The sequence below is a fragment of the Moschus berezovskii genome, chromosome 1, assembly GCF_049115385.1.
Source record: "Moschus berezovskii isolate FMDL1 chromosome 1, NW_MosBer_1.0, whole genome shotgun sequence".
NCBI classification, from domain to species: domain Eukaryota; kingdom Metazoa; phylum Chordata; class Mammalia; order Artiodactyla; family Moschidae; genus Moschus; species Moschus berezovskii.
In genome coordinates this window covers 111,329,111-111,473,289 of record NC_142460.1, presented here as the reverse complement: position 1 = coordinate 111,473,289, position 144,179 = coordinate 111,329,111, and the positions used below count along the sequence as shown (strand labels likewise).

Sequence of the window (144,179 nt, the reverse complement as noted above, 5' to 3'; positions counted from 1 at the left end):
ATGCTCAAAATTCTCCAAGCCAGGATTTAACAGTACGTGAACCATGAACTTCTAGATGTTCAAGCTGGATTTAGAAAAGGCAGAGGAACCAGAGATCAAATTGTGAACATCTGCTGCTGCTGCTGCTAAGTCACTTCAGTCGTGTCCGACTCTGTGTGACCCCATAGACGGAAGCCAAACAGGCTCCCCCATCCCTGGGATTCTCCAGGCAAGAACACTGGAGTGGGTTGCCATTTCCTTCTCCAATGTGTGAAAGTGAAAATTGAAAGTGAAGTCACTCAGTCGTGTCCAACCCATAGCGACCCAACGGACTGCAGCCTACCAGGCTCCTCCATCCATGGGATTTTCTAGGCAAGAGTACTGGAGTGGCTTGCCATTGCCTTCTCCAGAACATCTGCTGGATCATCAAAAAAGCAAGACAGTTCCAGAAAAATGTATCAGTTCAGTTCAGTCGCTCAGTTGTGTCCGACTCTCGGCGACCCCATGAATCACAGCACACCAGGCCTCCCTGTCCATCACCAACTCCCAGAGTTCACTCAAACTCATGTCCACAGAGTCGGTGATGCCATCCAGCCATCTCATTCTCGGTCGTCCCCTTCTCCTCCCACCCCCAACCTTTCCCAGCATCACAGTCTTTTCCAGTGAGTCAACTCGTCGCATGAGGTGGCCAAAGTATTGCAGTTTCAGCTTCAGCATCAGTACTTCCAATGAACACCCAGGATTGATCTCCTTTAGAATGGACTGGGTGGATCTCCTTGCAGTCCAAGGGACTCTCAAGAGTCTTCTCCAGCACCACAGTTCAAAAGCATCAATTCTTTGGCGATCAGCTTTCTTCACAGTCCAACTCTCACATCCATACATGACCACGGGAAAAACCATAGCCTTGACTAGACGGACCTTTGTTGGCAAAGTAATGTCTCTGCTTTTTAATATACTGTCAAGGTTGGTCATAACTTTCCTTCCAAGGAGTAAGCGTCTTTTAATTTCATGGCTTCAATCAGCATCTGCAGTAATTTTGGAGCCCCCAAACATAAAGTCTGACACTGTTTCCACTGTTTTTCCATCTATCTTTCATGAAGTGATGGGACCAGATGCCATGATCTTTGTTTTCTGAATATTGAGCTTCAAGCCACTTCTGCTTTATTGACTACGCCAAAGCTTTTGTGTGGATCACAACAAACTGTGGAAAATTCTGAAAGAGATGGGAATACCAGATCACCTGACCTGCCTCTTGAAAATCTGTATTCAGGTCAAGAAACAACAGTTAGAACTGGACATGGAACAACAGCAGACTGGTTCCAAATCGGGAAAGGAGTACATCAAGGCTGTATATTGTCACCCTGCTTATTTAACTTATATGCAGAGTACTTCATGGGAAATGCCAGGCTGGATGAAGCACAAGCTGGAATCAAGATTGCTGGGAGAAATATCAATAACCTCAGATATGCAGATGACACCACCCTTATGGCAGAAAATGAAGAAGAACTAAAGAGCCTCTTGATGAAAGTGAAAGAGGAGAGTGAAAAAGTTGCCTTGAAACTCAACAGTAAGAAAACTAAGATCAAGGCATCCGGTCCCACACTTCATGGCAAATAGATGGGGAATAATGGAAACAGTGACAGACTTTATATTTTTGGGCTCCAAAATCACTGCAGATGGTGACTAAAGCCATGAAATTAAAAGATGCTTGCTCCTCGGAAGAAAACCTATGACCAACCTAGACATATTAAAAAACAGAGACATTACTTTATCAACAAAGTTCTGTCTAGTCAAAGCTATGGTTTTTCTAGTAGTCATGTATGGATGTGAGAGTTGGACTATAATTAGAAAGCTGAGTACTGAAGAATTGATGCTTTTGAACTGTGATGTTGGAGAAGACTCTTGAGAGTCCCTTGGACTGCAAGGAGATCCAACCAGTCAATCCTAAAGGAAATCAGTCCTGAATATCCATTGAAAGGACTGATGCTGAAGCTGAAACTCTAATACTTTGGCCACCTGATGTGAAGAACCGACTGATTGGAAAAGACCCTGATGATGGGTAAGATTGAAGGCGGAAGGAGAAGGGGATGGCTGAGGATGAGATGGTTGATGGCATCACTGACTTGATGGACATGAGTTTGAGTAAGCTCCGGGAGTTGGTGATGGACAGGGAAGTCTGGTGTTTTGCAGTCCATGGGGTCGTGAAGAGTCAGATACGAATGAGTGACTGAACTGACTGATGTCAGTGAATGTTTTGCCTATGTTCTCTTCTAGGGGTTTTATCCTGTCTTGTCTTATATTTAAGTCTTTAAGCTATTTTGAGTTTATTTTTCTGTATCATGTGAAGAAGTGTACTAATTTCATTGATTTACATGTGATTTACACAACAGAGCAACTGACACACTTATGGTTCCATATAAATTTTAGGATTATTTGTTCAAATTCTGTGAAAACTGTCATGGGTAATTTGATTAGAGACCACACTAAATCTATAGATTGCTTTGGGTACTATGACCATTTTAACAATATTAATTCTTCCTATCCAAGAGCATGGAATATCTTTTCATTTCTTTAAATCATCTTCAATTTCCTTTATCAGTGTTTTATAGTTCTCAGCATAGAAAATGTTCACCACCTTGGTCATTTTTTTTATGTGGCTTTAAATGGGCTTTTTTTTTCCTTTCCCTTTCTGACATTTAATTGTTAGTGTAAAGTAATGAGCAGATTTCTGTATGGTAATCTTATATCCTGCTGCCTTACTGAATTCATTTATCAGTTCTAGCAGTTTTTGTGTGGAGTCTTTACGGCTTTCAAACTATGGTATCATGTCATCTGTAAAATGATGATTTTGCCTCTTCCCTTTTAATTTGGGTACCTTTGATTTCATTTTTTTGTTCTTTTTCTTGTCTGATTGCTGTGGCTAGGACTGCCAATACTATCTTGAATGCAGAAGTGGTGAGAGTAGGCATCCTTGTTCTCTTCCAGGTTTTAGTGGGAAGGCTTTCAGCTTTTCACCATTGATTATTATATTGTCTGTGGTTATGTTATAAATAGCTTTTATTATGTTTAGATATGTTCCCTCTATAGGCTTCCCCTGTGACTCAGATGGGAAAGAATCTACCTGCAAAGAAGGAGACCTTGGTTCAATCCCTAGGTTGGGAAGTTCTCCTGGAGAAGGGAATGCCTACCCCGTCCAGTATTCTTCCCTGGAGAATTCCATAGACAGAGGACCCTGGCAGGTTCATGGATATGCAAAGTCAGACATAACTGAGTGACTAACACTTTCACTTTTACATGTTCCCTCTATTCCCAGTTTGGTAAGAATTTTTATAATGAATGGATATTCAATTTGATCAAATGCTTTTTCTGCACCTATTTAGATAATTATGTGGTTTTTCTCTTTTCTTTTTTTAATGTGGTGTATCACATTGATCAATATGCAATGTTGAACCACATTTGTTACCCTCGGATTAATTCATTTCAATAATGGTATATGATCATTTTTGGTGTCGTTGGGTTCAGTTTCCTAATATTTTGTTAAGAAATTTTACATCTATAGTCATCAAAGATATTAGCTGTTACTTTCTTTTCTAATAGTGGTTTTGTCTGGTTTGGTATCCAGGTGATGGTGGCTTCATAGAATGACTTGAGAGTGTTCCCTCCTTTTTAGGCTTTTGGAGGAGTTTGAGAAGGACTGATACAATTTCTTTTTTGTATATTTGGTAGAGTAACCTTGTGAAGCTGTCTGGTCCTAGACTTTTGTTTTCAGGTAGTTTTTATTATTGTTACAAATTCTATTTTCAATAAGTGCATTTTAAAATAAAAGGGCAGTAAGAGTTTCACAGATTCCATAATGTATAAATCCTGAAATTCCATACACCTCTCTGTAGCTTTTATTTCTGGTGATTTTCCATTGTCATTATCATTCTGAATTTTGGGTGAAAGTGTAGTACAGCACAATATTTGTACATTTCCCTTTTAGCCAACATTCATAAGATATAGCATCTGAATTTGGCAGGTGGTACATTGTGCATGTAAAAGTTTTGGTTATAAGATATTCTAATACCGTAATCAAAATTATATTTTATATTGCATACTGGAAAAAATAAATGGTGTTAGTAACTGTCCCCATCCTGAAACATTAGAAAATGCAACTCATTCTATGAATGGCAATTAATTTTTATCATTATTATTATAATTATTTATTATCCCCATTAAAAGCAATTAATATGATATATTACTACTAATAATTTAAATGGCTATAATAATCATAATACCATCTGGAATTTTCAAGGCACTTTTCTTTAAAGGGCCCAAATAGGATGAAAAATAATGAATTAGGTTCTGAAAAACATTCCCTACATGTTCTTCCAGTTGTTATTTATAGAAACATATGTTTATCTACATGCTACCTATGTGGTAAAGAAATTGTTCTCTCAAAGCTGAATAAAATTTAAAAAGTTAAGATAAAGGTTTTATTTTAAATCAGATAAAATAGTTGTAAAATACCTTCACAGGTAGAACTAAGAACAAATAAAATTATGTTATTGTAGAATAATTAGATCTAGCTTCAGCAATTCCCACTTACACTGATATTAAAGTTATATAGCAAAGCTAAAATTTCTGCAAAATATCCTCTGCACCAGAGCTGACATGAGTTAGAACTGGTAAATCACAATGGTCATTCAACTTAGACACAGATTATAAGTGATTTATTTAGAGGTCTTAAATCTGGGAAGAAGTTTTAATCCTTGACTATATTTAAAGGATGTTTCTGATTTTATGACTGCTAATTACAGAAAATTATAATATAACTCATCTGCATTGTCACTGAACTACCTAGAGACACTCTCACAAGTTTTCTCACCTGAGTAAATATGCTAGGATAGCATACGACAATGCCAAGAGTGAATAAGGCTAACTTTTTCAAATAATGGCATTGTTAAATTATAAAGAGATGATGAGATTCTTTGAAATCTATTTGATGAATATAATAAAAATAATATTTTAAATATGCTGCAAGTAAGTATATTTGTGGCTGAATTGCATTCTATTTATAAACATAACAGTATTATATAGATATATGGAACTATATGTGGTTATAATAGTTATTTGAGGATATAATTGCAGATATGCATATTATTTTTGTGAGTAGAAATGGTTCTCCAGTAGAATTGGGAAAATAACATCTAATTTTTGTAATCCTTTATATGCACCATTTTTCTATCCTTGAGAGATTTTTTTTAATACCTAGAATTTTTTACAATAGGATTTTCTTTAACCACAATGGTCAGAGATTTCCACTTGCAGTTACCATATTACTTATGAGTATGTATATTATGATATTAAATAATTTAATTAAAGAGGGCAGGTCAGAAAGGTAGAGTTCCATAAAACCAGATGTGTGTTTTAAGGCCAGTGGGTACACTATGCAAATACATCAAGGCTGAAAGAACATGACCATTGTCCCTGCAATGTCCAACTAGCCATCCCTGCTGATGGGACTGGTGGGAACCTCTCCATTTCGTTAGCTATTCATTCCTCAATTACTGTTGACAGCACCATGTACAAAGTGCTGGATACAAGGGTTAGAAAAAACAAACAAGGACTTTTCTTTAAAGGAGCACATAGGCTAGAGGGAGAGACATACATAGCAGTAACTTTGGTGCCAGGCAGAATGTGTAATAGATGCAGCATCATTATTGAGCGCAGCCTTCAGAGCCAGACTGGCTGTGTTTCAAATCTCACTCTGTCATTAGTTAACTGTGTGACTTTAGAGGAAAGACACTTAATCTCTTTCTGCAGTTTCATCATCTGTAAAATGGTGATACAACTGAAGCAACTTAGCATATCCTGATAGTTTACAGTGAAAATTAAATGAATTAATATATGGGACATATGTTAATATGGTTGGACCTTATTAATTTTGGTGAGCCATACAAAACTGGTGTTTTTGTTAAAAACTGTTGAGTAAGCAATACACCAAAAGCACTGACCGTGAAACATTCATAAATTGAACTTCATCAAATGTCAATACTCTGTGCTGTGCTGTGCTTTGATCAGTCATATCTGACTCTTTGCCACCCCGTGGACTGTAGCCTACCAGACTCCTCTGTCCATAGAATTTTCCAGGCAAGAATGCTGGAGTGAGTTGCCATTTCCTTCTGCAGGGGATCTTCCCCACCCATGGATTGTATCCACAGCTCTTGCATCTCCTGCATTGGCAAGTGGATTCTTTACCACTGCATCACTTGGGAAGCAATCTACTCATCAAAAAAAAATGCAATTATGAGTGTGAAACAGATGGATAAAAAGTATTAAAAGTAGTGAAACACCACGATAACCTTGAAAGAGAGTCATGTGGTCAGCATCCCAGGGGCAAGCAAGGCAATATCCCATGTCATGTGGGTTTCCTCATCACAGGGCAAACAGATCAATTTTGAAATGTGTCCAAAGTCAAGCAAAGATTGGCAGCTTCTCTACCAGAAACAGAGAGTCCTTTAGTTTGTGTTCAGTCTATGGTGATAGATGTCTTTCCAGGTCCAGTCTGATGATGGTCAGGTTGTAGCATTTGGGGTGGGACTGTCAATCAGTCTCATCAGAGAGCACGTGTTTACTATGAGCGTCTACCCGAGTGACCCACACACTTGATCAGCAGCTGTAATTTGTTTTCACAGTGCCTGGTCACAAAGAGGAGTCTTTTTACCCTGCCAGTCTTAGTTTTCCCAGCGGCAGATGAAATATTAGGTTACTGGTAACAAAACAGGAGTTAGTAAAAATACAACAAGTTTCCTCCAGGAGATGATTGTCTAGAGTTCTGAGAAGGACCTGGAGTTCCATAGCTGGTACTAAGGTGGAATTGGCAGAGTAGACCAGTGGGTACCATCATGTTTGATCTTAGCTGAACTACTAGTGAAGTAGGCCCATTTTTTTAAGAAAAAAAATTTCCCTCAAAGAGAGAGCTGCCACTTTTTCATATAAAGGTAAGATATCACTGGTACCATTTCCATTTGGCCAGGATGCTTGTTGGACCCTGTGCAACTTGTTTGCTATGGAGTCCGAGTTCAACCATCCCAAAATGAGAGTATCAGGCTGGACGCGTGTGATTTCCGTTCATCAGATATTCAAATGTCAGTGCTCCAGGAAAGCCCAGACAGAAACTAATAATTAGCTTCTAAAGCAGTATATGTGGCTCGCTTATGGAGGTGGCCCCCAGGGGATCATCCACATGGAGACTGCCTCCCTTTGTCTGTGACTTCTGTTGGTGAAATCATCAGTCACAGATTATTTTCTTTCCAAGAGGTCACAAGACTATGGGGCTTCAAAGGTGGACAGTGTACTACAGCTTGATGGACAGCTTCCCACACAGCGTCTTGCCTGGGGCCCCTTTCAAAAAATGTCAGTTGCAGGTTGGATGACATAAAAGACCCAGTCGAATGCCCGGATGAGGCATGTGCTGTCTCAGTAGCAAAGAGTACAGCAAGGTGCTAAACTTCTCTTTGGCAGGTGACAGTTTGAAGACAACTTCTCCTTGACCCCCAGAGGGATTTGAACATTGTAAATATGCTCACTTAATCTCAAGGAAAGGTTGGGGGCGGGAGGAGAAGGGGACGACAGAGAATGAGATGGCTGGATGGCATCACCGACTCTGTGGACATGAGTTTGGGTGAACTCCGGGAGTTGGTGATGGACAGGGAGGCCTGGCGTGCTGTGATTCATGGGGTCGCAGAGAGTCGGACACGACTGAGTGACTGAACTGAATCTCAAGAAACTTTCCTTGGTAAGTATGCTCCTGAGTATTGTTTTGTTAATAATATCTCTCTCCCCCACCTGCCAGGGGGAGTCAGAGCTGTTATGACTGATGCTTTTGATTCTCTAGAGCCAGTGGGGCATTATCTGAATGAAACCTTTGGGAAGGGTCACTTGTACTAAATGCCAGTCCACCTACTGGTGGCAAAAATCGGGAGAGTTTGGGTATCACTGGAGGAGTACCTTGTCACTAAAGGTGGGTTAGGATGCAACGTATCTGTCATGCACCTATTGCTCTACCAGCCACTCTTCCTGAAATGGAAGATTCCACCTGGCACTTATAGGATAGGAAAGGATCTAAGATATTGTTTTTCTACATTCATACGTAGAAGTAAAAACATCTATGTATTAAAATATTTAAATGGCCCCACTCACAAGACTAGTTTATCTTCCCTTTCCCACTCCAAACCCTGCCTAATTTGGGTGTCTTTAGCTTTGAAGGGTCTCTGATAGGACAGTAACTTGGTTGCCTATCTCCAATAGAATTAAAATAGTTTAAATCTCTTCTGTCTCCAGTCTTTGTGTCATTTTTTTATTATCAAGTAGGTTATCTTTGGGCCTCCCTGGTGACTCAGCGGTAAAGAATCTGCCTGCCAATGCAGGAGACTCAGGTTTGATCCCTGGGTCAGGAAGATCCCCTGGAGAAGGAAATATCAACCACTCCAGTATTCTTGCCTGGGAAATCCAATGGACAGAGGAGCCTGATGGGCTATAGTCCATGGGGTCACAAAGAGTCAGACACTAAACAACAAGGTCATCTTCTTTTTCAACATTGTAAACCATCTAGGATATAAAGTGCCTAAATAATTGTCAATACCTTGTCCATGGTTTCACATGTTTTATGCCCATCAAATTCCTATGTTGAAGTCCTAACCCTTAAGACCTCAGAATGTGACCTTATTTGTTGGTAGGGCCTTTACAAGTACATTCAAAGTTAAAGTGAAGTTATTTAGATAGAGTTTAATCTAATATGACTGATGCCCTTAAAAAGGGGTGGGGGGGGAGTTTAGACACAGAGGCATACATAGAGGGAAGATGATATGAAGAGACACAAGGAGGAGACAGACATCTACAAACCAATGAGTGACAGCAAACAGATCCTTGCCTCATAGACCTCAGAATGAGCAGGCTCGTCAGTACCCTTATTTTGGGCTTCTTTGGCCTCCACTACCATGAAACTCCAATACTTTGGCCACCTGATGAGACGAGTTGACTCACTGGAAAAGAGTCTGATGCTGTGAGGGATTGGGGATGGGAGGAGACAGGGACGACAGAGAATGAGATGGCTGGATGGCATCACCGACTCGATGGACATGAATTTGAGTGAACTCCGGGAGTTGGTGATGGACAGGGAGGCCTGGCGTGCTGTGATTAATGGGGTCACAAAGAGTCGGACACGACTGAGCGACTGAACTGAACTGAACTGAACTGAACCATGGGACAATGAATTTCTTTTGTTTAAGCCACATAATTTGTGGTACTTTTTTGTAACAGCCCTCACTGACTAATACACCATGGGGACCTGACTTTATCCAGAAAATCTCCCAAGAGAGCCAAACATCCTTGTATTAATAGTAGCCAAAACCCTCTGTAAAATAGCTCTTAAAAATATTTACTTTTCTCTCTGAATTGATATTGCTTTGGCATAACAGACTGTAGGAGGGAATTGAAACCCAAGAGAGATTATTTCTTAATCAGCATTGCCACCGCCACGCTCACATCACCCACTTGAACCAGCAGAATTTCCAAGTCACCTAATTTCTGCCCCGAATGGTCATAGACTTCCCTCCTTTCATACTCAGTGTAGGTGTTTGTCTCTGTAGTTGTTATCTGAAAGAGGTGGAAACTTCTTACAATGTTGTATGTCAGAGTTAACAGAGAAATCCCCTCCTAGAAGAAGGGGAACAAGTGAACTTAGTTTCCATTACTCTTCCTGTACCCACTTCCCCATTTCTGTCTCATTAACAGTGAATAAAGTGGGGGGCATTTATTGTCCACCTGTCCATACATTTTGCTCAGTGTTCTGCTGATTGCCATGAACTTCCCTCATCTTCCAGTAACTGACCTGCAAGGTCTTCATCCTTCCTATTTCAGAAAACAAATATTGTCAGCAGCAACCCCATCCTGGTGCCCTCCACACACTTCAGGCTCCCGTTTTATAGGATTGTCTAGTGACCTTAGCTCCGCTTCCTGCAGCTAGCTTCTATTATTTTTTCATATTTTAATCATCTAGTGTTCATTTGGATGTGTTTTGATTGATACCTACAATCACGCATTTCGCCTTGAACATGACTTTGATGGAGTGTTGGATGTGTAAGCATAGTCTCCTTGTACGTAATTTTGCCCTTGATTATTGTCTGTAACTCCCTATGCATCATGGCCTTACTTGGTTTCTTGATTTACAGTTACGGTGATTACTTCCCTTGGTAATTAAAGTCTTTGGCTGGATATATTAATCTCATCACCAGTGATTCCTTCTAAAGTAAATGTATAATAAATAATCACTTTGATACTGTTAGTCACATCTGTGTTTTATTGTGCTTCTTAAGTTTTCCTCAACGTCAGATGATCTGTGTATAATTTTCATCATATTTCTTCTTCCTGCCCTATGAAGACCTGTGACAGGAAATATTTTATAATGTGCTTGTGGTGTTTTAACTGCATAGCTAGCATTTGGTCTAGAAATGTTATAGCAGGGAGCAGAATTTAGCAGGCAAGTGGGTGACTTTGGATAGGTAATCTTATTTACTAAAATATACTAATACTTCCTGCCCTATCTTCCATGCTTGACCTTGACAACCACCAATATGTTCTTTTTATAATTTTGTCATATCAAAATTCTATTAAAAATAGAATCTTGAAGTAACCTTTCAGATTGACTTTTTTGTTCACCAACACAATTCTCTGAAAATTCAGTCAAATTGTTGCATGTATCAATAGTTTGTCCTTTTTATTGCTGAGTAATTTTCTATAGTCTGGATATAGTACAGACTATTTAACCATCTACTTTTTGAAGGATATCTAAGTTATTTGCAATTTTGAGTTATTACAAATAAAACTGCTATGAACTGTTATGTACAGATTTGCATTATAACATAACTGAGTTTCATTTTATTAATGTGTGATGAAGCCAACAGATCAGACGACATTGTCATTGAAAAGATAGTTTATTACTCACAGTTCCAAGAGGAAGAGAGGATCGCATGCCATGCAGGGTCATACAAGATAATAGTAAGCTCAGTGGAAGGCAGAAAGAGAGTGCACAGAAGCTGCAGGAAGACCTTTGTGATAGTTTTCAAGAGAAAGAGTGGGAAAAGTAAGCTTAAGCAAGCACACCCAGTTAGGGTTAGCTAATTTAAATTATTTCAGTAAGTTCTAGGGTACAAAGGCTGCCTGATGCCTGACTTTGGGGTGATTAGGGCAGGAGAAGAGTGTCTAAGAATTGTGAAAGCTGCCACGAATCAGACCACCACACTAGGGGTTTGGCTTTTGGATTAATTCCTTTGCATATGAAAGCGAGGCTCCAGGGAGAGTGTTTTGGTCTCAGGAGGAATCTATAAACCATTAACTAACCACCAGAGAGGCAGTCAACTGCTAGTCAGCAAGGCCCCAGATGTCAAAACATCAGAAGCAGAAAGTAGAAAACAGGGTTAATAGAAGGTTTTTGTGTGAACTTAAGTTTTCATTTCTCTGCATTGAACGCCCAGGACTGCAATTGCTAGATCACATAGTACTTGCATTTTAGGTTTGTGAGAACTGCCAAACTACTTCCAGAGAGGCTGAGCAATTTTACATTACCACCAGCTATGTTGGGGTGATTAAATTTCTCCAAATTTAAAGATTTCAAGAAGTGTATTGTTAAATGGATTATTAACATTTCAGGCTTTTTTGTAAGTCATTTCAGTGTGTTTTTTTATTGGTGAGTGCAATGCACAGTACACTGAGCTGGGACCTATGAAAGATCCCAAGGTGAAACAGGAATATGACTTTGCTCCAGGAGCCTTCATTTCCCAGTGGAAGCAAACCTATAAGTGATAAACAAGAAAGAATAAAAATAGGCGATACATGGAGGTTCAGCCAATGTGGAGTGTAGGTGTAGTGGAAGGGCCATTAATTCTGGGGGTGTCAATGGGAGGCCTGATGGAGGTAGTAATTTCTCAGCTGTCATTGAAAAGTGAGTATGATTGAAAAGTTGAGAAAAAAAGGTAGAAAAGGCATCCAGCATTAAAAATACTTTGTGTGCTGGGCTTCTCAGATGGTTCAGTGGTAAAGAATCCACCTGCCAATGCAGGAGATTCAGGTTCAATCCCTGGGTCATGAAGATCCCCTGGAAAAGGAAATGACCACCCACTCCAGCATTCCTGCCTAGAGAATCCCATAGACAGAGGAGCCTGCAGGGCTACAGTCCAAGGGGTTGCAAAAGAATCAAACAGGACTTAGTGACTGAGCACAAACGTAGCCCTGACTTGCTCTCATGGGATTAGAACACTAAGATGATGGAGGGATGGACTGAGCATCAGTGAGAAACAGACCTGGAGAAAGTCCATGAGGAAACACAAATGACTTAAGTAAGAACAGGACATTTTTTGGTAGCTAATGAGAAGTCACTGAAGTTGCAAAGGATGGAAACAATTTGATCTGCGTTTGAGATATCATCAAAGTTATATTGAAAAGTTGAAAGATCAAAAGTGGAGAGTTTTGAGCAGAAGTTATTGTGATAGCTGGGAAAGACGCAGAGAACTTTGTGGTACTTTCTTTTGTGTTTTTAAAGTTTAACAAATAATGCATGTTCCTTGCAAGTTAGAAAATAATGGAAAGCAAGCAACACTAATTACTCATAATCTCCTTACTGAGAAATAGCCATAATGAACATTTTGTAGTATGTTTTAAAGATCTGTTCATAATATCTATCTGTATGCATGTTTATATGTGCAGTTTTGAGCAGATATTAGTCATGTTATATATAATGTTTATTTTTCAATTTATAATATAGTATGTCATCTTTTAGGGTTATAAATGTTCTTATTTAAGAAAGTTATGACCAGCATAGATAGCATATTAAAAAGCAGAGACATTACTTTGCCAACAAAGGTCCGTCTAGTCAAGGCTATGGTTTTTCCCATGGTCATGTATGGATGTGAGAGTTGGACTGTGAAGAAAGCTGAGAGCCGAAGAATTGATGCTTTTGAACTGTGGTGCTGGAGAAGACTCTTGAGAGTCCCTTGGACTGCAAGGAAATCCAACCAGTCCATTCTAAAAGGATCAATCCTGGGTGTTCATTGGAAGGACTTATGCTGAAGCTGAAACTCCAATACTTTGGCCACCTCATGCGACGAGTTGACTCACTGGAAAAGAGTCTGATGATAGGAGGGATTGCGGGTGGGAGGAAACGGGGATGACAGAGAATGAGATGGCTGGATGGCATCACCAACTCGATGGACATGAGTTTGAGTGAACTCTGGGAGTTGGTGATGGACAGGGAGGCCTGGCGTGCTGTGGTTCATGGGGTCGCAAAGAGTTGGATACGACTAAGCAACTGAACTGAACTGAAGATTACATGAAATTATTTCCATTGAGTGGAAATACCACAAAGTCAACTCCTCCTACCTGAAGAATATTGAGATAGTTTTGTTTTGCTTGATTTCGCTTGATTTTTTGCCTTTTCTAATAGTGTTCTTTTTATTTAAGCACCTTACAGATTTGAAATCAGTATAAGGTTCAGTGTCTGTGGTTTCTCTCTCTTGCCCATGTCCATGGAAGGAGTAGGACCTCCAGACAAGGTGTCCCGAGATGCCCAACTCTACCTTGTACTGGTATCAAACATCAGGTAGCCTTGCCCCACCTCTTGAATGCTGAAAACTGCAGGACTTGGGTTGAATTATAAAGCAGTAAGCTTGTGGTAGTCTAGCTGCTGCAGGGTTTACTCAGGGTCTTTTACCCCATGTTGATCTCCCCAAAACTGAACTGTGCATTAAATTTTCCAGAGATCTTTTTTTACAAATGAAGATGCTAGAAGCCAACCATAAAAACTGGTGATTCAGTAGGTCTGGAATGGAGTCAGGAAACTATATTATTTTTACCCTTCCCCAGTTAATTTGACCATATGGCCAAGGTGAGATCTGTGGTTCTTTATCTTTCTTTCTATTCTTTTTCTGGCACAACTTCCTCTGCTAGCTACGAGTTTGCTAAAGGAAAGATATATCCTGCTAAGGTGGGGCTGAGTGATGGTGGCTCGATGCGTTCTTTTATGGGACCATCAATGTCTTCAACTGAAAGGGAATCAGACTCCTAATGACTGACAGGTTTGGGGCAGAGATAGTTTTGAAAAAAGGAGTGAATAAGAGACTGGGATATAATGGGTATCCTACCAGGTGTCAATCTTCCATTTTCCAAAATTATTTACTGATCTCTCTAATTGGGTGATGACTTTGACAGCCTTCTTTCCTGAAGGAGGTAAAAATGGACATCTGGGTGCACATGACTGTCTGAGACCATGTTTTATCCAGCTGGGTTGACACTATGGTCCTGAAGGAAGACAAAGCGGAAGCACTTCAAAATGGACAAAAAGGGCACAGTCAGGAAGGCTCTGGTTGCTGAGGGCTGATTTTGCCCTCTAGGTTATTTTCCTTGGGGAAGACTCTCAGATGCTGTACCAAGGGCATTGTTCTGAAGATCATTTGAGGAGGTATGCAGAAGTATGGCAGACTCACACCATCAGCAGAGGCTGTGCCATCACTGTACACTGATTACTGCCATTCCTGATCAAGAGCCAAAGTATGTGCCTTCTCCCCATGCTTGGCCTTTTTGGTCATCCCTGCCAGGTCAGAGTAGAGATGTGTCCTCCTCACTCATGATTCTAGTTCATGGTCCCATCAGGACAAAGACAGTTTGCAGATTTCTCTGTAATCCATTTTGCTGCATCCATTGCAGTTCTGCCTTGCCTTCCTCCTAGGGTCTGTATGCAAATCAGACCTAAGCTCACCCCCTTCCTTAATTCTGCTTCACTTGCCTGAGGAAACATTTCCTTCATGATGTCCCAGAACCAGCTCCAGTCTTTTGCCAGTTCCATTACAGATCTGACATTTTTCTCTGTGTGCAAAAAGGAGAAAAGAACTTGCAGTTCAAGCTACATGCTTGTCCTTTAAACCTTAAGTAAATTCCTTGGCACAGGTTATTTTTCCCAGTCTTCAAACAAAAATGCTAGCATTTTACTAATGCTTACTGGCACATTGAAAGCATCAGATTAAAATAAAATGGTTAGTTACACTTTAGAGAATGGAGCAAGATTTGCAGCATCAATATTCATCTCACAAAATTTGTGTGTCAATAACATGGCATAAAAAAATACGAAGTTATTGCATAAAAAGGATGTTGTTACAAGAGAGAATCGATATGTCCTGTTTGAGAAATCAACACTGTGACTTCATCTCATCATTTATAATGTATTAGCTAAAAGGTCTGAACGGTCTCAATCAGGAGACATGCCTTGAGTTCTCTGCTTGAGGACTTGAAGTGGTGAAAGTTTTTATAGCAGCATTCATTTGTTATCTACTGTTGTGCAGGTATTCTGCCTAAGTCACTCTCATTTAACTCCATAATATCTCTGGAAGGGAAGTTGTCACACCCCCATTTTACAGATGACAAGGTCTCAGGGCTTTCCTGATAGCTCAGTTGGTAAACAATCTGCCTCTAATGCAGGAGACCCTGGTTCGATTCCTGGGTCAGGAAGATCCTCTGGAGAAGGGATAGGCTACCCACTCCAGTATTCTGGCCTGGAGAATTCCGTGAACTGTATAGTCCATGTGGTTGCAAAGAGTCGGATATGACTAGGCCAACTTTCACTTGCAAGAAGAAACAGTGGTCAGAATCTGCATTTGCTTAGTACAGCCCCGGCCATCCCGAGTCCTGGTGGTTGACTCATTTACACCGTCTTCTCAAGTTGTATGTTCAGCGTGCTGCAGCTGGACTACCTTTTTGTTATCCTTCTCGTTCTCTCTCCTTTGTGCAACATCAACTGGCAATGTCAGAAGCATGTCCATCAGCTCTCCTAGACGTGATCATCATGCCTATTGTTGATGGTTGTTAGAAAGTTGGATCAGTTCAGTTCAGTTCAGTTCAGTCGCTCAGTCGTGTCCGACTCTCCGCGACCCCATGAATCACAGCACGCCAGGCCTCCCTGTCCATCACCAACTCCCGGAGTTCACTCAAACTCATGTCCACAGAATCGGTGATGCCATCCAGCCATCTCATTCTCCGTCGTCCCCTTCTCCTCCCGCCCCCAACCTTTCCCAGCATCAGAGTCTTTTCCAGTGAGTCAACTCGTCTCATGAGGTGGCCAAAGTACTGGAGTTTCAGCTTTAGCATCAGTCCCTCCAATGAACATCCAGGATTGATCTCCTTTAGAATGGACTGGTTGGATCTCCTTGCAGTATAAGGGACTCTCAAGAGTCTTCTCCAACACCACAGTTCAAAAGCATCGATTCTTCGGCGATCAGCTTTCTTCACAGTCCAACTCTCACATCCATACATGACCACGGGAAAAACCATTGCCTTGACTAGACGGACCTTGGTCGGCAAAGTAATGTCTCTGCTTTTTAATATACTATCAAGGTTGGTCATAACTTTCCTTCCAAGGAGCAAGCGTCTTTTAATTTCATGGCTGCAATCAGCATCTGCAGTGATTTTGGAGCCCAAAAAAACAAAGTCTGACACTGTTTCCACTGTTTTTCCATCTATTTCCCATGAAGTGATGGGACCAGATGCCATGATCTTTGTTTTCTGAATGTTGAGCTTCAAGCCAACCTTTTCACTCTCCTCTTTCACTTTCATCAAGAGGCTTTTGAGTTCCTCTTCACTTTCTGCCATAAGGGTGGTGTCATCTGCATATCTGAGGTTATTGATATTTCTCCCAGCAATCTTGATTCCAGCTTGTGCTTCTTCCAGCCCAGCGTTCCTCATGATGTACTCTGCATATAAGTTAAATAAGCAAGGTGACAATATACAACCTTGACGTACACCTTTTCCTATTTGGAACCAGTCTGTTGTTCCATGACTGGTTCTAACTGTTGCTTCCTGACCTGCATACAGGTTTCTCAAGAGGCAGGTCAGGTGGTCTGGGATTCCCATCTCTTTCAGAATGTTCCACAGTTTATTGTGATCCACACAGTCAAAGGCTTTGGCATAGTCAATGAAGCAGAAATAGATATTTTTCTGAAACTCTCTTGCTTTCTCCATGATCCAGCGGATGTTGGCAATTTGATCTCTGGTGCCTCTGCCTTTTCTAAAACCTGCTTGAACATCTGGGAGTTCACGGTTTACATACTGCTGAAGCCTGGCTTGGAGAATTTTGAGCATGACTTTACTAGCGTGTGAGATGAGTGCAATTGTGCGGTAGTTTGAGCATTCTTTGGCATTCCCTTTCTTTGGGATTGGAATGAAGACTGACCTCTTCCAGTCCTGTGGCCACTGCTGAGTTTTCCAAATCTGCTGGCATATTGAGTGCAGCACTTTCACAGCATCATCTTTCAAGACTTGAAATAGCTCAACTGGAATTCCATCACCTCCACTAGCTTTGTTCCTAGTGATGCTTTCTAAGGCCCACTTGACTTCACATTCCAAGATGTCTGGCTCTAGGTCAGTGATCACGTTATTGTGACTATCTTGGTCGTGAAGATCTTTTCTGTACAGTTCTTCTGTGTATTCCTGCCACCTCTTCTTAATATCTTCTGCTTCTGTTAGGTCCATACCATTTCTGTCCTTTATCGAGCCCATCTTTGCATGAAAAGTTCCCTTGGAATCTCTAATTTTCTTGAAGAGGTCTCTTGTTTTTCCTATTCTGTTGTTTTCCTCTATTTCTTTGCATTGATCACTGAGGAAGGCTTTCTTATCTCTCCTTGCTATTCTTTGGAACTCTGCATTCAGATGCTTATATCTTTCCTTTTCTCCTTTGCTTTTCGCCTCTCTTCTTTTTACAGCTATTTGTTAGGCCTCCTCAGACAGCCATTTCGCTCTTTTGCATTTTAAAAGACCAAAGCAGACAATAAGGGACAGAGGTTGATTTGCCAGATCTCAGCATTCAGAAAAGGATGTGTGTTTACAGAGTAAAATTGAGCAAATCAAGCCAGGATGACTTTATTCTCAGCATTTAACCTGCTGTGTTTTAGGAGCTCAAATTCTCTTTTCAACTAAATCAAACACAGAGAAGCATCTTAATAGCATTTTAAAGGTATGTAAACACAAACTAGAAAGAAAATAATTCACTTCCTCTCTTTACATCTGGAGAGAACCACTCAATGTTTTGGACAGAGTGGGAAGGATAGGAGGGAGGGAGAGAGAGTGAACAAATTACGTAGCAAGATAGATGGAAATAGAAACATTTCATAAAATAGAGATCACAGGTTATACATGACTACCTTTTATTCTCGGTTTTTAGCATTTTCCCATGTCATCATCCCTTGGAAACATGTTTTCAATAAACTAATACTATTCCATTGTATAAGGAAGCAATTAACTTAATGCTTGCCCTGTTTGGAGGCATTTACAGTTATTTCAAGCCCTTTTCTCCTTTTTCTATTATAAATAACACTTCAATGGACATCCTTAAATAAGTATCTTCATCCACACTTTAAACTATTTCCTTACAATAGATTCTTAGGCATATAATTATGGCTTTTTTTTTCCATTCATGGCTTTTGATATATGCTATCAAATTGTTTTCCAAGAATTGGTACCGATAAACACTACCAGCAGTGTTTAGAAATGACTGACTTAAGATATTATTATTTTAAAATATTGGCAAGTGTGAAAAGTATTATTTTGTAAACATTTTACATTTTGTTTCTTTAATTACTGAGTTTGAACACTGTCCTCATATTTAATTAGCAATTATATCTCTTTTGTGAATTATCTGTTCATGTCTCAAGTCATTTTTATAAGTAGATTTTCCTCTCATTTCTTTGGCTATTAATTTCTTATTGCAATTTATTTTGCCAATTTGTAATCTGTCTTTCAACTTTATTTAATACAAATTTCAGGTATATTAAAAAGCTAAATGTGAAATAAATGGAACCAAGAAAGCTCTAGGTAAATTTTGAACTGCTATTTCGATCTCCCTTAGAATGGACTGGTTGGTTCTCCTTGCGGTACAAGGGACTCTCAAGAGTCTTCTCCAACACCACAGTGCCAAAGCATCAATTCTTCGGCGATCAGCTTTCTTCACAGTCCAACTCTCACATCCATACATGACCATGGGAAAAACCATAGCCTTGACTAGACGGACCTTTGTTGGCAAAGTAATGTCTCTGCTTTTTAATATATTATCAAAGTTGGTCATAACTTTACTTCCAAGGAGTAAGCGTCTTTTAATTTCATGGCTGCAATCAGCATCTGCAGTGATTTTGGAGCCCAAAAAAATAAAGTCTGACACTGTTTCCACTGTTTTTCCCTCTATTTACCATGGAGTGATGGGACCACATGCCATGATCTTTGTGTTCTGAATGTTGAGCTTCAAGCCAAACTTTTCACTCTCTTTCACTTTCATCAAGAGGCTTTTGGGGTGTTCATTGGAAAGACTGATGCTAAAGCTGAAACTGCAATACTTTGACCACCTCATGCGACAAGTTGACTCACTGGAAAACACTCTGATGCTGGGAAAGCTTGAGGGTGGGAGGAGAAGGGGACGACCGAGAATGAGATGGATGGATGGCATCATTGCCTCTGTGGACATGAGTTTGAGTGAACTCCGGGAGTTGGTGATGGACAGGGAGGCCTGGAGTGATGTGATTCATTGGTTCGCAGAGAGTAGGACATGACTGAGCGACTGAACTGAACTGAATTCTTTTAAGTGTAATCATAATAAGAGAAATTATGAAGAGGAAGGTCAAATTGAACTGCAACCAAATGTAAACCATTTGCTTTTCAAAACAATTTCAAATATAGTATGTGATATGCAATTACAGAAGTGAATGTAAAATATAATTACTGTTTTTGAAAAACAAATACATAATGTCAAATTATTTTCCAAGCTAGTTATATCAGTTTATAGTCTCCCTTCCCAGGAAACAATTGTGATAGTGACTCAATTATATATTTAAGAATGCTCAAAGGAATGTGATTTGCAATCATCAGAAACTGAAGAGTGCTTTCCATACCCGTTTAACATGGAAATGGAGAAATTACACGTCTTCATCTGCTGGGACAGTTAGAGTAGTGACAATGAATGAGCTGGAACTGCACACATCATGGATGAATCTCATAAACACAAAGGAAACCAAAAGAAAGCAAGACACACAGAATACAGACAGTAAGATTCTATTTATATAGAGTTCATGTGCGTGCTGTGATTCATGGGGTCGCAAAGAGTCGGACACGACTGAACGACTGAACTGAACATGCACAACTAAACAGTAGACTGCTGGAGACACATATAGATGTCATCCAGCTAGGAAGAAAAGCCCCCCAAATGATAAGCACAAAACACTTCTGTTTAGATTACTGCTTTTCTACCCTGGCTGCACATTAGAAGTAACTGGGGAGCTTTAAAATAATATATTGAGGCCCAGGACCCAGCGCAGAGCAATTAGAATCACTCTATTCAATGGCTTAGCTAAGAGTTACAGTAAACAAACAGTGCATCTCTGAGGAAATTAGGGTCATCCTTTCTCAGTACCTCAAGGTCTTTGCTTCTGCAATTATTCCCTCTCTCTCCTGCAGCGTGAATTTCATCCTCACTACTGGGTTACTCTCTTTGGCATATGCACAAGCCTTAATATTAGCTATTTTAAAAGAAACAATAAAACAATGAAATAAAGAACAGTCCCTTGACATTATGTCTTCCTCCTTCCATCTACTGTTTTTTTTTTCTCTCTCTCTCTACTTTTTTTATAGCCACTGTCCTGGAAACAATTATCTACACCTCCTCTTTCTACTTCTTTATCTCCACATCCTCCCCACCCACTTTACCCAGGCTTGCATCCCCAGAGGTGCCCCCAAACAGCTTTCATTAAGTTCAGCAGCAATAGCTGCCATCCTACCAGACTCTATAGCTGATTCTTTGGCTTCATCATGTTGCACCCTCCTGCCTCACCATCACTGCTCGAGCTGGGCTCCTCTTTCTCCTCCTGACCTTGAAATATTGGCTTACACCCTCGGCTTAATGCTTGGCCCTGTTTAACTGTTCTCTTTCTTCATGTGAGCTCATCCTGTCCCATGGCCTTTCAGTATCTTCTACATCATCTGGCTCTCAATCATTAATCTTCAACTTTGTTGTCTTCTCTAAACTTGGACTAACACATCCGACTGTCTGTTCTACATATTTACTTATACAAATTTCATTTCGTGCCCAAACTAACTTCTACCACGCACCTTGTTGCTTAGAATAAAAAGTAGCAACATTTCATTGATCAACAAATATTCTTTGGTAGGCCTTCAGATTGCTTCCTTGGTGGCTCAGTTAGTAAATTCAGTTCAGTTCAGTTCAGTTCAGTCACTCAGTCATGTCCGACTCTCCGCGACCCCATGAATCACAGCACGCCAGGCCTCCCTGTCCATTATCTGCCTGTAATTCAGGAGACCCAAGTTCGATCCCTGGATTTGGAAGATACTCTGGAGAAGGAAATGGCTACCCACTCCAGTGTTCCTGCCTGGGAAATCTCATGGACAAGAGGAGATTCTGTTCCCTACCTTAATAGAAAACCAGCTCCAAAAAATTAAAAAAAAAAAAAAAATGGGGACTTCATCTCAATCTCTGCTGTATCCATAGTATTTATTCATTTATGGCTATACTGGGTCTTGGTTGCTGTGTGGGGGCTTTCTCTAGTTGTGGAGAGCAGGGGCTTCTTTCTTATTACGGTGCACAGTCTTCTTATTCTGATGGCTTCTCTTATTGCGGAGCCCAGGCTCTAGGCACGCACGTGGGCTCAGTAGTGGTGGTACATGGGTGTAGTTGCTCGTGGCATGTGGATCTTCTTGGCGCAGAGATTGGACCAGTGTCCCTTGCATTGCAGGGCAGATTCATAATCACTGGACCAGCAGAGAAGCCCTATCCTTAATACTTACAGTAGTGCCTGACAATTGGAAGGGTCACAATAAGTATCGGAGAAGGCAATGGCACCCCACTCCAGTACTCTTGCCTGGAAAATCCCATGGATGGAGGAGCCTGGTGGGCTACAGTCCATGGGGTCACTAAGAATCAGACACGACTGAGCTACTTCACTTTCACTTTTCACTTTCATGCATTGGAGAAGGAAATGGCAACCCACTCCAGTGTTCTTGCCTGGAGAATCCCAGGGACAGGAGAGCCTGGTGGCCTGCTGTCTATGGGGTCGCACAGAGTCGGACACGACTGAAGCAACTTAGCAGCAGCAGCAGCAGCGGCAGCAATAAGTATGGGAATGGAGAAACAAATGCAGCAATACATCAAAACAGACTTGTTACTTTTTAATGTTGTATTTGAGTGTCTATGGTTTTACTTAGGCTGGATAAGATTTTTCAATTTTATTTGCAAACTTTAATCACCACCTAATTGAAAGTGTTGCAGTTCAAACCCTGAATATTAAACATTTGATTTGCTCCAATATTATTCCTTCATAGAAAAAAGCATAGCTGAAGAAATGCTTGTAAAACTGTTTCTCCCATCTCTGAGGCTACACCTCCTCACCTGAAGTGTTATTGTTGTTGTCACTAAGGTGTGTCAGATGCTTTGCAACCCCATAGATTGCAACACACCAGGCTTCGCTTGAAGCACGCCTGCCTATACATTTTGCTGCTTCTGGTTTTAACCACAAACCCCTACCTGTGTATTTCCTGCCACAGAGATGTTTGTCATTTACTTGCCACCCTTGCTACACTCACACTTATCTACTTCCCACAAAGGTTCCTCTATTCATCATCCTTCATGGCTCTGTAAAAACATGCATTCTCTTAGCTTCTCTCTAAGATCTGAAAATACAGGCACATTAACAGAAACTTTTTTTTCCTTCTCTCCTATCTGACTTCCCAGGCTCTGCCAATGTGGACCCATCTTTTGAAAGAGAGCTTAAGAGATTAATATTGACAATTTGAACCAGATGGCCTAGAGATACCATGAGATATTCCACTAGCTGTAATTCTGGTCTCAATCAGGGTCTTAATTAACAGCGTTGTTCTTATTTATTATACAATCATCATTATGTGGTGTTGCACTGATTATACATTATACATGTTCTGTTCTTTGGGTGAACAGTTCACTTGAGTATAACGAGGAAAATACAAAATGTTATTTTAAAATATAAATGTACCTAATTTAAATGTTCCTGTAGTGAATTAAATGGCAATTTTGTGCTGTTCTTAAGAGAAAGGATTTACACCTACACTATAAATTATAAAGCAAGCTACAGTGTTCCTAGCACCCACTTCATGCTGTTTCTGTTAAAAATTCCCAGAAGGGCCTCTTAGAATATACCAGCGATTAAGTGAATTACAGTACATTCTGAAGGATTGTATAATACCACAGAGAAATAAAAATAAAGCACAAAACATATATTTAAATTGTAAAAAAAAGTTACTTCAAAAATTGAGATGTGTTTGATGGTTCATTCTTCATATTAATGTAGGATTTCTGCCCCCATTCCCTACTGAGTGCTTCAAAAGGCAACATTTAATGATGCAAACTGTCTTTTCCTGGGTGGCTGACTACAAAATGTCAAAAGAGCAAATGCCACCCTTGGCTCAAGTATTGTGGTATTTGCACACACAAAAAATTAATGACAGTCTAAAATATCATTATATTACCATGAAAATAAAAATATTACTGCAACAAATTCCAAAAAGGGAGAAATACTATCCTTGCTCTTTTGTATTTTAAATAAATAAAGTAGAGAGGAGGTAGAATCATATATTACAGAATCATAGGAAAAGAATTATTCTTCTGAAATTATCCTCATTCACTCTTGGCCTGCCGATCTTTGCCCAAATACTGAAGTCCTGTCCATCTTTCAGGGTTGTGAGCAATGACATCCATTGTCCACTGAATTGATGCCTTCCTGGATTTACCCTTTGGAATCATCTCTCTGTTTTCTCCCTCCATCATCTCCATTTTTGCACAACTTTTTTATCTCCCTATTTTTTGGCATTACCCATAGTATTTCCATGTTTTCTATTATCTGGTGGGATCCTTCAGGGCAGAGACTATAATTATTTATTTTGCTATTAAATTTGCCACCATAGGATTTGTTTGTAGTAGGTGATCCCTGAAAATTTTAATTGAATGATGTTGATTTCATTACCATTCAGTTCAGTCGCTCAGTTGTGTCCGACTCTTTGCAACCCCATGAATCACAGCACACCAGGCCTCCCTGTCCATCACCAACTATCGGAGTTCACTCAAACTCATGCCCATCAAGTCGGTGATGCCATCCAGCCATCTCATTCTCTGTCGTCCCCTTCTCCTCCCGCCCCCAATCCTTCCCAACATCAGTCTTTTCCAGTGAGTCAGCTCTTCGCATGAGGTGGCCAAAGTATTAGAGTTTCAGCTTTAGCATCAGCTATCAATAAAATGCCTCACCAGATTCAAGGAGTTCTATAACTCTTAACTATAGAGTTTTACAACAAATTAAGCAATAATAAAGAAAATCAACCCTGAATAGTCATTGGAAGAACTGGTGCTGAAGCTGAAGCTCCAATGCTTTGGCCACCTGATGTGAAGAGCCGACTCATTGGAAAAGATCCTAATACTGGAAAAGATTAAGGGCAGGAATAGCAGGGGACAACAGAGGACAAAATGGCTGGATGGCATCACTGACTCAGTGGATGTGAGTTTGAGCAAAATCTAGGAGACAGTGAATGACAGGGCAGCCGGGTGTGTTGCAGTTCATGGGGTCACAAAGAGTTGGACACAACTCAGTGACTGAATAGCAACAACAAAATAATAATTACTGAATCCTTTTTATGTCTAACATACTAACGCCTGTGGGAAAAGAAAGACAGCAAATAATTTATGAAGTGTGTAGTCATGATGGGGAAAGTTTGAAGGTGTAGGGGAACAAAATTTGCCACCCCAAAAAGTCTCTTTGGGCTCCAAATTACTTTCAGCTGGACACAAAAGACCTAATAGAAAAGGAGGAAACTTTGATCTTCTCCACAGATGCCTAACAGAGTGTGGATCTCTGTCGTGTTCCAGGATGCAGCTATCATCATTGTTAATTATAGTGTGAACTAGGTGTGGTAGACAAAAAGGAACCTAACAAAATCTGTTAAAATTCCTCTGTGTCCCATTGCCTTCCTTTCCTCCAGACCAGTTCTTGGTATAATGTCTAGAAACCTTCTAAGTTCTTTGGCTTAACCTGACCAGTGCTAGTAAGTTTAAGAAGATCCTACTTTTGTCCCAAGACAGAGTAATTCAAAGTTTGCATCTTCTGAATCCTCCCATTTCCTGATACATCTTTTAATTACATAGGTTCCTCCTACCTCCATGCTGTTTATTTGTTGAATAAACCGGGATGTTTGCCTTATAAAGTTTCCCACAGTCTTGATTTTCTGCCTGTGTCTCTATGGTATTGTTCAATATGTTTATGTTTCCTATATTTTCTGTAAGTTTTGTAGTTAAGTATAGAAACTTTGTTGTTCAGTTTCTCAGTCATGTCATGCAACCTCATGGATTGCAGCACACCAGGCTTCCCTGTCCTTCGCCGTTTCCCAGAGTGTGCTCAAACTTATGTCCATTGAATCAGTAATGCCATCCAACCATCTCATTCTCTGTCATCCCCTTCTCCTCCTACCTTCAATCTTCCCAGCATCAAGATCTTTTCCAATGAGTCAACTCTTTGCATCAGGTGGCCGAATTATTGGAGCTTCAGCTTCAGCATCAGTCCTTCCAATGAATATTCAGAGGTGATTTCCTTTAGGATTGACTGATTAGATCTCTTTGCTGTCCAAAAGATTCTCAATAGTCTTCTCCAGTCCCACAGTTCGAAGGCAGAGTTGTATTTGAGACTTTGGCAAGAATAGTTCTTAGGTAGTATTCCAGCAGGGACCCATAATATATGGTTCTTAGTTTTAGTGGGAGATGTTATGTTAGTAGTCATCGATATTCATCAGCTAGAGTGAATATTTCATTAGGTTTTGCAAAATATTAATATTTTAATTCTATTAGTTGAAATAATCATCTAAGAAAAACCTTCTTATATTTTTACTGTTTCTAGAAAAGGGAGGAAAAATATTTAAGTTTTTCCCCATATTTCCTAGTTATCAAAATAGTGATTTAATTCCATAGCATCTATCAAAGATGGCATTCAAAGATGACTAATTAATTATTTTCTTAATATCATTATAAATGTATAGATTTAATAATATTAGATATGCATTGATACATCACAGTTATTATTCAATTAGTCCTTAAATATCCTTGTTTTGGCAACTGGAAACTTCTTCAGTTGGCTCCTGAAGGTTTTTGACATGATTATAGTATATGTCTTGCTTTCTCTTGTAACACAGGTGTGGTTTTGTGATTTATAATAAGAAACATATATTTGGTTTTCGCCCCATTTCTGGCACAGAGTTCTTAAAACCCTTGATGTTTCCTAACTGATGAAAGCTATAAAAGTGTCTTTTGTTATGTTAATGAAGTTGTTTTTTGAATACTCCTTGGTCACAGGTCACCTAAGGAAAGGGGCTTGTCACCAGAGGAAGCAGCAATATGATTAAAGAGTTGAAACTTTCACCCTCACCTCGGGCCTCCAGAGAGGGGAAAGGGGCTGGAGATAGAGTTCAGTTACCAGTGGTCAGTAGTTTAATAAATCATGCCTGGGTAATGAAACCTCCATAAAAATCCAAAAGGAGAGCATTCAGAGAACTTCTGGGTTTGTGAACATGTGGCGGTGCTGGGGGAGTAGCCCACTTGGAGAGGTCATGGATGCTCTGCATCCTTTCCCTAAACCTTACCTTATGCATCTCTTCCATGTGACTGTTCCTGAGTTATATCCTTTTATAATAAATCAGTAAGCTAGTAAGTAAAATGTTTCTCTGAAACCTATGAGCTACTCTAGCAAATTAACCAGGACACAGTCATCAGAACCTCCCATAGTAGGTTGGTCAGAAGCACAAGTTACAATCTGGACTTATGACTGGTGTCTGAAAGTGGGGAGGGGACAATCTTATAGGAGTGAGGCTTTAATACTTGATAACTGATTCTTTGTTCAGGTATATGGTTTCAGAATTGAGTTGAATTGTAGGATACCCAGCTGATGTGGGAGAATTATATGGTAGTGTGGGGAACTTCCCAACATATATGTTGAAAGGGGGTACAGAATTTTTAACAGTGTTTCAAGAATCAGTCATTTCTTCAAAAGAGGCAGGCATTTCTCCATGAAAAATGGATATTTGGCTATTTTATTCACTGTTGTATTTCTAGTACCTAGTACAGTGTCTGCAAATAATTGGCATCACTAAAATTTCTTGACATATATTTAAAACTTAAAATGATGGTTGAAAAACAAACAAAAAACCAATTCAGATTTCTATTTTCTGCCTACCTGGAATTTTGTGGAGAATATTTACCCTCCTAAAACAGAAGCAAAATTAAAATGGGCAAAATATTATAAAACAATGATTCTCAAAACATTGGACAATAGAAAACAAAGCACACTGATTTCTAAGAGATAGTAATCAAACTAGGTGAGCTCTCTGATTACCTTAGCTTACTTTCTTAAGAAAGTTTCCAGGATGATTCACAGTGTTGGGGGCCCAAGAGGAGCATGACAGACATTGCTGATGAGCCTGAGTTGAAGGTTTGGGGAGATAAAGATGGTTAGAGTCCATAAGGCAGAGTGTCAGAGGAGAGAGAGAGGAGAAGAGAGGAGATATTGACTCTAAATGACATAGATGGCAGAAATAGTAGACAAAGACATTAAAATAATTATGTAATTGAACACTAGACATTCATGAAGCTAGAGAAATGATTGAATAGGCTAAGTGGAAAAAAAATAAAAGTTATAAAAATATATACACATGAAACTTCTGGAGATGCAAATGACAATATTTGAGATGAAAAATAAATACACAGAATGGAATTAGTGGCAGATTATACATTGAAGAAAAAAATATTTAGTGACCATGAATGCATAAGGATGGAAACCATTGAAATGAAACATATAGGGAAAGCAAACATACAAAATGGACAGAGCATCCTACAAATCAGTGAAATGCAGGGAAAATTAAAATAATCTATAGATATAATCTCTGAAAGAGGGTAGTGAAGCAGAAAATATATTTGAAGAAATCATGGCTGAAATATTTAAAAGTTGATAAAATTATAAACTTACAGATTCGAGAAGCCCAACCAAACCCAAGAAGAAGAAACTTGAAGAAAATTTTACCAAAGTCATGTTAATAAAACTGAGTAAAAATAGTGATCAAAAAATGTCACTGTTTCCATTGTTTTCCCATCTATTTGCCAAGAAGTGATGAAGCAAGATGCCATAATCATCATATTTTGAACGTTGAGTTTTAAGCCAGTGTTTTCACTTTCCTCTTTCACCTTCATCAAGAGGCTCTTTAGTTCTTCCCTTTCTTCCATAAAGGTGGTGTCATATGCATATCTGAGGTTATTTATATTTCTCCCTGCAATCTTGATTCCAGCTTGTACTTCATCCAGCCCAGCATTTTGCATAATGTATTCTGCATATAAGTTAAATAAGCAGAGTGACAGTACACAGCCTTGAAGTACTCCTTTCCCAATTTGGAGTCAGCCTTTTGTTCCATGTCTGGTTCTAACTGTTGCTTCTTGACCTGCATACACCTTTCTCAGGAAGCAGGTAAGGTGGTCTCATATTTCCATCTCTTGAAGAATTTTCTACAGTCTGCTGTGATTCACACAGTCAAAGGCTTTAGCATAGTCAATGAAGCAGAAGTAGATGTTTTTCTGGAATTCTTTTGCTTTTTCTATGATCCAACAGATACCTTTTCTAAATCCAGCTTGAACATCTGGAATTTCTTGGTTCATGTACTATTGAAGCCTAACTTGAAGAATTTTGAGCATTACTTTGCTAGTGTGTGAAATGAGGGCAACTGTGTGGTAGTTTGAACATTCTTTGGCATTACCTTTCTTTGGGATTGGAATGAAAACTGACCTTTTCCAGTCCTGTGACCATTGCTGAGTTTTCCAAATTTGCTGGCATATTGAGTGCAGCACTTTAACAATCAGAACACTGAGGAACTCAGGATGTGAAAAACTCAGGATTCTGGCCCAGATAGCAGAGATGCAAATAAAAGGAGTCATTTCAGTTAGCCCAGATGGTAGCATCTTCCCATACATAAAAAAAAATGCTAAATTCCTTATGTGGAACATCTGGTTTCCTTTGGAAGTGAAAAGTGCTAGTGAAAGTCATTCAGTTGTGTCCAGCTCTTTGCGACCCCATGTACTATACAACCCATGGAATTCTCCAGGCCAGAATACTGGAGTGGGTAGCCTTTCCCTTCTCCAGGGGGTCTTCCCAATCCAGGGATCAAACTCAGGTCTCCTGCACTGCAGGCAGATCTTCACCAGCTGAGCCACAATTAACTTTTGATATTCAGGCTGCCTGCCCTTTGCTGTAAGCTTCTATACCTAGTTCCTCTCTTGCCTCCTCAGAGCAGTTCTCTCAGGGTTACCTGAGATGCTGTCTCCCAGGCTTGAAGTCCTAAAAATTCCCACCAATTATGTAATTCTCAACTTTCAGGTTGTGACTGTTTTTTGACATTCTGAAGACAGAAATTTAGCTGCTTGATCCAATAAAATTGGGTTGCTGAAGATCCTCCTCAGTTGATAATCTTATTAATCGATAGGTTAGTTCTAGTTCTGCATTCCAGAATCTTGGACTCAAAGGCTTATTGGATCTCCCTTGTCAAGTTTCAGGATGGTTAACTCAGTTGAAAAAAGTACTGAGCATCCACTGTGTTTGGCACCATGCTTGGCACTGGCTATATCACAGTGAACAAGATAGACCTTCATCAGAAGAACTCATTTTAACTTAAAGTGCACAAAGCAGGAATATATAGCAGAGCAACACTTAGTGATTATTTAAAATGAGGATGGTGAGTATATTTTCTTGCCTAACTAAATTTACAAAATAAGCTAAGAACAATCTAGCTGAGAAGCGATGCCTACATAAACCAAGACCTCCATGTTCTAACTTTTCTTTGCTTCTGTAACTGACAAATTCTCTGTGAGTGAAATATTCTGTCTTTAGCAATGTTCATACAGTTAATCTGGCCTTCCTCATGCCCTGCAGGCTTGTGAGTCACTCTCCCTTTGAAACAATGGTGCATATTTCTGCTCTGCTCTGCTTTGATCTCTCAGTTTTATTCTCAGAGCCAGTCTTATTGTCTCATTTCTAAGTTCTTGGGGGCATCATTTTGTAGATTTCTATATTCACAACCCTCAGATGAAATTTGAGCTCTTTTCTCTTCCTTTCTAAAAGTGGACTTTTGCATTAATCTCTTTAAGTAAATGTATTATAGATTTAACACATTCCTTCTCATATTACTCTGTGTATCCAGCTACATGACAATGGTGGTATTTCAACTCTTAGTCCTGTTAAAAGCTATTAGTGATGATTACTAGAGTAGATATTGCTAATGTAGTAGCTGTTTTGGCCTATAGAAATAAATAGGATTTGGGCAGTAATTTTATGGGTATGAAATGAGATATGAATACTTAAATCTTTTATGATTACCGTTGTAGCTTTATTGAGACTAAGAATTTAAATTTACTTTTAGCAAGAGTCAATTAAGTAGTAGAGAGAAAATGAAATTGTATTTTATTCTGTATAACCGAATAGATGCTTTTTGATTCTGTTTTTAAAGAAATTCCTTTTAAAGCAGACTTTTGGATCTGGGACTCTTGAAGGTGTCACTTGACTTAACATCTTGTCTCTACACATTTCTATGACCAGACAACTATTTAAAAATCTTTATTGGAATATAGTTGCTTTATAATATTGTTAGTTTCTGCTATACAGCAAAGTGAATCAGTTATATATATGCAAATATCCCCTCTTTTTCAGTTTTCCTTTCCATTTAGATCACCACAGAGCACTGAGTAGAGTTCCCTGTGCTATAAAATAGTTACCTATTTTATACATAGTAGTGTATATACTACTAATTCCAATATCCCAATTCATCCCATCCTCTTCCTTCCTTGATATCCATACATTTGTTTTCTACACCTGTTTCTCTATTTCTGCTTTGCAAATAAGTTCATCTGTACCATTTTTCTAGATTCCACATGTAAACAATAATTTTTCCTTTAAAGATTCTAGAGATGGAAGTTCCCATGTCCCTTGTATACTGTTTTCAAGTTCAGTTTCCTATGTAGTGCTTCTGTGTTCAAGAAACTCACAGTCTTATGGAGAAGACAAATATGTCCGTTCACAATTAAATATAGTGATGCATATATTAATACAGGGATGTAGCACATTCTCTGGGAGCACAGGGTCAGACAGCGTTTCACAAAGAAATCTTGGGGAAATGTGGAAAACTTTAGAATTTGCAAGTGCTTCTTGCACTGGACTGTGTAAACCTTCCAATTTTAGTACACATGCTATAACACATGTTCTTTCTATGTTGTTAAACTTAATGCTGAGGTGTGAAGAGACACTAATTTCCTCTCATCAACTTCTCTTACCTGTAGAGATTCACATACATCCATGGATCTCACAAAGAATAATTATAATAAATTTCTAGATCTCTGATGGAGAGGAAAAGAAAGGGACTTATTTTCATCAATAGGCAGTATTCAACATGTCTCAAGTTTGAAGACTCAGTAGATTATCAATGTAACCAGGCCTAACTTAGCGAGAATTGATTAAATGAACTCTGTCATCTGAAAGTTTCTTTTCTTTCTCTTTCATGTTTAGAGGTACAAATGTTTGAATCCCAAAGCACCATGGCAGTGATTTCTCTCTCAAAATGCTTGGGTTCTCCAGCCTTGATTTGTTTATTTATTGAAGATTCAGGTATGGATAGGGCCATACATTCCTTCTGAAATCACCCTAAATGCCAAGAAACCACTTTTCCAACTGAATCTTTATGCTATAATTTGAATGTCCTAGCTAAGTGGACTTTTTCTTGCATTGTAAATGGGATTGCCCAGCTGTCAGAGGATACTGCTTTTTGGTACCCAAATAATTAGACCAAGAGGGAGGTTAACAGAGAACATACTTAAGTGTTTGAGTAAACAACTCCCTTAGGATCCTTTTTATCTTGTTGTCCAATATATTATTTGATGAGAAATAATGAATCATCTCTTTCTGGCTTCATAGATTTCCTTCAGTGTTTTACTGAACTCCAGTTCTCATTTTCCCAGCTATAATTTTGGTACCAGATACTGCTGCCTGGCAGAAATCTATTCTTGGTTTTTCATAGAACCCCACTTTGTTCATGGTGTCAATGTATGCAGCTAAAATACACATCAATTCCCCAACTACCCTTATAATACAGGGTGCTCATACAACCCTATCCTAGTAAGTGAAATTCACAAGGTAACAGGGATTCCCAGATGGCACAGTAGTAAAAATCTGCCTGACAATGCAGGAGCTACAGGAGATGTAGGTTTGATCCCTGGGTCTGGAAGATCCCTTGGAGGAGGAAATGGCAACCCATTCCATTATTCTTGCCTGGGAAATCCCATGGACAGTAGTCTGGAGGGCTACAGTCCATAGGGTCACAAAGAGTTGAACATGACTGAGCACATATGCTCCAGGTGGTACTGCTGCATACCTATTATTTTCTTGATAAAATAGGATCAATTTAGCTCATATGAGCCTTTTGCCCTTCAGTTTGCCACATATTTGGAGTAAAGGATTGATGACCAGTAGGAGGGAGTCACATCTGTAATCAAGGGAATTGAAGCCACAGTCTAAGGAGAGCAGATCAGATGTTATTGGAGGCCCCATTCCGCCATGACATCCTTGAGCAGCCACACCAGTGCTGGATTGTTTCAACCATTTATGTAAATAACAAATCATGATTTGGTTGAGTCATCATGGTTTAATTTATTGTTTCAACCATTTATGCAAACAGCAAATCATGATTTGGTTGAGTCATCATGGTTGAGTTTCTGTTACCTGTAACTGAAGGCACTGCTTTTCTACTGATTGACTACTTTTCCCTTTTCTTTGGATAGGCCATTTAGTATTATAGAAAGAGAACCTTTGATGTTTGATACACCTTGATTCAAATTCCAATTCTGCCTCTTATTAGCCTGATCCTGGACAAGTCATTTTACTGAAGAATTAGTTTTCTTCTAGTTGGTGATGGACAGGGAGGCCTGGCGTGCTGTGATTCATGAGTCGCAAAGAGTCGGACACGACTGAGTGACTGAACTGAACTGATAAAAAACAAATAGTAATAATACCTTGCTCTTAGAATTGTTACAGTACTTAAAAAGGATAGTTATCAAGACATTTAAAAATAATGTATTCAAAAAAGTTCTTTCTGGTGTCATCTCATTAAAACATCATTATTATCATGATCCATAAGTATTTGTTAATTTTGGACTGCAAAAGACTCTGCTTGAAGCCCATTTAGGATAAGTTCCTAGAATTCTACTTTATTGCACAATGAAAAATACAAAACCTAAATTGTGAATAAAAGAGCCATTGCTTTCTCATAAACAAAAGACATAAAAAAGCGAGTTTAGATCTTAAAAAATTCTATTCATTGAAGTAGAACTGGTTGATTTATATTCTACCCTTGATCTCTATTTCCTAGAAATTGATGTCAGGAAAATGTCCATGGGGAAAGAAATGGATATCAGCTACCACAAACCACCAAAAAGTAATCTCTTCAAAGTGAAAATTTTTAAATCCTTTTAGAAAAGAGTAAAATTCCTTTTATCATAGGTGGCAGGAAGCCCAGAAGAGAAGTAGGAAATTTAGATTCTGATGCTGGGAAGGATTGGGGGCAGGAGGAGAAGGGGATGACAGAGAATGAGATGGCTGGATGGCATTACCGACTTGATGGGCATGAGTTTGAGTGAACTCCAGGAGTTGGTGATGGACAGGGAGACCTGGCGTACTGTGATTCATGGGGTCGCAAAGAGTCGGACACGACTGAGCGACTGAACTGAACTGAACCCCTGGGTTCTAAACTCAGTACCATCACTTACTAGGCCTGTGACCTTGGCCAGGTTCTAGGTTAGGGAACTTCAGCTTCTCTTAGTGAACCTGTATTAATTATTTTAAAAGATCATACATATTAGCACAAAACAAATACTTAATTTTCAAACAGAGCTATTATTATTTTAAGTAAATACAGTGGGAAGAATAGATATTTATACCATCATGTGCTGTGGGCCAGTCAAAGCAACTGTTCTGCTGACCATAATACCTCCAATTACAGTAGATTGTAGAACCAGAAGCTTTCAGAGTCACTGTATGGTACTATGTAAATCTAACAGTCTAAAAACTCAAGTCTTTTTTGGAGGCCACATTTAGCTTCTGATCAATTTTCCTAAAACATCTCAAATTGCTTCTACATCCTCGCCCACTAAAAAATTACACTCCATGGAAACCTTTTGAAATATTCTTCCTCTCCCCCAAATTGACAATAAAAGAGAAAACGGCCTTTAGTCATCTTAATAATATTAATTTAAAAATTTCTAGATATTTCTTTTCTGTTAAAAACTGAAAGGGAGGGAGGTAGGAAAGAGGGAAGGAAGGAAGGAGAGTAGAAGTGAAGGGAAGAAGGAAAAGATTTATATTAGCGTGATACTTGAGGGGAAAGGTGTCTGCAGTAGAACTGCTCTAAGATATACTTCTGCTGAGTGACTGAGAAGATCCTATCTGCCATGGGGAATAGTACTAATTGGTGCTGACCACTGCTGGTTTCCTGAAGCCAATCACCACTAGTACAAGCGGAGGGAGAAACAGCACCATACATCTCTGAGATTGTTCCATCCACTGCTACAGATGGCCAACAACTAAGCAAAATGTTTGCTTAAAATTATTGTCAATTACTTGTAAGTAAGGATTTTACAGAATAGCTTACTGAGTTCAAACTGTGTCATTAATGCTAAATTATGATATCATGCCACCAAAATGAAAAATAAAATTAATATATCTGCTGACATATTACCATTATCCGAAATCTGTGTCTATGAAGAATGCTATTGATGGTCCTCATTTCCTACAGGAAAACCATCTGTCAGTGTAATGTGACAGGATGTGGTTTTATTAGGCATAGTGCCGTTAATGCACTGATTAGAACTTGGAAAATTGTCTTGCAGATAATATTTGAAGAGTAACTATTTATTGATGAATCAGGTTCCAAGACATGTTACCAAGCCCAAGCTTGCTCTGGTTGCCACACAACATTCCAGGGAGACGAGTTGTTGGGGCAAGGAAGAACGACTGTAATAAGAAAGCCAGCAGAGAAGATGGCAGACTAGTCTCAAAAAAAACGCATCTTGTTCCAGACTGGATTCAAGATCTTGTTATGGAGAGGAGGGCAAGGGGAAGGAGCTCACTGCCATATGGACCAATAGCTTAGCAGGACCAATAACATCACCCCTTGACAGTTTCTTTCTTTGGGGTGGAGCTTGAGCAGGGACCCACTGCAGCATGCATAAATGGTTGCTATAGGTTGCACCTGCCTCCTCTCCCCCTCTCCCATTTTATTGTTGTTGTTTAGTTGCTAAGTCATGTCTGACTCTCTGTGACCTCACGGACTATAGCCTGCCAGGCTCCTCTGTTCATGGGATTTTCCAGGTAAGAATATGGAAGTGGGTTGCCATTTCCTTCTCCAAGGTATCTTTCCTACCCAAGAATGGGACCTGAGCCTCCTGCATTGGAAGGCTGATTCTTTACCACTGAGCCACCAGAGAAGTCTATACCATTACATACAGACCCCCAAAAGAAACTTCAGTGGGGAGAATTTATTTTGGCGTTTCAGTAAAAATAATGAGAATAATTCATGATTATTCATTATTTTACTTAAGAAGTCTTTACTTTCCTGAATTGCAACAGAAATTCTTGCAGTTCTACTGAGTATTTTATTTTTGAAATGATTACATTTCTTTCCACTTATAGTTTATTTAATCTTTGATTAAATAGAGCATCCCTGGCAGCACTCTACTTTTCTTTTCTTTTTTTTTTTTAGGTATAAGGATGCCTATAATGGAAATGTGAACGGACTGTTGTTATAAAGAAGAAAATCTTTAAAGGACTTCAGAGAAGAGGTGCAGTTTGAATCAAGTCTTTAAGATGAATACTAGATTCTGAAGAGGCAAATACAAGAAATCAGATCATGTACAGAGTCACGTTCAGAGAGTGGTGAGAAGTCCAATGTGATTGTAGTACAGAGGACAGACAAGTGGAGAGACATAGGAAAGTGGAGGAGGGGTGGAAAGATAGGCCTTAAAAGATAAATTGGAGATAGACTATGTTACTGAAACTAACATGGCAATATCATTGGCCAGTACCACCATTTACTTAGCACTTACTCTGCGAGGTGTGATAAACGTTGTATATAATTTAATATTCTTAAGTGCTTCATAAGGACATTATTAACATCTCCATTTGATGAGAGGAGGCTGAACCATAGAAAAATTACTTCTCCAAGATCACACAGCAAGTAAGGGATGAAGTCATAATTCAGCCCAGTTCTGTGGGATTCCAAAGCCCATTTGCTTAACTGTTTAGTATATTGTTTCCCAGTATACTGTGGAGATTCATCTGGTCTATACCAAGATGTATGCACATTATCCTTTAGGCATGAAAAAAATCAGTGGAGGGCTTCAGGCAGGAAAGTGATGTGGTATAGAAGACAGTGTGACAGTCAAAGAGACATGGGACTGTTTCCTGAGCTATCCGTATTGATATGTCTATATTCATAGGTATACATATATATATATATATATATCATATTCATATATATTCAGCTCCAGCTCTGTATCTATATTCATATCTACTGTTTGGCAGTGAAGAATATACAGTAGATTGAAATAAACCCTAAATTTCTATGTTTGGATACTGGTTGAATTATAGGCCATTAAACCAAGAAAATAATGTAAGAAAATCAAGATAAGAGATAATGAAATTCATTTTGTACATGTTGAATTGGAAATACTTATAAAGCACTAAGGACAGTTAGCATTTGGATATCTTTCTTTAAGCTCACTGTCTTTCAGTCTCACACTATCCATAATCGAAAATGTTGTTTTTTCCAGGGTCTAAACTTGGAGTCTGAAGTGAGATGAATGACAATGCCCTTAAACACTATGACTGTCCACCTCTGAAACACATTAAGCACCAGGGTTTATGACTGGTTACACAGGACATGAAAAGGAATATGGCTCCCATCTCCCTCTGGCTCCAGGATAGGTATAAAAGAGAATAGACTTCCCCAGCCATGTCCTTCTCACTCTGTTAGTCAACAGGCTCCTTGGGACATAGAGGGGGCATTTCAAAGACTTGCTTTAGAATCCACAGAGGAGCTTTTAAAACAATGACCCCTTGAACCTGAACTTAATGAGTCCTGTATATCAGAATCAGAAATATAAATTCTTAAAAAGCTCTATAAATAGTACAAAGAGTAATTAGTAGCATTTCTAATAGCAAACATACATTGAGCACTTACCGCTGTCCTTTTCTAAGTGCTATAAATGAATTCACATAATTAATCCTCCCTACAACCCTGGGAGATTTTTCTGAGGATTTAGCCACTCATGAGCTGGTTTGGTCTATCCCACTCATATCCACTTGCTTTTCTGCTATAGTATGCATGTTTAGTCGCTTTAGTCTTATCTGAAATAATGGTAAAACAACCTTCTGAATATTGTTTGCATGTTTTTCTCATATACTTAGATTATGATAACTGCTTAGTCACAATATAATTCTGATGGAAAGCAACCACGTACTGACACTAATCCATTGCAGATTTATGTTAATGCTGCTGCCCTATATGTATCTTCACTAAAACAGTCTACAAGAAACATTTGTTCATGCCTGGTATTAACTGAATAGCGTGCTAAGTGCTCAGGATACATAAGTAATATATGGTCTCCTTGCCCTGGAGGAACTAAACAAACAAACAAACAAACAAATAATCTTCATTTCTCACCAGCTTTTATTCTCTTCCATAATTTTGTATCCCAAAGGGGTCTTTTTTTCCTGTGTCTCCGCTGTTCAGACTTCCCTGGTGGCTCAGCTGATAAAGAATCTGCCTGCAATGTGGGAGAATTGGGTTCGATCCCTGGGTTGGGAAGATTCCCTAGAAAAGGGAATGTCTACGAAGACTTGATGCTTTTGAACTGTGGTGCTGGAGAAGACTCTTGAGAGTCCCTTGTACCGCAAGGAGATCCAACCAGTCCATTCTAAGAGAGATCGATTCTGGGTGTTCATTGGAAGGACTGATGCTGAAGCTGAAACTGCAATATTTTGGCCACCTCATGCAACGAGTTGACTCACTGGAAAAGACTCTGATGCTGGGAAAGGCTGGGGGCAGGAGAAGAAGGGGACGACCGAGAATGAGATGGCTGGATGGCATCACCGAGTCTGTGGACATGAGTTTGAGTGAGCTCCGGGAGTTGGTGATGGACAGGGAGGCCTGGCGTTCTGTGATTCATGGTGTCACGGAGAGTTGGACACGACTGAGAGACTGAACTGAACTGAACTGAACCCTCTCCAGTTTTCTGGCCTGGAGAATTCCATGTACTGTGTAGTCCATGGGGTTGCAAAGAGTTGGACACGACTGAGTGACTTTCACTTCTATGTAACAATCCAATCAGGAAAGGGTTTGAGGTACTTGAACACCTAAATTAATCTTTTAAAATATATATCATCTTCCCACCACTCACATCATTGCAATGATGGTTCCTTCTTGTCTCCTGTCCCCAATCTCAAGCTCCAGGACACCCCAAAGGGAAATTAGAAATTAACAAGGTATAATAAAACCAAATAGGAAAAGCCAGAACAAATAGAGTTCTAAAAGACAAATGCTGGTGTCAATCAAAGCCTTAAGGAGGCCAAATTAGCTAAATCAGTGTGAGCAACCTAAAAGCAGTAGGATTATATAAGGCAAAATCGAGAAAGCGAGACCTAGAGAGGCTCAGACTCGCAGATACAGGACACAGGCAATTGTAATCACCTAATAGAGCCTGAGGATAGGGACTGATGGGCAGGGAAATGACAAGGTCCTGACCCTTTCTCTATTCATGGCTTAATGCAAATATTCAGCTTTGTTCAGATACAGACAATGGTAATAAAAGGCGACAATGCCAAATTATATGAAAAATATTTTGCAAAACTGGACATTCCAAATAAGACTGAGAAATGGCAACAATCCCAAGTTGCCTCTCAATGCAAGGCAATTTTTGGCTTTGTTCCTAGTTAATTCTCTGAAGGATCAAATTGTTTTTAATGTGTCATGGTGGTGGGTAACTAGATTTTTTTTTATTATGTAAATGGGGATAGAATCCATAGAAGGGTGCCTTAGGAAAATAGATTTCATCTCCATATAATGATAATAATAATCCTAATAATATAGTTACATTTATTAATTTAAAATATTTATTAAATACCTATGATAGACCAGGTACTGTTCTAGGTATTAGAGGATACAACCAATTATGACAGACAAAAATATCTTCTCTCATAAAGTTCATATTACATTCTAGTACTGCGAGGCAGACAATAAACATAAGTAAGTCATTTGCAGAATGTCTTGAAGGTTGAATAAGTGAGATGACAATAATAAAGTAAGGAGGATGAGGAATGTTGAGGGCAAGGAATGATTTCAATTAAAATACAATGGTCCCTGGAGAAGGTGAGGAAGCAGCCATTCAGATTCCTAAAAGGAACTTCCAGTGGAAAGAACAGCCAATGCAAACAATTTGAGGCAGAAGGGTGCCTTGTGTGCTCAAAGTGGGGATCAGAGTGACTGGAAGAGAGAGGGAGAGCGTGATGGGGAGGGCATGGGGGAATTGGAAGAGAGGAGAGGGGGCCTTCGTGGGACTGTGTTTCCAAATAATTTGGATGAGATTGAGGAGATACAGGAGTTTGAAGCAGAGCAACACTGTGATCCAACTTCTCTTTTATACACTGACAGTAAAAAATAGTGAGTGGGAGGCAAGAGTGTGTTGGCAGGGAAAGCAAATTAGAGTCCCTGAGTGTTTGCTAAGCCCTGTCCCAATGCTGTGACCTCGGAATAAGATTTTTGTCCTACGACTTTGAGGAATGTGATTCCATTTTACTACTGAGGAATCTGAGACTCAAAGAAGTAAAGCCTCAGGTCCCATAGCTGTTGAGGTCTATAGAACTCTAAACACCATGCATTTAAGTGTTTCCCATGCTATGAATTCATAGAAACATTTATTTAATAAATAGGCACATGAATCCAAGGTGATATAGCAGTAAGCAAGACAGATATGGTCCATGAAGAGCCTACTGCAAAGGGTTGATTTTAGAATTCTTTCAAAACAATAAATATGTAATTTAAAATGATGACTAATGCTTCCAAGGGAAATGCATGATGTTATGAAAATGCATAAAACTTTAGTTTAGGTAGCAAGGTCAGGAAAGGAAAGGCTTTGCAATGAAAGTGACAGTCAAGCTGAAACCTAAAGAAGAAAAAGGAATTATTTGCAGAAAGAAGTGAGGGAAGGTGGTTTCAGGCATAGGGATGGAAGCAGCAAAGAGATTAAACTGTTCAGAAACTGAGGAAGGCTGGTGATGTGCAGAGGAGGGGAGAGTGGTGACAGATGAGGTGGGAACAGTAGGCAGAGGCCAGGTCTTGCTGGGTCTGATTGGCCATAGTGTGGAGTTTGGAATTTCTTTCTTAAATACTTTGAAAAGTTCTGAGTATGTTTTCTACAGGAAGTGGTCCAATTTAATTTGGATTTTACATGATCATTTGTGATTTGTGGAGGGAGAGTTTCTTGCTCTTTAACATCCTCCTTTCCTTAGGACCATTTTTTTGAATCCTGGCTGACCTTGAAGCTACGATAATAAATTCAAGATGAGGAAGAGACAGATAACTTTTAGGAACAGTAAGAGAAAGCCCAGATTGACAATGGAGACAATCTTCTCATTGATCTTCACTTGCCCACTCTACTCCCATCCCCCATGCCTATCTAGGCAGATTGGAACCCAATGGAACCAAGTGAACGTCACTTCATATCAGGAAATGAGGAGAAAAAGAAAGGAGATTGTGAGGTTGGAAGAAAAGAGGTTAAAGAGAAGAGAAGATATCCATAGGAGGTTTATTTTGTAATGAATGGAAGGACATGTCCCACTCTGCCCAGAACAGACATGAAAAATAGAGAACATAAGGACTCTACTTACTGAGGACCCATGGGAGAGGATGACTTGAAAGAGGAGAGGAGCCATTCTGGCCTCTCCACCACTGTAGACCCTGCGTGGATTAGAGATTGTAGAAAACTAAATTGAATTGGAAGCATCTCAAGGAAATGACAACCACTATAAACAAACAAATAGGGCTTCCCAGGTGGTGCTAGTGGTAGAGTCTACTTGCCAGTGCAGGAGATTCAGGAGACACTGGTTCAATCCTTGGGTGAGGAAGATCCCTTGAAGAAAGAAATGGCAACCCATTCCAGTATTCTTGTCTAGAAAATCCCATGGGTACAGGAGCCTGGCAGGCAACAGTCCATAGGGCCGCAAAGAATTGGACATGACTATGTGACTGAGCAAATAATAAAAGTAATACTTACTGATAGTTTCCATGCACCCATAGTAATTTGCAGTGTTAACACATTAGATCCTGCAACCACACTCAGAGGTAGGAACTATTACTATTCCCACTTTACGGAGGAATTAATGGAGGCACGGTGAGATTAGAGAACTTGCCCAAGGTCATTAAATTAGAAAGTTGGATTCATGCAAAAGTCATATTTTCTATTCTCTTTGTACCACATCTAATACTTGAACTATATCAAATCCTAAAAGATGGTACTGTGAAAGTGGTGCACTCATTATGCCAGCAAATTTGGAAAACTCAGCAATGGTCACAGGACTGGAAAAGGTCAGTTTTCATTCTAATCCCAAAGAAAGGCAATGCCAAAGAATGTTCAAAATACTGCACAATTGCACTCATCTCACACTAGCAAAGTAATGCTCAAAATTCTCCAAGACAGGCTTCAACAGTGTGTGAACTGTGAACTTCCAGATATTCAAGTTGCACTTACACAAGGCAGAGGAACCAGAGATCAAATTGCCAAAGATCCATTGATGATCCGTTGGATCATCAAAAAAGCAAGAAATTTCCACAAAAACATCTATTTCTGCTTTACTGACTATGCCAAAATGTTTGACTGTGAGGATCACAAAAAAATGTGGAAAATTCTTAAAGATATGAGAATACCAGCCCACCTGACCTGCCTCCTGAGACATCTGCATGCATGTCACGAAGCAACAGTTAGAAATGGACATGGAACAACAGACTGGTTTCAAATCGGGAAAGGAATACATCAAGGCTGTATATTCTCACCCTGTTTATTTAACTTATATACAGAGTACATCATGAAATGCTGGGCTGGATGAAGCACAAGCTGGAATCAAGATGGCCAGGAAAAAAAATCAATAATCTAAGATATGCAAATAACACCACCCTTATGGCAGAAAGTGAAGAAGACCTCAAAAACCTCTTGATGAAAGTGAAAGAGGAGAGGGAAAAAGTTGGCTCAAAACTCAACATTCAGAAAACTAAGATCATGGCATCTGGTCCCATCTCTTCATGGCAAATAAATGTGGAGACAATGGAAGCAATGAGAGACTTTATTTTCTTTGGCTCCAAAATCACTGCAGATGATAACTGAAGCCATGAAATTAAAAGATGCTTGCTCCTTGAAAGAAAAGCTATGGTCAACCTAGATAGCATATTAAAAAGCAGAGACATTACTTTATCAACAAAGGTCCGTCTAATCAAAGCTATGGTTTTTCCAGTAGACATGTATGGATGTGAGAGTTGGACCGTAGATAAGGCTGAATGCTGAAAAATTGATGCTTTTGAACTGTGGTGTTGGAGAAGACTCTTGAGAGTGCCTTGGATTGCAAGGGGATCAAACCAGTCCTAAAGGAAATCAACCCTGAATATTCATTGGAAGGACTCGTGGTGAAGCTGAAACTCTAATACTTTGGCCACCTGATGTGAAGAACTCACTGATTGGTAAAGAACCTGATGCTGGGAAAGATTGAAGACGGGAGGAGAAGTGGACGACAGAGGATGAAATGGTTGAATGGTATCACCGACTTGATGGACATGAGTTTGAACAATTCCCAGGAGTTGGTGATGGACAGGGAAGCCTGGAGTGCTTCAGTCCATGGGGTCGCCAAGAGTCGGACACGACTGAGTTACTGAATTGAACTGAACCACATCCACTGCATTCCACCCACCGCCCCCCAACCTGACCTCATATTAGTTTCAGGATTCATGTCCATTAGTGGGCTGATTTTTCAAAGTGCCATGGCTTCGTTCACAACAGAATCAGGATATAGTCAAACAATGTAAAATTGCAGAAACTGTCCTTGACAGCCTTTTCTGATTTGCCACTGCTCCACTTCAATCAGTTATGAGAACACTCGGGTAGGATTCCTCTGGGCTAATGATGAATAACTAATGTAACTGATCATTCCTTTCAGAGACCAGTGATAGTTCTAGTGCCAGGCACATGTTACAACTCTTATGGATGATTTAGTTTTGATTAATGTTTCATCATGTTTTCATAGTTTTCAGGAAATATATTTTAGTTCTTAGGTTTCCAAGGAACTGTACGCCTCAAGATGAAATGATGAAACCATAGAAAACAGCTGCCATGAAGACAGTCATTATTGCTACTGGAAAATGTAGGGCATGGATCTGGAATGAAGATTAAGCTCTTTTCTCCCTCATTGAAGTAAGTTTTTCTGCATTAGTTGAATGCCTCCCTGAGTCACTACAAAATATAGCCACTTAACCAGTGTTACGGAAATATTTGGAACATTAAAAAACAAAAGATGTTACAGGAGGCATCAGCACTTAGAAAAAGAGTACATATTTAATTTCTACAATTGTAATTTTTATAAATCTTTGTAATGATTTCTAATATATTTAAATGGATAACCAGCTAAATATTTTTTATTAGGAATCTATATACTTTTGTTATTGTTGTTCAATCACTAAGTCTTGTCCAACTCTTTATGACCCATAAACTGCAGCATGCCAGGCTCCCCTGTCCTTCACTAAGTCCTGAAGTTTGCTCAGATTATGTCTATTAAGTCAGTGATGCTATCTAACCATATGTAACCATCTTTTCCTCTGTCACCCCTTTCTCCTGCCCTCAATCTTTCCCAGCATCAGGGTCTTTTCCAACGAGTCAGTTCTTTGTATCAGGTGGTCAAAGTATTGAAGCTTCAGCTTCAGAAGTCCTTTCAATAAATATTCAGGGTTAATTTCCTTTAGGACTGACTGTTTTTATCTCCTTGTGGTCCAAGCGACTCTCAAGAGTCTTCTCCCACACCACAGTTCAAAAGCATCAATTCTTTGGCATTCAGACTTCTTTATGGTCCAACTTTTATAACCATACATGACTACTGGAGAAACCATAGCTTTAACTGCCTACTTACCCACGCATTGTTTTGCTACTATGAATCTCTAATTGGTATAGTACTACAACCTAATGCAGTCTCTATTATATACAATATAAATTATGCTTGGCATGAGGTAAATAGAGACACAAATACCTCATCTTTCTTTAAACATGGGGTCAGGGAGCAGGTATACCAACAATTCAGTTAGATTTCAAAATAAATGAAGTAATCTTATAAAATAGGTTGAGCGAAAGGTCTGAAGGGCTGCGAAGAAGGCAGAGTTAAGAGTTGAAATTCCTGAAGAGGTGCTATTAAACAGAATCTAGAATAATGGTCTGGATCTCAAGTGTACAATAACTGCAAATATTAAATCTTCAAGAAATATTGGTTGTACGAATGTAATTAAAAATCTAGTGGATGGTACAGTCATTTTGAAAGACAGTTTGACAGTTTCTTATATATATAATACATATATTATATTATTCTTGCCACACAAACCATCAATTGCACTGCTTGGCAATTACCCAAATAGTTGATAATTTATATGGACACAAGAATCTGCACATGAATGTTTACAGCAGATTTATTCAAAATTGCCAAAGTTTGGAATCAACCAAGATGTCTTAAAGTGGGAGGATAGATAAGTGAATGTTCATATATCCAAAAATGCAATCTTATTCAACACTAAAAAGAAGTGAGCTGTCAAGTCACAAAAATACATGGGGGAAACTTAAATGTATGGTACTAAGTGAAAGAAACAAATCTGAAAAGGCTACATACTGTGTGATTCCAATTATATGACAATGGGGAAAAGGTAAACTATGGACACAGGAGAAAGTTCAGTGGTTGCCAAGGGTGAGGGGCGGGATGAATAGGTGTAGCTCAGAGGGTTGTTAAGGCAGTGAAAATACTCTTTATGAGGCTATTATGTTGGATGCATTATACACTTTTCCAAACCCATACACTCTGCAACACCAAGAATAAACCATAATGCACACTACAGACTTTTGGTGATTATGATTTGTCAATGTAATTTTATCAATTGTAACAAATGTATCACTCTGGTAGGAAATACTGATAATGGGGGTAGTTTACATGTGTACCATTGGGGAATATACGGGAAATCTCTGTACCTGTCTCTCAATTTTATTGTGGACCTAAAACTGTTCTAAAAAAAAAAAAAAAAGGTTTTGTTTTGTTTTTTGTAAATAAGAACAATCTAGTGGTAAAGAAAAGAAAGAGGAAGCGTTCAGGAAGGGACAAATGGGAACAGTATTCTAAAAAGAGAGATCATTTCCCTGTATCCTTTTAGTAAGAGTATAAACCTATAGTGAGACTAAAGAAGACTTAACTGAATTACACACTGTGGCTGTCGGAAAGTGGAGAAACAATTGGCTATGGTTTGACACATGTAAGAAGTGTGATATTAGGAAGGATGTGTGAACGTAATTTCTAATATGTGATTATTTTCTATTTTTCTGTGTCTCAGGTGATGGCTGTACCATCAATTCAGCTGAACAAGTCAGATTCCTAGAGATTGTCCTCGACATGCCGTGAGTTCTGTTGACATTATGTTCTGGTGCTGGGAAACAGTCCATTTCTCCATATCCCCACCACCTCTAGTCTTTGTACATTAGATTCTTAAAATTCCTTTCTAAATGGTTGCTCTTCATCCACCCAGACTCTTAATTCTGTTCTCTACTTTGCAACTAAAGTGATCTTTTAAAAAAGCCTATCTTCTTTGGTAAAACTCTTACGGTTTGTCTTTCAGTTCAGTTCAGTCGCTCAGTCATGTCTGACTCTCCGCGACCCCATGAATCACAGCACGGCAGGTCTCCCTGTCCATCACCAACTCCCGAACTTCACTCAAACTCATGTCCACAGAGTCGGTGATGCCATTCAGCCATCTCATTCTCTGTCGTCCCCTTCTCCTCCCGCCCCCAACCTTTCCAAGCATCAGAGTCTTTTCCAGTGAGTCAACTTGTCGCATGAGGTGGCCAAAGTATTGCAGTTTCAGCGCCAGCATCAGTCCTTCCAATGAACACCCAGGATTGATCTCCTTTAGAATGGACTGGGTGGATCTCCTTGCAGTCCAAGGGACTCTCAAGAGTCTTCTCCAACACCACAGTTCAAAAGCATCAATTCTTCGGCGATCAGCTTTCTTCACAGTCCAACTCTCACATTCATACATTACCACGGGAAAAACCATAGCCTTGACTAGATGGACCTTGGTTGGCAAAGTAATGTCTCTGCTTTTTAATATACTATCAAGGTTGGTCATAACTTTCCTTCCAAGGAGTAAGCGTCTTTTAATTTCATGGCTGCAATCAGCATCGGCAGTGATTTTGGAGCCCCAAAAAATAAAGTCTGACACTGTTTCCACTGTTTTTCCATCTATTTCCCATGAAGTGATGGGACAGATGCCATGATCTTAGTTTTCTGAATGTTGAGCTTCAAGCCAACCTTTTCACTCTCCTCTTTCACTTTCATCAAGAGGCTTTTGAGTTCCTCTTCACTTTCTGCCATAAGGGTGGTGTCATCTGCATATCTGAGGTTATTGATATTTCTCCCGGCAATCTTGATTCCAGCTTGTGCTTCTTCCAGCCCATAGAATGCCTGATGAACTCTGGACGGAGGTTCATGACATTGTACAGGAGACAGGGACCAAGACCATCCCCATGGAAAAGAAATGCAAAAAAGCAAAATGGCTGTCTGAAGAGGCCTTACAAATAGCTGTGAAAAGAAGAGAAGTGAAAAGCAAAGGAGAAAAGGAAAGATATAAGCATCTGAATGCAGAGTTCCAAAGAATAGCAAGGAGAGATAAGAAAGCCTTCCTCAGTGATCAATGCAAAGAAATAGAGGAAAATAACAGAATAGGAAAAACAAGAGATCTCTTTAAGAAAATTAGAGATTCCAAGGGAACATTTCATGCAAAGATGGGCTCGATAAAGGACAGAAATGGTATGGACCTAACAGAAGCAGAAGATATTAAGAAGAGGTGGCAAGAATACACAGAAAAACTGTACAAAAGAGATCTTCACGACCAAGATAGTCACGATAATGTGATCACTGACCTAGAGCCAGATGTCTTGGAATGTGAAGTCAAGTGGGCCTTAGAAAGCATCACTACGAACAAAGCTAGTGGAGGTGATGGAATTCCAGTTGAGCTATTTCAAATCTTGAAAGATGATGCTGTGAAAGTGCTGCAGTCAATATGCCAGCAAATTTGGAAAACTCAGCAGTGGCCACAGGACTGGAAAAGGTCAGTCTTCATTCCAATCCCAAAGAAAGGCAATGCCAAAGAATGCTCAAAGTACCGTACAATTGCCCTCATCTCACAGAGAAGGCAATGGCAAGCCACTCCAGTACTCTTGCCTAGAAAATCCCATGGATGGAAGAGCCTGGTAGGCTGCAGTCCATGGGGTCGCTAAGGGTCAGACACGACTGAGCGACTTCACTTTCACTTTTCACTTTCACACATTGGAGAAGGGAATGGCAACCCACTCCGGTGTTCTTGCCTGGAGAATCCCAGGGACGGGGGAGCCTGGTGGGCTTCCGTCTACGGGGTCACACAGAGTCGGACACGACTGAAGTGACTTGGCAGCACGCGCTAGTAAAGTCATGCTCAAAATTCTCCAAGGCAGGCATCAGCAGTATGTGAACCGTGAACTTCCAGATGTTCAAGCAGGTTTTAGAAAAGGCAGAGGCACCAGAGATCAAATTGCCAACATCCGCTGGATCATGGAGAAAGCAAGAGAGTTCCAGAAAAACATCTATTTCTGGTTCATTGACTATTCCAAAGCTTTTGACTGTGTGGATCACAATCAACTGTGGAAAATTCTGAAAGAGATGGGAATACCAGACCACCTGACCTGCCTCTTGAGAAACCTGTATGCAGGTCAGGAAGCAACAGTCAGAACTGTACATGAAACAACAGACTGGTTCCAAATAGGAAATGGAGTACGTCAAGGCTGTATATTGTCACCTTGCTTATTTAACTTGTATGGTTTGTCTTTAACATGGTACAAAATTTCTTTATGATGTGTTCCCTGCCTCCATATCCAGTCTTATTTCACACCATTCTCATATGTCATTATAAATTGTCTTTCAATGGACTAACATATTTAAATATATGTGTGTGTGCTTAGTCACTCAGTCATGTCTGAGTCTTTGCAACTCCACGGTCTGTAGCCCACCACAGTCCTCTGTCTGTAGAAATTTCCAGGCAAGAGAACTGACATATGATGCTATTTCCTCCTCCAGTGGGTCTTCCTGACCCAGGGATCAAACCTGCATCTCCTGTGTCTCCTGCGTTGGCAGGCAGATTCTTTACCACTGAACCACAGGGAAACCCCTACATTTGTATATGTTTGGATAATTAATTTTTCTTACCAGGGGAATCCATAAACTTATATGAACTCTGCCGCTAACTTTGCATCCCAATTGTATGATTCTGAGAAGTTACTTAAACTTTTAAGCTTTATCATTCTTTTTCTTCAGAAAATAGAATGGAAATATCTGTTGAGTGATTTTATAGATTAAATGGAACAATAGTCACAAGAGTTCTGAGAACAATGCCTGACATAGTACATGCTCAATATATCAGACCTGCTAGGCACAGAATGTCAATGCATGTAACAAAATCTGGTTCTGCATTCCGTTGATTTGCATGATGCCTGACTCAGTTGTATAATCCCTCAATGAATATTTTTAAATAAACAAATAATAAATGATGTAAGTTCAAGAGTGTACACTCAGTTACACAATGGAATACTGTTTCATACTTATGGAATTTAAAAGCTAATATGCATATCTATGGGCATCCCTGGTAGCTCAGCTGGTAAAGAATCTGCTTGCAATTCAGGAGACCCCAGTTCAGTTCCTGGGTCAGAAAGTTCTGCTGGAGAAGGAATAGGTTACCCACTCTGGTATTCTTGGGCTTCCCTGGTGGCTCAGCTGGTAAAGAGTCCACCTGCAATTCAGGAGACCTGGATTCGATCCCTGGGTTGAAAAGATCCCCTGGAAGAGAGGACGGTTACCCACTACAGTGTTGGGGCCTGGAGAATTCCATGAACTGTATTTTCATGGGGTCACAAAGAGTCAGATGCAACTGAGTGACTTTCACTTTCATACATGTGTACATATTCACAAGGAGTCCAACTGATTTCTGTATTTGAGTCTTAAAAGATGATAATTTAGGTGTAAATTCTTAGTCCACCTGACAGCGCAGGAGACACAGGAGATGCAGGTTCAATCCCTGGATGGGAAAGATTCCCTGGAAAAGGAAATGGCAACCCACTCCAGCATTCTTGCTTGAAAAATTCCGTGGACAGAAGAGCGTGGTGGGCTACAGTCCATGGAGTCTCAAAGAGTTGGACAGTACTAAGCATGCACGCATATCTTGGCCTTGCAGGTCAAGAAAAACAAATTTTGGTGATATTTAGATTAAGCTTATTTGGGAATATTGGTTTTCCATAACTAGACTCACAGGACATGGCTATAAAAACAAGAGTCCTAATTTATTGGCTTAGAATGAGAGATTTAACTATATAATGTATAAGACAGTTTATATTTTTATTTGCACATCTTCCCTTTCTTAGGATAGTCTATATGAAAAGCAAATATTGTAGAAAATGTATTTGTTAGTCATGAAGTCAGAGCAAAGGGCACAGTTGGATAATGTTTGTAACTTGACAGTAGGCTAGTCATGGATATTATGATCCAGCCTTCTTCACTTTATGAACACAATGACAATAGACACATTACCTCCCCATGAATTGTCCTGACCCAGCCGTGATTTTGGTGATAGTGTACCTTTTGCTAGACAATACACAGGCAACTTGTTTGTGTTTATTGTTTTCTTTTTCAGATTTTTGCTTAGATTGAAATTTCTATGGCTATTAAGTCAGGAGAAAACAACTTGATCTTTGTTTATTAGACTGAGACATTTCCTAAATCTCAGTCATAGTTCTACAGATTATTTGGCCTTTTAACTCAGAGTTAATCAGTTCTTTGTGTTGAGGTTTTACTGTTCACATTCTGGAAAAATTTGCTGATGTCTACAATATGCTGAATACTATCATAATATTAAATAGTTGACTTTTCCAGTATCTTTTCATGTTTGGGCTATTTTTTATATATGGACAATTTCATCGTTATAGTTGTTGTTTTTAATGTTTCCTTGTTATGATAATCAGAAAGGAACCTTCCAAAATTCAACTGAAGGAGATTTGTAGAATAACAGAAAAGAAAGGAATGTGCCGACCTGATGGCAGTATTTTTATTTTTAATTGGAGGATAATAGCTTTACAATATTGTGTTGGTCTCTGTCACACATTAACATGAATCAGCCATAGGTATACATGTGTCCCCTCCCTCTTAAACCTCCTTCCCACCTCCCACCCCATTCCACCTCTCTGGTCATCACAGAGCAGCAGGTTGAGCTCCCCGCATCATATGGCAACTTCCCACTGGTTATCTATTTTACATATGGTACTGTATATGTTTCCATGCTACTCTCGATTCGTGCCATACTCTCCTTACCCCACTGTTTCTACAACTCTGTTGTTTATGTCTGAGTCTCCATTGCTGGGTGGCAGCATTTTAGATGTGCCTGCCCTGGAAATTTACTTGCACAGAAGTTAAGACTCAGGCAAGGATGCTGATTTCTTCAGTTTACAGTTGTCACGGAATTGACTTTTATTTAAAAGGAAATAATTGTTCTCTCTTTATGAATAAATCTTCACGAATTATCTTGAAGCCTTTTAGTTTTCCTTATCGTTGGATTACAGGAAGAAATGTCATTTTATAGTCTTAATGAGTATTTATGTGAAAGATGGCTTTAAAGTTACTAAAGATAGATATAGTAAAATTTCCATATTTTTAGACTAATCATGGAGAAACTAAGCTAGTTTAAATGTAATGAAAGGTCTGAAATTATTTTTACTATTTTCAAGTGTAGCAGTAGCTAAAACAGTCTAACTCCAGGCCTATTAGTGAGACATAGTAGACTGTAGTTAGCATACTGGTTGCTCTAAGATGCAATTAAATATCCAAATAATATTCTAGAAGACACTTGAAAGAACAAACGGGATTTTTACTATTGATTTTTCAAACCTGTTTTCCAAAATTGTACAAAATTGTATTTTGTCTAAAAATCAAAATCATATGTTACATAATTATATAAAACTACATCTTGTTTTAAAATTGTCACAAGCTTCAAATTTGTAAGGTTTACCTAGGACTTAAACTGTATTAAAACTTTGAGGGTGGAAAGTTGAAACAGTTATTTGTTTGAAATAGCAGCTTCATGTGTTTTATGGTCTTCTGAGTTTTTAACGTCTGCACACTTCTAATTATGATTACAATTACTGGCTCAGTTAAAGTTGAATGCATGATTATGTGGGAGGATTTTAGGTAATAAGTTAGAAATTTTAACTCAGTAATTGCCAGTGATTAATTCTAGTTTTTCAGACTGTTTTCTGTTTGAATTTGAAAAGTTGGTTTATTATTTCCTTGAACTGTAATTGCCTCTAAATTATGTACAAGGCTCTAAGTTCTGAGTTAATTATATCCTAGTGAGCTCTTTTAAATCAAACCTAGAAGTTTCAAGGTGTACACATCTTAAGAACCTGTTAAATCCTTTAACATGTGTCTGGGTAAAGAACTGCCATGAATGATTGATGACTGGTTTTTTGAAGCTCTTTCAATTCTATGGTGCCAGTCATTAAAGGCATTGAAGTTCATCTCTATTGAAGAATTTATAGAGGTTCAAAAAATTATAATTATGCTGGTGAATCTCTGGTCAATGCTTTTTATCCCAAGTTCTTTAGAAAACACAAGCTCCTGGTCTGAACTGTGAAAAAAATGTAGGCATAAAAAGTGTCAGGTCGCAATCATTTTATTTAACCTGCACTCATTAAATTTCCAAAAATGGAAAACAAAGTAGCATAATGAAAAGAATGAGAAATCCTGAAGGCTAAAGTTGACATATGTCATGATGATATTACAATTAATTTGTGAAATAAATGAAATGTCCTTCCATTTACCTGCTCATTTATTCATATTAAAAGTGGTATGGAGTTCTAACTCAAGAGAGTACATGTATAATATCCATTCACTTTTCATTCTTCTGGCGATGTATAGAAATAAGAACTTAAAAAATATATATATAAACCTTAAACAATGACATGAATCATGAGACAGGGTTAATTAAGGAGTGGAAAAGGAGAGAGACAAATACATTTCTGGAAGACTAAAGACAGTTGAGGACATGATGACAAGTTGAAAGATAAAACAGAGCCAAAAGAGTCATTTTTCATAATATGCACAGTGAAATTTCAGTGGAGTCAGAAGCCTAGCTTCCTGAGTAAAGACAAGAAAAACTAAAAACTTGAAAACATGGGACAAATTGATGTCTTTTTGAACAGCTGCCCCAGGTGGCCTTCACACACATATCCTTAATTCACCTATAAAAACAAACAAAAATACTTGCTTGTTTTGTACTTTCTATTAGCAATGCTGTATGTTGATAAATAAAGCCATTCATGTGGAAACTTTTTAAACAGAATTTTTGAGACTCAACTGAATTGTTGATATAGGGTGAAAGCAAAAGTGATATTTTTAGACATGTAAGAATCTGTAAATTTTATTTTGTATCCACCTTTTCTGAGGAAATTATTTCAGAATCTATATCAGAAAAATGGAATAAAGCCAAGAAAGAAATACATAAAATAAAGAAACTAGCCTTGGGAGGAAACAATCATGATACTAAAATGAAAGCTTTAAAACAGATCTGGAGAAAAATAATCAGGGATCAAAAAATAAATATGATTAAAATAAATGATGAGGTGGAGAATTTTTGGCAGATATGCAGAAATAAAAAAGAATCAAGTGTAAATTCTGAAATGGAAAACGTGACTGAATTTAATAATTAAATGAATCAGTTTAACACCAGAATAGAAACAGCAAATAGAGAATTAGTGACAGAATTAGTGGTCCTGATATATCAAAAGAAAATATCCAGACTACAGAATAGGAAAATCAAAGGATGGAACATAAGGCACAGCCAATATGATTTTTTATGTCTAACATATGTGTAAATGGAGTCCAAGGAAAAGAGACATAAAGAATGAGGTTAAAAAAAAATGTATTTGAAAAGATAATGGCTGAGAATTTTCCCCAAATTGTTCAAAGACATCAAATCACATATTCAAAAACTTCTGTGACCCTAAACATAGGTAAAAGACTAAACAAAATATTTTAGCTTATAAAAGTATTGTGTTGAAAAACAAATATTAAAAGAACGTTGAATCAGCCAGAAGAAACTGATACATTTAAAGAACAGTAAAAACAGAAAATAACTTTGAACACAAAAGATAGAGTCAAAGTACAATGAAATGATATCTTCAAAGTACTGATGGGATAGAATAAAGCCCTCTGGCCTAGAATTCTGTAATCACTGAAAATATTATTCAAAAATGAGAAAAAGTAAAGATTTAGATAATAGCAAAAGAAATATTGATGTAATTTAGCAGCAGTAGAATTACATTAACGAAAATACTAAAGGGCATTCTTCCTACAGAGAAATCATTGAGATTCTGAAAGAAAACAAGAGCAATAGAAAATATGTGAGTGAATATAAATGTTAATTTTTAAAAACAATAATTTTATGGGGATATATAGTCTATATAATATGGTATATATATAGTATATGTCTTTATATAATGTTGGATATACATATATAATATCCAAGAATAAAACAAAAAAGTTAGAAGAATGTAAAAGCAATTGCCATATTCTAAAGTCTTTGAAAATTAACAATACTTATTTCTATATAGATTTAAATAAGTTAAGAATGTATGTGGGTATTTCCAGGAAAATAGCAGGATACTAAAAACACATAATTAACAAGCTAATATGTGCAGAGATATGAGCAAAAAGTTAGTAGATATATTACAATGTGAGTTTAAAAAATAAACACTATAAAAGTAACAAGAACAGGAAAAAAGAAATGAAAGCAATTACAATCAGAAAATCAGTAACAAAATGGTACATACAATTCCAACGGTTTCAAATATTATGTTACACATTAATTTGATAAGCACTCTAATTAAAAGGCAAAGATTATCAGAGTCAGTAAAATGTATGTGTGTGTCTGTGTGTGTGTGCTCAGTTGTGTCTGACTCTGCCACCCCATGGACTGTAACTTGCCAGGCTTCTCTGTCCATGAAATTTTCTGATCAAGAATATTGAAGTGGGTTGCCATCTACTACTCCAGGAGATCTTCCCGACCCAGGGATCAAACCTGCATCTCTATGTCTACTGCACTGACAAGCAAACCCTTTCTACTGCACCACCTGGGAAGCCCCAAAGATTTAATAGGTGTATTTAAGCTCGTTAATAGGTGTATTCCAACTGTGGTACTGGAGAAGACTCCTGAGAGTCCCTTGGAGAGCAAGGAGATCAAACCAGTCAATCTTAAAGGAAATCAACCCCAAATAATCTTTGGAAAGACTAATGCTGAAGCTGATATTTCAATACTTTGGCCATATAATGGGAAGAGCTGACTCATTGGAAAAAATCCTGATGCTGGGAAAGACTGAAGGCAGAAGGAGAAGAGGGTGACAGAGAATGTGATAGTTGAATGGCATCACTGATTCAGCAGACTTGAACTTGGGCAAACTCCGAGAGACAGTGAGAGACAGGGAAGCCTGGCATGCTACAGTCCATGAGGTTGTGAAGAGTCGGACACAACTTGGCGACTGAACAACAACAAAAAATTCAAATACCAAGTTCATTAAATTGTGTTTAACAGATGCAGGGTTTTTTTATCCTAAATTATTTCCCAATAAAAATGATTTTAAAAGCCCCGCCAAAGTATCTCAGAGAATGAAGAAAGAAGATAAGAACAAATGTCAGAGAAAAAATTAACCAAATAAAAGCCCAGTGTGTGACAGAAAAGCAATAAAGCTATAGATGACCCTTTGTTAAAACAAATACAGTTGATAAACTTCTGGCAATAATGATCAAGGAATGATGGGAAGGTACGAAAAACTAATATCAGGAATGAAAAAAGACATCATTTCATATCATATAAATATTTTAAGTCATTTTAAGAAATAATGGATATATTTGAAATTTTGGATAAAACAGACAATTTTTTTAGAAAAACGCAGCTCATCAAAACTGACAGAATAAGAAACAGAAAATCTGGATCATCTTATATCTACAAAAGAAATGAAATTTGTAATTAAAAATGACCCACAAAGAAAATTCCAGTCACATATGGCTTGACCTGTTATATTTGCCAAACATCACACATTAGGAAAAGAGAAACATTTTCCAATTTCTTTTATGAGGCAAGTACAACCTTGATATTAAACTTGATAAGAACATCCCAATAAATGAAAATAATGAATTAATCTCCAAAGAACAGAAATGTTAAAATCAAATGAAATGTTAGCACATCAAATCCAGAAAAATATAAGAGGATAAGGCATTATGAGCAAGTTGGATTTATCTGACGAATGTAAGTTTGATTTAATATTTGAGATTAACTAACTTAATTTAATACGTTAATAGAATAAAGAAAATACTTTACCTAAACAGACTGAACAAATTTTATAACATTCAATAAATATTTATGATATCAGTTCAGTTCAGTTGCTCAGTTGTGTCCAACTCTTTGCGACCCCATGGATTGCAGCTTGCTAGGCTTCCCTGTCCACCACCAACTCCTGGAACTTCCTCAAACTTATGTCCATCAAGTCGGTGATGCCATTCAATCATCTCATCCTCTGTCACCCCCTTCTCCTGCCTTCAGTCTTTCCCAGCATCTGGGTCTTTTTCAATGAGTCAGTTCTTCACATCAGGTGGCCAAAGTTTTGGAATTTCAGCTTCAACATGAGTCCTTCCAACGAATATTCAGAACTGATTTCCTTTAGGATGGACTGGTTGGATCTCCTTGCAGTCCAAGGAACTCTCAAGAGTCTTCAACACCACAGTTCAAAAACATCAATTTTTTGGCACTCAGCTTTCTTTATAGTCCAACTCTCACATCCATACATGACTACTGGAAAAATCATAGCTTTGACTAGATGAACTTTTGTTGGCAAAGTAATATCTCTGCTTTTTAGTATGCTGTCTAGATTGGTCATAGCTTTTCTTCCAAGGAGCATGCTTCTTTTAATTTCATGGCTTCAGTGATTTTGGAGCCCCCCAAATTAGTCTGCCACTGTTTCCATTGTTTCCGCATCTATTTGCCGTGAAGTGATGGGACTGGATGCTATGATCTTAGTTTTCTGAATGCTGAGTTTTAAGCCAGATTTTTGACTCTCTTCTTTCACTTTCTCAAGAGGCTCTTTAGTTCTTCTTTTGCTTTCTTCCGTAAGGGTGGTGTCATCTGCATATCTGAAGTTATTGATATTTCTCCTGGCCATCTTGATTCCAGCTGTACTTCATCCAGCCCAGCATTTCACATGATGTACTCTGCATATAAGTTAAATAAGCAGAGTGACAATATACAGCCTTGACGTACTCCTTTCCCAGTTTGGAACCAGTCTCTTGGTCCATGTCCAGTTCTAACTGTTGCTTCTTGACCTGCATGCAGATTTCTCAGGAGGCAGATCAGGTGGTCTGGTATTTCCATCTCTAAGAATTTTCCACAGTTTGTTGTGATCCACGCAGTCAAAGGCTTTGGTGTAGTCAATAAAGCAGAAGTCGATGTTTTTCTGGAATTCTCTTGCTTTTTCTATGATCCAACAGATATTTGCAGATATAAACCATGACAAAACTCGAAATAGAAGTTCAGTTCCATAGTATGATACAGAAAATCTACCAAAAACTTCATCCTTAACTGTAGAATATTTAAAGTTTACTTCCAGATGTTGTGGATAAGATAAAAATCCCTGCTATCACTACTTTATGCAACAACACACAGGAAATCCTCAGCAAGACTTAGTGTGGTCAAAAATACTTTCGAAAAATAGAGTAAAAAGTAAAGTTTTGGGCATTCTTTGTCCCATAGAGATGTCAGAAAATAACATAACTATGAAAAATTGTAGGTGTAGAGTGAGGTAAATCATTGTATTTCAAATTAGAGAGTCAATGATAATGTATTTAAGTAAGTAAGACTATTGAGACTAATTGAGACTGCCAGTCTTCCCTAGTAGTTCAGTTGATAAAGAATCTGCCTGCAATGCAGGAGACTGGTTTCGATCTCTGGGTTGGAAAGAACCCCTGGAGAAGGAAATGGCAAACCACTCCAGTATCCTTGTCTGGAAAATCCCTTAGACAGAGGAACCTGGTGAACTACAGTCCATGGGCTCACAAAGAGTCAGGCACAGCTGAGCCACTAACACTTTCACTTTTTCATTGAGACTAAGGGAATTTATATCATTCATTAGTCTTAGAAGTAAAAACGGGAAATTCCCTACTGGTCCAGTAGTTGACTCTGTGCTTTCACTGGATAAGAAAAAAAGTAAAACCAGAAAGAATTAAGAGTTGACTTTAGGGTAGAAGACCAGAGTTGGGGGGAAGGTGGAATGTAATACTGAAGTTTTCCTTATAAGCTTTTTTTACTTTGTTCATTTTATAATATACTGAAGTTTTTATTGAAGTTATTTTAAAATCACATATCATGGTACTGTTTAAAGTGTGCATGCCTTTGAAAGAGTTGGCTTTGGATCCAAATCCTGCTCTACCACTTATTAATTGGTGACATTTATTATGTTACTTAAACTTCTGAGCAGAATGTTGTTTTTATGAACATTATTTGCAATAAATATTCAGAAACTGTACATATACCTCATATATACCTTATATATATTTTATAATTTTTTCACTTAATATTTTGTAAATATTTCTTTGTTAATAAATGCAATTTTACAACATTGTTTTTAAATGTCAAAGGAATAACCCATTATATACAAATTGGAATTTGTTCATTCAACACCTTAAGTTTAGCAACATATTTAGTTTTCATATTTTTTTGCAATGATAAAAAGTGCTGTAATAAACATTCTGAAAAATAATTTTAGCTTACATCTTAAAAATATTGCTTCAGGATAAACGTTAGAAGTGGAAATCCTAGACCATATAATATGTGCATTATTAAGGTGCTTATTTCAAATTGCCCTCAATAAATATTGTAAAAATGCTTCCTTCACTGCTGATGCATAAAATATAAGTACCTGCCTTCCTATTACATTAACACACTATTATATTTTAATATATTTTGCCAATATCATGTGTTTAAAAATTTTTGTCTTTTGAAAATTATAAAGTACTGTAAAGTTTAAAGAATCTTTCATTCAATAAAAAAAGTAAAAATTTAAAAATTGTATAAACAAAATGAATTAAAAACATATTTCCTCCCATATTAATCTGTTTCCATAGTTGTATATATCTGCATGTATACTTTAAAATTTTTATTTTACATTATGTTTTAATATATCGTTCTAGTTTATCAATCTTATTTTTCAGTATATTCTTAGCTGTTCTCAATGACACACACACAAATAGTACTAAATGTGCCAAGATTTCATTAATTGATTCATTTATTCCATCAGCCATGTGCTTTGACAAGATGTAGTGGCGATGTGAATGGTTGTAGAATTTTCCAAAAACAGATTAAATTTCTGTAATTATTGCAAGCATGCTTAGGAAAAGTTGAGCAGTTTAAATGTAGAAATCTAGTACAAAAAACATATTGGGGCATATTTTTCTAGATCTTGTATATTATAAAGTATACTTCTATTACTTTTATACTTGACAAATTTATTGTTTATTATGAAATTTTGAGATTCCAAACATTTTCACCCAAACCTCGGTAGCATTGATCCCTTATCTTCTAGCATTTAGTAAAAGGTTAGTTTATATATTCTGGAAAACAGATGATGAGACAGAGTGAAGGGAGGAAAAGGTTTATTGGTAGGTAAGCCTCTGAAGATAGAGGAAAGGAAGCAGAATTGGGCAGGGAACGCATTCAGATCATGATATGGATCTGAAATTTGTGAAAGGAAAGAAGGAAGGAAACATTATTGAGTAAGGAGAGCCTCAGACTGTGATACATCTGCCAAAGTTTTGGCCAGAGCTGTGCAAAGCCTCAGAGCAAACAAGTTCCACTAAAAAGTCTTAAGTTGGGCAGAAATTCTCCTCATTCTCTTAACAAGGTCTTTTGCAGAAAATAGGTTGATTTTGATAATGTCTCTTCCTTCCTTCCTTCTTTCCTTTCTCTGTTTCTTTTTTCTTTCTATTTTTTATCCTTTAGGCCATGCCTTTTGTGTCATATCTAAGAACTCTTAGCTTAACCCAAAGGCTGCAGATTTTCTACTATGTTTTCTAATAAAAATTTAATTTTTTTCTTTTACATTTAGATCTATGATTCATTTTAACTTAATTTTTATATAAGGTGTGAAATATGGGTCCAGGTTCTTTTCGTTGTTGCTGTTCCTTTTTGGCATATGGATGTTCTATTGTTCCAGAAGTTACCCAACTTTTCTCCAGTAAAATTTTCCTGTTGTATACCAAGTTCCCACATGTGTAGGTCTGTTTCTAGACACTTAATTTCATCATGCCAATAAAAAACTCTTTAAATTATCATAACTTTATAATGTTTTGATATTGTAGGCAAAATCCCTACCTCATATATTTTCCTTCAAAACTTTTTGATTCTTCTAGAGTCTTTATTTTTCTCTTTGAGTTTCAAAACTATTTTGTCACATACCATAAAAATATAGGAATTTTTGTCAATTGACCTAAAGAGGTCACAATTTCTAGATATTTATCATTATATAATGTGTTGGTATTGACTGAAAACTTTTACTGAAATGGGATAGAACTGCATGGTTTTCTGCATGTGAATTAGACACAGTATTATAAATAAATAGTTGGGAAAAAATTAAATTTTAATTCAATTAACAGACTTAACTTAGTAGATAGTGTGTGGGAATTAATATCACTATGATAATATTTTTCCATCCTTGAATTTTATATATTTTCCATTTATTCAGGTCTGTTTTATAACCTTCAAAAGTTTAATAATCTCCCCAAGTGTCTTACACCTTTTGATAGGTTTATTTCTAGATATCTATAGTGTTTTTTTAATGTTAGTCAAATACTTTTTAAGGTTTGATTTTCCAAATGATTATTGCCAGAGTACAAGTCAACTTTTATATTCATCTTGTATTCAACAATACTGGAAAATGTTCTAACTAGCTCGAATAATTCATTCTAGATTCCTATTGACTTTCTAAGTTGATAATCTTGTTTTCATGAATACTCACATTTTCTGTACCTCTCCTATTATATCTTATTTTTTTGTCTTTTTCCTGCTCCTCTCTTTCCTTCTGTCAAATATTCTAGTGAGATGTTGCTTAATACTGACAGTAAGAGTTGCAGTTTGTCCTTGACATTAGTTGGAAAGTTTCTAAAGTTTCAATAAAAGTAAGGCATACTTTACTATATATTTGATTGACACCCTTTAATACATTAGGAAAGTTCTCATCTATTATTTGTTAGGAGTTTGTTGGTTTATGATGAAAAAATATTGCACGTGTGTGCTCAGTCGTTTCCGACTCTTTGCAACCCTGTGGACTGTACCCGCCAGGCTTCTCTGTTCATGGAATTTCCCAGCAAGAATACCGGAATGGGTTGCCATTTCCTCCTCCAGGGGATGTTCCTGACCCAGGGATTGAACCTGCATCTCCTTCATTGGCAGGCAGATTTTTTATCACTGAGCCACCAGGGAAGCTGGAAAAAATATTACATAATATCAAATACTAAATCAACATAGTAAAACAAACAATTATATTTTTCCTGATTACTGATAGACTTATTTCTATACTGTGTTTTTTAAACTTTTCTTTTTACAGGATTTTTTTTTTCCTCTGTAAATGGTATATTCTAGAGCTCATTTTAGACTTACTGAATTGATAGCTGGTTAAAGGATAAGGCATGGAGCAGAAATCTGTGTTAAGAAAGAAAACATTTCCAGGTCAAGTTGATGATAAGAGAGGTTCTAAAACTACATCTGCAGAACAATCTCCTAGCTCCTTGCGCCTTAAAAAGAGAACAATCTTTTGCTTATTTCTCCAAGTCTCATTGCTTGCCCTTCTATCCCATGTTTTGTGTTCATGCTAGGCTCTGACACAATTGAACAACTTTACTTACTTACTTACTTAAGGCTAAATTGCTTTGGCATAAGCAGTACTCTCAGTCTAAATGCTTTTCCTTTATCAGTGCTCCCAGATATGGCTGATATTTACAGATCTTCCTGCACTTATGATAGAATTATGTTCTGAAAAACCCATCATACTATCTTAAGTTGAAAATGCATTTAAAACACCTAACCTATCCACCTCATGCGACGAGTTGACTCACTGGAAAAGACTCTGATGCTGGGAAAGCTTGGGGGCGGGAGGAGAAGGGGACGACGGAGAATGAGATGGCTGGATGGCATCACCGACTCTGTGGACATGAGTTTGAGTGTACTCCGGGAGTTGGTGATGGACAGGGAGGCCTGGCGTGCTGTGATTCATGGGGTCGCGGAGAGTCGGACACGACTGAGCGACTGAACTGAACTGAACTGAACTGAACCTATCCAAAATCATGGCTTAGCCTAGCCTACCTTAAATGCACTCAAAGTATTTAAATTAACTCACCATTGGCTAAAATCATCTAACACAAAACCTGTTTTAAAATAAAGTATTGAATATCTCATTCAATTAATGAAATACTGTACTGAAAGTGAAAAACAGATAGTTGTCTGGGTAGAGAATTGTAAATGTGTCGAATCTTTCCCCTCCTGACTGGAAACTGCCACTCTCTGCCCTGCCCGGCATCACAAGAGAATGTCTACTGCACATTGCTTGCCGAGGAAAAGAACAGAATTCAAAATGGAATTACAGTTTCTACTGAATGTATAGCACTTTCACACCACAGTGAAGTCAGAATATCATTAAGTTGAATCATTGTAAATCAGAGACAGTCTTTACTCTTCATTTAATGGGCAACTTAGTTGAGTCAACTTGGGTTAGGCTGAGGATGAATCTGTAGTCTGTCTCTCCATCACACCACAGGACGTTAGAAATCCCTGCTCAGGGACTCTGTCATTTCTTTGACGGAGGGACTTGTGCCTATTCTCCAGTGAAATACCGGCGCCTAGAGTAGTGTGGACACATGGTCACTGTGCAGTGAAAGCTTCTATAATGGAACCAATTCTTTTAATGCAGAATGCTCAGAATTAAACTCCCTTTTTCAAGGCCCTCATCTGTACTATCTGGGCATGCTCCAAACTCTGACTGTGACATTAGATCTCCATTGCTTTTCAGTAATGCCAAATGCTTATTTGATGTACTAGCACTGTTTTTCCTCAGAGGGAGTTTGAAACATATCTCTGAAGACAGTTAACTGTTTCACTCCAGCAATATTTTTGAGTGGGAACACATTCATAGTCAATGCATAACCTTTCTGTGGAGGGTGTTTGTGGAAGGACATGGGAGAATATATTTCTGTGTTTTTATAGATAGAAGCACTGAAACCCTGTGGATTTTTATTTTTCCCCATTATATCCCATAACATCCATTGACAAGCATTTTGAAAAACAGTCACATATAAAAGAAAAGTGTGGGGGGAAATTTTTAATCTTTTAAAAAATTATCAATATTTGGTTACAGATGCCCAATTTCTTAGGAAACAAAGTACATCTGTGCCCTTGTTATTTCCCAGTTCTCAGTTTGAGTTTGTGAACCTGGCTGGTTCTGCTTCCTGCTCCATTCCCACTAGAGTGTGAGGTTCTGACGAGCAAGACATGCAGTTCTCTTTGTCCTCATGAATAAGCTTTACTTAGTCACCCACAACAGCATAATCAGTCATATTAGTCACTGTGGTTCATTAAGTCCTAGCATGTCATTAAAATAGGAAATCTGCTCTTTAAAAGCATTTATATTATTTTGCTAAGCAATTTTTTAAAAACACAGAACTGAAGCTGTTAAATAACTGTTCCGACTGATGAAAAAATGTTCCAAATCAGGACCAAGAAGGATTTTCAAATACTCACTGTCAGCCCTGCTATCCAGGGCAGCTTTGAGCTTTGCCTGCTCTTACCCAATAATAAACATCCCTTAAAGTATTATAGATCTCTGAAATTTACAGATTTCGCTTATAACATGCATTTTCTTGTGTAATTCACTCAACACACTATTGATGAAGGATGTTTTCATTATTTCCATTTATGCAAATATGTAACTTGGCCAACTCAACTCAAAAGTTTTAATGCTAGGGTACAAACTTGGGCCAGGTGAGCCCTGCACTGGGGTCCATTCATTGCATCACCACCAAACTCAATCAGCTCATGCTGTAGTGGTGATAGTACACTCTAGAGTTTTAATTTTAGACACTATAGTATAATACAGTCTAAACTACTGGTGAGAGGTTGGAAACGTGACTCTCCCAACTTTTTCTTGCCCTGTGATTTATCTTGGAATTTTCACAGATTGTCATTGGTATAACAGTTGAAAACAAACAACAGGTTTCTATCAAACTCTATTCACAGGGAAAATGGTATGATACTTCCCCTAACAGAGACTCGGAGACAGGGATGAGAGTCTTATATGTACTCTGCATCATAACAAGGAAAATAGATTTACTTCAAGTTTCTGACTCACCTTAAAAAATAAATTATATAACATTCTCTCTGTGCACTAGTTCTATCTCACATTTATTTTATTGGCAATGCATGCAACTTCTGATGGGAACATTTGTTTCTGGAATTAGTTTGACCAAATTATAAATGCCTCCAATGGAACAGCTTGTGCTAATAAATAGATTTCCCTCTCACTTCAAAACCTACTGCTACAAGGTTTTTAAAGAGCATTTATCAGAAACCCCTAGACAATCCTCCAACTTCAATTGAACCAATTAATTTTATGCAATGAAAAATCTGAGGGAAGTCTCTTGACTGCCTGTCTGACACTTTATATTCTGTGATATTTTATTTTTAGCAATAAGTGATTGAGAGTAATAGACATGACAGTTTTTTTAAATGGTGTGTGGGACTCCAACCTACATTTTTTTTTTTGTTTATTAAGAGTATTCTTCTGCCTAACACCCACTTGCATTTTGAAGTCCTACCTCATTGTGTCATAACAATGATATGTCATTCTTCATTTTAAAAATCTGAGAAAGAAATCAGGTTATGGAGAAAGATATTAAAAATACCTGTTACATAGTAGAGTTTTGGTATATATTTATTAACACACCTTAGCCACAAGTGTCTTATTCAACTGGGAAGAGAGACTTTAAAACTTAAGATAAAATGTATATATTTTTAACATTATGATGTTCATGCTCAAAGTACATAAGACCTTTTATTTTTCAATATGTTTTAAAATTACAGAAATGCGTTTGTCAGATAAATATTATATGTTTGGTTCTGATGTGTGTCAGATGATATAAAGGGTCTCATCCCCTTAGATCTTTACCTTCTGAGAATAGAATGCCTACCATTATTTTTATTATATTATTATGCAGTTGTTACCCAGCAGCTCCATTTTGTTTTCAGCTTTTCAGGGCTTACTTTATAAAATCTATAGAACATTTAAAATCAAAACTTTAAGGAGGCAGCAGGGTGCTATCTAAATATTCAGCCCTATACAGTACAGAATTACAGTCATCTGTGTGCATATCCACGCTCACTGCCTTTGCTTCGTTTCCACAGAAGAGGTGTCCGTCCATCACTGACTAATTCTTCCACTAAGGGTCTGAATCACATGTCTTCCAACTAAAACTAACCCCAGAACATTTTCTCTCCCATCTTTAATTACCTTTTCAACATATTCAAATTTATCCTTAACTAAGGCCGAAAAAAGACAATTGATTCCTTTCTCATTCTGATCCATCTAACTTTCTTCTTTACTATACAGCCAAGATTCTTGAAAGAGTACATTTTATACTTTCCCTAGTACCTTATATGTCATTTACTGTTTCTTAAAGCATACCACTCTATATGTAATTTTTTCCAGATTTATTAAGATATGATTGACATAAAACACTGTGTAAGTTTAAGGTGTACATTGTGATGACTTGGTATGCTTTTATATTGAGAAATGATTACCAGAGTAGAGTTAATTAACACTTCTATTACCTCACAAAATTACTTTTTTATGGTGAGAACATTTAAGGTCTACTCTTAGCAACTTTCAAGTATATAATAAGATAGTATTAACTGTAATCACTATGCTGTAAAAGATTCCCAGAACTTATTTATGTTAGAACTGGAAGTCTTTACCCTTTAATTGACATCTCCCTATTCCCAAGAGTGACCCCTGACCTCTGGCTACCACCATAATATGTTCCTGGGAGCATATTTTAGATTTTTTTAGATTCCACATATAAGTTATAACATACAGTATTTGTCTTTCTCTGTCTGACTTAATTCCCTTAGCATAATGCCTTCAAGTTCCATCCTAGGATCCATATCACAAATGGCAAGATTTCCTTCTTTTTCATGGCTGAATAATATTCTATTATATATATATAACATCTTCATGATCCATTCATCCATTTATGGACATTCAAGTTGTTTTGGTATCTTGGCTACTGTAAATAATATTTCATTGAACATGGAAGTGCAGAGTTCTTCGAGATCCTGACTTTATTTCCACTGGATATTTACCCAGAAGTGGACTGCTGGATCATATTGATAGTTCTATTTTGAATTTTTTGAAGAACCCTCATACTGTTTTCCATAGTGGCCCTACCAATTTACATTCCCACCAACAATGCACAAGGTTTCCCTTTTCTCTACATCCTCAGCAACACTTATCTCTTTTGCTTCTGATAATTGCTGTTCTAAAAAGTATGAGACAATATCTCATTGTGGTTTTAATTCACATTTCCCTGATAATTAGTGATTTTGACTATCTCTTCACATACTTGTTCATTTGTATATCTTCTTTGGAAAAATGCCTGTTTAGTTCTTCTGCCTGTTTTTTAACTGGATTATTGTTGTTTTGTTTGTTTGTTTACTATTTAGTTGTCTAAGTTTTCTACTTTGGATATTAACCCTTTATCTGATAGATGGTTTGTAGATATTATCTTTCATTTCTTAGTTTGTCTTTTTTTTTAATTTTGTTGATTGTTTCTTTTCTGTGCTTTTAGTTTGATGTAGTCCCACATATTTATTTTTGCTTTTGTGGCTTGTGCTTTTTGTCATATCAAAAAATTTTTGCCAAGATGTGCTTTGAGAAGCATTTTTCCCTGTGTTTCCTTCTGGGAGTTTTAAGATTTCAGGTCTTATGTTTAAGTCTTTAACCTATTTCAAGTTAGTTTTTGTGAATAGCTTATGAAAGGGGTCCAGTATCTGCATATGAATTACAGTAATAAAGTACTGTGCATGTGAATATAGTTTTCTCAACACCATTTATTAAAGATACTATCCTTTTCCCACTGAGTATTCTTGGCTACCTTGTCAGTTATCTTCAACTATCTTCTAAAGTGAGTAAGATAAAAAATGTTTTATATTTATACTCATTTTTACCATTTTTGTATTCCACTTTCTTTGTGGGCTCCCCTTGTGGCTCAGTTGATAAAGAATCTGCCTGCCATGTGGGACACCTGGGTTGGGAAGATCCCCTGGAAAAGGGAATAGCTACCCATTCCAGTATTCTGGACTGGAGAATTCCATGAAATGTATAGTCCATGGGGTCACAAAGAGTCAGACATGACTGAGCAACTTTCACTTTCACTTTATTTTATATAAATCTAGTTTTTTATAGTATTAAACCTTCTGCCTAAAGAACTTCCTTTAATGCTTCTAGCACAGGTCTTCTGGCAAAGAATTCTCTCTGCAGTTGTTGGTATGAAAAGAAAAAAAAAACAACTTGTCTTTACTTCAGAAAGATAACTTTATTTGGTATACAGTTATGGGTTGACAATTTCTATATCTTTAAAGGCTTTTAAGATGCTACTCCATTGCCTTCTTCTTTGCTGTATTCTTATCTTTGTTTCTTTACATGTAATGTTTCTCTTTTCTCTGCCTTCAAGGTATTTTCTTTATGGGGGGAGTTTAAGCAGTTAAACTATAATATATATGTGGGTATATACATATATATATATATATATATATATGTTGCTGCTGCCGATGCTAAGTCACTTCAGTCATGTCCGACTCTGTGCGACCCCATAGATGGCAGTCCACCAGGCTCCACCATACCTGGGATTCTTCAGGCAATAGTATACACACACACACACACACGTGTGTGTGTGTGTGTGTGTGTGTGTGTGTGTGTGTGTGACACTTCTGAATCTTAGATCTATGGTTTCTTTACTTCCCTTAATTTTGAAAATTTCCCAACCATTACCTCTTTAAATATGTCTTCTATCACACTCTCTCTGTCTTCTTTTGGGAGATGATCTGTGATACATGCATATTAGGTCAACTGATATTGTTGATATTGATCATGAGAATTGGTTGCCCTATTCTCTCTCTCGTTTTCTTTTCTTCTTTCCTTCCCTTCCTCTCTCCCCCTTTCCTTTCTTCCTGCACTTTTTTTCTTTCTTCCTTTTCCCTCTCTCTCTTTCATATCTATTTACCTTTCATTCTGGATTTTTTTTAACCCATCTTCTCATTCACTGGCTATTTGTCAGTAGTATCAGGTCTTCTGATAAGTACAGAGAAAGAAATCTTTATGTTTGATTGTTTTTTCTTTTTCACTAGCATGCTCTCAACCTTTTAAACATAATTTCTTTCTCTCCCTAAATTTTATCTGTTCCTATATGTGATTTATTTCTTCTGATAGATACTTTAACATATTAACCATGACTGTTATCCTCCTGATTGTTCAGATATCCAAGTAATTCCTCTGATTTTCTTAATTGCTTTAACTATTGAAAATGGATTTTTTCTTGAATCATTGTGTGTCTTACAGTTTTTGACTAAATGATTCAGTTCAGTTCAGTTCATTTGCTCAGTCATGTCCGATCTTTGCAACCCCATGGACCATAGCATGCCAGGTTTCCCTGTCCATCACCAACTGCTAAAGCTTACCAAACTCATATCCTATGAGTCAGTAATGCCATCCAACCATCTCACCCTCTCTCATCCCCTTCTCCACGTGCCTTCGATCTTTCCCAGCAACAGAGTCTTTTCCAATGAGTCAGTTCTTTGCATCAGGTGGCCAAAGTATCGGAGTTTCAGCTTCACTAACAGTCCTTCCAATGAATATCAGGGTTGATTTCCTTTAGGGTGGACTGGTTGGATCTCTTTCCAGTCCAAGAGACTCTCAACAGTCTTCTCCAACACAACATTTCAAAAGCATCAATTGTTTGGTGCTCAGCTTTCTTTATAGTCCAACTCTCACATGCATACACGACTACTGGAAAAACCACAGCTTTGACTAGACAGACCTTTGTTGGCAAAGTAATGCCTCTGCTTTTTAATATGCTGTCTAGGTTGACCATAAATTTTCTTCCAAGGAGCAAGTGTCTTTTAATTTCAAGGGTGCAGTCACCATCTGCAGTGATTTTATAGCCCCTCATCTTAAAGTCTCTCACTGTTTCCATTGTCTCCCCTTTTATTTGCCATGAACTGATGGGAACGGATGCCATGATCTTAGTTTTCTGAATGTTGAGCTTTAAGCAAACTTTTTCACTCTCACTTTCATCAAGAGGCTCTTTAGCTCTTCTTCACTTTCTGCCATAAGGGTGGTGTCATTTGCATATCTGAGGTTATTGATATTTCACCTGGCAATCTTGATTCCAGCTTGTGCTTCATCCAGCCTGGCATTTCCCATGTTGTACTCTGCATATAAGTTAAATAAACAGGGTGACAATATACAGCCTTGATGTACTCCTTTCCCAATTTGGAACCAGTCTCTTGTTCCATGTCCAGTTCTAACTGTTGCTTCTTGACCTGCATACAGATTTCTCAGGAGGCAGGTCAGGTGGTCTGCTATTCCCATCTCTTTCAGAATTTTCCAGTTTATTGTGAATCACACAGTCAAGGGCTTTGGCATAGTCAATAAAGCAGAAGTAGATGTTTTTCTGGAACTCTCTTGCTTTTTCAATGATCCAACGTATGTTGGCAACTTGATCTCTGGTTCCTCTGCCTTTTCTAAATCCAGCTTGAACAACTGGAAATTCAGGGTTCACGTACTGTTGAAGACTGGCTTAGAAAATTTTGAGTATCACTTTTCTAGCGTGTGAGATGAGTGGAATTGTTCGGTAGCTTGAACATTCTTTGGCATTGCCTTTCTTTGGGATTGCAATGAAAACTGATATTTTCATCTATGTCTTTGCATTGATCACCGAGGAAGCCTTATCTCTCCTTGCTATTCTTTGAAACTCTGTATTCAGATGGGTATATCTTTCCTTTTCTCCTTTATTTTTCATTTCTCTTCCATTCTCAGCTATTTGTAAGGCTTCCTCAGACAACCATTTTGCCTTTTTTGCTTTTCTTTTTCTTGGGGATGGTCTTGATCATTGCCTCTGGTACAATGTCATGAACCTCTGTCCATAGGTCGTCAGGCACTCTATCAGATCTAATCGCTTGAATATATTTGTCACTTCCATGTATAATCATAAGGGATTTGATTTAGGTCATACCTGAGTGGTCCAGTGGTTTTCCCTACTTTCTTCAATTTAAGTCTTCATTTGGCAATAAGGAGTTCATGGTCTGAGCAACAGTCTGCTCCCTGTCTTGTTATGGCTGACTGTATAGAGATTCTCCATTTTTGGCTGCAAAGAATATAATCAGTCTAATCAGTGTTGACCATCTGGTGATGTCCATGTGTAGAGTCTTCTCTTGTATTGTTGGAAGAGGGCGTTTCCTATGAACAGTGTGTTTTCTTGGCAAAACTCTGTTAACCTTGCCCTGCTTCATTTTGTACTCCAAGGTCAAACTTGCCTGTTTCTCCAGGTATCTCTTGACTTCCTACTTTTGCATTCCAGTCCCCTGTAATGAAAAGGACATCTTTTTTTGAGTGCTAATTCTAGAAGGTCTTCATAGAACTGTTCAACGTCAGCTTCTTCAACATTTCTGGTCAGGGCATAGACTTGAATTACTGTGATATTGAATGGTTTGCCTTGGAAATGAACAGAGATTATTCTGTCATTTTTGAGATTGCACCCAATTACTGCATTTTGAACTCTTGTTGAGTATGAGGGCTACTCCATTTCTTCTAAGGGATTCTTACCCACAGTAATAGGTATAATGGTCACCTAAATTAAACTCACCCATTCTAGTTCATTTTAGTTCACTGATTCCTAAAATGTTGATGTTCACTCTTGCCATCTCTTTTTTGACTACTTCCAACTTGATTCATGGACCTAACCTTCTAGGTTTTTATGCAGTATTACTCTTTGCAGCATTGGAATTTACTACCATCACCAGTCACATCTACAACTGGGTGTTGTTTTTGCTTTGGCTCCATCTCTTCATTCTTTCTGGAGGTATTTCTCCACTCTTCTCCTGTAGCATATTGGGCATCTACCGACCTGGGCAGTTCATCTTTCAATGTCCTATCTTTTTGCCTTTTCATGCTGTTCATGGGGTTCTCAAGCAAGAGTAATGAAGTGGTTTGCCATTTCCTTCTCCAGTGGGCCACGTTTGGTCAAAACTCTCCACCATGACCCATCCAGCTTGGGTGGCCCTATACAGCATGGCTCATAGTTTCACTGAGTTAGACAAGTTAGAATGATTAACATTGTAAAAAAGAGCTACAGAATCTGAGATAAATAGCATTTATGAAGTAAATGGTAAAGCGCCCCCTGCCCTCCTTTACTTCTTTCTCCTTCAATAAAGTTCTTGGTGTGGGAAGTGGATTCCATAGCTGAGCTTAGCTTGGTGGAGCTGCTTCTGGTATATCATAGGCTTCTGGTCTTCCAGTGTTTGACTTCCATTAGCTGGTACTTAGCTTGGTGCCTGGGAAGCTGAAAGATCTTTCTCAGAGTTCACATTCTATTCTCAGGTTTTGGTGGTCCCTACAGAGCTGTGCCCCAGAGGGTGTTTTTTCTCCAAGCTCCAGTCCAGTGGTACTTTGTTTGTGCCTATTATTCACAGCTAGATTTCTCATGGAGATGGGGCACTTTTACTTTCCTGGTCAGTTTTAGGCAGGTTTGTGTGCCTGAGCCTCTAAAGTTGGGCTTTTTTTCCATCCCTGCTCCTCTTTTGGGTGTTCTTCAGCAGAGGTGTTTCACCTTTCCTGCAGTAATAGTAGATCTGTTTTTTGAAGAGTGTAGGATGCTAGGTTCAAGGAGGAGGCGACTTGCTTCTACTTCTATCTCAGCATGATGGGTCTCTGGCTGTGTCCTCAGGATAGGCTCTCCTATCCCTTTCCCAGAGGCAGACAGGTTTTACTTCTGCCTCAGAAGCAATGTGGCTTCCCTGGTGGTTCTGAACAGCGGTAAAGAATCCTCCTGCCAATGCAGGAGATACAGGTACAATCCTTGGGTCCAGAATACCCACTGGGGAAGGAAATTGCAACCCACTGCACTATTCTTGCCTGAGAAATCACATGCACAGAGAAGCCTGGCTGGCTACAGTCCATGGGATCGCAAAGAGTCAGACATGACTAAGTGACTGAACGACAACAGAAGCATTGCATCTCTGCTCGTTCCCTAGGAGGAGAAGTTTATATCCCTTCCCTGGCCGATGAAGGCTTGTGTTTTGTAACAAAGAACACTTCAAGGAAGTAGGCATAGCTTTAGCCTGGTCGTTAGCAGCTGTTGTTCACTTCCCTCATACCTGTGCAAGGCTCCACCTCTCTTGCCCTGCCTCCATTTTTTCTGTAAGTATCTGATGGAGGCCTGTGGAAAGGAAAGTGTGAGTGAGTGTAAACTTCCCTTGTGTCTACCAGCAATCGTAACTGAAGCATGGGGTCGCACGTGGGGTGCGAAGCATTTGTTAAACTTCAGCTGATTTCTTTTTATGCACTTGTTTGTTATATGTCCCATACACTTCCTAAGGTAAATAAGTTTGTATGGCCTGGCTCTTTTGGGATGAGGCTTGTCCTTATTTAGAATTCAGTTTACTTGATTGTTTTATGACCTCAGCTCTCTAAGGAGCCCAAGAAAAATAATTATTTTGTTTATTATATGGTTTTTCTCAGGGTTAGAGAAGGAGTGCTGTTCTGCATCTTTCAACATCTTCCAGGAAAAGTAAGCTTTCTGCTAATGCCAGTGCAGTGGGAGGTGCATAACAAAATTTACAAGGATGCTTGCACTATTTCCCTAGCCTATTCCTTGATCTTGTACTTTCCTTTTATTTTACTGTCTTACTAGAGGGAAAGGAAAGGCAAGTGTTAGTCACTCAGTCTTGTCCGACTCTTTGCAACCCCAAGGACTGCAGCCCACCAGGCTCCTCTGTCCATGGGTTTTTCCAGGCAAGAATACTAGAGTGGGTTGCCATTTCCTTCTCCAGGGGCTCTTCCCAGCCCAAGGAATGAACCAGGATCTCCTGCATTGCAGACAGATTCAGATTCTTTACTATCTGAGGCACCTGGGAAATAGGCAGCAACTGGCCAGTGGTAGAGGAAGCCTTTCATAGGCTGTGGGTTAGGAAGGACACTAAGTTTATAATTATTTAAATCTATTTTATTAGAAATTTAAAGATATAATGTTTTCTTTCTCTTTTGAGCAATACAGTAGATAGCCAGGGTATCAATCAAATGATAAACTAGGCAAGTGTGAAAAGAGAACAGATGGAAAAAAGCAGGAAAGATAGATGCTGATTCAGACTAATTTAGATGAGGTAGAATAATTTGGGAAATGAAATTTTATCAGGTTAGACAACTCTCTCTCTCTGTCATCACCTTGGCAAGTATTAGAAAAAGGGGTGGTTTGGTAGAATATGTCTCCAACCACAAAATATAACAGCTTTGAAGATTAAGATATCTGATATCCAGCTCTACAAATGTGGTGATAAATATAAGTGACATTTAGCCCTCTTAATAACATAAATAACTCTCACAAACATGGAGCCAGATTTTCTGCTGAAAAATGTAAGTTTTGGGTTTTACATGGATTTGTTAACTCTTCACAACTAGACGTAGAAGGCAATTGATTTTATAGGCAAAATGTTAGGAATGTGAATCCTGTGTCTTTCAAACCTGTTTGAATTAGGTGCCTGGTTGTAGATCTTTCTGCTAGGTCATTTGACATCTCCCCCACAGTTTTTAAATATCGTAATGAGAGACTCAGGTAAACCTTAAGCTCAACCTGACAGCAGAGATTTTGGATTGCAACAAGAAGGCTGAGAAGACTATGGAGAGGAAAAATCATGGCAATGCTGCTCCTTCTCTAGGAGGATTATTTGCATTAGAAGTTTAGGTTACTTTTCACACTGGCTGAGGCAGCCTTCAACTTCTTTTCTGACAGCCAGACTCTATCACTGCCTCTTTAGTGGACTCCCTGATTACAACAGCTTCCATACAAAATGCTGGGACTAAGTTACTATCACAGTTTCTATATTCACACGTAAGGTCTACTTCTGTTATAGCAAAAACAGCTTCTCTAAAAGAACCATCAACCAAAGAATATAAGTGTGAGCAAACTCTTCTTGGCAAGGTCATTTCTAGTCTTCAAAATGTTCCAGAGAAGTAATTTCTTTTCTAAGAATGTTCTTAATGTAGGCTCATAGGTATCGGGGACCTGCCTCGATATGGCCCAGGGTATCCTTGGGATGAACGGCGTCGCCGTCAGCGAGAGAGAGAGAGAGAGAGAGAGAGAGAGAGAGACAGGGGCTGATGATTCCTTGGTTTATACAGGAAACCAATAAAACCCCAGCACGGGGTTTGCTCTGTTTACGTAGGCTGCAGGCACCCTCTCGAATCACTGGAGGCACCCCACCAGGGCACCCCCTCAAGTGGGTCTTAGAAGCCCAGGCAGATAAGTAAACGCAGAGGGCCCAGCGCTTCAAGGACCTCAACCGGAAAAAGGAGAATAGAAAAAAGGAGAAAAAATGACACGGGGAGACCAAGCTTCAGTGAGCAAGGCCCACAACTTTATTTTCCAGTGCTGCTTTTATACCCTAAGTTGTGCACATAAAAAATAGAGAAAGGGAGGTATAGAGTCACGCCAGAATCACGCGGGGTCAGAAATCTTGACCTTAATCAGGATCAGGGCTTATTTTGGTATGTCTCATGATATACAAAAGTTTTAGGTGGTTTACATCATCTTCTGGCCAGGAGGCCTGCTAACAGTTTATGGCCCTCTCTCCTAACAAAGGTTAGTCAGCTAGAAAAAGGCTTATATTCTTTCAAGGTGATTTTCCTAAAGTCAGGCGCTATACTCCAAAGACACATGACAAGGTTACATTCCTATACGGCAAGGGCGTAGTGAGCTACAAGAAAAGAATTTATTAACTTAAGATCTGATGTGGTTAAATCAAAGGCTACTACTTATTTTCTCTATATGTGATTAATATATTTCCAAGGATACAATAGAAAGAAAATATGGAAACTTTGCAGCAAGCATTGATTCAACAATGAAATATTTTTTAGTACTATTCTAATGATTTTAACTTCTTCAACAGATTCCTATATTTTAGAATATTAGGCTTTCTGTCCTTGCAAGGCTGAGAGGCTGTAAACAGTCACATTCATAGTTGTAAGAGCCCAGACAAACTTGTCAAGCAAGTTAGAAAGCTATCAGAGGGGCTTGGATTGGAACTCCTATTAAGCCGAGGAGAACTTTTTAACTACAGCTCTGAATTAATGTTTTCAGAGAAAGGTGGTTGGGGGGAAGCCCCCGTAAGTATTAGAGGACTTGGTAAGAGGCGTAAGATAGTAAGGCAGTCAGACTCCGGTTTTCTTTGGGGTAGATGCTCGGGTAAGTCCAGGGGGTTCCTTGAGTCCTGATTAGCCTTTGCCCATCAGGCCTCTTCCCCAATTGACCTTTGCTGCAGGTAGGATTTCCCTCGCTGGCTCCCGGCACATGGGAAGAGTTCTGTGTTTTTAGAGTTGAAGGGATATTATTGATTATTTAGTCTATGCAGTGTCTGAATATCCGTAGGAATGCACACTCAAGCTTTATTTAGATGTATCTTGTTTATAACAAATGTATCTTGTTATAAACAATCTGGATATACAATTATTTAGGGTTCTTTGGGTAGAAATCAATCACCAATAGTTTTAAGAAGAAGGTTAGATACTGTTTTTGTGGCATCTTTGTAAGCAAAGAAAGCAAATTTTCTAAATAATTGAAAATAAAATTCTTCTGTAAACATGGTCAATTAGTAGCCAGCATACACAAACCATCCTATAAACTCTACCACATCTTGGCTGTTTGGTTTTTCTTTAGAGTATTAAGACTATGTGTGAGCCTTAGTTGCTCTGTTGTGTCTGACTCTTTGTGACCCCAAGGATCCTCTGCCCTTGGACAGAGGAGCCTAGCCTGTCAGGCTCCTCTGTCCATGGAATTCTCCAGGCAAGAATGCTGGAGTGGGTTGCCATTCCCTTCTCCAGGGGATTTTGTGACTCAGGGATCAAACCCCAAGTCCTGCATTGCAGTCAGATGCTGTACCATGTGAGCCATCAGGGAAGCCTTTTAAGACTATATCTAGAATGAAAGATTCAGTCAAGACAAATACAGTATGAAATCAATATAATTCAGCTGCCTACGTGTGTGCAGGCTAAGTCGCTTCAGTCATGTCCAACTCTTTGTGACCCCATGGACTGTAGCCCACTAGACTCTGTCCATGGGATTCTCCAAGCAAGAATACTGAAGTGGGTTGCCATGCCCTCCTCTAGAGGATCTTCCCCATCAAGGGATCCACCCCCATCTTTGGTATCTCTTGCATTGACAGGAAGGTTCTTTACCACTGGCACCATCTGGCAGGCAAGGAAGGGGAGACTACCTTATCAGAATTGGGTCACAGACTTCCAATCCAGTACTTAGAGTGCTCAATAATAATCCAATGTTGGGGGCATTTCTTAATGGAAAATGTTTGGCTAGACTTTTAAATGATAGTCTTGTGACAGAGCAAATGTTTCTAAAATATTTTAGTATCCATTTGAAAATCACTGAACAATGACATCTATTTCTATACTTGTTTTGTTAATCTATAAGTCTCTGGTATCAAACAGCCAATAAGGACATCAAAAGCAATTGTAGTAGCCATTTCCAGTGTCTATCTCTTTGATTATGTCATCATTTCTTCCCATGTCGTATTATTCATCCCTCTAGTTCATGCATGTTAATGAAAATAGTAAAAACAATGGATGGTGAATAGAAGGAAGGTTGATGGTTGTCAGTCTGGGCAAAGGGAGATTGAGGTCAGCTGTTCAAATTGGGACTTCTCTGGTCTCTGAGAAAACAGCACCTTTCTATTTTTCCTAATAAATGAGGAAGCTTACAGATTTTTATTATCTTGAACAATCAATGCTGCTGCTGCTGCTGCTAAGTCACTTCAGTCAGGTCCGACTCTGTGTGACCCCATAGATGGAAGCCCACCAGGCTCCCCCATCCCTGGGATTCTCCAGGCAAGAACACTGGAGTGGGTTGCCATTTCCTTCTCCAATGTGTGAAAGTGAAAAGTGAAAGTGAAGTCGCTCAGTCGTGTCCAACCCTTAGAGACCCTGCAGACTGCAGCCTACCAGGCTCCTCCGTCCATGGGAGTTTCCAGGCAAGAGTACTGGAGTGGCTTGCCATTGCCTTCTCCGTGAACAATCAATAGATGTTTTAAATACATCTTTTCCTCAATATAAGAGAATATATAAGTAGAAAAAATGGCACTAGTTCTCCAGCCTAAAATTCCATTTAGAGAGGAACTTAAAGTACGATTCAATGTATAATTGCCTTATACAGACTAGCTTCTTTGAATCGATCTCAAAAACAAAATAAAATCACTCTACCCCCACCTCACCTTCCCCTCAAAAAAAAACAAAACGAAACAGTAGATACAAAGAAACATATTAGATCTGGAACTGTTTTGGTGCTTTATTTAAAAAAAAGAGACCATTCGAGGTTGTTTTAAAGACTTGGTCAAAAGAGCCATTTTTCATTTTTTTCTGGCCTCAATAAAAATTCACATCAATATCCTGTATAATCTACATCTACAAGGATATACAGAAGTTTAAAAAAAATTCAAAAAAAGATTTAACTGTGTTCATTACACTAAACATAAACCAGGATTTGGCTCAATCTATTTTGAAAGGATCTTCAACATTAAAGGTTAACAAAAAGAAGTCTCTAGTTAACCTTCAATTAACTATAGCTGCCTGGCACTTTCTTATTAATCAAGATTTTACTCTTGCATTATTTTTATGACATTCAATTTTATTTGGTTTCTTCAATATATTTCTCAGAGGTAAAAGAGCTCTATTTTATGGGTGAAAATCGAATCAAAATGTAGAAGGCTTCCTGTGTGACCTTCATAAAGTCATCTCCCTGAGGTTCTTTTCTTATTTTTAAAATGACAATATTGAGGTCTCGTCCACTGTGCCATGGAAAAATGGAATAAATTTGTGCAGAGAAGGAGGATAGTATTGAAAAGATTAAAGTTTTGGGGGGCCAGAAAGACATAGATTCCACCAAGTATGAGCTTTCTGACATTGGACAAGGTATTAATCTCTTTGAGCCTCTGTTTCCTCATCAATAAAATAAACATATAAATCCTAATTGGAACACTGGCATGTTACATGAACTCATGTATGTACAGAACTGGTATATAAAACACACAAACAAAAAGATAGCTGCTATGTTCTGATTGTGTGTTCCCAAAATTCATATGTCAAATTGTAACGACCAATCCTAGTACTATTTAGAGGTGAGGTCTTTGGAAGGTTATTAAGTCATGAGGGTAAAGCCCTCAAGAATCGGATTAGTACCCTTACTGATGGTAGTGGTTTAGTTGCTAAGTCATATCTGACTCTTGCGATCCCATGGACTGTAGCCTGCCAGGCCTCTCTGTCCATGGCATTCTCTAGGCACAAATACTGGAGTGGGTTTCCATTTCCTTCTCCAGGGTATCTTCCCAACCCAAGGATGGAACTTGGGTCTCCTGCATAGCAGGCAAATTCTTTATCTACTGAGCTATGAGGGAAATCCCATATTAAAACAAAACAAAACCTAGAATGATCCCTCACCCCTGCAGCCATATGAGATTTGCAAAAAAGGTTTAGTTTGGGAAGCAGGCTCTGACCAGACATAAAATCTGCCGGCACCACTATATCAGACTTTGTACCCTTCAGAACTGTGAAAAAATAACTATTGTTTTATAAGGCACCTCATCTCTGGTATTACAGCAATCCACATGGAATAAGGCAGTTGCTGAAGAGGAGACCCTTACTATGTCTGCGTGGAAGAGAGCCAGTACTCAACTTTTGTGTTTTTAGTTAAGTTCAGTCGCTCAGTTGAGTCCAACTCTTTGTGATCCCATGGACTGCAGCACACCAGGCTTCCTCGTATACCACCAAATCCTGGAGCTTGCTCAAACTCATGTCCATCCAGTCAGTGATGGCATCCATCTCATCCTCTGTTGTCCTCTTCTTCTCCTTCCTACGATCTTTTCCAGCATCAGGGTCTTTTCCAATGAGTCAGTTCTTTGCATCAGGTGGCCAAAGTATTGGAGTTTCAGCTTCAATATCAGTCCTTCCAATGATTGATTTCCTTTAGAATTTACTGGTTTGATCTCGTTGCAGTCCAAGCAACTCTCAAGAGTGTTCTCCAACACTACAGTTCAAACACATCAATTGTTTGGCTCTCAGTTTTCTTTATATTCCAACTCTCACATCCATACATGACAACTGGAAAAACCATAGCTTTGACTAGATGGACTTTGTTGGCAAAGTAATGTCTCTGCTTTTTAAAATGCTTTCTGTGTTGGTCATAGCTTTTCTTTCACAGAGCAAGCATCTTTTAATTTCATGGCTGCAGTCAACATCTGCAGTGATTGTGCAGCCTCCCAAAATAAAGTCTGTCATTTTTTTCATTGTTTCCGCATCTATTTGCCATGAAGAGATGGGACCGGATGCCATGATCTTAGTTTTTTAAATGTTGAGTTTTAAGGCAACATTTTCACTCTTCTCTTTCACTTTCATCAAGAGGCTCTTCAGTTCCTCTTTGCTTTCTGGCATAAGGGTGTTATAATCTGCATACCTGAGGTTATTGATATTTTTCTCTGCAAACTTGATTCCAACTTGTGCCTCATTCAGCCAGGCAGTTTGCATGATGTACTCTGCAAATAAGTAAAATAAGCAGGATGACAATATACAACCTTTACATACTCCTTTCCCAATTTGGAACCAGTCCATTGTGTGTTTTAGTTTGATATTAATTTTTATCTCCTCCAGAAAAGGTTCTTTCTCTGTACCCAGTGTCCATATCTGTAATCAGTTCAGTTCAGTCACTCAGTCAGTCTGACTCTCTGCAACCCCATGGACTGCAGCACACCAGGCCTCCCTGTCCATCACCAACTCCTGGAGTTTACTCAAACTCATGTTCATTGAGTCGGTGATGCCATCCAACCATCTCATCCTCTATAATTCACTTCTCCTCCCACCTTCAATCGTTCCCAGCATCAGGGTCTTGTCAAATGAGTCACTTCTTCACATCAGGTGGCCAAAGTATTAGAGTTTCAGCTTCAACATTAGTCCTACCAATGAATAATCAAGGCTGATTTCCTTTAGGATAGACTGGTTGGATCTCCTTGCAGTCCAAGGGACTCTCAAGAGTCTTCTCCAACACTACAGTTCAAAAGCATCAGTTCTTCGACACTCAGCTTTCTTTATAGTGCAACTTTCACATCCATACATGACTACTGGAAAAACCACAGCCTTGACTAGACAGACCTTTGTTGGCAAAGTAATGTCTCTGCTTTTTAATATGCTGTCCAGGTTGGTCGAAACTCTTCTTCCAAGGGGTAAGCGTCTTTTAATTTCATGGCTTCAGTCACCATCTGCAGTGATTTTGCAGCCCCCCCAAATAAATTCTGTCACTGTTTCCACTGTTTCAACATCTATTTGCCGTGAAGTGATGGGACCAGAGGCCATGATCTTTGTCTTCTGAATGTTGAGCTTTAAGCCAATTTTTTCACTTTCCTCTTTCACTTTCATCAAGAGGCTCTTTAGTTCTTCTTTGCTTTCTGCCATAAAGGTGGTGTCATCTGCATATCTGAGGTTATTGATATTTCTCCCGGCAATCTTGATTCCAGCTTATGTTTCACCCAGCCTAGCGTTTCTCCTGATGTACTCTGCATATAAGTTAAATAAGCAGGGTAACAATATACAGCCTTGATGTACTCCTTTTCCTATTTGGAACCAGTCTGTTGTTCCATGTCCAGTTCTAGCTGTTGCTTCCTGACCTGCATACAGATTTCTGAAAAGGCATATCAGGTGATCTGGTATTCCCATCTCTTTAAGAATTTTCCACAGTTGGTTGCGGTCTACCAACTGTGGTCCAAAGTCTTTGGCATAGTCAATAAAGCAGAAGTAGATATTTTCTGGAACTCTCTTGCTTTTTCAATAATCTAACGTATGTTGACAATTTGATCTCTGGTTACTCTGCCTTTTCTAAATCCAGCTTGAACATCTGGAAGTTCGTGTTTCATGTACTGTTGAAGCCTGGCTTGGAGAATTTTGAGCATTACTTTAGTACCATGTGAGATGAGTGTAATTGTGTGGTAGTTAAAGCATTCTTTGGCTTTGCCTTTCTTTGGGATTGGAATGAAAACTGACATTTTCCAGTCCTGGAGCCATGGCTCAGTTTTACAAATTTGCCGGCATATTGAGGGCAACACTTTCACAGCATTATCTTTTAGGATTTGAAATAGCTTAACTGGAGTCCCATCATCTCTATTAGCTCAGTTCCTAGTGATAATTCCTAAGGCCTACTTGACTTCACATTCTAGGGTGTCTGGCTCTACGTGAGTGATCACACAATCGTGATTATCTGGGTCATAAGATCTTTTTTGTATAGTTCTGTGTATTCAAGACACCTCTTCTTAATATCTTCTGCTTCTGTTAGGTTCATACCATTTCTGTCCTTTATTGAGCCCATCTTTGCATGAAATATTCCCTTGGTATCTCTAATTTTCTTGAAGAGATCTCTAGTCATTCCCACTCTATTGTTTTCCTCAGTTTCTTTTTGCTGATCACAGAGGAAGGCTTTCTTATTTCTCCTTGCTATTCTTTGGAAGTCTGCATTCAGATAAGTATATCTTTCCTTTTTTTCTTTGCTTTTCATTTCTTTTCTTTTGTCAGCTCTTTGTAAGGCTCTTCAGACAGCCATTTTGCTTTTTTGCATTTCTTTTATTGGGGATGGTTTGGACCCCTGTCTCCTGTACAATGTCATGAACCTCCATCCATAGTTCATCAGAAACTATGTCTAGCAGTTCTAATCCCTTGAATCTGTTTCTCACTTCCACTATATAAAGGGTTTGATTTAGATCATACCTGAATGGCCTTAGGAAGCATCACTAGGAACAAAGCTAGTGGAGGTGATGGAATTCCAATTGAGCTATTTCAAATCCTACAAGATGATGCTGTGAAAGTGCTGCACTCAGTATACCAACAAATATGGAAAACTCAGCATTGGCCACAGGCCTGGAAAAGGTCAGTTTTCATTCCGATCCCAAAGAAAGGCAATGCCAGAGAATGCTCAGACTACCGCACAGTGCACTCATCTCAGTTTCAGTTTCAGTTCAGTTGCTCAGTCATGTCTGACTCTTTGCGACCCCATGAACCACAGCACGCCAGGCCTCTCTGTCCATCACCAACTCCCAGAGTCCACCCAAACCCTCGTCCATCGAGTTGGTGATGCCATCCAGCCATCTCATTCTCTGTCGTCCCCTTCTCCTCCTGACCCCAATCCTTCCCAGCATCAGAGTCTTTTCCAGTGAGTCAACTCTTACCATGAGGTGGCCAAAGTATTGTAGTTTCAGCTTTAGCATCAGTCCTTCCAATGAACACCCAGGACTCATCTCCTTTAGGATGGACTGGTTGGATCTCTTTGCAGTCCAAGGGATGCTCAAGAGTCTTTTCCAACACCATGGTGCACGAGCATGGCAGCTGCGATGGTGCATGAGTGTGACACTCATCTCACATGCTAGCAGAGTAATGCTCAAAATTCTCCAAACCAGGCTTCAACAATAGGTGAACCCTGAACTTCCAAATGTTCAAGCTGGATTTAGAAAAGGCAGAGGAACCAAAGATCAAATTGCCAACATCTATTGGATAATCGAAAAAGCAAGAGAGTTCTAGAAAAATATCTACTTCTGCTTTATTGACTATGCCAAAGACTTTGGCTGTGTGGACCACAACCAACTGTGGAAAATTCTTAAAGAGATGGGAATACTAGACCACCTGATCTGCTTCTTGAGAAATCTGTATGCAGGTCAGGAAGCAATAGTTAGAACTGGACATGGAACTACAGACTGGTTCCAAATTGGGAAAGGAATACATCAAGCCTGTATATTGTCACCCTGCTTATTAAACTTATATGCAGAGTACATAATGCAAAACGCTGGGATGGATGAAGCACAAGCTGGAATCAAGATTGCCGGGAGAAATATCAATAACTTCAGATATGCAGATGACACCACCCTTATGGCAGAAAGCAAAGGACTGAAGAGCCTCTTGATGAAAGTGAAAGAGGAGAGTGGAAAAGTTGGCTTAAAACTCAACATTCAGAAAACTAAGATCATGGCCTCTGGTCCCATCACTTCATGGCAAATAGATGGGGAAACAGTGTCAGACTTTATTTTGAGGGGCTGCAAAATCACTGCAGATGGTGAGTGAAGCCATGAAATTAAAAGATGCTTATATGTACTCTGCATATAAGTTTAATGTGATGATCCTGGAAAGCATGTTAAAAAGCAGAGACATTACTTTGCCAACAAAGGTCTGTCTAGTCAAGGTTATGGTTTTTCCAGTAGTCATGTATGGATGTGAGATTTGGACTGTAAGGAAAGGTGAGTGTTGAGGAATTGATGCTTTTGAACTGTGGTGTTGGAGAAGATTCTTGAGAGTCCCTTGGACTGCAAGGAGATCCAACCATTCCATCCTAAAGGAAATCAATCCTGAATATTCATTGGAAGGACTGATGCTGAAGCTGAAACTCCAATACTTTGGCCACCTGATGTGAAGAACTGAATCATTAGAAAAGACTCTGATGCTGGAAAGATTGAAGACAGGAGGAGAAGGGGACGACAGAGGATGAGATGGTTGGATGGCATCACTGACTCTATGGACATGAGTTTGAGTAAACTCCAGGAGTTGGTGATGGACAGGGATGCCTGGCATGATGCAGTCCATGGGGTCACAAAGAGTTAGACAGGATTGAGCCACTGAACTGAAATTAACTGATACCTTAATGGTCTAGTGGTTTTTCCTACTTTTTTAATTTAAGTCTGAATTTGGCAATAAGGAGGTGATTATCTGAGCCACCATCAGCCCTGGGTCTTGGTTTTGCTGACTGTATAGAGATTCTCCATCTTTGGCTGCAAAGAATATAATCAATCTGATTTCGGTATTGACCATCTGGTGATGTTCACGTGTAGCGTCTTCTCTTGCGTTTTTGTATAGGGTGTTTGCTATGATCAGTGTGTTCTCTTGGCAAAACTCTATTAGCCTTTGACCTACTTCATTCTGTACTCATGGTCAAATTTGCCTGTTACTCCAGGTGTTTCTTGACTTCCTACTTTTGCATTCCAGTCCCCTATAATGAAAAGGGAACTGTAATCACATTCTCTAAATCGTATCTGTAATCGTGCACTCTAAAACCAGTTTCCCACCTGGAAAGATTTTAATCTTTTTTAAAAGTATACTGATCCAGAGTGAGTTAGGATCTGCAGGACCTCATCACATACTTTTTGTTTCTTTCAGAGAAATGGCAAAAGAGTATAAGTGTTGGGAGGGAAAGTCATAGTTATATCCTAAAGCAGTGATTTCCATCAAATTTACCCAGATAGCTCTTAAAAATTCCCAGATACAGGGAATCAGGGAATCTGAGTCAAAAAATCTGAAGTATATTGACAAACCACTAGCCAGACTTATCAAGAAACAAAGGGAGAAGAACCAAATCAATAAAATTAGAAATGAAAATGGAGAGATCACAACTGACAACACAGAAATACAAAGGATTATTAGAGAATACTATCAGGAATTATATGGCAATAAAATGAATAACCTGGAAGAAATAGACAAATTCCTAGAAAAATACAACTTTTCAAAACTGAACCAGGAAGAAATAGAAAATCTGAACAGACCCATCACAAGCATGGAAATTGAAACTGTAATCAAAAATCTCCCAGCAAACAAAAGCCCAGGTCCAGACGGCTTCACAGCTGAATTCTACCAAAAATTTAGAGAAGAGCCAACACCTATTCTACTCAAACTCTTCCAGAAAATTGCTGAGGAAGGGAAACTTCCAAACTCATTCTATGAGGCCACCATCACCCTAATCCCAAAACCTGGTAAAGACTCCACAAAAAAAGAAAACTACAGGCCAATATCACTGATGAACATAGATGCAAAAATCCTTAACAAAATTCTAGCAATCAGAATCCAACAGCGTATTAAGAAGATCATACATCATGACCAAGTGGGCTTTATCCCAGGAATGCAAGGATTCTTCAATATCCGCAAATCAATCAACGTAATACACCACATTAACAAACTGAAAAATAAAAATCATATGATTATCTCAATAGATGCAGAGAAAGCCTTCGACAAAATTCAACATCCATTTATGATAAAAACCCTCCAGAAAGTGGGAATAGAAGGGACATACCTCAACATAATAAAAGCTATATATGACAAACCCACAGCAAACATTATCCTCAATGGTGAAAAACTGAAAGCATTTCCCCTAAAGTCAGGAACAAGACAAGGGTGCCCACTCTCACCACTACTATTCAACATAGTTCTGGAAGTTTTGGCTACAGCAATCAGAGCAGAAAAAGACATAAAAGGAATCCAAATTGGAAAAGAAGAAGTAAAACTTTCACTGTTCGCTGATGACATGATCCTCTACACAGAAAACCCTAGAGACTCTACCAGAAAACTACTAGAGCTAATCAATGATTATAGTAACATTGCAGGATATAAAATCAACACACAGAAATCCCTTGCATTCCTATACACTAATAATGAGAAAATAGAAAGAGAAATTAAGGAAACTATTCCATTCACTGTTGCAACGAAAAGAATTAAATACTTAGGAATATATCTACCTAAGGAAACAAAAGACTTGTACATAGAAAACTATAAAACACTACTGAAAGCAATCAAAGAGGACACTAATAGATGGAGAAATATACCATGTTCATGGATTGGAAGAATAAATATTGTAAAAATGAGAGTATACTACCCAAAGTAATTTATACATTCAATGCAATCCCTATCAAGCTGCCAACAATATTTTTCACAGAACTAGAACAAATAATCTCACAATTTGTATGGAAATACAAAAAACCTCGAATAGCCAAAGCAATCTTGAGGAAGAAAAATGGAACTGGGGGAATTAACCTGCCGGACTTCAGGCTCTACTACAAAGCCACAGTCATCAAGACAGTATGGTACTGGCATAAAGACAGAAATATAGATCAATGGAACAAAATAGAAAGTCCAGAGATAAATCCACGCATCTATGGACACCTCATCTTTGACAAAGGAGGCAAGAATATAAAATGGAGAAAAGACAGTCTCTTTAACAAGTGGTGCTGGGAAAACTCGTCAGCCACTTGTAAAAGAATGAAACTAGAACACTTCCTAACACCATACACCAAAATAAACTCAAAATGGATTAGAGAGCTAAATGTAAGACCAGAAACTATAAAACTCCTAGAGGAGAACGTAGGCAAAACACTCTCCGACATAAATCACAGCAGGATCTTCCATGACCCACCTCCCAGAATATTGGAAATAAAAGCAAAAATAAACAAATGGGACCTAATTAAAATCAAAAGCTTCTGCACAGCAAAGGAAACTATAAGTAAGGTGAAAAGACAGCCTTCAGAATGGGAGAAAATAATAGCAAATGAAGCAACTGATAAAGGATTAATCTCCAAATTATACAAGCAGCTCCTGCAGCTCAATTCCAGAAAAATAAATGACCCAATCAAAAAATGGGCCAAAGAACTAAACAGACATTTCTCCAAAGAAGACATAAAGATGGTTAACAAACACATGAAAAAATGCTCAACATCCCTCATAATCAGAGAGATGCAAATCAAAACCACAATGAGATACCATTTCACACCAGTCAGAATGGCTGCTATCCAAAAGTCTACATGCAATAAATGCTGGAGAGGATGTGGAGAGAAAGGAACCCTCTTACACTGTTGGTGGGAATGCAAACTAGTACAGCCACTATGGAGAACAGTGTGGACATTCCTCAAAAAATTGGAAATAGAACTGCCATATGATCCAGCAATCGCACTCCTTGGCATACACACCGAGGAAACCAGAATTGAAAGAGACACGTGTACTCCAATGTTCATTGCAGCACTGTTTATAATAGCCAGGACATGGAAGAAACCTAGATGTCCGTCTGCAGACGAATGGATAAGAAAGCTTTGGTACATATACACAATGGAGTATTATTCAGCCATTAAAAAGAATACATTTGAATCAGTTCTAATGAGGTGGATGAAACTGGAGCCTATTATACAGAGTGAAGTAAGCCAGAAAGAAAAACACCAATACAGTATACTAACACATATATATGGAATTTAGAAAGATGCAAATGATAACCCTGTATACAAGACAGCAAAAGAGACACAGATCTATAGAACAGTCTTGGGACTCTATGGGAGAGGGTGAGGGTGGGATGATTTGGGAGAATGGCATTGAAACACGTATGTTGTCATATGTGAAATGAATCACTAGTTCAGGGTCAATGCATGTTATATGATGCTCGGGGCTGGCATGCGGGGATGACCCAGAGGGAGGATAAAGGGAGGAGGGAGGTGGGAGGGGGGTTCAGGAGGCGTAACTTATGTAAACCCGGGGCAAATTCATATCAATGTATGGCAAAACCAACCAAAATAATATTATAAAATAATTTGCCTCCAATAAAAAATAAATTAATTACATAAAAAAAATAAAAAAATAAAAAAATAAATCTGAAGTATATCAGTAAAGTTTGTTTTTTCTAGTGATTTTTTTGTAACTGTGGTAAAATACACATAAAACTTACCATTTTAACTATTTTTAAAGGTAAAATTTAGTGGTCTTAAGCACATTCATATTTTGATGCAACTCTAGAACTCTTCTCATCTTGCAGAACTGAAACTCTATACCTTCATTTGCCCTTCTCCCAACCCCTGGGCAGCCATTATTCTATTTCCAGCCACTATGAATTTGGTTACTCTAGTTATTTTATACAGGTGGAATCATACAGTATTTGTTCTTTTCTGACTGGCTTATTCCATTTAGCATAATGTTTCCCACATTCCTTCACATTGTAGTATGAGCCAGCATTCTCTTCCTGTTAAAGGCTGAATAATATTTAAATTGAAGAAAGTAGGGAAAACCACTAGACCATTCAGATATGACCTAAATCAAATCCCTTATGATTATACAGTGGAAGTGAGGAATAGATTTATGGTACTAGATCTGATAGATAGAGTGCCTGATGAACTCTGGACGGAGGTTCGTGACATTGTACAGGAGAGAGGGACCAAGACCATCCTCATGGAAAAGAAATGCAAAAAAGCAAAATGGCTGTCTGAGGAGGCTTTACAAATAGCTGTGAAAAGAAGAGAAGCGAAAAGCAAAGGAGAAAAGGAAAGATATAAGCTTCTGAATGCAGAGTTCCAAAGAATAGCAAGGAGAGATAAGAAAGCCTTTCTCAGTGATCAATGCAAAGAAATAGAGGGAAACAAGAGAATAGGAAAAACAAGAGATCTCTTTTAGAAAATTAGAGATTCCAAGGGAACATTTCATGCAAAGATGGGCTCGATAAAGGACAGAAATGGTATGGACCTAACAGAAGCAGAAGATATTAAGAAGAGGTGGCAAGAATACACAGAAGAACTGTACAAAAAAGCTCTTCACGAGCAAGATAGTCACGATAACATGATCACTGACCTAGAGCCAGACATCTTGGAATGTGAAGTCAAGTGGGCCTTAGAAAGCATCACTATGAACAAAGCTAGTGGAGGTGATGGAATTCCAGTTGAACTATTTCAAATCTTGAAAGATGATGCTGTGAAAGTGCTGCACTCAATATGCCAGCAAATTTGGAAAACTCAGCAGTGGCCACAGGACTGGAAGAGGTCAGTCTTCATTCCAATCCCAAAGAAAGGCAGTGCCAAAGAATGCTCAAACTACAGCACAATTGCACTCATCTCACATGCTAGTAAAGTCATGCTGAAAATTCTCCAAGCCAGGCTTCAGCAATATGTGAACTGTGAACTCCCAGATGTTCAAGCAGGTTTTAGAAAAGGCAGAGGCACCAGAGATCAAATTGCCAACATCCACTGGATCATGGAGAAAGCAAGAGAGTTCCAGAAAAACATCTATTTCTGCTTCATTGACTATGCCAAAGCCTTTGATTGTGTGGATCACAATAAACTGTGGAACATTCTGAAAGAGATGGGAATCCCAGACCACCTGACCTGCCTCTTGAGAAACCTGTATGCAGGTCAGGAAGCAACAGTTAGAACTGGACATGGAACAACAGACTGGTTCCAAATAGGAAAAGGAGTGCGTCAAGGTTGTATATTGTCACCTTGCTTATTTAACTTATATGCAGAGTACATCATGAAGAACGCTGGGCTGGAAGAAGAACAAGCTGGAATCAAGATTGCTGGGAGAAATATCAATAACCTCAGATATGCAGATGACACTACCCTTATGGCAGAAAGTGAAGAGGAACTCAAAAGCCTCTTGATGAAAGTGAAAGAGGAGAGTGAAAAGGTTGGCTTGAAGCTCAACATTCAGAATACAAAGGTCATGGCATCTGGTCCCATCACTTCATGGGAAATAGATGGAAAAACAGTGAAAACACTGTCAGACTTTATTTTTTTGGCTCCAAAATCACTGCGGATGCTGATTGCAGCCATGAAATTAAAAGACGCTTACTCCTTGGAAGGAAAGTTATGACCAACCTTGTTAATATATTAAAAAGCAGAGACATTACTTTGCCAACAAAGATCCGTCTAGTCAAGGCTACGGTTTTTCCCATGGTCATGTATGGATGTGAGAGTTGGACTGTGAAGAAAGCTGATCGCTGAAGAATTGATGCTTTTGAACTGTGGTGTTGGAGAAGACTCTTGAGAGTCCCTTGGACTGCAAGGAGATCCAACCAGTCCATTCTAAGGGAGATCAATCCTGGGTGTTCATTGGAAGGACTGATGCTAAAGCTGAAACTGCAATACTTTGGCTACCTCATGCGACGAGTTGACTCACTGGAAAAGACTCTGATGCTGGAAAAGGTTGGGGGCGGGAGGAGAAGGGGACGACAGAGAATGAGATGGCTGGATGGCATCACCGACTCTGTGGACATGAGTTTGAGTGAAGTCCGGGAGTTGGTGATGGACAGGGATGCCTGGCGTGCTGTGATTCATGGGGTCGTGGAGAGTCGGACACGACTGAGTGACTGAACTGAACTGAATATTCTATTGTTTGTGTGTGTAGCATTTTGCTTGTCCATCCATCCATGATTGGATACTTCCCGAAATGACTTTTTAAAAAATATGGAATTCTTTACAGATTTGTTTGTCCTCCTTGCCCAGGCACCATGCTAATCTCTGATTGCCGCAGTTTTAGTGTACTGTTGCCAAACTCAGAACTCCGAGGAGTTTTGAGAAGCACCAATGGGGCAGTTTTTTCTAGCTGCAGGTTGGTGGAACATTAAGTCAATTTAGTTGAGTGACCAGTATTTTACAAAGACACAGAATAGGAGAAAATAGAACAAGTAAAATTGTAATAATAAGTCAATGTACTATTTCAAATATTTGTTTCAGTATCTGTACATGTTTGTTGCAAAGGAGGGTGGCATGTGTACTATGTGAGGCCATAAACTAGTTGCTTTTAGTTGCATTTCTTACAGCTGCTCTCAATCAAAATCATGTGAAAGCCACCTGAGGATCAGAGGGCAGAATATGATTATATGAAAAATAAATTAACACCATGTTCTTATCCTGAAACCTGCTATAAAATTACAATAGCCATTATTTTACTTTGAATATATTCAAAATAAGAGAATCTGTAAAGAGAAAAGATTGAGAAATGTCTTCCATGTATTGATTTGGACTCCACAGTTCAGAGAGGTCTGCATGTTGCTTATTAATGAATCATTTTCATAATGAAGTATCAGGAGTTATATATGAATTTGGCATCTCTCTGATACAAGAAGCTTTTATAGACTCCAGAAGTAGGTAAAGAATTGCTAACGGCAGTAATGAAGAAGTGTGAATGCCACCAGCAATTCAGGATTAGGTTCCAGCTCAGGAAACACACCACCAAAATCAAAATTAATTTCCCCTTTGGCATTTTTCTCAACCATATGTGGTTTTTAAATTATTGTGGTGACTTCTCTCACTGTATTGAAAATATACAGGATGTATTTATCTAAGATAAATATGATTTTGCCTGGAATGTTTTCTGAAATAATAGCACACAATATGCATCAGAAAATAAGGCAATTATATACTAATATAACGGTTTGTGAATTGTATTTGGTTCTGCCAGAATTTATGAAAGATATATGTTTAACAGATGTAAATGTTTTTATTAGATCATATGGAACATAATCGTTCATCTGCCTTTTAAAGAAGTGTGGAACTCCTTTTCATCACAAGGAGTGTTATTTCCGTATTGCCTTAGATGTTCAGTATATGACTCTACCCCAAATCCTCTGTGAGTTGCCTGATGCTGACACTGACATTAATAGAGGCAAACATAGTATTCCTAAGTAACCTAACATCATCCTTTGTTTTAATTCCCAAGGAAGATGGTGGGATAGATGAACGAATGGAAAGAGATAGATATATGATAGATAGTATTAATATATAAAAAGGTACAGCTACATATACAATTAAAAATTTTTAAAATATGATAGATACAGACTTTCAATGCATAATGTGGATTATGTTCATAATTGTAATACCTACTTGTGTTTAAGAAAACTTTATATCATGTGTCTTCATTGATCCTCAGTGCTATGTAAAAATGACCTAACTGTACACATTTTAAAAAAGAGAAACAAGATACAGACATTAACAACCTTACCAACGCACAAACCAGGAATATATCAGAAGCAGGAATCAGTTCCTAAGGACTGGCTTTCAGTCCAGGTATTATTTTACTAAACTACTGCATGAAACATCATCATTACTGCTTATTTTGTTCTTGTTATTGTTGTTCAGTCACTCGGTCTGACTCTTTTTGACTTCATGGACTGCAGCAGGCCAGGCTTCCCTGTCCTTCACCATCTTCTGGAGATTGCTTAAAATTTTGCTTAAAACTTTGTTCTTAAAATCTCTCAATTTCAGGATGAGGCACTTTGGCCAATTAGTTAAGCTTTGATTTAAAAATTATTGATAATTATTACAAACTACTAGACAAGAACTACAGAGCAAAAATAATTTTATTCTTTATTTTGCAAACATGTGCTCAGTGGAGCTTCCCAAATCGGAGTGTCTCAGAATCAGCTACAGGGTCCTGAACAGCATACAGACGTGTGTTGCTCAGTAATCTCTCTTCTCCTAAAGGTCTACAGCTGATTGGTTTGCCTAGGTAGGTTTGAGAACTGCTGCTTTAGAAAAATACTTTAGAGTAATTTTGGTGAAATACCTATCAGGAAAATCAAATAAAAGAAAACAACATGTTTTATTTACCTCCCATAGGCCACAAGTCTGAAGAAAATGCTTGTTTTGTATAGCCAAAAGTTTATAGAAATCAGGAGACCTTTTATTTAAGAAAAAGAAAGCATAATTATGAAGACAAAATTAGTTATAAAAAGGAGTATTTACTAACAAATTATAACAAATGCATTTTTTAAAAGCTTTAAGCCACTCTGCCTGACATAGTGCTGTGCTGAATAATATCTTGAAATCACTCTCCATTAGTTCATAAATATCTTCCTCATTCATTTTAAATAAAAGAATGTTCATTGTGTGGATGTGTTATACATAGCTTATTCAGCAACTTATGAGTGGGCATTTAGGATGTTTCCAATATTTTCAATCACAGTTACAACAAGCTTCTGTATTACATATTTTCATATTATTGGAGATGTATCTTCAGGAAAAATTCTTGGAAGTTGGGTCACTGGGTCAAAATGTAAACTCGAATGTAATTACTTTAGATGTTGTAAAATGACATCCCAGAAGAACTGTACCAATTTTCTTTCCATCAGCAATATGTGGAAGTGCCTATGTCCCCACAACCCTGCAAAAGAGGATGCTATTTTTTAAACTTTTTCTTACCAGTGTGACAGGTGAGAGATGGCATCTTAATGTAGTTTTAATTTGAATTTCTCATGAGTGAAGTGAACATTTATTCATATGTTTAACGGTTATTTTTATAAATTTCTTGTGAATAGATAAGACAGTTTTTAAAATAGAGGATTGAAATATTCAGGTTTTTTACCTAGGTGTGATAAATATACAATCAAATTCTATATGCTGATTTTTAACTCCATAGAATACATTTCAAAATTACCATAAATAGTGCAACTATAAGATTAAACTATTGATAATGGCTTGTTATTTTCTTGCTGAATGATAAATCTTAAAGGTGTATATCTTAACTTTATAATTCACAAAGCCAGGGTAAAAAAGAAAAAGAATGAACCAATTCCATCAATATGCAATGATAAAATTAAGACTATTTGCTAAGGAGTCAATCCTGCCCCTTCATGGATCACAGCCTTATTGTGGCAAAGGGGCTTGTGTATCTCAATAAAACTCTGAACCATGCTGTGCAGGGCCACTGAAGACAGACAGGTCATGGTCAAGCGTTCTGACAAAATGTGGTCCATGGCTGGTGGAAATGGCAACCCACTCCAGTATTCTTGGCTGGAAAACCTCATGAACAGTATGAAAAGGCAAAAAGATATGAGGCTGGAAGATGAGCTCCCCAGGTTGGAAGATGTCCAGTATGCTACTGGGGAAAAGCAGAGGGCATTATTAATAGCTCCGGTATGAATGAACTGGCTGGCTAAAGCAGAAACAACCCTCAGTTGTAGATGTGTCTGGTGGTGAAAGTAAAGTTCAATGCTGTAAAGAACAATATTGCATAGGAACTTGGAATGTTAGGTCCATGAAACAAGGTAAACTGGATATGATCAAACAGGAGATAGCAAGATTGAACATCAAAAATCTTAGGAATCAGTGAACTAAAATGGATGGGAATGGGTGATCAGATGACCATTATACCTACTACTGTGACAAGACTCCCTTAGAAGAAGTGGAGTAGCCCTCAGAGTCAACAAAAGAGTCTGAAATGCAGTTCTTGGGTAAAATCTCAAGAGAAAGAGTGATCTCAGTTTGTTTCCAAGGCAAACCATTGAACATCACAGAAATCTAGGTCTATGCTGTATATTGTCACTCTGCTTATTTAACTTCTATGCAGAGTACATCATGCAAGCTGGGTGAAGCTTAAGCTGGAATCAAGATTGCCAGGAGAAATATCAATAACCCCAGATATACAGATGACACTACCCTAATGGCAGAAAGCAAAGAGGGACTAAAGAGCCCCTTGATGAAGGTGAAAGAAGAAAATGAAAAAGCTGGCTTTAACCTCAACAGCATTATAAAAATCTAAGATCATTGCATCTGGTCCCATCACTTCATGCATACTGAAGGAAAAAGTAGAAACAGTGACAGATTTTCTTTTCTTGGGATCTAATATCATTGTGGATGGTGACCAGAACCATGTCATTAAAAACATTTGCTCCTTGGATGAAAAGCTATGACAAACCTAGGCAGCATATTAAAAAGCAGAGACATCACTTTGCTGACAAAGGTCCACATAGACAAAGCTATGGTTCTTCCAGTAGTCATGTATGAATGTGAGAGTTGGACCATAAAGAAGCTTGAGCAGTGAAGAATTGATGTTTTTCGAATTGTGGTACTGGAGAAGACTCTTGAGAGTCACTTGGACTGGGAGGAGATCAAACCAGTCAGTCCTAAAGGAAATCAACCCTGAATATTCATGGGAAGGACTGATGCTGAAGCTGAAACTCCAATATTTTGGCTACCTGATGCGGAGAGCAGACTCATTGGAAAAGACCCTTATGCTGGAAAAGATTGAAAGCAATCGGAGAAGTGGGTGGCAGAGGATGAGATGGTTAGATAGCATCACCAACTCAATGGACATGAATTTGAGCACCTCTGGCAGATAGTGAAGGAGAGACGAGCCTGGAGTGCTGTAGTCCGTGGGGTCACAAAGAGTCACACAACTTATTGACTAAACAACAGCAAAGTCAATCATAGGTAGTGACATTTATTAGAGTATTTTAAAACCTTTTTTTTTTTTTTACATATTTAGCCATTCTAGTATATGACTGTTTGAAATGACTTCTAAAATCTAGAAATGTTTCACTATTTTTTGTAATATTCTGCTAATAAGGCCACAAAATAAATGTTCCACAAAACACCATTCAGAGTTCTGTATTAGCATTTGCTTATTTTTATTTAAAACTATTTACTGTTTGGTATTTATTCAAATAGTTTCCGTTCTAATAACAGCACATTTACTTTTGTGGATGCAAATGATGCTTTGTATTTTGTGTTGTGTGTCTGTGTATTATCAAGAAATTAAATGCTTTCAGTCACATATATTACCTTAGTCAAGCTGGTCTTGGAAGATTGGTTGTGAAACATGTAAGAGTAACAGGAAAATACTTTGTTGTTTGCCCTTAAAATAGAAAGGGTAGATTTTATAATCTCTTTGCACATTTGAAAAAGATTGTGGTATCAAGCAAAGTTTTCGGCTATGCTCATCAAATGAACAGTAACAATGAAAGATTTGAAGCAAATTATGTTTTTCTAGAAAGTATTCCACTGTCAAAAGGACATGATGGTAATTTTCTAGGGTAATTTTCTAATAAATATAGTTAAGTTCCCTATGGACTGTAGCCTGCCAGCCTCCTCTGTCCATGGAATTCTCCAGTCAGGAATACTGGAATGGGTTGCCATTTCCTTCTACAGGGGATCTTGCCCACATGGATCAAACATGCGTCTCCTGCATTGCAGGCAGATTCTTTACCATCTAAGCAACCAGGGAAGCTCAAAGCTCCCCAGTTTCGTATTTTTACCAAATTTTTAAGTTTTATGAATGTAATTTGTTTTATTGGGCAGGCCAGAATTCCATTTGTTGCTTCTGAGTTGGGCATTTGATAGGCGCAATTATTTTTTATTCCCACTATTCTGATCAACAATTGAAATATTTACTTATTGAAGAAATCATTTGATCTATTCACACTCTGTTTTTTATGAGAGTAACTTTTTGTTCATTTTGACATAATTTTTAAGTTAAAATAAAGACCCTGCTCGAAGTGGTTTATTTATAAGAAGTCTGAATTTTCACTGTATCCAGCTTTTCTAAAGTTCAACAAATTATTATTTTGTAGTTTTAAATTTTCCTTTATAATAGTTTTTCTTTTATTAGCCCAGTATATTTTCTATTTCAACTATGATTTGATATATTAGTTTGCATTGATCTGAAAGATTAGAAAATAGCATAGTTTCATTCAAAGTGTATAGAATGTGAATATATTTTCTTTAAAATGTAAATTAAATCAAATGCAAGAAAGTGAAATCTTCAAAGAATTTTTAAACAGTTCTTTACAAAAAATATTTAAAATGTCTAAACTCAAAGTATAAATCATATTTAATATATAATTTTAAGTCAAAACAATTTTAATATTTGAATTTTAGAATTTAATAGCAAAATTTAGGGCTTCCCAATGGCTCAGCTGGTAAAGAATCCACCTGCAATGAGGGAAATCTTGGTTCGATCCCTGAATTGGGAAGATCCCCCAGAGATCTTAATCATAAAGATCTTAACCCTTTACAGGGGTTTAATCTTGTAAAAAAAACTTTTATAAAAATGAAACTACTAGCAATTCTATTTTCCAAGATAAAAAATCAGTATCTCCATATGCATATGCAAAATTAGAACAGCGTGCCTTTTCTAATATTGTAAAATGTTTTCACCCACTATGTGCACCTGTTGCAAATGTCATGGTGACTTGTCAGTAATTTCAGAAACATGATTTGAAGCAATGAGAGAGGCTGGAAAATGGACAGTTGTTACTAGTTGGAAGCTGATTCTTCATTATCTACTGCATTCAAGCTCTCTGAGAGGAAGGACGCATTTATCTTTCCTTTTACCTGAGTGAGCCCACCACTCAGTTCTTCCTGGTACTCCAAAGCAGTGTCTGTTCCCTGTGTCTGCAGCACACAACTCACTCATGGAATTCAGGCTCAAAAGCTTTTTGTTTTGAGGACATGGGGAAGAGACGAAGAGGAGCGCTTCCCTGGGGTCTGGGCAGAGTTGGTCACAAGAGTAGCATTGTATGCTGGTGCATTTCTGTTGCTGTCCATTGCAGTCTTAGGTTTCCCTAAAGTGTGGGGCTCAAAACAGAGCCTGTTGTCTGGATCTCAGTGCAGTGATGGAGAATAAAGGGAAGAGAGTATTCACAGAATTATTTTGACTCCATATGCTTGTCACAGGTAGTGTGGAAGAACTGCTCTGTCCTTTTCAATGGAAACTGCCTTTACTGGAACAGCAGGACTGTTCCCATCTGTCCATCTTCTCTAACTGGATTGTATTTTTGTTTTTTTTTTTGGAAAATACATGTACATTTGCTTTGTATATGTGGGAGGAAGAAATCACATTCAATAATCAGTGTTTGTTTTCTCAGATAATTAACACTGTATTTTGGAAAAAATATTTTATAGTATATTTTATTAGCCCAACAGAACTACTTTCATGTCCGTGATCAAAAATGTTTATTAATAAGGCAATTTGTTTTACTTAGGGTAAAAATAAAGAATTTAATGATGTTTATCTCTTTCAAAAGGTTCACTGGCCTTTAAGTAAAAGTTGAACAACTTTATTATTTTGAAGAACTCTAAAAGGAGAAAGTTTAAAAATGAACTATTTAAGATGTATTCAGATGTCAGCAACCCAAAAAGAAAGATTAAAGACAGTTAATTATTCTCCCAGGTGCTTTACACAGTAAATTTGTTGGTTAGGTTCAAAAACCTGCTGGAGCTCATTTCTTTCAAGTCTTTCTCTCCTTTCTAGAACTTCAGACTCCTAATTAAACAGTTTCTACTTTGGGTAATATTTACAAATGAGTCAGTGCTTAAGAGAATTCACTGATCGTAATTGGGATTCAGATCTCCAAGAGATCTGTCATTTCCACATTCTTAAAAACTGCCGAATCACTGGGGTTCAATCACCAATACATATAATTATTTTAAATTTCTAATAATGTTCCTAATTTGAAAAAATTAAGAATTACTCAGAATCCAAATGTGTTCAGAACATCAGTCTTCACATTACCAGGCTCCTGCTGACACACTGAGGACAGGGAATTGAGCCAGTGATGTGACATGAATTAGTATTTCTGTCTCGCTACTAGACAGAGACCAGGCCGAGTCAGTCCTCCCAGTCAAAGCAGAGTCAGTCCTCCCAGTCAAAGCAGAGTCAGTCCTCCCAGTCAAAGCAGAGGCAGGGTACAACCATTTGTTCTGCTCCTCCAGAGGCTGGCAGACTGATCCTAATCTGGGCCAGATCTTCATGGGATTCCTTGTCATCCCCAACATTCAACACAAGACTCTTTATTAAGAGATTGGAGGAATTATTTCATGGTATTGTGCCCACGATTGACTTGAGCTGTCACAAAACTAAAAGTCTGTGACCTATTACTGCTATAGCAATTGAGTTCAGTTCAGTTCGGTCGCTCAGTCATGTCAGCCTCTTTGCGACCCCATGAATCACGCCAGGCCTCCCTGTCCATCACCAACTCCCGGAGTTCACTCAAACTCATGTCCATCGAGTCGGTGATGCCATCCAGCCATCTCATTCTCTGTCGTCCCCGTCTCCTCCTGCCCCCAATCCCTCCCAGCATCAGACTGTTCTCCAGTGAGTCAACTCGTCACATGAGGTGGACAAAGTATTGGAGTTTCAGCCTCAGCATCAGTCCTTCAATAGTCTGCAATAAACCCACTGGATTTCTTCCAAATGTTGATTTGCAAGCTAAGGAGAAACTAAAGAGGCAACCAGTATACCTGAGGTACATTTTAGAAGTAGTGTGAAAGTGAACGGTAGCAGAATATGTCATCCCAGGACATACTACATTGACATATGTAGTTATACTGAGCTGAAAGTAATTGAGAAGAAGCAGATACAAGAAAAGCTCTCTGACCTCCCTCTATTTGCCTAAAAGCAGTGCATGCATTTGTAAAGGTTTCTTCACTCCTCTCTCTACCAGAAGGGACAAAAGTTAATCACTGAAGATAACCCAGACTCTTAACAGCCCAGAGACAGCACTAGAGTAATCTATCTAACAGGCTTTGCTAAAACTAGTTTTCACCTACCATTGGTTTCCCAGTCTATTTCTTCCTGCAGTTAGCCACCTCAAGATCCTTTGTCTTTTGACTTTTCTTAAAATCTCTTCTTTTGTTAAGGTACTATATAAGCCCAGGCTCTAACAGCCCTTTGAGTCACTCATCACTAAATGCTCCCATGTGTCTGAAGATGCACATGTTAATAAACTGTTTCTCTTATTTATCTGTCTTTTGTCAGTCTAACCTGACATTTACCTGGAGTACCTAAGGTGTTAGAGGAAATTTTTTCCCCTCTTACAAAAAGATCGATAGGGAAGACCTGGTTCAAGTTCTTGACTTAGCCGTCACATCACTATTAGTCACTCAGCCACTATAAGCCTCAGATTCCTCATCTGTAAGATGGGAACAAGAGTTATTGACCCCCCTGGCAGGATTATTGTGAAAGATGAGATCATGCACATAAGAATACTTTATAAACTTTGAGTGATAAGGACACAACATCTAAGTTGTGTCCAAAAAAGGCTAAGCTTTTTTTTTCCTCTCTGCAAGTTCCTTAAAGGTAGGAGTCATGGCTTATTCAATGTAAAGTAGATGTTTTTGTTATAAGTAAATTTATCTTTGGCAATTTTAGTGTTTTGTTGTCAATCATACTCTCTTTCTGGGAATTCTCTAGACTTACCTTTGTGCTGGCTCTTCCCATCTCTCAAAATCTGCCTTGGAGAAATATACAACTGCAACCTCTGGCATCTTTATCATAACACAGGCAGACTCAGACTTGAGCCATACTGGAAGTTCAGTGCACAGGTCACAGGGGAAGAAAGGATGGGCTGAATGAACCTTTTCTCAGCAAAATAACATAGCTATAGATGCTGGACCAGGACTGGAATGAATATCCAGTGATTAAAAAGAGGAGCAAATTAGCGTTCCTTCAAATTAATATGCATTAAAGAAAGACAGGTAATAGAATATCAAAGCCTCGTGTGGCAGTGACAACACCTTCAGATGATCCATCAGCCTGAAGTGGGAGGTTTGCTTTAGGAACCAGGTCATAAGGAATCCTAAATTTTTCATAGACCAGAGTTTAATTTTCAGTGTACAAAGTTAATTGAAACTTATTTTACTTTATTTTTAACTTTACAATTGTTTCTTGTCAACATGTTCTTGAGTTTCTAAATTAAAAAACTTGCTAGTATTTTGCTGGCATTTTATATGTCTTTAAATATTCATGGTTGCCTTGATTAGTATATTTCATAAATTAATATTCCTTCTCCATTTTCTGTTTTATTGAAAAATATCTTATTGTTTCTTCTTTTTTCTCACATTAATTCTTATGCATTGTTTTATAAGAGGCATATGGTTTGATTTTACTTTTACCCACTGTGAAAAATTCTGTCTTTTATGGGGGTGGCTCAGCCTACTCGCAATTATTATTATATCTGATATTTTGGTCTTAATTGTCTCATCTTTTCAAATGCTATATACTTATATCCTTCTTTATTGTTTTCTTTTTTTAAACAGGCTGTGTTTCATTTGTTTTACTTTCCTCTGTAACTTCAACTGAAAGCTCCATTTTATAATTCTGAAAGAAGGAACACCTTTGTGTATTACAAATTTTCATATTTCTATAATAATCAAAGATTAAATGATACATTTAAAGATATTCCACATGAAAATGAGGAATTGATTTCATTTTAGTTCCTTCTTACTATCTCTCATTGCTCTACCATGATTGCCTTGCCTCACTTTTTAGTATATGTTTCTATAAATAGAACTCAGATGATGGGTAGGATGTTATTCTTATATTACCTTTTATTTTAAGAAATCCCTTTATATTTACTTCCATTGTTAGTTGCTAACTTGTATTCAACTCTTTGCAACCCCATGGACTATAGCCCACCATGCTCCTCTGTCCCTGGGATCTCCCAGGCAAGAATACAGGATTGCCATTTCATTCTCCAGGGTATCTTCCCAACCCAGAGATCAAACCTGTGTCTCCTGCCTTGGCAGGAGGATGCTTTACACCTGAGCCCCCAGAGGCTTCCCAATATATTTACTTTATCACCCTGTATTAAACTATAGTTAGTTTTAGCTCTATGTTTGACATGTTTGAGTGCTCATCACTGTCTTTTTTAAACAGACCCATAATCTTGAACTCTTACATTGATCATTTTTCAGTAAGCTGGGATACACTTTCAAGGTTTTCTTTCAAGAAGTGCTGATAAGGGATCTATCTCCTGAGTCTTTCTATAGCTGAAAGTATCTCTATTGTCTTTTGCTATGAAGGGAAACTTAACTCCATATGAAATTCCTTGCCAAAAAGTGTTCTTTTTTTCCTTAAATGTGAGTACATATAATTTTATTTTCTTCTACATTTATTTTACTGAGGAGAAATTTGCAGTTTTCTTTCCTTTTTATGATAAGCAAATTTTTAAGTGTGTTTTTCTTTTTTCTGTTCATTTATTCTACAGATATTTATTGAGCAACTTGTACGTGCCAGGTTTTTTTCTTGTCCCTGGAAACGCTGCAGAATGAAGTCAACATTCCTATTCTTGTGGGACTACACGTTTTTTTCTCTTAAATGCTTGCCTGATTTAAAATTTTAATAATGTATTTAATTGTCACCTTTGAATGTGTTCTGTTTGACCTAACTTTTCAATTATCTTTGGACTAAAGCTAAGGTAGCTTTCTGAAAACAGCAAAAACAAATGTATTTTCAAATTCTGGACTGTTCTTTCTACTTATGCCTCAATTATTCAGATTTCCTCTCTGGGAGAACCTAGGATTTTTGGTTGAATCTTTATTCTCCATTATTAATATCATCTTTCCTCTAAAATATTTTATAAACTCATGTGCTTTTGGTATTCTAAGAATACTACAAATTAACTACTTCACATGACTTATTAGATTTCTGAATGTCAACTTTACCATTCAATGTTTCATTTTCTGGCTTTATTTGTGCTGCCTGTAGGTTTAGTTTTACTGAAATTTTCATATTGAGCCATCTTTTTATCTCTTAGTATTTCCTCTTTTCTTCTACTGATTCATCAGTGATTTTTGTCCTTCTAAGTGTTATTGAACTGAAATATATATACAGAAAAGTACGTGGATCAAAAATACATCCTGGTGAATTTTTACATCCTTATGCACACTGTGAAACCAGTTCTAAGTGCAAGATTCAGAATACCACCAACCTTCAGATCAACATCAATACCCTTCATGCTCTTTTCTAGTCACTATTCCCCTCAAAAGTCACCCTATAACCTTTTAATTTGATATTTTTTTGCTTCCTTATAATTTATTCTTCTTTTTAGTAGATGTTATATTTTCTTATATCACAGGGAGGATGCAAAATATTACTGTAAAATTTTCTCCAATTTGCAATCTTGAAATTAATGTAGACTGATGAGTTTCCTGAAATAATAGTACTCTGGGACCTGAACTTTCACAAAATGACTAGAATTCCCATACATATTAAGGTTTGATTAACAGTGCCCTAGAAAACTTTTGAGAAACATTGGTGCCTGGCCTTATCCTCTTAAGTTTTTTTTAGAGTGAAACCATATATTAGTGTTTTTATTACTACCATAACAAATTACCACACACAGTATGGCTTACAGAAACACGGATTTGTTATTTCATCATTCTGTATGTCAGAAGTTCAATGGGCTCAGCTGGTTCCCCTGCTCCACATCTGCAAGGCCCTGTGAAGCTGTGGGCAGGGCTGCATTCTTTGTGGAGGCCCTGGGGAGATCTCTTCTGGGCTGATTCACGTTGTTGGCAGAACTCATTTCCATGCAGCTGTGGAACTGAGAACCCTGATTCTCTGCTGGCTGTGGCTGGGTATTCTGGTCAATTTCTAGAGGCCTCCTGCATGCCTTTGCTCTTGGCCTCTGTCCTCACAGTCAGCAATGGTGTGTTGAGTCCTTCTGGTGCTTAAGTTCTTTCTGATCTCCATTTCCACCTCATCTGCCCTGGCTTCTCTGCAGTATACCTCTGACTCTTCTGCCTTCCTTACCTGCTTTTCGGAGTCCATGCAATCACATGGGAATACCTGGATTCTCCAGGATCATCTATTTTTGAAATTAGTTGATCAGTAACTAGCCTTAATTTCATCTAAAAAAACAATTGTTTTGCAACCATGCTGATAGTAGTGTTTGATCAGATAACTATGTTATGGGAATGGTGTGTGTGTGCATGTGTATGTACGTGCATGCACATGTGTTTGGGGTGCATCTTTAGAATTCTATCTACCTCAAGCCATCTTCAGGAGCTTCTAATGTGTAAATAGGGTTGAGTATCACTAGTGCAGACCTTGGATTTCTGATCTATGAAGACAGTAGTAGATATTTTCCAGGCTTTTCTTTCAGGAATGTTGGAGTGCTTTGTTTTATAAAGTTAAAAAAGAAAGAATATACACACATACAGACTCACACACACATATATGCACACATTAATCTTTTTTTCAATTGACATTGGTTTTATTTTAAAAGGAATGTCTTCAGGGGTTGTTTGCAGATGTTTGCCCTTGGACATCTTCACAGACTATCTATGTATGGGTGTAAGCCTAGCGGGAAATTGGGAGAGGCAATTATCAGGCTAACGTAATAGCAGATTAAGCCAGAAATCTCCACTCCTTACTGAAGCTGAGATTTTACTACTTTAATTTTGATTTTCCATTTTTCAACCAAGAAAATCAGAGATTAAAGGCTTTTGCAAAGGCACATATAGATCATGAAAGGAGTCATCTGACCTGCTAAAAAAATGAACCTTTAACATTTACCTTCTGGGGAAATGACCTATATTTTGTGCAATCTACTTTTATTTCTTTTGAATCTCTAATACATCATTTTAACTTGAGAGGGGAAAATAAGCAATTCAGTCTAAAATATGCATTTTTGACAGAACTTGTTAAATTTCTGTCTGAACAGAGGTGTTTGAAGGTGGTGAAGCCCTGTGTGCACTTTGCAGAGTAGTTTTTAGCAAAAGAGGAAGAGGTTAGGTTTGAATCCAGCACAAAAGTTCAGGGTATTGAGATGTGAGATTTCATAACCCAGGTTCAGGACTAAGCCATTCTATTAATAACTCTCTGGATCTTAGAGACAATATTTTAAGAAAATTATGAGTATTTTTGCTTTTAAACATCTTTTTAGAAAAATAAAGCTGTTTTTTATGGTCCCCTTCTCCATTGGTAACCTTGTTTAAGTCATTGTTTTCTCTGTTTTTGCTGAACTATGAATTGGCATATTTAAATAGTGCTAATTCTTAATCATCAGTGGTAACAGGGAAAGGGAAAAATTTAGACCTTTCAAATCCCTTGATAATAATTTTAGCTACACACAGAAAAAAAATATACTGTGCTTATCATTCCTGGCTCCTTCAGTTCAGTTCAGTTCAGTCGCTCAGTCGTGACTGAGTTCAGTCGCTCAGTCTGCGACCCCATGAATCACAGCACGCCAGGCCTCCCTGTCCATCACCAACTCCCGGAGTACACTCAAACTCATGTCCACAGAGTCGGTGATGCCATCCAGCCATCTCATTCTCCGTCGTCCCCTTCTCCTCCCGCCCCTAACCTTTCCCATCATCAGAATCTTTTCCAGTGAGTCAACTCGCCGCATGAGGAGGTTAGGGTAGGAGAAAGACGGCAAATGAGAGGTAACCTAGGAAGGATGAGGAACCCTCACCCCATTCCAGTAGGAGCATCTCAGCTACCTCGATTGCACATGTAAATTCCAAGAAAGGTTTTTGTTTGAACAAAGACTATCATTAATTAAAAATATTGACAGCTATGGACCTAGTTCAGTCTATCATTCTCCACTCGAGGAAACAGAGGCCAAAGAAGTGAAGTGGCTAAGATCATGAGAAAGCCAAAGGCTCTCAGCTCTCAACCAGGATTCTTCCCACTGATCCACAAACAATTTTATCAAATGGTTTCCACAAGCAATTAAATGATGGCAGTCAAAAAATCCTCATGCTTCTCTGGGTAAACTGATAAATAATAATATATGGATTTCATGTTTACAAATTGTGGACAAATCTTCTAATTGTATGTTTATATAAGAAGCCCAGAGTATTTTTGTTAATTCTCAGAAATTAATGAATATTTCACTGTTTCTCATTCCATAAAAAATTTAGGCACAAGATGAAGAGAACACGTAGATAAATGAGTTGTGTTTCCAGACTCTAAGAAGTTCTTTGTTTAATGATAGAATCTGTTTTGGGTGAAAAAAAAAATCACAGAACCCAAGAATCATAGACAAGATTGTAGACAGTTTAATATAATTTGTTTGAATACAGTTTAATCAGTTTTATACAATTTGAAGAATAAATATTGTAGCATGAACAAATGAATAATGTTAACATATAATATTTCCACTTAGTTGATGACAGTTTTTGTAATCATCTACAGTAGCTCATGCGACGAGTTGACTCACTGGAAAAGACTCTGATGCTGGGAAAGGTTGGGGGCGGGAGGAGAAGGGGACAACAGAGAATGAGATGGCTGGATGGCATCACTGACTCTGTGGACATGAGTTTGAGTGAACTCCGGGAGTTGGTGATGGACAGGGAGGCCTGGCGTGCTGTGATTCATGGGGTCGCGCAGAGTCGGAAACGACTGAGCGACTGAACTGAACTGAACAATAGCTTAGACATGAAATTATAGAAATGGAATTATAAATATATTAGGTGGTAAATGCCAGGATTATATACATTTGCATTACTAGAAAATATGTCATATTTTCTTTTTTCAACTTTTTCTGAATTTCCTTAAAATATTTGCAAAAATTAGTGTTTGATTGCCACTAAATTGCATCCCATACTTCCTAATATATGAAGCTAAATCTTGAGTCAGTTGCTATCAATTGTTAATTTACATAATTAATTCCTAAGTACAGTGGATTCACTTGTGAAAACCTGCATGTATTCATGTATATTATAAACCTGTATGTATTCATGTATAAGTATTGTATTATACTAATTTGATAAATAATTTACCCAGATTTTTCTGCTTGCTGTGTTAGGAACTAAGTTCTTTCCTCTTGAGGAGCTCACAGCCTGGTTGCAGGTTCTTCTAGCTTACATTTTCTTCTCCAAATGAAAATAATGAATTATGCACTGGAAAAAAGATGATGTCAAGAAATTATAAATATATAAATACATAATGAAAGGAAACGCTCTCATTATAAAGCAAACATCATTCCAGAATAAAATACACCACGGATGTTCTTGAATTAGAAGAGAAAATATGCTCTTTTGCTGTGCAAACAGATGGAGATAAACCCTACAAACTGATATATTTAAAGAGCCATTAAAAAAGTAACTATTATATAAAATGAAATCTTGTGTTGGATAGATTTATCAGCCACCAAGCTAAGGTAGGAGCAACAGAATCTGTAACTCAAAATGAAATCAGCATATTTGCTTCTCAGTGAAGGTGGCAAAGGGAGCCTCACTGACTCATTTGCAAACTTATACATAGTAATGTCTGTTTTCATATTTGCTCTTTCTTACCTCCCTAATGTAGCATCATCTAGATTGCCTCCAGGTAATCATGCACAGGAGACCACTTTGGGGGAAGTTATCAGCCTCCAGTGAAGGGAATCAAACTGATCAAGGGAAAGGAAGTGATGCATTGAATTGTTTCATAATGACATTCATTTCTCAGTGACCTTCCACCATGCAATCTGATTTTTTTTAAAGTCAGCACAGTGTGCAACTCTCTCAGTGAGTGTGGGGAGAAAAAATAAATGAGGTGTTAGCAAGGAAGCTTTCAACATGTCGCCTGGCCAGAGATTTAGGTCATGAGAGTTGAAATAATTTTGAGCCTTGGTGCCCTGCACTGCTATTAAACACCAGTTAGTCTGTAGATGTGTCCTCAGCTGGCAGATGAAAAGGTCTAGAGTTCAGATTGTTTCAAGAAGTCATAATGAAGCCACAAGATACATGTTCTTTATGAGAGAAATGTCAGCTCTGGAAAGTCTCTTAAACTGTAAAGGACACTTCATTACATAGAAGAACTGACTTAATATACTTCGCAAATGACTTCATAACATTCAATTTTGAGAATCATTTCCATTCTTTTATTCACAGTACATAGGGAAATTAGCTGAAATATTTATCTTTGCTTCTCTCTAAGTTTTATAGCACTAGTCAAAAACTAATTAGACTCTGGCAATTAAATCCTGCATGCATGCTTCTCTTTTTTCTCAAGGAATTTTACTTGTTATGCAACTTCCTATATTGCAGAGAGTGGCCTATTTAGCTTGAAGGATTTCAGTTTAGTTGTTCTTTTTTTTTAATGTCTTTTTTTTTTTATGTCAAGCTTATTCACTTTTTTTTTCTTAAGTATCTGACAGGTGCTTAGGAAAAGAGGAAATAGAAGAGGCCAATCATCAAAACAAGTAAGCATCTAATAAAACATGATCCACAGAAATGCAAGGAAGATTTCTAATCATGTCAGGTCACTAAGTTGGTAGGAACTCTCTCCAAAATTAACGACAAAACTTCCTTCTAGCTGACAAGGCAAGAAGTGCTGTAGGGCAAGATCATGTATAATATTAACCTGTAAATTCAGATCAAGTAGGGGTCCCTTCTTACCTGACAAAGAATTTCAAAGTGTGTCTGCATGACTTGCTTCCATTGCATTTCTTTCTTTTGGGATTGCACCATCTGGTTGTTGGTTGTCCTTTTGTGTGGTAGAGGGGTCTTGGGCTATTCCCAAAGGAGGGAACCTTCCTGTATTAGAAAGTCTCAGCAGTGTGTGAGTTAGTTTTACACTGCTCTTGCCTAGGAGAAAAATTCTTCCTTTCCTTTGATGTCTCTTTTTTTTTCCCCCTCTGGGGGTAGAGCAGGAATTCCCTATAGCCATCTGTGTAGCAAGATCATCAGGGTGAAGATTAAGATATGAATAAAATAATCTGTACCATTTTTCTAGAATCAACATTTATGCGTTAATGTATTTTTTTTCTTTCTGACTTACTTCACTCTGTATGACCTTCTCTAGGTCCATCCTAGATGATCCTATTTTCAAAGCAGAAATAGAGACACAGACATACAGAACAAATGTATGGATACCAAGGGGAGAAGATAGGGAGTGGGAGGAATTCAGAGATTGATATTGACACATATACACTATTGTTATTATGTGTAAGATAGAGAATGAATAAGAACACATTGTATAGCACAGGAAACTCTACTTAATGCACTGTGATGACCTGAATGAAAGGAAAATCTAAAAGGGAGGAGATACATGTTTATGTATAGCTGATTAAACTTTCTGTACAGTAGAAAATAAAACATTGTAAAACAACTGTACTCCAATAAAAATTAATTTAAAAATAAATAAAAAGAGACAGGAACCAAAGAGATTAATATGTCATTAAATTTTCCAAAGAGCCTTTTTATTTATTTATTTAGTCTGGGTTTTTGACTAAAGGCCAAATATTTTCCCTATGGCTTTCTTGTGATTTGGTTTACCTCACCAGAGCTGTGGGTTCCACAGGATGGTTTGTGGTGATAGTCACAGGAAGGTATTTTGAAGTAGTGGGTCTTCTGTTCAAATTTCCCTTGGGAATCTGAGAGTAGGAAGATACTTGCTAAATATTGGAGACCCGAAATCCCGAATAGCTCTAACTTCTTCAGAAATTTCAATATTAATTTTCTTAAAAATAGATAGAAACAATGAAAAAAACATTACCATAGCCACACCAGGTACATGCTTGATTACTCTTAGAGTCAGTCTATATCAGTGAGCTAAGACTGTGCATGCATACTCAATCACTTTCGTTATGTCTGACCCTTTGTGCATCTATGGACTGTAGCCTTCAAGGCACCTCTGTCCATGGGATTCTCCAGACAAGAATACTGGAGTGGGTTGCCATACCTTGCTCCAAGGGATCTTCCTGACCCAAGGATCAAATTAGCATCTCCTGCATCTCCTGCCTTGCAGGCAGATTTTTTACCCACTGAGCCACCTGGGAAGTTGGACTACTGGGTTGTAAATACAGAGATATGTAGAAATTACATCTAAGGTTTGTAATGAAATATGTTAAGAAAGACAGACGACATTGGCCCTGTTCTCCTTTTTCTTTTTTTAAAATTTTTATATAATTTAAAGGCTACTTTCCATTTACAATTATTCCAAAATATTGCCTATACTTCACATAGTGTGGTGGCTTCCCAGCTGGTGCTAGTGGTAAAGAACCCACCCAGCAGTGCAGGAGGCATAAGAGACGTGTGTTCAATCCCTAGTTTGGGAAGATACCCTGGAGGAGGACATGGCAACCCACTTAAGTATTCTTGCCTGGAGAACCCCTTGGACAGAGGAGCCTAGTGGGCTATGTCCCATAGAGTCACACAAAGTCAGATGAAACTGAAAAGACATAGCATGCACATACCCCATGTATACAATATTTCCTTGAGTCTATCTTGTGGTCCTGTTTTCTATTCACTTCCATCCTAGTTATAGATATAATTGAATACAAGAAAAGAGCTTCAGAAGTCAGAACTAGAACCATATTCATGTATCAGTTCAGTTCAGTTCATTCGCTCAGTCGTGTCCGACTCTCCACGACCCCATGAATCACAGCACGCCAGGCCTCCCTGTCCATCACCAACTCCCGGAGTTCACTCAAACCCACGTCCACAGAGTCGGTGATGCCATCCAGCCATCTCATTCTCGGTCGTCCCCCTCTCCTCCCGCCCCCAACCTTTCCCAGCATCAGAGTCTTTTCCAGTGAGTCAACTCGTCGCACGAGGTGGCCAAAGTATTGCAGTTTCAGCTTCAGCATCAGTCCCTCCAATGAACATCCAGGATTGATCTCCTTTAGAATGGACTGGTTGGATCTCCTTGCAGTATAAGGGACTCTCAAGAGTCTTCTCCAACACCACAGTTCAAAAGCATCGATTCTTCGGCGATCAACTTTCTTCACAGTCCAACTCTCACATCCATACATGACCATGGGAAAAACCATAGCCTTGACTAGATGGACCTTGGTTGGCAAAGTAATGTCTCTGCTTTTTCATGTATAGACAGCACAAATTTTTAGTTTTTCATTTAATCATTAATCAAAAATGTTGGTGTCCTCTCTTTCAAGTCACTGCTTGATCTTGTGAATAATGTAAAGATAAATCAGATATTGTTCACAGAGTTGCTTGTCTATAAAGAGAATAAAATACTTACCTGAATAATAAGACTACCATAAGGGAAATAGAGATCAAGGACTGTGGAAGGAAGGAATTTGAACTAAGCCTTGAAAGCTAGGTCAAAGAGAAAAGAGGCATTTTGTTAAAGACAATGTGTGTAGAGCCTATTTGTAAATAAGTAGCATTAGAAGATGTCAGCAATTTTTGAAATTCAGGAAGATCTAATTTTTGGTAGGGAGATTCCAAGATGGCCACCAAGATTCCTGCTCCCTTGGTCCATGCTATATATAATCCCCTTTCTAGAATGTGAAAGAAGCCTGCTAATATAGTACTTGTCATTCTGTGATTAGGTTACTAACATGGGAAAAGATGAAGGGATTTTTGTAGATTTAATTAAGGTCCCTAATTACTTTACTTTGAGTTAATGTGCTGATTTTCATTTTTCACTTCCTCTTTCTTCTATTTTGACAAAATTCAATTCTCATTCTCACCCATGCTTAGTCTTACTCTGATAAACTACCCAGAAGTGAAAATACTCTGAGGTACCAAACAAAAAACAAAACAAATGCTTGAAATACTGGGGACTGCCAGTAATTCTGTCATGGTCAGTAGTGGTACGGTTCCCCATCTTTTCCCATCTTATTCATATTTGGGTTAAGGCAAAGGTTGGCATTAGAAACAGGATTTTGACCTGAGTCAAGTTCACAGGATTTCATAAATTGCCTGGTAGAATTAATGATGTTTCATTTTGTTCAGTAAACTAGCTTCTTCTGTCTCCTAAATTTTGTCCAGTACTGTACTCTATGAGAACTGGTCTTAATAGTAAGAAGTACTGAAAGTTGTTGTATCTCTTTTTTATCTAGCCAATAAATTTATGCCAGTGCTCAATATCTTCCTTTACCTTAGAATTAAAGTAATTAAGATTTGTAAAAAGTATGCTGGTAAATACCAGTCTCTCTGGAGTGCCTTATCTGCAGTTTTGCCATTTTCAAACTTGAGAGTTTAGTAAGCATGTTCATGGGTCTGTGTTTCATTTTTGGGGTGCATTCTACATGATTTCAAATAAAAAAGAGAAAACAAAGCTTTACTTCCAACAGATTATTAAATATTTGAGAAAAAGGAACTCCTGTGGGAGGCAAATTGGTATTTTGTACTTCATTGAAAAGTTAAAAAGTTGTTCAGACTCATAGAATAGTATTACCATCTACTTCAGCCAAAATTTTTTGATTATTGAATACTTTAATATTTAATCTTTTGTGGGCACAGGGAAAACTATATATCTAAATAGACAGGTAGTTGTTGCAGCTACATATAATGAGATGATCAATAAAAGACTTTCAAGCATAAAGCTGCTTTAGAATAAAATTGTGAGGGAGAAAAATGGAGATATCAGTTTAAGGGCAAAAGTGAGTGATGTGAAAATTCTGACTGTTAAAGAAGATCATGTTTAAGTGCATTTTAAATGGATTATTATGGTTATCAAATCATTTTTATTTCATTGAATATATATAAAGTAATATAATAATTATATAATAAACATTGTTATGTTTATTAAAGGCATAAATATTTAGAATTACATTGTTATAATAATTTAAACTTGTAATAAAATTTTTTCAAGACCAACTTAGAAATAAATGAGAGGATATGTGGTTTTGTAATACTCTTCTAGAGGATCTGTGGACAGAAAGTTTCAAGTCTTAAGGTGAGAGAGACAGTGCTGGAAAGGTAATTTAGTGCATTTTAGCCTACTGGGGAAAAGCACAGAAATTGTATTTAGTAAGAAAGAGCGAGTAAAAGTTTGAGAAGGGTGACATTTTTTACTGAGGATGCCCTAATCGAGTCCCTCATAGTTGCCATACACTTTGTAAGGCTCTGTGATCCAAACTGTGCTTCAGGAGGATCTAAGTGTTGCACAAATCAAACTTCATGATATAAGCAAATGTTTCACTATTGACTTGACTTGGGATAATCAATTTTAGAATTATTTTCTGTTGACTGTATGTTTGATTACCCTTATGGGTATGGTCCAACCCTTCTGAGCAACACTGAGGGCAATATTAGAGGCTAGAACCATCTCAGACCAACTTACCCAGGGAAACAGTGGAGTTAGGGAGCACCTAATTACCCAAGTCCTGGATTTATGCACCCCCAAGCAGATAAGCATCACTGACTCAATGGACAAGCTCCAGAAGATGGTGAAGGACAGGGAAGCCTGGCATACTGAAGCCCATGGGGTCACAAAGAGTAGGACACAACTGAGTGACTGAACAACAAAGCAGATAAGTAACAGAGGCCAAACATGGGGAGGGAAATGCTATGTATTCCTATGCTGATTTGACCACAACCAGTGGAAAAAGAAGAGATCAGCATTTCCCAGAGCTGAATGCTTATGTTAACCATTTTATATAGATGTCAAATTCTTATTCTTCATTATGTCATTTTTTGTGTGTGGTACAAACCTCTCCTCTACTTTTCCACAAACCTTTTATCAAGGAGTTGATTAGATCAAGTCCCTTATTGCCTCTTATTACTTACTGGGTTCATTTATTTGCTTATTTTCTCATAATATCACAAATATTCTGATATCATAATGGATAAGGATCCCCATTGTCATCTTCAGAGGATAACATGAGCCATTCATCCTCAGCTGGATTTTTGGCTTCGAGAGTTAAAATCTATGGGCTTAACTTGTCCCACTTGTATGATAGCAAACTTTATATGGTATAAACTTCCTTATTCTGACTTGCTCTCCAAAAGGTCTTGCTAACTTAACGTGTAACCTAGAATTCACTCTTTTGTAAATTCTGTATTTGCTAAATGCCTTTCTCCTTTATCTAGTAATGAATTTACCTTTTGATAAATGATGCCCTTATCATTATCCAGTTCATAAATTGAAGACGACTATGGTGGCTCAGTGGTAAAGTATCTACCTGTGAAAGCAAGAGATGTGGGTTTGATCCCTGGGTCAGGAAGATCCCCTGCAGAAGGAAATGGCAACCCACTCCAGTATTCTTGCCTGAGAAATCCCATAGAGAGTGGAGCCTGGTGGGCTATAGTCCATGGAGTCACAAAAGAGTCAGACACAACTTAACAACTAAACAACACCAGCAAAATAGTAGCAGTCAACCAATTTATTAGAATGTGATCTGCACATCCTATTACTTTTTTTTTTAATGAAAGATAAAGATTTACTCTCTTAATAACTTTCAAATATACAACATCATTAACCATAGTTACCATTACATGGTATACATTACATCACCAGGGGTTCTTTATTTTATAACTGGAAATTTGTACCTGTTGACCACCTTCACCCATTTTGCTCTCACTTGAACCCCTTCTGCCTCTGGCAGTCACCAATTTGTTTTCTCTTTATATGAATCTTTTTTTTTTTTGAGATTCCACATATAAGTGAAATCATTCAGTATTTGTCTTTCTCTGTCTGACTTATTTCACTTCGTGTAATGCCCTGAAGTTTCATCCATAGTGTCCCAAATAGCAGGATTTCTTTCTTTTTTATAGATGAAAATATTACATTTTATGTATCATATTTTCTTCATTCATTTATTCATCAATGGACACTTAAGCTGTGTTCATGTCTTGCCTATTGTAAATAATGCTGCAGTGAACTTGGGGGTGCAGCTTATCTCTTCAGTATAGTTATTTCATTACCTTCAGAAATACCTAGAAGTGGGATTGCTGGATCATAATGATAGTTCTAATTTTAATTTTTTGAGGAACCTTCATGCCATTTTCCATAGTGGCTGCACCAATTTCATTCATTCCTACCAACAGTGCACATGGAATCTCCTTTTTCCACATCCAAGTCAATGCTTGTTATTTCTTGTCATTCTGATGATAGTCATTTTAACAGATGTAAGGTAAAATCTCATTTTTTTAATTTATTTTTTTATTGAAGGAAAATTGCTTTACAGAATTTTGTTGTTTTCTGTCAAACCTCAACATGAATCAACCATAGGTATACATATATCCCCTCCCTTTTGAACCCCCTTCCCATTTCCCTCCCCATCCCACCCCCTCTAGGTTGATACAGAGTCCCTGTTTGAAGTTTTCTGAGCCATAGAGCAAATTCCTGCTGGCTCTCTATTTTACATATGGTAATGTAAGTTTCTATTACTCTTTCTATACATCTCACCCTCTCCTTCTCTCTCCCCATGTCCAAAAGTCTATTCTCTATGTCTGTTTCTCCATTGCTGCCCTGTAAATAAATACTTCAGTACCATTTTTCTAGATTCTGTATGTGTGTTAGAATACAATATTTATCTTTCTCTTTCTGACCGACTTCACTCTGTATAATAGGTTCTAGGTTCATCCACCTCATCAGAACTGACTCGAATGCAGTCTTCTTATGGCTGAGTAATATTCCATTGTGTATATGTACCACAACTTCTTTATTCATTCATCTGTCGATGGGCATCTAGGTTGCTTCCATGTTCTAGCTATTGTAAATAGTGCTGCAGTGAACAATGGGATACATGTGTCTTCTTCAATTTTGGTTTCCTCAAGGAATATGCCTAGGAGTGGGGTAGCTGGGTCAGATGGTGGTATTGTTCCTAGCTTTTTAAGGAATCTCCATACCGTCTTTCATAGTGACTGTATCAATTTACATTCCCAGCAACAGTGTAAGAGCATTCCCTTTTCTCCACAATGTCTCCAGCATTTATTGTTTGTAGACTTTTTGTTGATGGCCATTCTGACCAGTGTGAGGTGATATCTCATTGTAGTTTTGATTTGCATTTCTCCAATAATGAGTGATGAGTATCTTTTCATGTGTTTGTTAGCCATCTGTATGTCTTCTTTGGAGAAATGTCTGTTTAGGTCTTTTTCCCACTTTTTGACTGGGTTATTTGTTTTTCTGGCATTGAGTTGTATGAGCTGCTTGTATATTTTGGAAATTAATCCTTTGACAGTTGTTTCATTTGGTATTTTTTCCCATTCTGAGGGTTGTCTTTTCACCTTACTTATAGTTTCCTTTGCTGTGCAAAAGCTTTTAAGTTTAATCTGGTCCCACTTGTTTACTTTTGTTTTTATCTCTAGGAGGTGGGTCATAGAGGATCTTGCTTTGATTTATGTCCTCGAGTGTTCTACATATGTTTTCCTCTAAAAGTTTTATTGGTCTTACATGTAGGTTTTTAATCCATTTTGAGTTTATCTTTGTATATGGTGTTAGGAAGTTTTCTAATTTTGTCGTTTTACATGTAGCTATTCAGTTTTCCCAGCACCATTTATTGAAGAGGCTGTCTTTGCCCCATTGTATGTTCTCGCCTCCTTTGTAAAAATTAAGGTACCCATAGGTGCATTGGTTTATTTCTGGACTTTCTATCTTGTTCCATTGGCCTCTAGTTCTGTTTTTGTGCCAGTAAGATACTGTCTTGATGACTGTAGCTTTATAGTATAATCTGAAGTCAAGAAGATTGATTCCTCCAGCTCCATTCTTCTTTCTCAAGACTGCTTTGGCTATTCGGGGTCTTTTGTGTTTGCATATGACTTGAGAAACTTTTGTTCTAGTTCTGTGAAAAAATGCCATTGGTAATCTGAAAGGGATTGCATTGAATCTGTAGATTGCATTTGGTAGTATAGTCATTTTCACAATATGGATTCTTCCTACCCAGAACATGGAGTATCTCTCCATCTGTTTGTGTTGTGTTTGATTTCTTTCATCCGTGTCTCCTAATTTTCTGTGTACAGTTCTTTTGTCTCCTTAGGTAAGTTTATTCCTAGGTATTTAATTCTTCTTGTTGCAATGGTGAATGGCATTGATTCCTTAATTTCTCTTTCTGATTTTTCATTGTTAGCACATAGAAATGCAAGTGATTTCTGTGCATGGATTTTGAATCCTGCAACTTTGCTAAATTCACTGATTAGCTCTAGTAATTTTCTGATAGTATCTTTAGGGTTTTCTATGTACGGTATCATGTCATCTGCAAACAGTGAGAGCTTTACTTCTTTTCCGATCTGGATTTTTTTACTTCTTTTTCTTCTCTGATTGCTGTAACTAGGAGTTCCAGAACTATTTTGAATAATAGTGGTGAAAGTGGACACCCTTGTCTTGCTCCTGATCTTAGGGGAATGCTTTCAGTTTTTTGAGAATAATGTTTGCTGTAGGCTTATTATATATGGCCGTTACTATGTTGAGGTAGGTTCCTTCTATGCCCATTTTTTAAATAGTTTTAATCACAAATGGGTGCTGAATTTTGTCAAAGGCTTTTTTTCTGCATCTACTGAGATTATCATATGGTTTTTGTGTTTTAATTTTTAATATGGTATATCACATTGATTGATTTGAGTGTATTGAAGAATCCTTGCATTCCTGGAATAAACCAAACTTGATCATGGTGTATGAGCTTTTTGATGTGTTGCTGAATTCTGTTTGCTAAAATTTTGTTGAGGATTTTTGCATCTATGTTCATCAGTGATATTGGCCAGTAGTTTTCTTTCTGTGTGTGTTGTCTGTCTTGTTTTGGTATCAGGGTGACGGTGGCCTTGTAGAATGAGTTTGGAAGTGTTACTTCCTCTGCAATTTTTTGAAAGAGTTTTAGAAGGATAGGCATTAGCTCTTCTCTAAATGTTTGATAGAATTCTCCTGTGCAGCCATCTGGTCCTGGGCTTTCGTTTTTTGGGAGATTTTTGATCACAGCTTCAATTACAGTGCTTGTAATTGAGTTGTTCATCATTTCTATTTCTTCCTGGTTCAGTCTTGGAAGACTGAATTTTTCTAAGAATCTGTCCATTTCTTCCAGGTTATCTATTTTACTGCCATATAGTTGTTCATAATAGTCTTCTCAAAGAACCAGCTTTTAGTTTTTATTAATCTTTACTATTGTTTCTTTCATTTATTTCTGCTTGGATCTGTATGATTTCTTTCTTTCTATGAATTTTGGGTGTTTTTTTGTTGTTGTTGTTGTTGTTATTCTTCTTTTTCCAGTTGCTTTAGGTGTAAAGTTAGGTTATCTATTTGGTGTTTTTCTTGTTTCTTGAGGTCAGATTGTATTGCTGTAAACTTTCCACTTAGGACTGCTTTTGCTGCATCCCATAGGTTTTGAGTTGTATTTTCATTGTCATTTGTTTCTAGAAAATTTTTGATTTCCCTTTTGATTTCTTCAGTACCCTGTTGGTTATTTAGAAATATGTTGTTTAATCTCCATATGTTTGTGTTTCTTACAGTTTTTTTCTTGTCATTGATATCTAGTCTCATAGTGTTGTGGTCAGAGAAGATGCTTAATATTTCAATTTTCTTAAATTTACTAAGGTTTGATTTGTGACCCAAGATGTGGTCCTTCCTGCAGAATGTTCCATGTGCACTTGAGAAGGAGGTGTATTCTTCTGCATTTGGATGGAATGTCCTGAAGATATCAATGAGATGCATCTCATCTAATGTATCATTTAAAACTTGTGTTTCCTCATTAATTTTCTGTTTTGATGATCTGTCCATTGATGTGAGTGGGGTGTTAAAGTCTCTGACTATTATTGTGTTACTGTCAATTTCTCCTTTTATGTCTGATAGTGTTTGTCATATGTATTGAGATGCTCCTATGTCGGATGCATAGATATTTACAATCGTTATGTCTTCCTCTTGGATTGATCCCTTGAACATTATGTAGTATCCTTCCTTATCTCTTGTAATCTTTATTTTAAGGTCTATTTTGTCTTATATGAGGATTGGTACTCCAGCTTTTTTTGCTTCCCATTTGCATGGAATATATTTTTCCATCCTCTTACTTTCAGTCTATATGTGTCTTGAAGTGTGAAGTGGGTTTCCTGTAGACAGCATATATACGGGTCTTGTTTTTGTATCTGGTCCAATCACTTCATGAGAAATAGATGGGGAAACAGTGGAAACAATGTCAGACTTTATTTTTGGGGGCTCCAAAATCACTGCAGATGCTGATTGCAGCCAGGAAATTAAAAGACGCTTACTCCTTGGAAGGAAAGTTATGACCAACCTAGATAGCATATTAAAAAGCAGAGACATTACTTTGCCAACCAAGGTCCATCTAGTCAAGGCTATGGTTTTTCCCGTGGTCATGTATGGATGTGAGAGTTGGACTGTGAAGAAAGCTGAGCGCCGAAGAATTGATGCTTTTGAACTGTGGTGTTGGAGAAGACTCTTGAGAGTCCCTTGTACTGCAAGGAAATTCAACCAGTCCATTCTAAAGATCAATCCTGGGTGTTCATTGGAAGGACTGATGCTAAAGCTGAAGCTGCAATACTTTGGCCACCTCATGCGACGAGTTGACTCACTGGAAAAGAATCTGATGCTAGGATGGATCGGGGGTGGGAGGAGACTGGGACGACAGAGAATGAGATGGCTGGATGGCATCACTGACTCGATGGACATGAGTTTGAGTGAACTCCGGGAGTTGGTGATGGACAGGGAGGCCTGGCATGCTGTGATTCATGGGATCGCAAAGAGTCGGACACAACTGAGCGACTGAACTGAACTGAACTGAATTGTTTGGGTTTGATTTTGTAGATCTTTTTTCTTCTCTTGTGTTTCCTGACTGTATAATTCCATTTAACATTTATTGTAAAGCTGATTTGGTGGTACTGAGTTCTCTTAACTTTTGCTTGTCTGAAAAGCTTTTTATTTCTCCATTAATTTTGAATAAGATCCTTGCTGGGTACAGTAATCTTGGTTATAGATCTTTCCCTTTCAGTACTTTAAGTATATCCCACCATTCTCTTCTGGCCTGCAGAGTTTCTGCTGAAAGATCAGCTGTTAAGCAAGTGTTTTCCCTTGTATGTTACATGTTGCTTCTCCCTTGCTGCTTTTAATATTCTGTCTTTATGTTTAGTCCATGTTAGTTTGATTAGTATGTGTCTTGGCATGTTTCTCCTTGGGTTTATCCTGTATGTGACTCCGTGCCTCTTGGACTTGATTGATTATTTCCTTTTTCATGTTGGGGAAATTTTCACCTATAATCTCTTCAAAAATTTTTTCATACCCTTCTTTTTCTATTCTTCTTCTGGAATTCCTATAATTTGAATTTTGGTGTATTTGATATGGTCCCAGAGTTCTCTGAGACTATCCTCAGTTCTTTTCATTCTTTTTAATTATTTTGCTCTTCAGAAGTTTATTTCCACCATTTTATCTTCCAGCCCACTGATCTGTTCTTCTCCTTCAGATAATCTGCTATTGATTTCTTCTAGAGTATTTTTAATTTCAATAATTGTGTTTTTTGTCTCTGCATGTTTATTCTTTAATTCTTCCAGGTCTTTGTTAATTGATTCTTGCATTTTCTCCATTTTGTTTTCAAGGGTTTTGATCATCTTTACTATCATTATTCTGAATTCTTTTTCAGGTAGTTTGCCTATTTCCTCTTCATTCATTTGGACTTCTGTGTTTCTAGTTTGTTCTGTCATTTGTGTAATATTTCTCTGCCTTTCCGTTTTTTTTTTTTTTTTTTAACTTATTTTGTTTGAGGTCTCCTTTTCCAAAGCTTCAAGGTTAAACTCTTTCTTCTTTTTGGTTTCTGCCCTCCTAAGGTTGGTCCAGTGGTTTGTGTAAGCTTCATAGTGGGTGAGATTTGTACTGAATTTTTATTTGTTTTTCCTCTGATGGGCAAGGCTGAGTGAGGTGGTAATCCTGTCTGCTGATGATTGAATTTGTATTTTTGTTTTGTTTATTGTTTAGATGAGGCAACCTGTACAGGGTGCTACTGATGGCTGGGTGATGCCAGGTCTTATATTCCAGTGGTTTCTTTTGTGTGAGTTCTCACTATTTGATACCCCCATCGGGGGAGGGAGGAGAAGGGGATGACAGAGAATGAGATGGCTGGATGGCATCACCAACTCGATGGACATGAGTTTGAGTGAACTCCGGGAGTTGGTAATGGAGAGGGAGGCCTGGCATGCTGTGATTCATGGGATCGCAAAGAGTCGGACACAACTGAGCGACTGAACTGAACTGAAATGAGGGTTAGTTTTCTCGGAGAAGGCAATGGCACCCCACTCCAGTACTCTTGCCTGGAAAATCCCATGGGCAGAGGAGCCTGGTATGCTGCAGTCCATGGGGTCACTATGAGTCAGACACAACTGAACGACTTCACTTTCACTTTTCATGCATTGGATAAGGAAATGGCAACCCACTCCAGTGTTCTTGCCTGGAGAATCCCAGGGACGGGGGAACCTGGTGGGCTGCTGTCTATGGGGTCGCACAGAGTCGAACACAACTGAAGCAAGATAGCATCAGCATCAGCAGCAGTGTTAGTTTTCTGATAATCTAGGGTCTTGGAATCAGTGCTCCAACTCAAAGGCTCATGACTCAATCTCGCTTCACAAAGGGAGAGAGATGAGGCAGCAGTTATAAAGAAGGTCTAAGGCCACCCCTGGACTTCTCTGGTGGCTCAGATGGTAAAAACTCTGCCTGTCTGAAGCAAGGTCCTGGAGCGACACCCCACTGTGTGCAGCTGATGGCAGTCAGGATATGGTGGCCACATCCTTCCACCTTAAGAAGAGCTATACTTTTCAAGAACAAATGAGGGATTTGGAAAGACCTGTCATTGGAGGCAAGTGGAAGTTGTGTTTTTCCATGAAAAGTGGAATAAATAAGTACACTTCCTTGAATGACTTTAAAAGGTATGTTGCTATTCCTCATAGACCTGGAACAGAAGCATGCATCTAAGAGGTTGAAAAACAGCTGAGATCCTCCAAGGAGGGAAAAAAATGCTATTTTAATATGCAGTAGTATCCTTCTCCTCAGATGCTATTTATACTTTAATACTACAAAATGCTAAAGAATTACTGACTCTTTAAATGTGGGAAAAACATCTACTACTTATATAGATCAGGGCTGTTTTCTCCACTGGATGCTTTATCAGCTGACAGATTGGTTGGTAGCTGGCAAGCCCTCATTTGTCTCTTAATTTAATGTGAGGCTAAATCAAATATTGCTGTTTACCAATAGAAAGACTTCATCAAAGGTCTTAAACTTGGTCACATGCAGCTTAATAAGATGGAATTCTGTTATCATAATTGGTTTGTTTCTTCACAGTTAGATATTCTTCCAGAAATTTTCAGTGTCATTTGTTGCTCATCTTTCTGTTTAAATATATATTGATTGTCTTGTTTGGGGCTGTATGCCTAGATATCCAGAAAGCAAAATAAAAGAATGAGGTTATTACCACAGCTGAATCACCATTCATCACTGCAAGTATCATTTTCTGACACTGAGATCTGAAAAGGATCACCACACAGGATATAACTATACTATATATGTATAGGAACTTTAAAAGAGGTGTGCTTTTCTTCACATAAAGACAGTTTAAAATAACAGTTTATTAAAGGAAAACACAACTTTTGGCAGAGTGTGTTTGATATAGCCCCAGATTTAGATAAACTTTATTTTTCCTTGATGATACTAAGTAATGGATTGTATAGTGTATATTTTGATGACTCTGTTAAGAAGATAGATTTGAATTATTCTCAGTTACTAGTTCCCTAAAGTCTTATAGCATAATCTTCACTAGAAAACTGGAAACTTGAAATGTTGAAACTTGGTAAATTTTTGTCCTATCAAAATCTTGTTTGCTCTCATAAAATAGACTTGTCTTCTTGTTTCATATTTAATTTTGTACATATTGTGGACCAAAGTTCTGCATTTTAATTGCCTAGTTATATTAGTTGATTGACCAAATAAATTCCCTCCCCAAATCCATCCCACTAATTACCTACCTCGCTGTTTGTATAAAAGTGTACACATTCATGTTGCTGTAAGATTTATTCTTTACCCATCTGACATAGATGCATAGCAAATATAGTTGAGTACAGATGACAATAAATGTTTTATTTTCTAAATTCTAAAATTTAATTTGTCATTTGAAGAAGAAACTTTCAAGTGGAAATGCTTGGAATGAGTTTACTTACAGACTTAATTAGGAGAAAAAAGCCTAGGATTTAGAAAGAAATGCTGAATAATAAACCTTAAAAATTGATCAGTAGCAATTTATTATTCATTATTTAAGAAAATTTTTCTTCAAACTATAGAAGTTTTATGACTGGAAAAAATTGTCAAATTCCAACATAATGTGCTATAGACGCTAGAATGAAATTTTTTATTAATGCATGTAATGTTGAAAATTCGTGAGAAATAGATGGGGAAATAGTGGAAACAGTGTCAGACTTTATTTTTTTGGGCTCCAAAATCACTGCAGATGCTGATTGCAGCCATGAAATTAAAAGACGCTTACTCCTTGGAAGGAAAGTTATGACCAACCTTGATAATATATTAAAAAGCAGAGACATTGCTTTGCCAACCAAGGTCCATCTAGTCAAGGCTATGGTTTTTCCAGTGGTCATGTATGGATGTGAGAGTTGGATTGTGAAGAAAGCTGATCGCCCAAGAATTGATGCTTTTGCACTGTGCTGTTGGAGAAGACTCTTGAGACTCCCTTGGACTGCAAGGAGATCCATCCAGTCCATTTTAAAGGAGATCAGGGGGAGGAACAAGATGGCAGAGGAATAGGACGGCGAGACCACTCTCTCCTCCACAAATTCATCAAAAGAACATTTGAACGCTAGTAAAGTCCACAAAACAACTTCTGAATGCTGGCAGAGGACGTCAGGAACCCAGAAAAGCAGCCCATTGTCTTCGAAAGGAGGTAGGAAAAAACATAAAAGATAAAAAGCAAGACAAAAGAAGTAAGGACGGAGCTCCGTCCCGGGAAGGGAGGCTTTAAAAAGAGAGAAGTTTCCAAACACCAGGAAACATTCTCACTGGCGAATCTGTGGCGAGCCTTGGAAGCTCAGAGGGCCACATAACCCTCTTTTTTTTTAAGATTTTTTTAAAACCCACAGATTACCCGCCAAACGGTAACTCCCAGCGGAGAAGCAGCGCAGACGCCTGCATACGCCATTAGCAGCGGGGGCTGGGCAGGGAGGAGCCGGCTGAACTGCTTAGAGAGAGGACTGGGCTTGAATGCCGCGAGAATAATTTGAGAGAACTGGGGAGAGCAAAGCAGACTGTGGGACAGCTTCCCCACGAAAAGGCGGAAAGCTCTAACCTATGACTCGGCCAGCCCCGCTCACGGAATAAAGGACTGAGCAGAGTGAGCCGGCTGCGGTCGGCCCATCCCCCATCCCCCGCCGAGACAGGCAGGGAGCGCAGCCAGAGCCGGAGCGGGCAACCGCGGCCCCAGAAAGGCATCTGATACAATCTGCACACAGGCTTGTTGCTAATTAGGACTTCTTGGGCTCGGGCCAGTCGATATCCCCCTGAGAAGGTACACCAGTTGTACACCCAGAAAACTGAGTGGCAGGGACTGGGGAGGCGATAAGTCTCAGAGACCGCGCTCGCCAAACACCTGGTCCCCTGAGCTGCTCGGACTGGGGAAGGCACAAAACGCAGGCCCAACCAAGTCTGCGCCATTGTGGAGTACCTGAGAACCTGAACTTGAGCCGCTCAGACCTGGGAAGTGCATACAACCCGGTGCCGGCCTCGGACAGTTCCCGGCAGAGCAACCTAGAGCCTGTGCAGTATAGACTGGGACAGCATACGTACTGTGAGCGGGGGCAAACCCAGTGTGGCTGAGACGCTGCGAGCACTCCCCACAGACGCCAGAGATATTCGACTGCAGCGTTCCTCCCTTCCCAGAACAGGACTGAACAACTGAGCCTTAAAAAGTGTCCACCCACCCCCTAGTATCAGGGCGGAAATTAGACACTGAAGAGACCAGCAGACAGAAGCTAAAACAGAGGGAACCACCTTGGAAATGACAGATAGAGACGTCTAGAAACTACTCCAAGAATAAGACCAAAAACCAGAGGCAAGAGGCTTAAGCCCGAATCCTGAGAACACCAGAGAAGTCCTGACTCCAGGGAACATTAATCGATAGGAGCTCATCAAACGTCTCCATACCTACGCTAAACCCAAGTGTCAACAAGTCCAGAGCAAGACATACCACGCAAATTCTCCAGTAACACAGGAAACTAGCCCTGAGCTTCAATATACAGGCTGCCCAAAGTCACTCCAAACCCACTGACATCTCATAACTCATTACTGGACACTTCATTGCACTCCAGAGAGAAGAAATCCAGCTCCACCCACCAGAACACCGACACAGGCTTCCATAACCAGGGAACCTTGACGAGTCACCTGTCCAACCCCACACACAGCAAGGAAACTACATAATAAAGAGAACTCCACAAACGGCCAGAAGAGGGAAAGGCCACCCCAAGCAAAGCAATATAAGCAAGATGAAGAAGCAGAGAAATACCCAGCAAGTAAAGGAACAAGATAAATGCCCACCAACACAAACAAAAGAGGACGATACAGGGAATCTACCTGATAAAGAATTTCGAATTTTGGTGGTGAAAATGATACAAAATCTTGAAAGCAAAATGGAGTTACAGATAAATAACCTGGAGAAAAGGATTGAGAAGATGGAAGAAAGGTTTAATAAGGACTTAGAGGAAATAAAAAAGAGTCAATATACAATGAATAATACAATAGATGAGATCAGAAACACTCTGGAGGGAACAAACAGTAGAATAACAGAGGCAGAAGACAGGATAAGCGAGCTAGAAGATAGAATTGTAGAAATAAATGAAACAGAGAGGAAAAAAGAAAAACAAATTAAAAGAAATGAGAACAATATTAGAGACCTCTGGGACAATGTTAAACGCTCCAACATTCGAATCATAGGAATCCCAGAAGAAGAAGACAAAAAGAAAGACCATGAGAGAATACTTGAGGAGATAATAGTTGAAAACTTCCCTAAAATAGGGAAAGAAATAATCACCCAAGTCCAAGAAACCCAGAGAGTCCCCAACAGGATAAACCCAAGGCGAAATACTTCTAGACACATATTAATCAAATTAACAAAGATCAAACACAAAGAACAAATATTAAAAGCAGCAAGGGAAAAACAGCAAATAACACACAAGGGGATTCCCATAAGGATAACAGCTGATCTTTCAACAGAAACTCTTCAGGCCAGGAGGGAATGGCAAGACATACTTAAAGTGATGAAAGAAAATAACCTACAACCCAGACTACTGTGCCCAGCAAGGATCTCATTCAAATATGAAGGAGAAATCAAAAGCTTTACAGACAAGCAAAAGCTGAGAGAATTCAGCATCACCAAACCAGCTCTCCAACAAATGCTAAAGGATCTTTTCTAGACAGGAAACACAGAAAGGGTGTATAAACTCGAACCCAAAGCAATAAAGAAAATGGCTATGGGATCGTACTTATCAATAATTACCTTAAACGTAAATGGGTTGAATGCCCCAACCAAAAGACAAAGGCTGGCTGAATGGATACAAAAACAAGACCCCCATATATGTTGTCTGCAAGAGACCCACCTCAAAACGAGGGACACATACAGACTGAAAGTGAAGGGCTGGAAAAAGATATTCCATGCAAATAGAGACCAAAAGAAAGCAGGAGTAGCAATACTCATATCAGATAAAATAGACTTTAAAACAAAGGCTGTGAAAAGAGACAAAGAAGGAAACTACATAATGATCAAAGGATCAATCCAAGATGAAGATATAACAATTATAAATATTTATGCACCCAACATAGGAGCACCGCAATATGTAAGACAGTTACTAACAAGTATGAAAGGGGAAATTAACAATAATGCAATAATAGTGGGAGATTTTAATACCCCACTTACATCTATGGATAGATCAACTAAACAGAAAATTAACAAGGAAACAAAATCTTTAAATGATACAATAGACCAGTTAGACCTAATTGATATCTATAGGACATTTCACCCCAAAACAATGAATTTCACCTTTTTCTCAAGTGCACATGGAACATTTTCCAGGATAGATCACATCCTGGGCCATAAATCTAGCCTTGGTAAATTCAAAAAAGTTGAAATCATTCCATGCATCTTTTCTGACCACAATGCAGTAAAATTAGATCTCAATTATGGGAGAAAAACTATTAAACATGCCAACATATGGAGGCTGAACAACACGCTGCTGAACAACGAACAAATCATAGAAGAAATCAAAAGAGAAATCAAAATATGCATAGAAATGAATGAAAATGAAAACACAACAACCCAAAACCTCTGGGACACTGTAAAAGCAGTGCTAAGGGGGAAGTTCATAGCAATACAGGCACAACTCAAGAAACAAGAAAAAAGTCAACTAAATAACCTAACTCTACATCAAAAGCAACTAGAAAAGGAAGAAATGAAGAACCCCAGGGTCAGTAGAAGGAAAGAAATCGTAAAAATTAGGGCAGAGATAAATGCAAAAGAAACAAAAGAGACTATAGCAAAAATCAACAAAGCCAAAAGCTGGTTCTTTGAGAAGGTAAATAAAATTGACAAACCACTAGCCAGACTTATCAAGAAACAAAGGGAGAAGAACCAAATCAATAAAATTAGAAATGAAAATGGAGAGATCACAACTGACAACACAGAAATACAAAGGATTATTAGAGAATACAATCAGGAATTATATGGCAATAAAATGAATAACCTGGAAGAAATGGACAAATTCCTAGAAAAATACAACTTTCCAAAACTGAACCAGGAAGAAATAGAAAATCTGAACAGACCCATCACAAGCATGGAAATTGAAACTGTAATCAAAAATCTCCCAGCAAACAAAAGCCCAGGTCCAGACGGCTTCACAGCTGAATTCTACCAAAAATTTAGAGAAGAGCTAACACCTATTCTACTCAAACTCTTCCAGAAAATTGCTGAGGAAGGGAAACTTCCAAACTCATTCTATGAGGCCACCATCACCCTAATCCCAAAACCTGGTAAAGACCCCACAAAAAAAGAAAACTACAGGCAAATATCACTGATGAACATAGATGCAAAAATCCTTAACAAAATTCTAGCAATCAGAATCCAACAGCATATTAAGAAGATCATACATCATGACCAAGTGGGCTTTATCCCAGGAATGCAAGGATTCTTCAATATCCGCAAATCAGTCAACGTAATACACCACATTAACAAACTGAAAAATAAAAATCATATGATTATCTCAATAGATGCAGAGAAAGCCTTCGACAAAATTCAACATCCATTTATGATAAAAACCCTCCAGAAAGTGGGAATAGAAGGGACATACCTCAACATAATAAAAGCTATATATGACAAACCCACAGCAAACATTATCCTCAATGGTGAAAAACTGAAAGCATTTCCCCTAAAGTCAGGAACAAGACAAGGGTGCCCACTCTCACCACTACTATTCAACATAGTTCTGGAAGTTTTGGCTACAGCAATCAGAGCAGAAAAAGACATAAAAGGAATCCAAATTGGAAAAGAAGAAGTAAAACTTTCACTGTTCACTGATGACATGATCCTCTACACAGAAAACCCTAGAGACTCTACCAGAAAACTACTAGAGCTAATCAATGATTACAGTAACGTTGCAGGATATAAAATCAACACACAGAAATCCCTTGCATTCCTATACACTAATAATGAGAAAATAGAAAGAGAAATTAAGGAAACTATTCCATTCACTGTTGCAATGAAAAGAATTAAATACTTAGGAATATATCTACCTAAGGAAACAAAAGACTTGTACATAGAAAACTATAAAACACTACTGAAAGCAATCAAAGAGGACACTAATAGATGGAGAAATATACCATGTTCATGGATTGGAAGAATAAATATTGTAAAAATGAGTATACTACCCAAAGTAATTTATACATTCAATGCAATCCCTATCAAGCTACCAACGATATTTTTCACAGAACTAGAACAAATAATCTCACAATTTGTATGGAAATACAAAAAACCTCGAATAGCCAAAGCAATTTTGAGGAAGAAAAATGGAACTGGGGGAATTAACCTGCCGGACTTCAGGCTCTACTACAAAGCCACAATCATCAAGACAGTATGGTACTGGCATAAAGACAGAAATATAGATCAATGGAACAAAATAGAAAGCCCAGAGATAAATCCACACATCTATGGACACCTCATCTTTGACAAAGGAGGCAAGAATATCAAATGGAGAAAAGACAGTCTCTTTAACAAGTGGTGCTGGGAAAACTGGTCAGCCACTTGTAAAAGAATGAAACTAGAACACTTCCTAACACCATACACAAAAATAAACTCAAAATGGATTAGAGAGCTAAATGTAAGACCAGAAACTATAAAACTCCTAGAGGAGAACGTAGGCAAAACACTCTCCGACATAAATCACAGCAGGATCCTCCATGACCCACCTCCCAGAATACTGGAAATAAAAGCAAAAATAAACAAATGGGACCTAATTAAAATCAAAAGCTTCTGCACAGCAAAGGAAACTATAAGTAAGGTGAAAAGACAGCCTTCAGAATGGGAGAAAATAATAGCAAATGAAGCAACTGATAAAGGATTAATCTCCAAATTATACAAGCAGCTCCTGCAGCTCAATTCCAGAAAAATAAATGACCCAATCAAAAAATGGGCCAAAGAACTAAACAGACATTTCTCCAAAGAAGACATAAAGATGGCTAACAAACACATGAAAAAATGCTCAACATCCCTCATCATCAGAGAGATGCAAATCAAAACCACAATGAGATACCATTTCACACCAGTCAGAATGGCTGCTATCCAAAAGTCTACATGCAATAAATGCTGGAGAGGATGTGGAGAGAAAGGAACCCTCTTACACTGTTGGTGGGAATGCAAACTAGTACAGCCACTATGGAGAACAGTGTGGAGATTCCTCAAAAAATTGGAAATAGAACTGCCATATGATCCAGCAATCGCACTCCTTGGCATACACACCGAGGAAACCAGAATTGAAAGAGACACGTGTACTCCAATGTTCATTGCAGCACTGTTTATAATAGCCAGGACATGGAAACAACCTAGACGTCCATCTGCAGACGAATGGATAAGAAAGCTTTGGTACATATACACAATGGAGTATTATTCAGCCATTAAAAAGAATGCATTTGAATCAGTTCTAATGAGGTGGATGAAACTGGAGCCTATTATACAGAGTGAAGTAAGCCAGAAAGAAAAACACCAATACAGTATCAGTTCAGTTCAGTTCAGTTCAGTCGCTCAGTCGTGTCCGACTCTCCACGACCCCATGAATCACAGCACGCCAGGCCTCCCTGTCCATCACCAACTCCCGGAATACACTCAAACTCATGTCCACAGAGTCGGTGATGCCATCCAGCCATCTCATTCTCCGTCGTCCCCTTCTCCTCCCGCCCCCAACCTTTCCCAGCATCAGAGTCTTCTCCAGTGAGTCAACTCGTCGCATGAGGTGGCCAAAGTATTGCAGTTTCAGCTTCAGCATCAGTCCCTCCAATGAACATCCAGGATTGATCTCCTTTAGAATGGACTGGTTGGATCTCCTTGCAGTATAATGGACTCTCAAGAGTCTTCTCCAACACCACAGTTCAAAAGCATCGATTCTTCGGCGATCAGCTTTCTTCACAGTCCAACTCTCACATCCATACATGACCACGGGAAAAACCATTGCCTTGACTAGACGGACCTTGGTTGGCAAAGTAATGTCTCTGCTTTTTAATATACTATCAAGGTTGGTCATAACTTTCCTTCCAAGGAGTAAGCGTCTTTTAATTTCATGGCTGCAATCAGCATCTGCGGTGATTTTGGAGCCCAAAAAAACAAAGTCTGACACTGTTTCCACTGTTTTTCCATCTATTTCCCATGAAGTGATGCACATATATATGGAATTTAGAAAGATGCAAATGATAACCCTGTATACGAGACAGCAAAAGAGACACAGATGTATAGAAGAGTCTTTGGGACTCTATGGGAGAGGGTGAGGGTGGGATGATTTGGGAGAATGGCATTGAAACACGTATGTTGTCATATGTGAGACGAATCAATAGTTCAGGGTCAATGCATGTTATAGGATGCTCGGGGCTGGCATGCGGGGATGACCCAGAGGGAGGATAAAGGGAGGAGGGAGGTGGGAGGGGGGTTCAGGAGGGGGAACTTATGTAAACCTGGGGCAAATTCATATCAATGTATGGCAAAACCAACCAATATAATATTGTAAAATAATTTGCCTCCAATAAAAAATAAATTAATTACCTAAAAAAATAAATAAATAAAAAAAATAATAATAAATAAATAAAGGAGATCAGTCCTGGGTGTTCATTGGAAGGACTGATGCTAAAGCTGAAACTCTAATACTTTGGCCACCTCATGCAAAGAGTTGACTCATTGGAAAAGACTCTGATGCTAGGAGTGATTGGGGGCAGGAGAAGGGGACAACAGAGGATGAGATGGCTGGATGGCATCACCGACTCAATGAACATGAGTTTGAGTGAACTCTAGGGGTTGGTGATGGACAGGGAGGCCTGGCGTGCTGTGATTCATGGGGTCGCAAAGAGTCGGACACAACTGAGCGACTGAACTGAACTGAACTGAATGTTGAAAATTGGACCCATAATTCTTGGATGCACAAGTTGACCCTGGATTTATCAAATGCAAAGAAAATCTCAGATATTATGCAAAGAGAGGCAATAGTTTTGGTACCCTTTTACTATTTTTTCATTTGATCATAGAATTTTCTAGAGAGTCTTATCAGGATAGGAAATGAAAAGAGACTAAAGAGTAATTGCTGCTTGCCTGAAGTAATAGATGGCCCATGTGGCTCAGTGGTAAAGAATTCTCCTGCCAATGCAGGAGACACAGGGTCAATCCCTGGGTCAGGAAGATCCCCTGGAGAAAGAAATGGCAACCTGCTCTAGTATTCTTGCCTGGAAAATCCCATGGACAGAGGAGCCTGGCAGGCTACAAATCACGGGGTTGCAGAGTCATACCTGTGTGCTAATTTGTTCTAAAAAATAGTAATGAGCATATTGCTCTTAATTAAAGAAGACTCTTTCTTAATTAAAGAAGAATCTTTCTTGTAAGATAAAAACCAACATTTTCCTACTGTGTTCTATGTATATATGTTCACTATGTATTTACTCCAGATTGCAAATTTTAAGGACACATGGGTAATATACAACAAAGTTAGAAGTAGGTACAATTTTAATCTACTTCTTTGTTATTTGAAAATTCAACAAGAAGAAAATATTACCTTTATAACCAGTAAAAATAAAGATAGTAACATGTCTGAAAAATAGAAATAGTAAATTCTGCTTAGTGGAAAAATGGACCTTTAAGCAGAGACTAGCTGAACTTTCCTCTCTTCTGTGCTGTACAGATAGCAAATGGTCCATGGACAAAGAACAAACACTCTTGTCACAGTTGTATTCATTTTAAACAGATCCAGAGAATATTTATTATAGAACACACATGGGCAGTGCTTTTTTTTATTATTTTATTTTTTTAAAGATTAAGCTAAATACCACTGATTAACTATTTGTTTTATAATGACTAGTAGCACTCTGTGGATAAGAATATTGTCTTTCAGTAATTTTATGTTATTTTATATACTCTTTTTAGTTAGAGAAATATAACCAGTGAATATATGTTCTAAATAATAAAATAGCTCTCTCATTCTTTTTCTGTGAATTGGCATGTTGGAATTGTCATCATCAAATAAGGACATAACTATGTAATTTTTATATTTTATTCTGCAATTACTGGAATGTATGACATTTGCAGACAGATTATCTTGTGAAAAGATTACACACAAATATTCTGAAATAGCTACTGTCCTTATGTATAGATTATTTCAGTATTTCTTAGTCTTTGTCTCATAGCCAGCTGGGTAAATTAATGTCCACAAATTTTGGTGAGTGAATGATTTTAGGGACTTATGTTCTGGGTAAACATTCTAATTTTGGAATATAAGACAGATAAATATGCCTAATTATTTTTATATTTAATGTAAATATAAAACTTTATTATTTAAAAGCACAACTTCCTTTTAAGGAAAATGGGTCCTTAAATAAAGTTTAAGGGATTCCCTGTGGCTCAGATGGTAAAGTGTCTGCAGGCAATGCGGGAGACCTGGGTTCAATCCCTGGATCGGAAAGATCCCCTGGAGAAGGAAATGGCAACCCACCCCAGTACCCTTGCCTGAAAAACTCCATGGACTGTCTCCTGAGGAGCCTGGTAGTTGACAGTCCATGGGGTCACAAAGAGTCGGACATGAATGAGCGACTTCACTTTCACTTTCAAGGGTAGTAGCTTACTGGGCTATTAATAGAGCCCCTTCGTGTGAACACTTGGATCAGTTGTGGATATTCAGAGATGTTCCTGGAGCTGAATTCAAAAGATGAGGCCAAAGAAAGGTGAATATCATAGTGAAGAGAAGTCTGGGAGGGATGAAAAGGGCAAAGGAAGGAAGAAAGAGGGCTGAGAGAGAGGGGAACCAGCAATACAGCAAAAGCCTGTGTGCTCCATAGGGTCATTTATCTGATGGAAAATTCCCATTATGGGCTAGATGAAAGTGCTTCTGAAATAGGAAAAGCTAGCATTCAATTTACAGTTCTTAACGTTTTGTAGATAAATTGCACTTTGATCCATTATCATTTTGTAATAATAACTGTAATAATAATAGCTTGGCTGAGGGGAGAGTGGGTGGGAGAGTGGAAGGAAGACATGGAGGAGGGGGAAGCTACCCTGGCACAGTCTTCCAGGCTTCTGGGGCTGAGGCCTGGGGCTAAGAAGGAAAGTATTTGTGTGTATGTGTGTGTGTGTGTGTATGTGTGTGCATGAGTGAAAGAGTAAGAGGGAGTTTGTGTGCATGCAAGTGCGTGTGTCTTCTCCAGGACCTCTATACCCTGTGTATGCATGCATGTTTTTGTAAAAAAGAAAAAAAATGGAAAAAAAATCTGGAACAATAAATGTTTTATTTGCTTTAAAAAAAAAAAACTTTTCACACAAAAGTTTTCTATGAGTAATGTTTGTTAGCGTCCATTTTTACTAATGACCATGATCAAGTGTCCTGTTTATGTTGATACAATGAAGACAAGGTATAACACATAAGACAGCCAGATAGTTCTTAAAGTAATTCTGTAGAAGCAAGGGTTAGGGTTAGAAGTGTCCATGAAGAACAAGCTCCCTAGAAGTTTGCAGAAATATTTGGTGGGACACTGCTGCTGCTGCTAAGTCGCTTCAGTCGTGTCCGACTCTGTGCGACCCCATAGACGGCAGCCCACCAGGCTCTGCCATCCCTGGGATTCTCCAGGCAAGAACACTGGAGTGGGTTGCCATTTGACACTAGTCTTCCCTTAATGTGTGCGTGCATTCTTAGTTGCTCAGTTGTGTCTGACTCTTTGTGACCCCGTGGACTTTAGCCTGCCAGGCTTCTCTGTCCATGGGTATTCTCCAGGCAAAAATACTGGAATGGGTTACTATGCCCTCCTCCAGGGGATCTTCCCAACCCAGGGATCAAACCCATGTCTCTCACATTTCAGGTAGATTCTTTAACATATGAGCCACCAGAGAAGTCCAGGAATACTGGAGTGAGTAACTTATCCCTTCTCCATGACACCAATAGGGAAAGGGCTGAAGGCAATCACGCTTTCTTTTAAAAAGTCTGGTAACTGAAGTTGACATGTTTCATAAATATTTAAAATCATAAGAAATCATGACATAGGTTTGAAGTTTGAATTCTACAGTTGCTTCAAAAATCACTCATAAAAACCTTCCAAAACCAGTGTCTTGGCATTTCATGCTGGCACTTTTCCCATCTGAAGTATGCATTCCTTCATTTGTTTGTTAAATAGCTATCATGCACCTACTCTATATGAGACACTGTATTAGGCCCAGGAAATGCAAACAAAAATAAGTCATTGTTATTCTCATAAAGGGGGCTTCCCAGGTGGCTCAGTGGTAAAGAATACTCCTGCCAATGCAGGAGCTGTAGGAGACGTGGGTTTGGTCCCAGGGTTGGGGAGGTCCCCTGGAAAAGGAAACAGCAACCCACTCCAGTATTCTGAACGAACCAAAGACAAATATGCTGTCTCTTAAGAGAAAGATTCAAAGTTGTAAAGATATTATTTATCTCAAATTACTGTATAAACTCAATGCAGTTTTAGTAAAATTTACAATAGGGCCTTTTCTGAACTTTATGAATTGATTTTAAGGTTTTTTCTGTAAGTGTAATTATTTATAATAGCCAAGAAATATTTAGAACTCATCAAACTATTTATTCTTACATTGTGTATAAAAGCAACAACAAAATCCCAAACCTTAAAGATTGATTATGAAACATTGTGGAAGGAAAATATTAATCAGTTACTGAGACACACTATGAGTGCTACAGAATAGTGGAAAATGGTAATAATTTTAATGATATATGTGAAAACAAAATGTCAGTATTGGAAATGCAAACCTAAAAATATGAATACATCAGGACAAAATGAATAACATGAAAAAATAGTACATTAGAGATGAAGATAAAATTTTTTAATCTTAAAATGTCTCATTGAGTTGATATATCATTTTCTTTTTTTTTAATGCTATTATTATTTTTTTAAATTTTACAATATTATATTGGTTGGTTTTGCCATACATTGACATTAATCCACCCCGGGTGTACATGAGTTCCCCTTCCTGTACCCCCTCCCACCTCCTTCCTCCCCTTATCCTCCCTCTGGGTCATCCCTGTGCACCAGTCCTGAGCATCCTGTATCATGTGTCGAACCTGGACTGTGATTCATTTCACATAAGATAATATATATGTTTCAATGCCATTCCCCCAAATCATCCCACCCTCGCCCTCTCCCACAGAGTCCCAAAGACTGTTCTGTACACCTGTGTCTCTTTTGCTGTCTCGTATACAGGGTTATCATTTCCATCTTTCTAAATTCCATATATATGTGTTAGTATACTGTATTGGTGTTTTTCTTTCTGGCTTACTTCACTCTGTATAATAGGCTCCAGTTTCATCCACCTCATTAGAACTGATTCAAATGCATTCTTTTTGATGGCTGAAAAATACTCCATTGTGTATACGTACCAAAGCTTTCTTATCCATTCGTCTGCAGATGCACATCTAGGTTGCTTCCATGTCCTGGCTATTATAAACAGTGCTGCAATGAACATTGGAGTACATGTGTCTCTTTTATTTCTGGTTTCCTCAGTGCGTATGCCCAGGAGTGCGATTGCTGGATCATATGGCAGTTCTATTTCCAGTTTTTTAAGGAATCTCCACACTGTTCTCCATAGTGGCTGTACTAGTTTGCATTCCCACCAACAGTGTAAGAGGGTTCCCTTCTCTCCATACCCTCTCCAGCATTTATTGCATGTAGACTTTTGGATAGCAGCCATTCTGACTGGTGTGAAATGGTATCTCATTGTGGTTTTGATTTACATTTCTCTGATTATGAGGGATGTTGAGCATTTTTTCATGTGTTTGTTAGCCATCTTTATGTCTTCTTTGGAGAAATGTCTGTTTAGTTCTTTGGCCCATTTTTTGATTGGGTCGTTTATTTTTCTGGAGATGAGCTAAAGGAGATACTTGTATATTTTGGAGATCAATTCTTTGTCAGTTGTTTCATTGCTATTATTTTCTCCCATTCTGAAGGCTGTCTTTTCACCTTGCTTATAGTTTCCTTTGCTGTGCAGAAGCTTTTAATTTTAATTAGGTCCCATTTGTTTATTTTTGCTTTATTTCGAATAGTCTGGGAGGTGGGTCATGGAGGATCCTGCTGTGATTTATTTCGGAGAGTGTTTTGCCTATGTTCTCCTCTAGGAGTTTTACAGTTTCTGGTCTTACATTTAGCTCTCTAATCCATTTTGAGTTTATTTTTGTGTATGGTGTTAGGAAGTGTTCTAGTTTCATTCTTTTACAAGTGGCTGACCAGTTTTCCCAGCACCACTTGTTAAAGAGACTGTCTTTTCTCCATTTTATATACTTGCCTCCTTTGTCAAAGATAAGGTATCCATTCAGTTCAGTTCAGTTCAGTTGCTCAGTCGTGTCCGACTCTCTGCGACCCCATGAATCACAGCACGCCAGGCCTCCCTATCCTCCACCAACTCCCTGAGTTCACTCAAATTCATGTCCACAGAGTCGGTGATGCCATCCAGCCATCTCATTCTCCGTCGTCCCCTTCTCCTCCCGCCCCCAACCCTTCCCAGCATCAGAGTCTTTTCCAGTGAGTCAACTCGTCGCATGAGGTGGCCAAAGTATTGCAGCTTCAGCTTTAGCATCAGTCCTTCCAATGAACACCCAGGATCGATCTCCCTTAGAATGGACTGGATGGATCTCCTTGCAGTCCAAGGGACTCTCAAGTGTCTTCTCCAACACCACAGTTCAAAAGCATCAATTCTTCAGCGATCAGCTTTCTTCACAGTCCAACTCTCACATCCATACATGACCACGGGAAAGACCATAGCCTTGACTAGACGGACCTTGGCTGGCAAAGTAATGTCTCTGCTTTTTAATATATTATCAAGGTTGGTCATAACTTTCCTTTCAAGGAGTGAGCGTCTTTTAATTTCATGGCTGCAATCAGCATCTGCAGTGATTTTGGAGCCCCAAAAAATAAAGTCTGACACTGTTTCCACTGTTTTTCCATCTATTTCCCATGAAGTGATGGGACCAGATGCCATGATCTTTGTTTTCTGAATGTTGAGCTTCAAGCCAACCTTTTCACTCTCCTCTTTCACTTTCATCAAGAGGCTTTTGAGTTCCTCTTCACTTTCTGCCATAAGGGTAGTGTCATCTGCATATCTGAGATTATTGATATTTCTCCCAGCAATCTTCATTCCAGCCTGTGCTTCTTCCAGCCCAGCATTCCTCATGATGTACTCTGCATATAAGTTAAATAAGCAAGGTGACAATATACAGCCTTGATGCACTCCTTTTCCTATTTGAAACCAGTCTGTTGTTCCATGTACAGTTCTAACTGTTGCTTCCTGACCTACATACAGGTTTCTCAAGAGGCAGGTCAAGTGGTCTGGGATTCCCATCTCTCTAAGAATTTTCCACAGTTTATTGTGATCTACACAGTCAAAGGCTTTGGCATACTCAACGAAGCAGAAATAGATGTTTTTCTGGAACTCTCTTGCTTTCTCCATGATCCAGCGGATGTTGGCAATTTGATCTCTGGTGCCTCTGCCTTTTGTAAAACCTGCTTGAACATCTTGGAGTTCACAGTTCACATATTGCTGAGGCCTAGCTTGGAGAATTTTGAGCATGTCTTTGCTAGCGTGTGAGATGAGTGCAATTGTGCGGTAGTTTGAGCATTCTTTGGCATTGCCTTTCTTTGGGATTGTTAGGTTCATGAATCAAGGCAAATTGGAAGTGGTCAAACAGGAGATGGCAAGAAAGAACATAGACATTTTAGGAATCAGTGAATTAAAATGGACTGGAATGGGTGAATTTAACTCAGATGACCATTATATCTACTACTGTGGGCAGGAATCCCTTAGAAGAAATGGAGTAGCCATCATGGTCAACAAAAGAGTCCAAACTGCAGTACTTGGATGCAATCTTAAAAACGACAGAATGATTTCTGTTCGTTTCCAAGGCAAACCATTCAATATTACAGTAATCCAGGCCTATGCCCGAACCAGTAACGCTGAAGAAGCCAAAGTTGAACGGTTCTATGAAGACCTACAAGACCTTTTAGCACTAACACCCAAAAAAGATGTCCTTTTCATTATAGGGCACTGGAATGCAAAAGTAGGAAGTCAAGAAACACCTGGAATAACAGGCAAATTTGGCCTGGAGCACGGAATGAAGCAGGGCAAAGGCTAATAGAGTTTTGTCAAGAGAACGCACTGGTCATAGCAAACACCCTCTTCCAACAACACAAGAGAAGACTCTACACGTGGACATCACCAGATGGTCAACACCGAAATCAGATTGATTATATTCTTTGCAGCCAAAGATGGAGAAGCTGTATACAGTTAGCAAAAACAAGACCAGGAGCTGACTGTGGATCAGATCATGAACTCCTTATTGCCAAATTCAGACTTAAATTGAAGAAAGTAGGGAAAACCACTAGACCATTCAGATATGACCTAAATCAAGTCCCTTATGATTATACAGTGGAAGTGAGGAATAGATTTAAGGGTCTAGATCTGATAGATAGAGTGCCTGATGAACTCTGGATGGAGGTTCGTGACATTGTACAGGAGACAGGGACCAAGACCATCCCCATGGAAAAGAAATGCAAAAAAGCAAAATGGCTGTCTGAGGAGGCCTTACAAATAGCTGTGAAAAGACGAGAAGCGAAAAGCAAAGGAGAAAAGGAAAGATATAAGCATCTGAATGCAGAGTTCCAAAGAATAGCAAGGAGAGATAAGAAAGCCTTCCTCAGTGATCAATGCAAAGAAATAGAGGGAAACAAGAGAATAGGAAAAACAAGAGATCTCTTCAAGAAAATTAGAGATATCAAGGGAACATTTCATGCAAAGATGGGCTCGATAAAGGACAGAAATGGTACGGACCTAACAGAAGCAGAAGATATTAAGAAGAGGTGGCAAGAATACACAGAAGAACCGTACAAAAAAGATCTTCAAGAGCAAGATAGTCACGATAACTTGATCACTGACCTAGAGCCAGACATCTTGGAATGTGAGGTCAAGTGGGCCTTAGAAAGCATCGCTACGAACAAAGCTAGTGGTGGTGATCGAATTCCAGTTGAGCTATTTCAAGTCTTGAAAGATGATGCTGTGAAAGTGCTGCACTCAATATGCCAGCAAATTTGGAAAACTCAGTGATGGCCACAGGACTGGAAAAGGTCAGTCTTCATTCCAATCCCAAAGAAAGGCAATGCCAAAGGTGTCCATAAGTGCATGGATTTATTTCTGGGCTTTCTATTTTGTTCCATAGATCTATATTTCTGTCTTTATGCCAGTACCATACTGTCTTGATGACTGTGGCTTTGTAGTAGAGCCTGAAGTCCGGCAGGTTGATTCCCCCAGTTCCATTCTTCTTCCTCAAGATTGCTTTGGCTATTTGAGGTTTTTTGTATTTCCATCCAAATTGTGAGATTATTTGTTCTAGCTCTGTGAAAAATATCGCTGGTAGCTTGATAGGGATTGCATTGAATGTATAAATTACTTTGGGTAGTATACTCAGTTTTACAATATTTATTCTTCCAATCCATGAACATGGTATATTTTTCCATCTATTAGTGCCCTCTTTGATTACTTTCACCAGTGTTTTATAGTTTTCTATGTACAGGTCTTTTGTTTCCTTAGGTAGATATATTCCTAAATATTTAATTCTTTTTATTGCAACAGAGAATGGTATCGTTTCCTTAATTTCCCTTTCTATTTTCTCATTATTAGTGTATAGGAATGCAAGGGATTTCTGTGTGTTGATTTTTATATCCTGCAATTTTACTGTAATCATTGATTAGCTCTAGTAGTTTTCTGGTAGAGTCTCTAGGGTTTTCTGTGTAGAGGATCATGTCATCAGTGAACAGTGAAAGTTTTACTTCTTCTTTTCCAATTTGGATTCCTTTTATGTTTTTTTCTGCTCTGATTGCTGTGGCCAAAACTTCCAGAACTATGTTGAATAGTAGTGGTGAGAGTGGGCACCCTTGTCTTGTTCCTGACTTTGGGGGAAATGCTTTCAGTTTTTCACCATTGAGGATAATGTTTGCTGTGGGTTTGTCATATATAGCTTTTATTATGTTGAGGTATGTTCCTTCTATTCCCACCTTCTGGAGGGTTTTTATCATAAATGGATGCTGAATTTTGTCAAAGGCTTTCTCTGCATCTATTGAGATAATCATATGATTTTTATTTTTCAGTTTGTTAATGTGGTGTATTACATTGATTGATTTGCGGATATTGAAGAATCCTTACATTCCTGGGATAAAGCCCTCTTGGTCATGATGCATGATCTTCTTAATGTGTTGTTGGATTCTGATTGCTAGAATTTTGTTAAGGATTTTTGCATCTATGTTCATCAGTGATATTGGCCTGTAGTTTTCTTTTTTTGTGGGATCTTTACCAGGTTTTGGGATTAGGGTGATGGTGGCCTCATAGAATGAGTTTGGAAGTTTCCCTTCTTCAGCAATTTTCTGGAAGAGTTTGAGTAGAATAGGTGTTGGCTCTTCTCTAAATTTTTGGTAGAATTCAGCTGTGAAGCCGTCTGGACCTGGGCTTTTGTTTGCTGGAAGATTTCTGATTATAGCTTCTAATTCCGTGTTTGTGATGGGTCTATTAAGATTTTCTATTTCTTCCTGGTTCAGTATTGGAAAGTTGTAGTTTTCTAAGAATTTGTCCATTTCTTCCAAGTTGTCCATTTTATTGCCATATAATTGCTGATACTATTCCCTAATTATCCTTTGTATTTCTGTGTTGTCAGTTGTGATCTCTCCATTTTCATTTCTAATTTTATTGATTTGGTTCTTCTCCCTTTGTTTTTTGATGAGTCTGGCTAGTGGTTTGTCAATTTAATTTACCCTCTCAATGAACCAGCTTTTGGCTTTGTTGATTTTTGCTATGGTCTCTATTGTTTCTTTTGCATTTATCTCTGCCCTAATTTTTACGATTTCTTTCCTTCTACTCACCCTGGGTTTCTTCATTTCTTCCTTTTCTAGTTTCTTTAGGTGTAGAGTTAGGTCATTTAGTTGACTCATTTCTTGTTTCTTGAGGTGTGCCTGTATTGCTGTGTACCTTCCCCTTAGCACTGCTTTTACAGTGTCCCAGAGGTTTGGGGTTGTCATGTTTTCATTTTCATTCATTTCTATGCATATTTTGATTTCTTCTATGATTTGTTCATTATTCAGCAGCGTGTTGTTCAGCCTCCATATGTTGGCATTTTTAATAGTTTTTCTCCTGTAATTGAGAGCTAATCTTACTGCATTGTGGTCAGAGAAGATGCTTGGAATGATTTCAGTTTTTTTTAATTTATCAAGGCTAGATTTATGGCCCAGGATATGATCTATCCTGGAAAAGGTTCTGTGTGCACTTGAGAAAAAGGTGAAATTCATTGTTTGGGAGTGTATGTCCTATAGAGATCTACTGGGTCTAACTGGTCTATTGTATCATTTAAAGTTCGTGTTTCCTTGTTAATTTTCTGTTTAGTTGATCTATCCATAGGTGTGAGTGGGGTATTAAAGTCTCCCACTATTATTGCATTGTTGTTAATTTCCCCTTTCATACTTATTAGTAATTATCTTACATATTGTGCTGCTCCTATGTTGGGTGCATAAATATTTATAATTGTTATATCTTCTTCTTGGATTGATCCTCTGATCATTATGTAGTTTCCTTCTTTGTCTCTTTTCATAGCCTTTGTTTTAAAGTCTATTTTATCTGATATGAGTATTGCTACTCCTGCTTTCTTTTGGTCTCTATTTGCCTGGAATGACTTTTTCCAGCACTTCACTTTCAGTTTGTATGTGTCCCTCGTTTAGAGGTGGGTTTCTTGTAGACAACATATATGGGGGTCTTGTTTTTGTATCCATTCAGCCAGCCTTTGTCTTTTGGTTAGGGCATTCAACCCATTTACGTTTAAGGTAATTATTGATAAGTATGATCCCATTGTCATGTACTTTATTGTTTTGAGTTTGAGTTTATACACATTTTTTGTGTTTCCTGTCTAGAGAAGATCCTTTAGCATTTGTTGGAGACCTGGTTTGGTGATGCTGAATTCTCTCAACTTTTGCTTGTCTGTAAAGCTTTTGATTTCTCCTTCATATTTGAATGAGATCCTTGCTGGGTATAGTAATTGGGCTGTAGGTTATTTTCTTTCATCACTTTAAGTATGTCTTGCCATTCCCTCCTGTCCTGAAGAGTTTCTATTGAAAGATCAGCTGTTATCCTTATGGGGATTCCCTTGTTGTTGTTTGTTGTTTTTCCCTTGCTGCTTTAAATATTTGTTCTTTGTGTTTGATCTTTGTTAATTTGATTAATATGTGTCTTGCAGTATTTCACCTAGGGCTTATCCTGTTTGGGACTCTCTTTGTTTCTTGGACTTGGGTGATTATTTCCTTCCCCATTTTAGGGTAGTTTTCAACTATTATCTCCTCAAGTATTTTCTCATGGTCTTTCTTTTTGTCTTTTTCTTCTGGGACTCCTAGGATTTGGATGTTGGGGCATTTAACATTGTCCCAGAGGTCTCTGAGATTGTGCTCATTTCTTTTAATTTGTTTTTCTTTTTTCCTCTCTGTTTTATTTATTTCTACCATTCTATTTTCTATCTCACTTATCCTATCTTCTGCCTCTGTTATTCTACTGTTGGTTCCCTCCAGAGTGTTTTGGATCTCACTTTTTGCATTATTCATTTTATATAGACTCTTTTTTATTTCTTCTAGGTCCTTGTTAAACCTTTCTTGCCTCTTCTCGATCCTTGTCTCCAGGCTATTTATCTGTAACTCCATTTTGTTTTCAAGATTTTGGATCATTTTCACCATCATTATTTGGAATGCTTTATCAGGTAGATTCCCTATCTCTTCCTCTTTTGTTTGTGTTGGTGGGCATTTATCCTGTTCCTTTACTTGCTAGGTATTTCTCTGCCTCTTCTTCTTGCTTCTATTGCTGTGCTTGGGGTGGCCTTTCCGTCTTCTGGCAGTTTGTGGACTTTTTATTATGTAGATTCCTTGCTGTGTGTGGGGTTGGACGGGTGACTTGTCAAGGTTTCCTGGTTAGGGAAGCTTGTGTCGGTGTTCTGGTGGGTGGAGCTGGAGTTCTTCTCTCTGGGGTGCAGTGAAGTGTCCAGTAATGAGTTATGAGATGTCAGTGGGTTTGGAGTGACTTTGGGCAGCCTGTATATTTAATCTCAGGGCTATTTTTCTGTGTTGCTGGAGAATTTGCATGGTATGTCTTGCTCTGGAACTTGTTGACCCTTGGGTGGTGCTTTGTTTCAGTGTAGGTATGGAGGCGTTTGATGAGCTCCTATCAATTAATGTTCCCTGGAGTCAGGAGTTCTCTGGTGTTCTCAGGATTCGGGTTTAAGCCTCTTGCCTCTGGATTTTGGTCTTATTCTTGGAATAGCCTCTAGACGTCTCTATCTGTCATCTCCAAGGTGGTTCCCTCTGTTTTAGCTTCTGTTTGTTGGTCTCTTCAGTGTCTAATTTCTGCCCTGACACTAGGGGGCGATGGTGGACACTTTTTAAGGCTCACTTATTCAGTCCTGTTCTGGGAAAGGAGGAATGCTGCAGACAAATATCTCTGCCGTCTATGGGGAGTTCTCGCAGTGTCACGGCCACATTGGGTTTGCCCCCGCTCACGACGCATGTCCTGTCCCAGTCTACACTGCATAGGTTCCAGGTTGCTCTGCCGGGAACTGTTCAAGGCCGGTGCTGGGTTGTATGCACTTCCCAGGTCTGAGCGACTCAGGTTCAGGTACTCGGGTACTCCACAAAGGCACAGACTTGGTTGGGCCTGCGTTTTGTGCCTTTTCCAGTCCAAGCAGCTCAGGTGACCATGTATTTGGCGAGCACGATCATTGCGACTTATTGCCTCACCGGTCCCTCCCGCTCGGTTTTCTGGGTGTACAGCCGGCGCACCTTCTCAGGCAGATGTTGACCAGTCAGAAACCCATGAAGTCTTGGTTAGCAACGAAGCCTGCCTGCAGTTTAGTATTGGATGCCTCTCTGGGGCCTCGGTTGCCCCCTTCCAACTCTGGCTGCCCTCCCCCTGCCTGTCTCCATGGGGGATGGGCCGTCCACAGCCGGCTAGCTCTGCTCAGTCCTTTGTTCTGTGAGTGGGGCTGGAGGAGTCTTAGGTTAGGGCTTTTCACCTTTTCGCGAGGTAGCTACCCCACAGTCTGCTTTGCTATCTCCAGTCAGCTCCCCCAGACTGCCCTCGTGGCATTCAGGCCCATTCCTCCCTCTAAGCAGTTCAGCCGGCTCCTCCCTGCCCAGCCGCTGCTTGCTAATGGAGGATGTGGGCATCTGTGCTGCTTCTCTGCTGGGAGTTACCATTTGGCAGGTAATCTGTTGGTTTTAATTATTCTTTTTCCTCCTGGTTATGTGGCCCTCTGAGGTTCCAAGGTTTGCCACAGACTCGCCAGTGACAGTGTTTCCTGGTGTTTGGAAACTTCTCTCTTTTTTAAGCCTCCCTTCCCGGGATGGAGCTCCATCCCTACCTCTTTTGTCTCTCTTTTTATCTTTTATGTTTTTTTCTACCTCCTTTCAAAGACAATGGGCTGCTTTTCTGGGTATCTGATGTCCTCTGCCGGCATTCAGAAGTTGTTTTGTGGAATTTACTCAGCATTCAAATGTTCTTTTGATGAATTTGTGGGGGAGAAAATGGTCTCACCATCCTATTCCTCCACCATCTTGCTCCCTTCCCTGATATATCATTTTTAATCCAAAAAAAAAAAAATACAGAAAACAGTCAAAAATTTAGTTTTCTTCTAAAGTCATATAGTTTAGAATGCTATTTTCATTTAAAAGAAATAAAATGATAAATAATTACCTTGAGCTTATT

General features: G+C 38.4%; 1 pseudogene; it reads right to left on the bottom strand.

The window, feature by feature from the left end:
• Window positions 1–89,955: 89,955 nt before the first annotated feature.
• LOC148778814 (U6 spliceosomal RNA) lies at window positions 89,956–90,056 on the bottom strand (annotated as a pseudogene).
• Between the last annotated feature and the right edge of the window lie 54,123 nt (window positions 90,057–144,179).